At 53.2% G+C, this 137,986-nt stretch overlaps 10 protein-coding genes across 15 annotated transcripts; 5 read left to right on the plus strand and 5 right to left on the minus strand.

The window, feature by feature from the left end:
- Positions 1–5,817: 5,817 nt before the first annotated feature.
- On the plus strand, positions 5,818–9,561 carry VPS37D (VPS37D subunit of ESCRT-I; the record flags this gene model as incomplete). 2 transcript variants are annotated; one of them, XM_082670267.1, is made up of 4 exons in its annotated part: positions 5,818–5,955; positions 7,282–7,453; positions 7,927–8,009; positions 8,615–9,561. In XM_082670267.1, the coding sequence occupies 4 exons, from the start codon at positions 5,818–5,820 to the stop codon at positions 8,975–8,977; spliced, it is 756 nt and encodes a 251-aa protein (XP_082526393.1). In that variant the 3' UTR covers positions 8,978–9,561. The 2 variants fall into 2 exon arrangements, with proteins under 2 accessions (XP_082526393.1, XP_082526394.1); XM_082670268.1 differs by lacking the exons at positions 7,282–7,453; positions 7,927–8,009.
- A 573-nt stretch (positions 9,562–10,134) lies between these two features.
- Positions 10,135–17,460, minus strand: DNAJC30 (DnaJ heat shock protein family (Hsp40) member C30). Its single transcript, XM_082669520.1, has 3 exons — positions 16,261–17,460; positions 13,483–13,639; positions 10,135–10,194 (listed from the first exon to the last, which is right to left on the minus strand). The coding sequence occupies exon 1, from the start codon at positions 17,442–17,444 to the stop codon at positions 16,764–16,766; it is 681 nt and encodes a 226-aa protein (XP_082525646.1). The 5' UTR covers positions 17,445–17,460; the 3' UTR covers positions 10,135–10,194; positions 13,483–13,639; positions 16,261–16,763.
- A 134-nt stretch (positions 17,461–17,594) lies between these two features.
- BUD23 (BUD23 rRNA methyltransferase and ribosome maturation factor) lies at positions 17,595–28,894 on the plus strand. Its single transcript, XM_082669521.1, has 12 exons — positions 17,595–17,701; positions 17,803–17,840; positions 19,184–19,279; positions 19,375–19,457; positions 19,553–19,649; positions 21,609–21,705; positions 22,936–22,986; positions 23,737–23,822; positions 24,055–24,100; positions 24,267–24,325; positions 28,376–28,465; positions 28,600–28,894. Exons 1-12 carry the CDS (start codon positions 17,654–17,656, stop codon positions 28,652–28,654), a joined length of 846 nt encoding a protein of 281 aa, XP_082525647.1. The 5' UTR covers positions 17,595–17,653; the 3' UTR covers positions 28,655–28,894.
- Positions 28,895–30,988: 2,094 nt separating this feature from the next.
- On the minus strand, positions 30,989–46,482 carry STX1A (syntaxin 1A; the record flags this gene model as incomplete). 2 transcript variants are annotated; one of them, XM_082671165.1, is made up of 10 exons in its annotated part: positions 30,989–31,066; positions 31,352–31,462; positions 33,116–33,253; positions 34,068–34,141; positions 34,232–34,340; positions 34,438–34,511; positions 35,275–35,349; positions 38,172–38,271; positions 38,629–38,706; positions 46,453–46,482. In XM_082671165.1, 10 exons carry the CDS (start codon positions 46,480–46,482, stop codon positions 30,989–30,991), a joined length of 867 nt encoding a protein of 288 aa, XP_082527291.1. The 2 variants fall into 2 exon arrangements, with proteins under 2 accessions (XP_082527291.1, XP_082527292.1); XM_082671166.1 differs by lacking the exon at positions 35,275–35,349.
- Positions 46,483–46,529: 47 nt separating this feature from the next.
- LOC309832245 (uncharacterized protein) lies at positions 46,530–58,227 on the plus strand (the record flags this gene model as incomplete). The annotated part of the gene is made up of 6 exons (XM_082669869.1): positions 46,530–46,724; positions 47,531–47,608; positions 57,071–57,166; positions 57,493–57,587; positions 57,813–57,933; positions 58,018–58,227. 6 exons carry the CDS (start codon positions 46,530–46,532, stop codon positions 58,162–58,164), a joined length of 732 nt encoding a protein of 243 aa, XP_082525995.1. The 3' UTR covers positions 58,165–58,227.
- ABHD11 (abhydrolase domain containing 11) lies at positions 58,182–60,638 on the minus strand. 4 transcript variants are annotated; one of them, XM_082671344.1, is made up of 6 exons: positions 60,464–60,638; positions 60,175–60,310; positions 59,321–59,494; positions 58,982–59,152; positions 58,697–58,878; positions 58,182–58,390 (listed from the first exon to the last, which is right to left on the minus strand). In XM_082671344.1, the coding sequence occupies exons 1-6, from the start codon at positions 60,577–60,579 to the stop codon at positions 58,342–58,344; spliced, it is 828 nt and encodes a 275-aa protein (XP_082527470.1). In that variant the 5' UTR covers positions 60,580–60,638; the 3' UTR covers positions 58,182–58,341. The 4 variants fall into 4 exon arrangements, with proteins under 4 accessions (XP_082527470.1, XP_082527469.1, XP_082527468.1 ...); XM_082671343.1 differs by having other exon boundaries at positions 58,182–58,474; XM_082671342.1 differs by having other exon boundaries at positions 60,175–60,638.
- An 18,002-nt stretch (positions 60,639–78,640) lies between these two features.
- Positions 78,641–79,894, minus strand: CLDN3 (claudin 3). The gene has a single exon (XM_082670388.1). It carries the CDS (start codon positions 79,667–79,669, stop codon positions 79,007–79,009), a length of 663 nt encoding a protein of 220 aa, XP_082526514.1. The 5' UTR covers positions 79,670–79,894; the 3' UTR covers positions 78,641–79,006.
- A 26,508-nt stretch (positions 79,895–106,402) lies between these two features.
- CLDN4 (claudin 4) lies at positions 106,403–108,076 on the plus strand. Its single transcript, XM_082671028.1, has one exon. It carries the CDS (start codon positions 106,627–106,629, stop codon positions 107,254–107,256), a length of 630 nt encoding a protein of 209 aa, XP_082527154.1. The 5' UTR covers positions 106,403–106,626; the 3' UTR covers positions 107,257–108,076.
- A 925-nt stretch (positions 108,077–109,001) lies between these two features.
- On the minus strand, positions 109,002–113,151 carry METTL27 (methyltransferase like 27). Its single transcript, XM_082671167.1, has 6 exons — positions 113,105–113,151; positions 112,666–112,792; positions 111,985–112,113; positions 111,636–111,771; positions 111,171–111,263; positions 109,002–109,393 (listed from the first exon to the last, which is right to left on the minus strand). Exons 2-6 carry the CDS (start codon positions 112,786–112,788, stop codon positions 109,131–109,133), a joined length of 744 nt encoding a protein of 247 aa, XP_082527293.1. The 5' UTR covers positions 112,789–112,792; positions 113,105–113,151; the 3' UTR covers positions 109,002–109,130.
- An 18,875-nt stretch (positions 113,152–132,026) lies between these two features.
- On the plus strand, positions 132,027–134,492 carry TMEM270 (transmembrane protein 270; the record flags this gene model as incomplete). The annotated part of the gene is made up of 3 exons (XM_082669870.1): positions 132,027–132,077; positions 133,634–134,053; positions 134,196–134,492. The coding sequence occupies 3 exons, from the start codon at positions 132,027–132,029 to the stop codon at positions 134,490–134,492; spliced, it is 768 nt and encodes a 255-aa protein (XP_082525996.1).
- Between the last annotated feature and the right edge of the window lie 3,494 nt (positions 134,493–137,986).

Genomic DNA, 137,986 nt, shown 5'->3' on the forward strand with positions numbered 1-137,986 from the left:
ATGAATGGATAAACAAATTGTGGTAAATACATGCAATGGAATATTATTTGGTAATAAAAAGGAATCAATAGATATACAATGGAATATGATTTGGCCTTAAAAAGGAAGGAAATATTGATATGCTATACAACATGGAAGAACCGTGAAGACATTATGCTCAGTGAAACAAACCAGTTGCAAAAGGATAAATACTGTATGATTCCACTTATATGAGGCACCTAGAGTAGTCAAATTCATAGAAACAGAAAGTAGAATGGTGTGTGTCAGGGGCTGGGGTGAGGGGGGAATGGGGAGGGAGTATTTAATGGACATAGAGCTTCAGTTTGGGAAAATAAAAAAGTTCTGGAGATGGATCGTGGTGATGGTTGCAGAACAAGGGGAATGGACTTAATGTCACAGAACTGTATACTTTAAAATGATTAAAATGGGAAATTTTATGTCACATATGTACCACAAAAAATCAAAAGGAATCATTACTAATAAATTCTACAACATGAATGAATCTTTAAAACATTATATTAGGACTTCCCTGGTGGCGCAGTGGTTAAGAATCTGCCTGCCAATGCAGGGGGTACTGGTTTGAGCCCTGGTTCAAGAAGATCCCACATGCCACGGAGCAACTAAGCCCATGCGCCACAACTACTGAGCCCACACACCACAACTACTGAGCCTGCGTGCTACAACTGCTGAAGCCCGTGCGCCTAGAGCCTGTGCTCCACAACAAGAGAAGCCACTGCAGTGAGAAGCCCATGCACTGCAATGAAGAGTAGCCCCCCGCTCAACGCAACTAGAGAAAGCCCACGCACAGCAATGAAGATCCAACGCAGACAAAAATAAATAAATTATAAAAAATAAATTTATTTAAAATATATATATTAAATGAAAGAAGCCAGTCACAAAAGACCACATATTATAGGATTCCATTAGTATGAAATGTCCAGAACAGGCAAATCTATAGAGACAGAAAGTAGGTTAGTTGCCTGGGGCTGGTGGTCGGAGTGGGATCTGGGGGAAATGGGGAGTCACTGCTAATGGGCACGGAGCTGCTTTTCTGGGGTGATGAAAATGTTCTAAAATTGTGCCAATGGATACACAGCTCTGTGAATATACCAAAAACCATTGAATTGTACAATTTAAATTGTTGAATTGTATGGCATGTATCTCAATAAAGCTGCTTTTTTTTTTTTTTTTGAGGGGGTGGTGATTGAATCCTTGGAGAATAATGAATTTAAAGGCTGAATCGGACTTCCATGGTGGCGCAGTGGTTAAGAATCCGCCTGCCAATGCAGGGGACACGGGTTCAAGCTCTGATCTTGGAAGATCCCACATGCCGCGGAGCAACTAAGCCTGTGCACCACAACTACTGAGACTGCGCTCTAGAGCCCGCGAGCCACAAGGACTGAGCCCTCGCACCACAACTACTGAAGCCCACAAGCCTAGAGCCCACGCTCTGCAACAAGAGAAGCCACCGCAATGAGAAGCCTGTGCACCGCAAGGAAGAGAAGCCCCCACTCTCCGCAACTAGAGAAAGCCCGCGCGCAGCAACGAAGACCCAACGCAGCCAAAAATAAATAAATTTATTTTTTTTTTAAAAAAAAAGACTGAATCAGGGAGCAGAACCATGAAGATGAAGTGTTCCCTTTCTCCAGTCAGCCCCTGGAAGATAGTAGGTACCCCATAAATTAAATCCAATGGATCATTTCTAGAAAGAGGAACCCATTGCAGTTGCTGTTTTTGGAGAACCGACTAAGTGCCAGACATTGTGGTAGACACATATCAAGTCACCTAATCCTTCAACTACCCATTTTAAAGATGATATAATTGAGATTCAGGGAATTAAGGACTTTGCTCTTGGTCACATAGGAAGTGGCAGAGGTCAGAATGGGACCCAGGTCTGTCTGACTTCAAAGCTAAGGTCTAAAAATTGACCCTAAAAATTATTAATTTTATATAGAAGTTTTCAGGCTTACCCCAAAGTATTAATATAAAGAATAATACAGTGCACACCTGTGTACTCTCACTCAGCCTAAGAAAATGAACTATCTCTTAATGCCATTGAAGTCCCCTCTGTCTCCTCCCCGATTCCATCCCTCTTCTGCCAGACAGCCACACTGCTGAATTTCCTGTACTTTTACTTTGTACGTATCTCCAAGCAATAATATAAAATACGGTTCTGCATGTTTCTAAACTTTACATAAACACTATTATACTGAATGTAGTCTTCTGAGGCTGCCTTTTTTTAACTGTATTGTTTGTGAGATTTAGCCAAGTTGACACGTGTAGCTGTAATTTGCCCATTTCTGTTGCTGTGTAGAATGAAGTGTTCCACTGTATTGGACATTTGGGTTGTTTCCAGTTTTTCGTCATTACAAGTAGAGACACTGCAAACATTCCCGTTCTTGTCTCCTAGTCCAAGACAGTGAAAATTCCTAGGAGTTTGTGTTAGTTTCCTATCGCTGCTGTAACAAATTACCAAATTAGTGCCTTAAAACAACACAGGTTTATTATCTTACATTTCTGGATGTCAGGAGTCTGAAATGGGTTTCACTGGGCTGAAATTAAGGTATTGGCAGGGGTGCACTCTCTCTGGAGTCTCCAAAGGAGAATCAATTTCCTTGCCTTTTCTGGTTTCTAGAGGCTGCCTGCTCGTGGCTTCTTCCTCCAGCTTCAAAGCCAGCAACGTAGTGTCTTCAAATTTCTCTGTCACTCTGACCCTCCGATTTTACTGTCAAACCTCCTTCTCTGATTCTGACCCTCCTGCCTCCCCCTTATAAGGACTCTTGTGATTACACTGGCCCCACCTGGATGATCCAGGATAATCTCTCCATCTCGAGATCCTTGATTTAATCACATCTGCAAAGTTCCTTTCACCATGGAAGGTAACAAGTTCACAGGTTCCAGGGATTAGGATGTGGACACCTTTGGGGTCTATTATTCTGTCCACTGCAGAGGGGAACAGCTGGGTAGTGTGATATGAACACCTTTGAATTACGAGTTTGTCAAACTGCCCTCCAAAGTGAATTGATTCTCTCTCCCAATAGCAGTACAAAAGCATTCCTGTCACTTCCCATCCTCACCAACACTTGATATTATCTGACTTTTTAATTTTTGCCAACTTGACACCTGTGAAATGTCTGGACTCTGACTGCTATGCGGTCAAGAAAGAGATGATGGTCAATGGCGCTGAATGTGACAAAGAAGGGCCCTGGCAGTAAGAAGCAGTCCATGACCTTGGCTAGTGCAGTGCCCTTGGAGTTGTGGTGGTGGGGGGCGGTGAAGTCAGACTGAGTCAAGGAATAAGGGGGGGGCGGGTATGAGGAAATGGATGCAGGGAGTACAGAGTCTAGATGGTATGTTAGTAGGCTTGGACTGCCATAACAAAATACCACACACTGGGTGGCTGAAACAAAAGATACCTATTTCTCATAATTCTGGAGGCTGGAAAGCCCAAGATCAAGGTGCCAGCAGATTTGGCTTCTCGTGAGAGCTCTCTTCCTGGTTTGCAGACAGTGGCCTTCTAGCTGTGACCTCACACTGGTGGAGAGAAAAAGAACTTTGGTCTCTTTTCCTCTTCTTATAAGGGCACTAATCCCATCATCAGGCCCCATCCTCATGACCTCATCTAAACCTAATTACCTCTCAAAGGCCCCACGTCCAAATATCATTACATTGGGGTTAGGGCTTCGACATACCAGTTTTGGGGGGAAGTACTCAATTCATAACAGGGTATTTTCAAAATATTGGGTGGGGGTGGTGAAAGGGAGGTATCAGTCTAAAGGCAGAAATTAAAGGTGAAAGAGACAGACAAAGAAAGAGACATAACTACCACAGTGGGGGAGGCATCCTGGAGGGGCAGGTGAAGGTGAGACCCATAGCAAGGGTACCTGGGCTGGCTTTGGAATGAGGGGAGGTTCCTCCTCCTGGAGGAAGGAGAGAAGAAAGGGCACTGGGGCAGGTGCAGAGAAGATCCAAAGAGGTGGAGCAGGAAGTGGCAGAAGCTCTCCCATGTGATGGGCAGTGGAGTCACCTACTGAGGGGGCAGGAGTGGGTGTAGGAGGTCTGAGGAGTGTGGGGAAGTTTCACAGGGGCCGTTGTTGTGGGATTCCACAGGGGGCCCACTGGGCTGAACAAAGGGGGATTGGTGATGAAGAGGGGACAAGCCAAGGCAGGAGCTCCCATCAGATCTCACCAGGGCCTCTTAGAGTGAAGACTGCCTCTTGCCCGGCCAAAGGAGGGCCGGACAGGGGGAGTGTCTAGGAGACCCCTGGAAGCTTAGTGGAAACAGTGGGTCTGGAGGACGCAGACCAGAACCAGGGAGATCATAGCCAGGAAACTGTGAAGTGTGGAAGAGCTCTTGATAATACCCAGGACCGTGGTGGAGGGACATCAGGGACTGTGGGGCACACAATGCTGCCTGGGGAGGTAGAGAGGGCTTCCTGGAGGTGGTGATGTTCCAGCTGAATCTTGAAAAGGAAAACCAAATTTCACTTGCCATAAAAATGTGGAAGAAGTGTTGCCTTCACAGTCTATCAGCAAGTCTGTCCTGCCCCACTCCATCAGTTTTGTCTCTTTCTCAGACATCTCCACCACGCCCCCTGTGCTCTGGCTGGATTGGGAGAGTCCTTGTTGGGCACTTTCAGCTTCTATGCCTTGGCTTATGGACTTCTCTTTGGTTTCACTATTTTCGCCTTCAACTTCAGAACTCCTATTCATCCCTCAAAACCCAGCTCAAATGTCACCTCTGCTGGTGAGCCTTTCTGTGCCCTGGTGCCATCTTGGTCCTTTCTTAGTAGTGTGGTGAAGTGGAAAAAGCTCACTCACTACTGTTTGATTTTAGACAGGTGACAATCTCTGAGTGTCTGTTTCCTGACAATGGCACTGGCCAAGCCTAGTTGTGAAGATAAGGTACATGACATCCTCAGGCATCACATGGGACTCACAAAGGAAGACATCGAGCCATGACACCCACCATTCTGTCTTGTACTAAAGTAAGCTGAGTGAGAATGTGACTCTGCCTTAATCCATGAGCTCTTAGAGAGTAGAGACAATGCCCTGACAGGGCCCAGCCCAGTGCCCAGCATGGAGGTATCGTGTGCTCCGTGGACACTGCACATACAGGAAGAACTGAGATTGTCTGTCATTTACTTGTAATGTGACTTTGGGGAGGTGACATCATCTCTGAGAATCTGTTCCTTCATCTTTAAAATAACAATAACTCGTATTAGGTATTCATCTAACTACAGGTAAGGGACTCAACAATTCACTACCTCTATTCCTCACATTGTGTTATCATCATCCTATTTTATGGAAAGGAAAACTGAGGCTGGGGGAAGTGAATGACTTGTCCAAGTTAGCAGCGGGCAGGAGCTCCTGGCACCCGGCCAAATTCAGAAAATTGTGCGAATTCACGGGGTAAATGTGAAATAGCCTTGCAAACTGTAAAGGCCTGGGGTGGGAGAGTCCGTGCCTGGGGGTGTGGTGAATGATGGCCGGGAGGAGAGGAAAGGAGAGGCGCCTTAGATATCCGGACGCCGTGAGGAGGATGGGTTGCCAGGCGATCTGCGGATGCGGGAGGCGCGGCAAGGCGCGGCTCGGCCGGGGTGGGAAGAGGAGCGGCCTGCCCCCTCCCCATCCCACCCCCAGCCTCCACGCCGCGGCCCCTTTAAGAGCGGGCGGGGCGCCCTCTGGCGGCGGAGCGGCGCGCGCTGCCGGAGCCAGAGCCCCAGCCGGATCCCGGAGCCGGAGCGGAGCGGAGCCGGGGCGGAGCGGGCCGAGCGGGCCGAGCCAGCAGCCGAGCTGGGGGCGCGGGCGGGCGGCATGTACCGGGCCCGGGCGGCGCGGGCGGGGCCGGAGCCCGGCAGCCCGGGGCGCTTTGGGATCCTCAGCACCGGGCAGCTCCGGGACCTGCTTCAGGATGAGCCCAAGCTGGACCGGATCGTGCGGCTCAGCAGGAAGGTAGCGCGGGGGGCGCGGGCGGGGGGCTCGGGGGACGGGCCGCGGCCTGCCGGACCTGCCGACCGACCGAAGGGCCGCACCGGCCGGGCCGAGGGGCCTCCGGAGCCTGGCACGTACGAGTGGGCCCGGTGGAGCCGCCCCCGGGGGAGGGGGCTTCCTGAGCTGGCCTGGGGCGGGTGGGGCGCCGGAGACCCAGGGAGGCGCCCGTGCACCCCCGGGATGGCCGCGAGGCGTGTCCTACAGCGGCTGCTCCAGGGAGGTGTGTTCCGGGGGGCGGGGGGCGGCTGTTTGTGGGGGCCCTGGCTCGCACACCCACGTCTGTAGGGCCAGAAAGGGGAGGCGCCTTCCATGGGGAGAACTAGGGGCCTGTGTGACACCTGGGGGGGCCGTTGGGAGGGCTTCCGTGGTCTGGGAGTGTAAGAGGGGGCTTTGTGTCTTCCGGTGGGGAGGGGTACTCAAAGCTGAGGCGTGTATTCCATAGGCCACCATAAGAGAAAGTTGTATATTTCACAGGAGATAGGCCCGGGCTGGTTGTCTGCGGGGGGGCAGAAAGGGAAAGTGTACATTGGAGAGAGGCAGGCAGGAGGGGCGTGTGCATCCTATAGGGGACAGATGGAGGGTAGTGCGTTCTCCAGGGGCAGGGAGTGGAGGCTCGGCCCGCCTAGTAACAGAAGGAAATAGCGTTCTCCAGGGCCAGGAAAGAAAGGGGTCTGCTTTCTGCAAGAGAAGGAAAGCTGGGAGCAGGTGCTAGGGGATCAGGGAGGAAAAGGGGGTGTGTATTCCTTGGGGTGTGGGGATTCCACTGGAGGGCAGAGGAGGGGGTGCGAGGGAAGAGAGGGGGGTTTGAGGGGGTGCTGTGCAGGGACAGGGTGAAGACATCACTGGAGAGTAAGAGCAGGGGGTGGGAGTGTTTTCGGCACAAACACCTGAGGAGGAAACAGACAAAGGCCTGGAATGAGAGGGAAGCTGCCCATGCATGGAAAATGGGACAGAGGAGGGAGGGGGACTCCTCGGGGACCTGAGCAGACATATTAATTGAAAATTAAAAATTAACTAACATTTGTAGAGGCCTTCGTAGTTTTCCTCACTTAAGTCTCACAACAACCCTATAAGGTAGATGTTTTTAGCTCACTTTGTGGAAGAGGAAACTGAGGCAAAGTGGGGTCTGGGCTCTTATCGTTCCTCCACCTGTTGGCTCGCCATCCTGAGATTGGGGCAGGAAAGCCAAGCTTTCGGCTTGGCCCGTGGGCACTGTCGCCCACAGTGGCAGTAGGTGGCCATGGGCAGACTCCCTGAATGGGCCTCTGGGCTCTTCCCTGCCGGCAGTTCCAGGGCCTGCAGCTGGAGCGCGAGGCATGCCTGGCCTCCAACTACGCTCTAGCCAAGGAGAACCTGGCACTGCGGCCCCGCCTGGAGATGGGCCGCGCTGCCCTGGCCATCAAGTACCAGGAGCTTCGGGAGGTGGCCGAGAGCTGTGCAGACAAGCTGCAGCGACTGGGTGAGGGACGGCCGGGAGAACTGCCTGGGGTGGGGGGCAGCTGGCCATCTGGCTGGGTGGCCTTGGGAAGTGCCAGGCTCTGAAGGTCGGGACTTGGGCAGACCTATTCCCCAGGCAAGTTTGAGGGGTGCTACTGCTGGAAAATTACCGAGTTGGGAAAGTGAGCAGTCGATGGGGAGAGCTGGGTTCGAGAGGCCAAAATGGGGCCCCAAACCCAAGGGCCTGGGGTGCTTTAGGAGACAAAGCCCCTGCTCCCTCTTTCGCACTAGGACTGGGGGGAGGAGCATAGATGGATCCGGCAGGCGCGTTGTGCAGATGAGGAAACTGAGGCTCCAGAGAGGGGAGGGAAAGCGTAGAATCACACACAGGGTCAGTGAGAGTCAGGTCTGGGCCCTGGGGCTCTGCTCTGTCTGCCCTGAGTGACAGGCCCTAAGGGCAGGGGCTAGTTCACTATGTCCCTCTGTGGCCCTCAGAGGAGAGCATGCACCGCTGGAGCCCCCACTGCGCGCTGGGCTGGCTGCAGGCTGAGCTGGAGGAAGCTGAGCAGGAGGCTGAGGTGAGAGAAGGGGCAGCTGGGCCTGGGGACCGGGAGGGGGGCCCCATCCTATCATCATCCCCCTCCCCTCAATTCTTACATTGCAGGCTTGAGAGCCCCCCTTCCAGGAAGCCTGCCCTGAGTGCCTGGCTCCCAGGAGTGCCCGCTGCATTGCTGTCCGCACTGGACACAAGGCCCACCGTCCCCACCTGTAACTTTTCCCCCAACTTCCTGTGAACATCTCAGGGCAGCTTAGGCTGGGTCTACAGAGGAGCTGGGACAGATGTCTCAGAGCTGGGTTGGGAGCACAGTGCTCAGTGAGTTGAAGAGGTGGAGGAGGAGGGCCCTGGCCCTGATGAGAGACACCTGTCTACTTCAAGTGTGTCTCCATCTCTGATCCCGCCTCATCCCTGGCCCAGCAGGTCTGGTGATAGTAAGGAAATCAAGGCTTGAGAGTAGAGGACGTTCATCCTCAGCACTGTGGCAGGCCCAGGCTGGAACTCAGGTGCCCCATGCCCGAGCTGTGGGTGGTCGCCATCGGGAAGGGTTCAGGGTGGGAGGAGAGAGGACCAGCCCTCAGTCTTTGGTCATGTTCTTCCCAAACTGTCCTTTCCCTCCTGTCCCAGGAGCACATGGAGCAGCTGCTGCTGGGGGAGCAGAGCCTGGAGGCTTTCCTGCCCGCTTTCCAACGAGGCCGTGCCCTGGCCCACCTGAGGCGGACCCAGGCGGAGAAGCTGCAGGAGCTGCTGCGGCGCCGGGAGCGATCTGGCCAGCCAGCCCCCACTGCTGCTGCGGATCCCCCCAAATCCTTCCCCGCTGCCGCTGTCCTGCCCACTGGGGCCGCCCGGGGGCCACCAGCAGTGCCCCGGAGCCTGCCCCCCTTGGACTCCCGCCCAGTGCCCCCGCTGAAGGGCTCCCCCGGGTGCCCTCTAGGCCCAGCCCCTCTGCTGAGCCCTCGGCCCTCGCAGCCAGAGCCCCCCCACCGGTAGGATCCAGGGTATGGCTCCCCACTGGGGGGCCCAGACAAACTTGATGCGTGGCTCCTCCTCCTCCCCCACCGCCGGGGTGGGGGGAGGGGCAGGCCCCTCCCCCTGGCCCTAGGCAGGCCCTGGCCCTGGAGGCTGAACTGGGGAGGAGGGTCACCTGGAAGATGCCCAGAGAGAGGGCCGGGAGTGGGGTGGGCAGGGTATTATGCCTCTGCCGCTGAGGAAACTCTGCCTTTTTCTCCCCGGCTGGGGCCTCCCGGGTGATGGGCCAGCCCCAGTGAAAGAACTTTACTCATGGGGGCCTGGGAAGATGCCCACTTCCTTCAAGGGCCCTGCCTAGGGGGCCTATCGCCCCCTGCCACTCCACTAGGCTTGCACAATGCCAAGGCTGACAGGAGTGTTTTCCATCATGTCCTGAGCCTACCTTTCCCCCAGTTCTGGGGTCCACCACCTAGGAGCCAGGTGGTCAGGCCCCGCTCATGCTCCAGACCCTGGGGCAAGGTAGGCCAGGGGCTTCTGACCTGCACCAGGTGAGAGTGGGCCCTCCCCCGGAAAGACCATTCTGTATTTTTCTGTCCCCGTCTCCTTAGAATGGAAACTTTTTGAGGGCAGGTCCTTGTCTTTGTATGTTCTGTCCCCAGCCCCGCCTCCCAGGGGCCGTCAATAAATGTGATGATGAGGATGATGATGCTGCCTGACTTCTCTCTGCTCCCTCATCCAGCCACTCTGCTGTTGCAGCCTCCACATCTCAGCTCCTGTGCTTCCTACTCTTGGGATGCCCTCCTTTCCTCTCTGCCCATCCAAAGCCTGGCTGTCCAGGTCCAGCACTGCTTCTGCCTCTTCCATGAAGCCTTTTCTGATTACCAACCCATGGGAGTCTTCCCTAACTCTTAAACTTCCCAGCACTTCTGGCCAGAAGCACACTCTGCTCCATCACTGTTCTCCAACTGCCTCACCTGTATGCACCTTCTTTTCCTGGGTGGCCTGTAAGCCCAGTCAGGATGGTACCTGCTCCTTCTCTGGCCTGCCAAATGACCACCCCACTGAGTGATGGAGAGGGTTCCACAGGGCTGGAGCTAGCTGTCTTCAGCTTGGGTAAACATTAGGTGACCAGCTTGGCCGATGACTGTGGACAAGAAGATGAGAGAGTGGGAATACGTCTTGGATCAGCTTAGGTCAAGTCTAATGAGATGAAGTTTGGCAGGAAGTCACAGAAGGTCCTGCGGGTAAGAGGGGACAGTCAGAGTGCTGTAGAAGCTAACGTGATCTTGGTCCATGTTAGTGGGGCTATAACCATCTAGAATGAGGCAAGTGCTGGTTTGGCTTTACTTTTTACTGAAGTTTTAAACTCTAAGGGAACCCCAAAACAGCACCTTTGGAGTATAATGAGAAAGAGGATTGGGGCTAAGTCCCCTACGGAGCAGTTGAGGGATCTGTTTTACACACAAGTATGCGATGGCTAGCCTCTGAGTCTCTAAAGGACTGCTTCACATAGAGCAAGACGTTAGAGTCAAGACCAACGGGTGGGAACCACTGGGAGCCAGATTTTGGCTCAGTATGAGGCTCTTGATCCACGGGTGCTGCGGCTGGTAGGCTGGTCCCCATCCCTAAAGATGAGTGAGCAGCACCTGAGTGACTGCTTGATGAGCTCTTAAGAAATACAGGCAATAGTTAGAGGGACTGGCCCATCCGAGCTTTTGGAAGCCCAAGTCCAGTCGGATTCACCCCCAGCAGGGGCAAAGCACTGACAGTGCCCACTTGAGAAGCTTCATCCCACAGTGGCCGTGGTTCTCCTGCTCTCACTGCTAGCACTTGACGTGCTGGAGACAAGGGACGCTGGGGAGGACACCAGGTGCCTGCCTGAGATGACAGAAGACTGAACAGCCCCAGAAGACCTCCCACATTCTCCACACAGCCTGGGGCAAGCTGGGCCCCTCTCGGCCTGGCCTCCCACTCTGGTCCATGCTTCTAGGGAGTTTTTCGTTTGTAACCAAAAGGAAGAAGGGCTAATGGTGGTCATGCCTAAGCCTCCCTCCACTATTGTGAATTGGGGAGCAGCCTCTACAAGGTAGAGGCTAATGTCCACAGTCTGGTTCAGCCTCCCCTCCCCAGGGCAGATAAGAAGAAGAGGAAGGAATGACCCAGGCAAGGGAGGGACTGGGAAGGGAGAAAAGTTTTACCATGAGAACCAGATGGGGTCTTTCAGAAGGCCTTCCACACCCCTCACCTTCCTCAAGAGCTCAGACTCAGTTTTAGAGCGCACAGGGAGTGAGGCCCTCTGTATTCAGCTCCAGCATGAAAAACACCAAAGACCTGAGGCAGGTGGGTATAGATACCACCAGAGTGGAATGGGCCTAGTTCTGGGCCATGGGAAAGACTTAGAGTTGGATGGTTAATAAACTTGATTAACCCCTCTGCTTGAAGGTACATGGAATATTCTGGAAAGTTCCAGGCAGTCTGGGCTCTCCTGCCAGATCACTTCTGGAACTTTCTATTTCCAGGTCTGGGGTCACAGGGAATGCTCCTGGCTGTAATCCTCTGTGAGAGAGAATAAACTTGAGGTAGACCCTCAAGGGGCCCATGAGAAAGGTCCTACCTATTGTAGGCCACCAGTGCTTTTACAAACCAAAACCAAAACCAAAAAATTGCCCAAAGGGCTTCTCTCGTGGCTCAGTGGTTAAGAATCCACCTGCCAATGCAGGGGACACAGGTTCGAGCCCTGGTCCAGGAAGATCCCACATGTGGTGGAGCAACTAAGCCCGTGCACCACAACTGCTGAGCCTGTGCTCTAGAGCCCGCGAACCACAACTCTGAAGCCCCCGTGCCTAGAACCTGTGTTCTGCAACAAGAGAAGCCACTGCACTGACAAGCCTGCGCACTGCAATGAAGAGTAGCCCCCACTCACCGCAACTAGAGAAAGCCCACACACAGCAACGAAGACCCAACACAGCCAAAAAAAAAAAAAAAAAATTGCTCAAATAACACAACTCTCACTCCTTTTTGATAAAAACAAGGTGTTCCTCCCCCTCAAGAAAGTCTATGTGTACCTCCTTGTTTGGAAATCACTAGCTTCTGCATATTTTCCTAAGCCTCCCACCTTGTTTTCCAAATTTGAAACATAATAACATTAAATGTACTTTTGTGTGTGCCTGCTAATCAAGGCTTACTGAGCTCAACCTTTACCACTGAATCATGTGGTCACTGCAAAGCCATGGCTAAGAACTTGCCCCTGACCTCCCAGGCTAGAGAGAATCTGACGGTTTCCAAGAGACCAAGTTGGACTAGCTGAGGGTTTATCCCAATTTATACAAGGATTTTACACAAAAGATTGAGTGCAGGAATTGGTGCTATTGTACCAAGGGACCTCTGGCTTTGTTTGGGACCTTGCCACTGCTGTAGAACTCTCAAAAGATTCTTCTTGTCCCACAATGAAAATAAGACTTATACTCTGCCTCCCTGCATAAAGTGTGAGCTCTTTTAATAACATAGGAGGTAACCTAGGGATCTGCAAATTCAAATGCCTGTAGGGGCCAGAAGGTTACAGTGCAAAGCAGCTCTGTTTCCACAAAGTACACCCTTCCCCATTTTCCTGGAAATGCATGATCCCCCCCACCTTTTTTGTTTTTCCTCTTAATAGACATGGGATACAGAGAGAGATTTCTCTAAGAGTAAAATGGTGCAAGTGTGTGCATCACGGCCTCTGACACATCCCCTCTGCTGGTGAGAGTGCAGGGGACCAGGGAGCAAGGTCCCATCTGAAAGGCAGACCTTACAGCTTCTCCCAGACTGTCACGAAAGTATGGGAGGAAGCTCAATGGTGGCACATTTTCTCACTTTTTTGAGAGGAGTCAGAAATCTAGATTTTTATGCAAAGTCTTCCAAGTTTTGAATATTGCCTAAAGTTAAGACACTGTGCTAGCCGCAGCCAAATGCTGTGTGCAGGTCAGCTGTGGCCTGTGAACCACGAATCTCGGTCAGTTCTTCGTCCTCTGGAAACAGGCCTTCTTTTGTCTAGCAGCAGTCCCCTCCCAGGACCGAGGATGTGAACACTGACAGGGCAGAGGCAGGATGGGAGGGCCAACCCACCTCAAGACTAGCGACGGAGCCCCAGGTTTGTATAGCCTTAAGAGACAGTGGCGAGATGGCTAGATCCATAGTGACGCTATGACCTTACAACAGATGGTGAAGGTGAGCTCTCTGCTTCTGGGGGATGAGAGCACCTAGCAATCCCCAGCATATGCAAGTTCATGAGGTCCAGACTCAGGTCTTGCTACCACCCTAAAACACTAACAGAGGGACCCCAGCTGCTTTGCACAAACCCGATGGCCCCCAGGGCTCCAAGCCTGGCCTGAGAGCCAAGCCGCTGAGGGCAGGCAAGGCACGCCTTCTACAGTCCTGCTCAGAGGCAGGAGACAGTGTGTGACCTCATCACAGGGCTGAGGAACTGAGAGGGCAAAGGCCAGGAGAGCGCACTGAATTCCAGGGAGTGAAGTAACACCGCTACTTACCAGCTGTCCCTTCTCTCAGCCTCCCTTCATGGGATCTGGTGACATTCCTGGAAGCCCAAAGGCCCGAGACAAGACCCCTACTCCGCCATTTTCCATAAGCAGGTGTGGTGGCCACTCACTTGGGCTCCACCCTTGGTGTCTCAGCTTCAGGCTGTGGCTATAAGGGATGGAGATATATATACATGGTCAGTAATGACCACCGGACAACTCACTGGCCTAAGGTAGGCTATTCTTATTCATCTTGGCTCATGCTGGGACCATTACAGAGGGCAAGGCGCACTCAGCGAATGAGATGCCAGAACCGCAGAAGGAAGCAAGAAATCTTACTCCTTCAGCACTGGGATGTGTAAAGGATCTTTTCACCCTGCAATAAATAAAGGACAATGGAGGGGAAAACAGTTAGGCTCAGGAGGAATAAAATGAAGTCCTGATCAAGCCCAAAGACACTACCACAATTGCCTAGACATGTACACCTTGACTCCTATGCTCTTGTCCGCGTCGCCCCATTAGGATCTGTGTGTGCCGCTCACTCAGCCTGGCACTCTTCTTCACGCCTTACCCAATGAGCACAGCATGGAGCATGCTGGGCCCCTCTTGTCCAAAGTCTCTCTTCCTAGGTCCAAACTTATAGTTTTGTTTCAGTTTGTGACCAAAGGGAGAAAAGGGACTGAAGCTGACCATGTCTCAGCCTTCCTCCTCTACCAGGAACTGGGGAGCAGCCCCTAGAAGGCAGGGGCTAATGTCCATGGCCTGGTTTAGCCTCTCCTCCCCAGGGCAGCTAAGAAGCTGAGAAAGGACAACTGCAGGGGGACCAGAAAGGGAGAAATGATGTAACAGGAACCAGGTGGGGAGGGTCCTTCAAAAAGCCTCCCACACATCTCCCCTCCCATGAAGAGCCCAGATTGAGTTTCAGGGATGGTAGGGAGTGGGGCCTCTCAGAGTTTAGCTCTGGCCTAAAAAAAACAGAGGCAGGCAGAATGGCACTATAGAATAGAGTGGGCCTAGTTCTAGGCCTAAGGAGAGGCTTAGAGTTGGATGATTAATAAATTTTATTGACTACCCTGGTTGGAGTTGCATGGAAAGTTCCAGAAGTTTCACAGAGTCTGGACCCCACTACTCCAAACCTTCTGGGTCTACCTCCATGTTCTGGGGCCCAAGGGGATGTTCTTCACTGTGATTTTCACTGAGAGAAAACGAACTTGAGAGATCTATGTCAAAGAGCCCATGAGAAAGATCCCAGATTATCACAGACCACTAGTGCTTTCACAAACAAGACCCAAAAGAACCCCAACTCCATTTGATCGAAACTTTGATAGAATCTTGTCCCAAGGACACTGTTATGCCCCAACTCCTTGGCTGAAAATCACCAGCCTCTGTACTTTTTACTAAGCTTCACTTCCTGTAGTTTGTGTTTTGAAAAGACTTTCCCTCTTGTTTTCCAGATATGAAACATAGTAACATTAAATGTTCTTTTTTAAAGTACATATGCCCTTTCCCCCAAACCAAGGCTTCATGAGCCCAGCATGTCTGAACCAGAGTAGGCTTAAATCTTTACCACTGAATCATATGGTCACTGCAAAGCCACGACTAAGAGTTTGCCCCCAACCTCCAAGGCTAGAGAAAACAGAATGGTTCCCAAGAGACCAAGTTGCACTAGCTATGGGTTTCTCCCAATTTATCCAAGGACTGCCACAAAAGATTGAGTGCAGGCACTGGTGTTAATATAGCAAAGCACCTCTGGCTTTGTTTAGAACCTACTTAGGCCCTTACCTTTGCAGAAGATCTCCTGCAAAGGTTTTCCTACCCCACAGCTTTACGCTCCACAGTACATACCTGAGTACCTACCATCTCACAGCTAAGCCACACCCCACGTGCAGTGATGCACGGTTAAGAGAACTGGATTACCACAGCTCTAGCCAAGTGACAACCCACTGCACCAATTAGGAAAAGAGGAAACAAAGAACAACCAAAAAACCCTCAGCCAGCTCTGAATAAGGAAGTGCGCTTCCATCCTGTGCCTCCTGTCACTCAACAGTCCGGTCTACTCAAACTCCCCCAATTCCCACAGCTTCAAGTAGCCATGTTTCAAGGACTTGGCTTGTAGGACCTGCGATAAGCACTGCCAGCGAAACAGGAGGCTGGGCCACACTCAGGTGACTCAAAACTCCCAGTTCGTTGCTCTATTTTGGGGAAGGGAGGAGCTGCACAGTTAGCAATGGGGCTGGCTGGTCAAGGGATGACCAGGCGCCAGGCACAGTGTCCCAAGGACAAACCTGACTCTACTGGCACTATATATATATATATATATATATATATATATATATATATATATATATATATATATGTATGCATGTATATATATATATATTTTTTTTTTCTTTTTCCCCCCTGCTGCTGCACCATGTGGGATCTTAGTTCTTCAACCAGGGATTGAACCTGTGCCCCCTGCAGTGGAAGCACGGAGTCTTAGTCACTGGACCGCCAGGGAAGACCCTGGCATCATACTTTAATCACTGAGCCTATTAGAACATGGATAATCAAGTGTGACAGACCGAAAGAGAGCAAACGATTTGCTCCTCTGCCATCACGCCCACAGAGTAACCTCTCCGTGGTCATACATTAGATAAGCATGGGAACAGGAAGGCTCATTCCTTACTCTCATGACCTTGCTTTCTTTCCCACTCACACTCACCACCAACAGAAGGCGGAGTGGGGTCTGACCACCAAAGAATGGCCAGGTTCCCACAGATCACATCCTTACCCTACACTGGGTCTCACCTGTGGCTTGGGGAACTCACAGAAAGACAAGTTTCTTATCACCCCAGAATTTTTCTTTTGGCAGTCACAATTGGTCACATTGCACGTTTCAAGGTTACAGAGGAGCCCCACGCTACACACGTGGGGCAGGAGCAGACGAGTCTTGCTCGGAGCTTTACAGGAAAGCCACAGCAAGTGTTCCAGAAATTGACAACATCTGGAAGCAGGCACCCCAGGGCCTCCAGGAAACCCCTCACTCTCGGGCTTTCGGGACTCCTCATTGGGAGCCTTTTTCTTGGGCATCAAAAAGCCTCCTTTTCTGGACCAGAGGGGTAGGGATATGCAGGTCAATGGCTAAGCTGGCCGGGTGGGGAAGGGAAAGGGGAGAGCAGTTCCTTCGGACCCCAGGAGAGGTAGACAACAGCAGACAATGGAGGCAACGGGTTCAAGAAGACAGGAAAGGCCGTTTTCTTGGGGGTTGGGGGGGCGGTGGCGCGGCTGCTCCCCTTCCCTCCGCTCTCCGATTAAAAACGAAAACCCATGATGATGAAAACAGTGAGCAGAACCACGAATAAAGCCGTGTCTCGGGTCTCGTCCCAGCGTAAGCCTTTCTTGGCCCGGTCCTCCTGCTGCTTGCGAAGGGCCTCCCGCCGGGCCCTCAGGCGCCGCTCGCGCTCCAGCTGCTCGCCGTAGTGCGCCTGGTAGAAGGCGTCAAAGTCGAACATGGTGCGGTTGGCTCCCGACGAGGCCTGACCGCGGCCCTGGGTCCGAGAGGCAGGCGGCTGGGTGCGGGGCGAGTCGGGGTCGGTGGCGGGCGTCTTGGAGGGCCGGACCCCGGGGCCGCGCAGGTCCTCGTCGCTGAGCAGGCCGCGGTCATACTTGCGACGCAGGGTGGTACTGCCCAGCACCACGTAGGCCTGGGAGATGCGCGTGAACCGCTCGGCAGCCTCGGCGCTCCCGGCGTTGCGGTCCGGGTGGTAAAGGAAGCTCTGCCGGTAGTAAGCCGCCTTGATCTGCGCCTGCGTGGCCGTGGAGGGGACGCCGAGCAGCTCATAGAGCGCCGTGCGCGAGTACGGGCCGTCGCTCCGGGAATAAGTTCTCGCTTTTAGGCCCAGGCCCAATCCCAAGTTTTGTGGAACCCCCCGGGCCTGCCACAACCTCCACAGAAATAGCCGTGACCATCTCACATCGCGCTGGGCGGCCATCTTGAATGAGTCAGGCGGGCGGTGCAAGATGAACTGGCCAATGGGAGGCGTGCGTTTTTCGCATCCTGTCGGCCCTTGTAGCCAATCGAGTAAAAGAGAAGGCGGGGAGATGGGTGGAGCATGCGTATTACGAGGCGGGCGCCAGGCCGAGGACATAAAAGCCGGACACCCGAAAGAAATCGCGCGAGTGTTGTTGCAGAGGCGTGGGGATGGCGGCACGTGGGCAGAGACCCGAGCACAGCGGGCCTCCGGAGCTGGTGAGGCCTGTCTTCCGCGGACACCCCTCTCCTCTTCTGGGGCCTCCGCGTCTTGATTTCTTCCTCGACTCCCCACCCTTTTTCTTTTCTCGTCCCTGCAGTTTTACGACAAGAATGAAGCCCGGAAATACGTGCGCAAGTAAGTGGAGCTTGGATGTTGCGAGGCGTCAGGGGTCGGGAACCGGCAAGTTGCTCTGGTTGCGGAGGTTGCTTGGAAAGCACGCAGAATTTGGGGGTGGGGGAAGGAAGAGACCTGAGTTGATCCCACTTTTGACACTGGAAGGGTCAATTTTAAACTTTAGAATGGGTCTCAGTAACCTTAGCATCAGAATGGGAGGGATCACGCCTACTTTCTCTCGTACGACAGCTTATTTTAAGCATGTGATAAAACAGGACGCAGTGGAGATGTGTAAGGGATCAGTGCTGTTGGGGGGAAGGAAATAATATTCATGGAATGCTTACTGTACGCCGCAGTTTACATTATCTCAGTAAATCCTTAGGGCAGCTGTTGGTAGAGTATCTGAATTTCGTAGAGGAGAGTTTTTTGTACAATTATGAAGTTAGTTAACAGATGACGGCTAGAGCAAGGACTTCCAAACCTTTTTTTCCGATACAGTATTCTGTAAGAAAGTTCTGCAGATACCTCTTTTCTCTTTTTTGTTCAAATTGGACTATCAGAGTCAGCAAAAACCCTTTGGTCAGTTGTCATTATGTAGCAAATAGAAACTTTTTTCCAGTTGCAGAGCCCTGTGTTAGGCATTTTGAAAACTGGTACATGTGACTCTCCCTGGATCTTGGGAAAGCCAGATACACTCTAGACCTCTTCTGTTCAATATGGTAACCAGTAGTCATCAGCCATCTATTGAAACGTATTTAATATGATACACTTAATGTGAAGAAAATGTAGAATGCCTTATTGTTTTTTATGTTATGTATTGAAATGATGTTTTGAGTATACTGGATTAAATAAAGTGTAATATTGAATATGTTGGGTTAACTATTACTACAGTTAACTTTACATATTTAATTTCTTTTTAAACGTAGCTTCTAGAATGTCCCAAGTGGCTTGCGTTATGTTTCTCATGGACAGCACTGCTATAATTCTTATTGTGTCTTCTTCACCCTTCTATATGGGAGTAGCTACAGTGGGTAATTCTTCTAGAAGACATGTATTTAAGTAATACAATGTCAGAGCCTGGTAGAGTTGAAAATACCCAATGGTTGGTCATTAGATAAATGATTTGTTAACTTCACATTAGCTCTGCAGCTACTGCAGTTTTAATTTGTGTCAGAACAAAATAACACGTTGTATTACATGGACTTCTGGGGTCACTTTTAAATAGTTGTAGTCCAGTTTGTTGACCGGGAAAGGGTACCTCAGGATGATTGTTCCTTTTTCTCTTTCTTTGGCTTTTCTTGGTCTGGGTGAGGTTTTAGCCCAGAGCTCCTTTACCACTTGCTTGTGTTTCTGCCTTTTTATAGCTCACGGATGATTGATGTCCAAACCAAGATGGCTGGGCGAGCGTTGGAGCTCCTCTGTCTGCCTGAGGGTCAACCTTGTTATCTGTTGGATATTGGGTGAGATCCTGGGGCTCACTTCAGATAGTCCAGGTGGGTGGTGGGATGTCTTTGCTACTCACAGTGTTGAGTCCCCATTTGATTGTGTCTTCCAGCTGTGGTTCTGGGCTGAGTGGAGATTACCTCTCAGATGAGGGGCACTACTGGGTGGGCATTGACATCAGCCCTGCCATGCTGGGTAAGTATGTCCTGTTTGGCACTGGAGTGGACTCCCCTGCATGAGTATGGAACAGTGATGCAGATTGATTCCTCACCTACTCTTCTCCAATGTAGATGTGGCCCTGGACCGAGACACGGAGGGAGACCTGCTTCTGGGGGACATGGGTCAGGGCATCCCCTTCAAACCGGGCTCCTTTGATGGTTGTATCAGGTGAGAGTCTTCAGGTCCTGCTTTTAGTCCTGCAGGCCAGTGCTTCCCAAACCTGGCTGTGCAGCAGAATCACACAGAATACTTAAAAATACACATCCCCCAGGATTTTCAGATGTATAAGGTCAGAGCAACGCCCCCAAATATGTATTTTTTTGTATTTCAAAACTATTCCTGTGATTATCTTGCACTGCCAGGTTCAGGCACCACGGTATAAGTTTCTCTGCTTTGTGTGGGGGGGGGGTGTGGGGGAGTGGTCTTCTGAGCCTCTAGGAGCCATTTTGTGGGTCCCAGCAGCCATCTTGTTGACTTCTTTTCAAAGGACTTTGTAGTGGAGAGTGACCCCAATTGCTCCAGTCTCTTTGGTGGCTTAGGAGTCGTTTCTGTGGCGTCAGGTCCAAGTTTTGAATGTGTACGTAGTGCTTTGATAACAGATCTTAGAACACTGAAATTACAGTTAGAAACGTGAAGTTGTTCTTTGTCTTCTGTGGTAAGTTCTGTTTAGTATTTGGTTTAGTGTTTTGTTGGTGGGGTGGAGGTAGGGGCTAGGGTAGGAAGTCATAGTTTAATCATTACCTGGGGGAAGACCTCCTGTGATAATAGATTGAGCTGTAGCGATACACAGTAGGAATCTGGGTGAGGAGTACAAATCTGGATTTGAAGGGTTTTTTTAGGGTATGGGATTAGCTTACATGTGGGAACAAAACAGGAGGGGAGAAAAAACATTTCAAAGATAGCAATTACTTTTTAGTAATGATCAGGTGAGATGTTCTAAGCTGCAGAAAACCAAAGGCCAGCAATTTGGTCTTGTATGTTTCAGGAGTAAATAGTCATTTTTAGTTTGTTTTTAAGAGGAGGGGTGGTATGGCAGGCTTTTTCTTTTCAACATTTGTTACCTGCAAGAAATTGTCCAAGGTGCTATGCTGTTTGTGGAAATAAAGGTCCCTGTTTTTAAGACTCCATGGTTTTTTAGGTGCTATAAGATGTGGACCAAGTTACTAAACGTGAGCCCCAGTGTGGGGTGTGTACTAGGGAATCATGGGACCCACCAGAGTTATGAAGAGAAGTAAGAGCACAGGAAAGCAGGAGGGGCCGGGGCTGGGCCCTGAGGTTGGGAGGAATTTGGATAGTCAAGGAGAGGGTTTCAGAGTGAAGGAACAGTGTGAGCAAAAGCACATAAGTGGGTGGGGAAAGGAGTCTAATAGGTGTAGGGAGGAATGAGAAATTCTACGGAAGATGAGATTGTGTGGGGTCGGTTCCTAGAGGCTTTTAACTCCATCCTGAGAAGTTTGGGTTTTACTCAGTAGTTGATGGGGAGCTGGGGAGTGACGAGATCGGGTCTGTGTTGTAGGAGGATTATTTAAAAGAAGAGAGAAGACGCGAGAGGAGAGATAAGTTAGGTTGTCGAAGCGATGGAGGCGGTAATGAGTGCTGACCAAGGAGAGTAGTGGAGGAACGTAAAAGCTGGGAGAGGCGGTCGGACACACCAGCAGGGTTTGGGGTTCTGTAGATGTATGTGCACAGCAGTGAGGAGCGGCATGTCGGAAAGGAGGACATACTAGCTGCTTGAGGCTTTAAATCTGGGGATGGTGGAGACAGTTAGCAGGTACAGTTGAAAGAAGTGATTTAGGAGGAGAGCGAATGGCTTTGTGTAAGTCCAAAGCATATTTCCCTTGATTGGAGGAAGGGAATGAAGGGGTAGGTGGCAGGGAGAGCCTTGACCTGCTGAGTAATGCTAAACTTGAGATGTGTGCAGAAGCAAGGTTGAGGAAATGTTTCCTTGGACTGGCCACGAGAAGTTCACGTTCACCTTCTGTAGACCCTATTTGGTCCAGCGTTGTAGAATAGTGACCTGGAGTGGACCTGCACGTGCCAACAAAGAGTCGTGGGCAGGAGGGTTTCGCCTGGAGATTGAACCTTGCGTATCGCTCCCTTTCCTGACTAGGTCCCTTCCTCTTTCAGCATTTCTGCGGTGCAGTGGCTGTGTAGTGCTAACAAGAAGTCCGACATTCCTGCCAAGCGCCTGTACTGCTTCTTTTCTGCTCTTTACTCTGTTCTGGTGAGTATAAGATCTCCTTCCCACCTGGGCTGGCTGCCTGTCCCTCCCTTGCCCTGCAGATAGCATGAGGAAGTGGAGGTGCCCCGTGGGAATGCCATTTAGATGGGACCACACAGGATGGCAGGACCTCATTGTTGGCTACTTTGGTCCAAGTCTTCAGCCCCCAAAAAAGGAAAGCTTAGGGGGCTGACGCGCTAGTGAAATGCGAAGACACTGATGTCAGAATCTGAGGCTGATCACAACTCCTGTGTCCAGTCTGCTGAATACCAGTCAGAAGCTGGCTTGGGGGCCTGGGCGCCACAGAGGGAGGACAGGGACAGCATTTCGAGGCCACACAGAGGACACCTTCTAGAGTGCTCACATCCTTCAACTCCCACCTTGCCTTCCACCTACTGCCAGTGCTCAGATGGGGAGCAGGGTGGTTATTTACCACTGAGAGCGCCTTTATTAGCTTTTTCTTGTCTTTTATTTATTTGTTTGTTTGTTTATTTATTTATTTGGGCCACACCGCTCGGCTTCAGGCCCCTGCAATGAAAGCGCTCGGTCCTAAGCACTGGACTGCTGGGGAATTCCCTTTCTTGTCTTTAGAAGTGATGGTGTTGATTTCCACTGTTTACTAGGATTAGATGATAGTCTGCGATTCTAAGTCCTAAAAGTGAGTTCTTTCACTTTTTTTTTTTGGATCCGGGTGTTTCTTGGTCCCCTCAGTCCCCTCACCTCACCCCTGGCTTTCTTAGAGTGGGTGGTTCTGGCAGATAGCTGCGTCTTGTGCGTTACATGGTTTCTCTTCCTCTCAGGTCCTGGGGTTAACCCTGAAGTTCTGAGGGCCTTTGTGTTTGGTTTTCTCTCTGCTGAAGTGCTCTTCCCTCAGACATTTAAATAGCCCAGCCGTCTACTACATTCCGGTCTCTGCTCCAGCGTCCCTCAGAGAGAGGCCTATCTTGAGCCAGAAGTAAACTTGATAGTTGCTGTCATGCACCATCCCTTGTCCTAAGTTATTTTTCTTTTTGGCACTTAATCACTACTGTAAATTAGCTACCTCACCCACTAAAATGTGAGCTGCAGAAGTTCGGAGGCTGTCTCTTTTGTCCCTGGCTGTTTCCCAGCCTTGAGAACAGTATACCTTGCACATAATGGGAACTCAATAAATATCTCGTGAATAAGGAAAGGAGGAGTGTCTGGGTCCTGACCCCATGGGATATTTGAAAGATAACCATGTTTCTGTTGCAGGTCCATGGAGCTCGGGCTGTCCTGCAGCTGTACCCTGAGAACTCAGAGCAGGTGAACCCCTTGGCTAGTGGAGGTGCAGGGAAGGGGGAGGGACCCAGAACAGGTAAACATCATCCTGCTCCTCACCCACCTGCCTTCCTGCTGTTGGGAGGTGATGGAACAAGCAACCTTAGGCTGCTTGGTGGGAAGGGAGGGGCTGAGCTCCTGGGAGTGGTCCCCGTGGCCCCTGCTGGCACATTTTGTGACCTAATGTCCTAAGGAAGAGGGAGGGGTACCTGGGGCGAGGGGCGGGGTAGGGGGGTCTGTCTTCTCTTGACAGATAAACCATCTGATATTACTGATTTCCATAACCGAAGAAATAACTGGGGGTGGGGGAGAGGACATCAACAGTTGTCTGTTCTGTGGAGTGTGACGCATGAGCAGTGAGGGGTAGGAGGTACCGACTCTGACAGACAAGTGGCGAGCTGTCCCTGACTAATAACATGAATGAGTCTGCCTCGCAGTTGGTGGCCATTCATCCCCTGAGATTTGAGTCGGGAGGTGGGTCCCTGGGCTAGAAAGTGAGAATCAGGGGGACTTGGTTGGTCTGTAATCCCCCGAGGGAGGTATCTGCCGTGGCTGGTTCTAGGCTGCACCTTCTCTGCGTGGCTTTCGGGGACTCAGAACTGGGAATAGTCTGATAAAGACCCTCACTTCTCCCAGACAAGGTCCATTCTGGGACCAGAGCGGGGCCAGGGGAGGGGGCGGGAAGCTGCTGCTCCCCCAGCCGCCCTGCCTGACTGCGCGCTCTTCTCTCCCCAGTTGGAGCTGATCACGACCCAGGCCACCAGGGCCGGCTTCACTGGTGGTGTGTTGGTGGACTATCCCAACAGCGCCAGAGCCAAGAAGTGAGTGCCGGGAGCCAGGGTGCTGCCCGTGCTGCAGGAGAGAGGGTGGCGGTGTGGCCCTCACAGGCCGCTGATGCGAGCACCAGGGCAGTGCTGAGTTGGGTCACTGGGGCCCCGGGCAGGCAAGAGGCCTGGCTGTGTCTGTATGTGTTTGTGGCAGGGAGGGGGAGGACTTGTCTTGCTCTCTGAGCCTTTCTGAGCCCAGCCCTCACTCTGCACTTTCTTGTTTCAGGTTCTACCTCTGTTTGTTTTCTGGACCTTCGACCTTTATACCAATGGTGAGGGACCTTGAGTTTGTAGGCCCGTCTCTTCTGGCTTCCCTTCTTCTGGGGCCGGGCCGTCTACCTGTTAGAAGGGCTCAGGCCTGGGTGCCAGGCCTTCTGGGGCGGGGCAGGTGGGTTGAGAGATCTCCAGGGTGATCTGAGAGCACTTTGGTTCCTGCAGGCCCAGAACGAAGATAATGAGGAAGAGGAGGCCAGGGAGTCCACGTTCACGGTTGAGAGGTAAGGCTGTCGTTCAGCCCTGCCTAAGGCGCAGGCAGTTGCTGCCACCAGGTTCATTAGACACAGCAGCAAGACTCCTCCGTTTCTCTCTGCTTTCACCAAGCCTGTCAGGGTCCGGTGTGGCAGAGACACCAAGGCGGAAATAGGACCTGGGAACCCTTCAGACCTGTGCCTGCACCTGCCTCCGGCTGAGCTAGTGGAGCCCTTCCGGATGTCTGTGGGCAGCCTTCCTCTCTGCCTGCCCTCTTGCCATACCCAGCAGGCTGTCCCCTCCTCCCAAGGCTGCCTCCTTCACCTACATGCCGGACCCCATCCCCACTTGGCCCCTGTGGCTCTCGTTCCTCTCCCGCATCCTCATGTTTACCCTCCTGAGTCATCCCCATCAGCACACAAACATCCTGCGCGATTTCTCCTGTCTTCAAAAAGGGTCCTTCCTTAACCCCGTAACAGCTCCTGGCGGCCACCCTGTTCATCGGCTTCCCTTTATGACCGAACTCCTCACACTGTCTCCTCTGCCATTCTCACTCCTCTCCTCTGGCTCATGCTTGTCTCATCACAAATTGCTCTCTTTTTTTTCAGTACGCGGGCCTCTCACTGTTGTGGCCTCTCCCGTTGCGGAGCACAGGCTCCGGACGTGCAGGCTCAGTGGCCATGGCTCACGGGCCCAGCCACTCCGCGGCATGTGAGATCTTCCCGCACTGGGGCACGAACCCGTGTCCCCTGCATAGGCAGGCGGACTCTCAACCACTGCGCCACCAGGGAAGCCCCACAGTTTGCTCTCTTGATCAAGGCCACCACCAGGCTGTCTTCGCCAAACCCATGGTCACTTCCCAGTCTTTTTTCCTTCTCCATGTTCATTGTAACTTGCCTGCTCATTAGGAGCTGATGCAGCCGATCGCTCCCCTAACGCTTTCCTCACTTGGCCTCCCACCCAATGTCCCGGTTTTCTGTTAACCTCACTGGCTGTTCCTTCTTGGTCCACTCTGGGGCCCACCCTGGACCCCTTTTCTCTCTGTGCTGCTGCCTTAGACACCAGCTACAGGTTCAGAACCTCCAGGTTTCTATGTTTGGTCTCAATCCCACCTCTGCTTTCCAAACCACCTCCCCTCCTAAATATCCATACCTGGACTTCCACGGGTCTCTGGAACAAAACAGAGCTCTTGGTCTCCATCCCCGAGCTTCCTCCCTCCATTCTTTCCATTCTCAGCCCTTCCTGGTTTCCTTACATTTTACATCTAGTCACTCCATCCCTTTTCCCCACTCCTACCTGGTCTCTGTCTTTGCTGCCTAGATTACTGAAAGCTACCTCACTTGTCTCCTTACTTCTGACTTTGCCTCTTTGAATTCATTTGCTGTGCAGCAAGACGGAGACTTCCCTTTTTCTTTTACGTTTTTGAAATGTAAATCATATCTTGCCATTTCTCAGTTCAGTATCTTCAGTTGAGTTCTTGTTACCTTTATTTTCCCTACCACCTTTCACTGCTCTAAATCATAAGCATTCGTTTACTTGGTATTACTTCTGTCCCCAACTGGAATGAAAACTTGGTGGGGACTTGCACTGTATCCCTGAAACCGGAATAGTGTCTTGTTAGCAAAAGGTGTTCAATATTTGTTGAAGGAACAATTGATTATAAGGTAGTGAAGAATGAGGTGTTTCTTAGTTCTGATTAGTAGGGGTGAAAGGTTTTCAGACTCTTACGACGTTTAAGAGGAAAAATGAGCCGAGAATGGATGAGTTAGGAAGGCCCACCTGTGGTGAAAATCATGAGTGCGGTCCTCCTGTTCACCATGGATTGATGCCCTCTGACCCATTGGCCCTCCGCGGTCATCTCCCTTAGCTTCCTCACCCATTCCCCGTGGGGACTTGGGGGCTCTCCTAGCCGTTTCTGCTCTAAGGTGCCCATTGCTTGCTCTCAGGGAGTGGTCCCGTCTCCTGCTTCCCCTCCGTCTATCTTAGGCTCCCTCTTGTCCTCACGCCGGTGTCTACAGACGACGTGTCCTAACTGTAAACTTAGGTAAGTTGTGGGACCTGATCATCCATTTCTCGTGTTTAAAATTGGGGGGGATGTGCCACCCTCTTGGGCAGTGAGTTGAGTCGAGGGCATGTCTGTACAGGACTCAGCACAGTGCCTGGCGCGGACCTCATTTCCCTACAGGCTCTTCCTTTTGAAGTCCTCGGATTTGAGGAGGGTGGGAGGAGGCCTTTGTCTACTGTAAGGCTGATGGGGCTTCTCCCGGTGCTGTCACTTCTGTCTGATCACATTCAGGCCACTTACTGTAAATAAATAGGTAAATCAAGGAAAAGTATTTTAAACCTTTACCTGACTTATCTCTAATTTCCCCCCCCCGCCCCCCAACAACTTTGCTTGACCTATGTATTCCTTAATCCTCGTCACTCAGCCTCTACTGTACCACTCGTCAGCTGCTCTCTCCAAAGGCTCCGTCCCCTCTGGCATTTGCACTGTGGACTCCGCTCTCCTCTTGGCACCTGTGGTTGGGGTCGCTTACCGTCTTCACTGCTCCCTTTGTCTCCCCTGATGACTCTTTCCCATCGTCCCTCCCGCAGCTCACATCTTGCCCCCTGTTCACTGTGCTACCCCAGAGCTCATCCTTCCTTAGAGACTCCTGGGGATTAGTCCTGCATCTGTTTAGTCCTGCATCTCCAGCAGCCTGCTTTGCACCTGGCACATCAGACTCCTGCCCCCTCACTGTAGGCCTTCTTAACTTTCTTTCGTGAACTGCTATCTGCACACCCCAGAGTCTAGGACATGTTGTGTTCCTCCTGTGGTAGAAAGCCTCGCTGCTTCCTGGAGGGAGAGCACGCTCCTTGCTGGTTGGTGTTCACACCTCCATGAACTGGACCAGCCAGGTGGGATTCTGAGTTGGTGGGTTTTTTTTTTGTTTTTTTTTTTTTGGTGTTTTTTTTTAATCTGACTTTTACTATTAGGTTAGAACAGATGAGAAGTAGGAGCCGGAAGGGTGTGTCATGCAGTCCGGCTTCCACTGGTCCTCAGGCGAGGAGGACACTTACGAGGACGACTCAATCTTCAGCTGACCCTCAGAGTCTCACTTGGACCCTTCCCCTCCTTACACTCAATGACTCCAGGCAACAGGGCTCTTCTGCTCCCTAACCTTCCTCTTCAGTCCTTTCCCTGTGCCTCATTTTCATGTATTGCTTCTTGTCTGGAATGCTGGCCCGCCTTCTGCATGAAGCAGCTTATCTCTGTGGCCCTTTCCTTTTCCCCATCACTGCCTTAGCAGCTCCTGGCCTCCCTGCTCTTGCTTTGCCTTATGCGGACGGTCGCTACCACAGCCCAGCCGTGGACTCTTCAGGGGCAGGGCTGGTTCACAGCCACTGTAGAACGTCCACGGGCCGTGCACGCAGGTACTCAGGGAATGGTTACTCAGAGGGCAAGCAGCTTCCGTGGTGTGTTCGACGCTGAAAACAGTTGGATTCCAACTGCCAGGTGGGGATGTGGTTTGAGGGCTCAGGCTCCCCTGTTCTCAGGGCCTCTCTTCCATAGAGCTGTGGGAGGTCCCTTTTCTCCTCAGCCAAGACTGGAGGCCAAGATCACCCCTTGAGGATCATTGTCAGGGCTGCCACGAGTGGGGCAGCCTTGTTTTCCTACCTCAGACACCTGTAGTTGCTGGGAGCCCCAACCTGGTCTGTACCAAGCGTGCTGGCCTCACAGCCAGACTAGGGCCTGCTTTCCTTGGATCGGCTCTTGTGAGCCCCAAAAGTAGCTTGGCCCCTGCCTGCCCCACAGCAGGTATGTACGTATGCCTAACCACGTGGTCAACCGCGTGGATGCCTGCGAGCGAGGGGGGGACCCCACGTCTCCTGCCTCCTCCTAAACAACCGCTCTGGCCCCAGCAGATGTCACCAGGAAGGGGATGTCCAGAATGGGGGCTTCTGTTGTGGAAGGGGCATCTGAGGCCACCTGGCTCCGGGGAAGCTCACCACACTTACTTGCTGGGATTAACCTGGGTGCCAGCCAGGCCACTCTGTCCTGCTCACAGGACCTGCTCACAGTCGTGTCTCCTGCACAGGGTCCCGTACAGGATGGCGAGGCGGGGAGTGGTGAGGAAGAGCCGAGAGTGGGTGCTGGAGAAGAAGGAGCGCCGGCGGCGGCAGGGCAAGTGAGTGCAGGTGGGGGTGGGAGGTTCTGGCCACCCAGGGCCCGGGGGCTCACCTGCCTCAGGGGTCCCAGGGGGTCTTGTTGTTTTTCCTGAGATGGTTCTGTTCTTCCCGCCCCTGTTACTTCTTCACACAGGGAGGTCCGACCTGACACTCAGTACACCGGCCGCAAGCGCAAGCCCCGCTTCTGAGCAGGCGGCCGCGTCCAGCGGGACAGCTCGGGAACCACACAGTTGTGAGCTGAGCCATCCAGCCCAGGCACTTGCTTCTGGAGGGTTTTCTGCGTATTAAAGTGCCTACTTTATCAGCTGACAAGAATAGTGCTCTAGGAAAGTTCTAAAAAGGTTTAAAGTTCTAAAAGTATTTTCTTCACTAAAAAAAGTTCTGAGAGCATCCTATTTTGTTCTAAAAGCAGTAAACCACTTTCTGTGGAACTCCGGCTCTGGCATTTTCCAGCTCTGTGATCCTAAACAGATTTCTGAAGTTCCTCTATTGGTGGGGGCTTGATTCCCAGGTTATCAGTTAGGGTTTAAAGAACTTAATGTATGAAAGCATTCTTTTAACCTGCAAGGAACAAGGTAGATTAATTTAGGGCTGCTTATATGTGACTTAGATGAAACTATATTATGTATAACAACACCAGGCAAAGTTGGGAAGCATGGGCGGGATGAAATGAAAGGTATCCGTGGTACCCATTGGCCTGAGGCCTCTGCCCAGTCTGGTTTCCCTTTGGTCTGAAGGCACTATCCAGCCCAGCGGCCTGGGCTGACTTTAACCCTGAGCCGCCGCATCAGCTGACCAGTCCAGCACTTGGTTGCCTCTGTGGCCTGTCTTCTCTCCAATCACTAGTGGTCAGAAGGACAGGTTTGGCCCCGGGTGGGGGGACTGTCTAGCAGGGTGATGAGAGGGGATCCAGTGGTGGCTTGTGACTCCGGGAAAAGTGGGAAGAGGGGGTCAATCTGGGCCCACAGTACAGAATAGGCGTCAGGTGTTAAGCAGGAGTGGAGAGATGTTCAGGCTGGGGTGGAGGGGCCAGAGGGTCTGGAAGGTGAAGGCCAAGGGAGGCGGCTGGGATCCTTGGTCTCTGAGCCCCGTGGTGCCACGTAGGATCAGCCCCAGTCCTAAGGCCATGACACTAAGAAGTCTAGAGCAGAGGCATGGTACAGGTACAAATGTTTATTCTACATAAAAATTTCACAAAATGGGCAGCTGGTTGTACCAAGACCTTTGGTGAAGGGGTGGAGGAGGGGGAGGGGAGTCGCTGTTCAAGAAGGCAACACGGACAGCGGTCACAGTCACTGGGCAGGAGCAAAGCCGAGGGAAGGCGGGGCTCAGACCTGGCCCCGGCCCCTGCTGCATGCGCTCGCATGCATGCTCCTTGCCTGTCAACGGGCGACAGGGGTTTTGGGTGGGGGCACATCTCAGACTTGAGAAGTCCCGAGACAGTGGGGAGGAGGGAGGTGCCCCTCCCTGGCTGGCTGCTGAATACTGCATCCCAGACACCTGACACCCACGTGGCACGTCAGTGGGGGGCAGCAAGGGCAGGACGAGATTGCGGGCGCCTGAAGGGATGCTGACTTCCCGAGCACAAGAGAGCAGGGACCACTGTCCCAAACATGCAACACACAATGGCTTGAGGACCCGACTAGGGCCTGCCAGGGAGAGTGGCTGGCCCGGGCCGTGGGCTTTACCAGTGCAGAGGCCTGACCGGGGCCCGCTCTGCCTCCCTAGCTCCGAGGGTGGCTGGAGACCAGGCACCAGTCAGCCTCTTCCAGAATATTACCTGGGGTCAGGCGTAGCCCAAAGGGGTTGCTCCTGGGGCTGTAGGAATGTGGGAAGGGAGGCTGAGGCAGCTGAAGACCTGTTGGACTCTGCCCCGAGGCAGGGGAGGAAGCCTGGTCTTGACACGGCCAGAAGCCAGAAGCCTTACCCGGCCACGGCACCCTGAGCCTCCCTGGCAGTGAATTGGCTGTTAGAGGCTTAGAGCTGGGCTGTCTCTCAGGGCCACCCTTCCCCGAACCTGAAAAGCAGCACCATGTGGCCAGCTGGTCCCCAGCCCTCAGGGGGCTTGGCTTATGGGGACAGCTGGAGAGGACACAGGATGGGGCAGATGGGCTGGTCAGTAGGAGGCAAGGTTGGGGTCCAGAGAGTCTCGATCCCAGGAGAGGGCAGACCCCAGGCTGGAGTGGAATTACTGAAGGCTGGGGGAGGGGAGCATAGCTGACTACCCCAGGCAGCCCTGTCTATAAGGGGAGCGGCCTGGGCTAGGGCCTGAGTCTGTCCCTTGCCGGCCCATCCCCACCGGGCTGGCTGTTGCCCAGCCTGGCTCCCCTCTGCCTCCTCTGTACAGACGCACACTGTCACAAGGGTCATGCACACGATGGCTCAGGGCAGGGTGGGAACGGGGGCCCTGTGCAGAGAAAGCGGTATGGGGTGGGGAGGAGAGGGCCCGAGCCAGAAGGTGGCAGCAGCCAGGAGGCCTCCCGGGGTGGGCCATCCGGAGCGCAGTGGTGGTGGGGTGGTCTCTACCCGAAGATGCCTCCAAAGGTGGAGGCGATGACGATGCCCAGGACCACACAGCAGATGATGATCATGATCTTCTTCTGCACAGGGAGGCGAGGAGAGATCTCAGTGCGGAACTGGGGCCAGGAGGGAGGCTGTGGGGCAGCTGGGGAGGGGCTCTGGGGAGGGATGAGGGTTGGAGTCTGGGGGATTGAATGAGGGAGAAAGTGAGGGCCTGGAACATGTCTGGGTGGGGTTTTAACTGGGCACCAGAGGCTCTGGTCAGAGCTGAGGGAGGGTGCAGGCAGAGCGTGGAGGGGGTTGTGATGGTCCGGGGGCTCTGTGTGCGTGAGGACGTGGGCTCGGGCAGGGTTGGGGCTACTGACCCGGCGAGCCTTGCTCTGGTACTTGACGGCCTTCTTGGTGTCAGACACAGCCCTCTCCACGTAGTCCACTGAATGTTCCACGTTGTACTCAATCCTGTCAATCATCTCTCCCTGCAGGGCCAGGGGCACCCGAGCTCCAGAGGGCCCCCCTCAGGGTTACGAGGGGGCCCAGGGCAGGATTTCGGGAAAGCAGCCTGAGGTTAGAGAAAAGGAGAGTGTGAGGGGGATGGGGCAGAGCTTCTCACCGGTGCCCTTCGCCTCTGCCAGGCACCCCGGCACCCTGCGCAGCTCCCTGAAATGCAGCCTCAGCCAGGGGGGCGGGGACCATGCAGAGGACGCTCAGAAGGGGCCCTGACCCCGGGGCTGGGCAGAGGACAGCACAGGGCAGAGGAAGGCAGGGGCGGGAGTGGGTGGGCTGGAGTCTGGCCAGAGTGACGACGGTGAGCCCCCCACTCCATCCTCCCCAAGCACGATGGTTCCGTCCAGCCCGGACAGGCTTTGGTCTTCAACCTTTAAGATCCCCCTGCCCAGTCCCACAGGCCTCGTGGGCCCTGCAGTCTGGTCCCAGGAAGCCCCCGGAGGCCACTCGACCATGACAATGCCCAGGACTCCCAGCAGCAGCGTGTTGAGGGCTGGCCGCTCTCTCCAAGCCCACTGCTCCCACTGGTGTCCACAGCACCATGGTCTCCCGCCCCAGTGGAAGCAGCAGCCTCCTCAAGGCCTCCCTGCTTCCTAACTCGGGGCATGCCACTCCCACACGTAAGACCCTTCAGTCTAGAAGAGACTCCAGCAGCCCAGCACCGCCTGCCAAGACTCCACCTCTGTCATCTCCAGCTCTCCCCGTGCTCTAGCCGCCCGGATCTCCTTTCTGCTCCTCACATAAGTCAAGCTCTTGCTGGTCTCAGGACTGTGGTGCTGCTGGTCCCTCTGCCTGGGCCAACTGCTTCACTCTTCCCCTGGGAAGTCTTCGGAGCTCAAATGCCGCCTCCTCAGAGAGGCCTTCTCTGACCACCCCGTCCAAAGTGGCCACTGCGGTGACTGTGTCACTCCAAGTGTGGCCCTTGGACTAGTAGCGTCGGCATCACCCTTGAGCTTGTGAGACATGCAAATTTATGAACCCCCACCCCACCTACCGATGTCTGGGAACGGGGACCAGAATAGGGGAACGTATAACAAGCCCTCCTGGTGGCCCTGGAGCACTTTAAAGTTTGAGAACCGCTGCTCTGTCACGTCGCCTCCTAACGTCTGGCACAACTGGAGAATATGCCATTCATCGTTCACTTATGCTGCCCTTTTGCCCAACAGACATTAGCTCTCAGGGAGCAGGCCCTCAGCTGTCCTGGTCACGGCTATACCTCCGGCTCCTAGAAAAGTGCCCATCCACAGTGCCCACATGACACACAGCTGGTGAACAAGACAGGACAAGGCTGGGTGAAGGTGGGTAGGGCCATGCAGGGCCTGGGGTCTTGGAAGGCCAAGCAGAGCCATGCAGAGAGGATCCTTCAGGTGGGCAGGACCCTGAGGGCAGTTTCAACAGCACGTGGTTAGTTACCTGAAGACTTGGTCCCTCCCGGGCAGGGCAGCATGGCGGGCAGAGAGGGTAGGGTTAGTGCCGCCCTGGGTGCTGCTGGGGGCTGGGGGGGGACGGTGGGGCCCCGGGCGCTCACCTGGCTCTCCACGAGCAGGGCCATGTCCGTGAACGTGTCGTGCAGCCCTGGGTGCTGCTGGGGGCTGGGGGGGGACGGTGGGGCCCCGGGCGCTCACCTGGCTCTCCACGAGCAGGGCCATGTCCGTGAACATGTCGTGCAGCTCCCGGATGCTGCTCTCCAGCTTGATGATCTCACTGTGGCGCGTCTCGATCTCGCTCAGGGCCTGCTTGGAGATGCTGGAGTCCATGATGATCTAGAGGGTGGGAGCAGTGGGCTGGGACCCAGGGACCGGCTAAAGGGAGCGGGGGTGGGGACTGGGACAGCAAGAGGCCGAGGGTGGAAGCAGGCCACCAGGATGGGCCGTGGCCTGAGCAACACGTTCTGACAGCAGAGCCTGAGGCTTCTTCCTCAGCCGCAGCTCTCCCCCCACTTTCTGCTCGGCGCTTACTAGCTGTTACCTAACTTCTCTGAGACCTGATTTCCTACCTGTAGATTTCCTACCTGTAACATGGGGCTAACCCTCCCCACCTGTGCCCGTGCATAGTAACAGCTGAGTGGTAGTTGCCCCGAGGGGCCCAGGCCTTGAACAGCCTTTCGGCCTCTCTCCCATCCCCTCTCCTCCTGTTCTTCCTCCCACACTGAATGTAGCCGACACCCCCTCCTAGAACCACACGCCCAAGCTGCCTCCCCTACCTGTGTGCCACCTCCTTCAGGAAGCCCCCCTGCCGGGTAGAACATGGAGCTTCACGTGCATGTAGAGAGGCCAAGGGCACCGTGTCCTCCAAGAGGGGTAAAAGGTCCTGAGGCTGGTGGAAGGAGCCCCTAGCCGGTGGCAAATGAGCAGGGGTAGCTAAGGAGCGGACCCGACTGGGAGGAACCGGGAGACGGGTCTTAATTCCCCCTTTGCCCCTAACATTTGTGTGACCTCTGCCTGGTCCCTAAGCCTCTCTGGGACTCGGCCTTCTCTTCTCTAAAACCTGCCGCACAGGTGGCTGTGTCCAAAGACTGCCCAGATCCGGCGCTCTGCACGCACACCAGGGTCCCCAGGGGGAGGGGTCCACACTCACCCCGGAGGCAAAGATGGCGGGGTTCCCACTCTCCAGCATGTCCTCCAGCTCCTCGCTGGTCGTGGTCCGGCCGGCTGTGAGCAGGGGTCACGCTGAGCCCGGCCTTCCCCAGGGTGGTCAGCGGCAGCCCGGCCCCGCCCCTTGGCCCCACCCCCTCAGCTTACTGATCTCCAGCTGCCTCTGGATGCGGCCCTTGCAGCGCTCGCGGTAGTCAGTCTGCGTGGTGTTGTACTCTGACATCACCTCCACAAACTTCCGGGACAGTGTGGAGTGCTGGGGGCCCGAGATGGGGGTGCAGGTGTTAGGCCCACCCCACCGGGCCCCAGAGCCTCAGGTGCCTGGCTGCCCACCCCAGAGGTCCCGCCCACACCTGTGTCTTTCGGATCCTCAGGTCAGCGGATGAGCGGCTCAGGCCTTCCTCCTGCTCGATGCTCTGCTCGATGCCTGGGGAACAGCCAGCTGCTGATAACCTGCCCCATTCACCACTGCCTCGCCACCCACACACCCAGGATCTGGCTCAGGACCCTCCCCTGGGGGGACGTGTCTTGTCTGTTGAGTGGGGTCACACAGGAAGCAGAGCAAGAGAGAGCTCCAGGCACTGATGGAGGCGGGGCCAACAAGGGCTCTTCCAGGCATGATGTGTGTGGGGGTGCGTGCATATACACAGACACACCTGTGAGGCCTCAGGCACACACCAAGCTGTGTATCTGTGTGTGTACACCTACTATGTGCTAGGCCTGGTGGCTCAGGCCCACTCTGTCTCTCTCCCGCTCAGGAAGGCTGTGCATGGAGCGAGGAGTGGGGCATGCCGTGGAGGGGGTCAGGGGGTGGGCAGGGCTAGGTGGCCACAACCACAGGGCACGGGACCCCTAGGACTGTGCTTTCCGGGGCATGCATGCCTGTGCTCACGTGAGCGTGTGGGGGCTCCTGTGTGGGACCACGCACTGCTGGCCACTCCTTTAACTCTCTTTAGCTGACAGTGTCCAGAGTGGAACACTCCCTGGACGGAGCCTCAGGCATGTGTCCCAAGGCCCAGCCCAGAGCCTGGCACAAACAGGCCTTGCCAGGTAGCTGCTAAGTAAACGGCGCGTGAGGAAAGAAAGACCCAAAGTACCCCTCAGAGCCAGTGAAATTCCATGGGCTGTGTGGGGGAAGCAGGCCTGGAGTGCCCCCCACATCCCAGACAAGGCCTGGAGCCCAGACTCACTCTTCAATTTGGAGCGAACTTTGTTTGCTGTTTTCTTTATGTCAGACATGAGTTCCTCCAGCTCTTCCTTGGTTTCTGGGGAGGTAGAAGGGGTGGCGGGTAGACACCCTGGGCTCCTCCATGCCTGATCTTCAGGCTCAGGCCCGAGGGGGCTCTGGGCAGACCCTGGGTCTCCCCTTGTCCCCTGGCTAAGAGTCCGCCTGCCCCTCCAATCCCGGGCCGGGGCCACACCAGCTGCAGCCTCACCCCTTCTCGTGTGTCTTCCAAGGAGCCTCCCTTCTGCCTTCGCCGGCTCCCCCCAACCCCCTGCCGATAACAGATGGGGCTAAATTTAAGGCAGAAGTAATTGTGGAGCAGCTGGTGATGCTGAAGGTGGCACTGGGGAACGTTTACTTGATAACTTGCCTGAGTCGAAGGTGGAGGTGCGGGCTCACCTAGCGCTACCTGGTGGCTCTGGGGGTGGACATCCAGCTGATGGGCTGATGCGGGCCAGGGGCCAAGGAGGCAGAAGCCAGCCCCCATCAAGCACCCTGGGCGGGGCAGACCCTGTTCTCTTCACAAAGTCCCCCTCCCCAGGTGCTGAGCTCAGTGAAGGCCAACTGCTGAGTGCCTGGTAGGTGGATGGGGGCTGGAGGCACCCGGCCGGGTGGGGGCTGTGAGAAGAGCTTCAAAGAGGTGGGCCCCTGGGGTACAGTCAGCTCTAGAGGTAGCATGGAGCGGGGCTATGAGGGGGTGAAGCTGGGGGAGGGCTGTGGCGTAGTTTCTGGCCCTTGTTCCAACTGGAACCATCTCTGGAAAGCTGGCAGAGGCCATGGAGGTGCCCAGCTAGCCCTGCTCCCTGCGAGGGGTTGGCTGGCAAAGTGGGGCAAGATGGCTGCTTCCCTCTGGGGTGCTGGGTGGAGCCCAGCCTCAGGGCAGCCCCCCATGGCTCCACCCCCTGGAGAAACCAGGACTGAGCTCCTGGCTGGAGCCTTTCTCATCCACCCTGTGCTTGCTTCTGGGGTTGGGGCTTCTCCCATAGGGGACTCGAGAGGGGCATTTACAGTGGCTGATCAAGTGGGAGGGCCACTTCCCAAGTGGAATGTGAACGAGGTGGAGTGGGGGGCTTCCAGGAGCGGGGGAAGAGGCCTTGTTCGTAGGAACAAAGGCAAACTCGGTTACCAGCTGCTCTGACGTCACAGCCTCTTTTGCTCAGACCCAGAATAGCCCAGCCTGGATGGCAGCCCCCAGAGGAGGCAGAGCAAGCCTTGGCCCAGGAAAGCCCCCCACTCACTGCCAACTTTCTTTGTGATGCCCCCTCAGCTCTGCTCCGCCTCTGCCCTAGAACCCTTAATGGGGAGCCCCCTCCCCTTGGGGAGTGCCTGTTAGCCCATGTCAGTGACCGTCAGCCGGGTCCTGACTGCCCAGCTCATGGGTGGCAATTCTAAACTGGTCACTAGTGCTGTCTGATGAAGGTGGCACAAGGCAGCCAAGGCTGGGGGAGTTGGGCAGTTCTGTCCCCTGCCTGCCCCACCTTCCAGCAGGTGAGAGGCCAACTCCCAGCTCTTTATAGTCTCGCCCCACAGTCAGCCCCCTCCTGCACCTCACCAGGAGTGACCCACCAGGGACACGCGCTGACCCGGATACACACGGGCCCACAGACAAACCACATCACATACTGCCGTCCCAGACAAACCTCTAGGGAAAGGGGCAAAGCACGACGACACAGCAGCTGCACTGGATGTACACCCTGCTCTGGGGTGTCCCTCTTTCCTTCCCACTTCTTCCTGGGCTAGTCTCCCCGGCTCCCAGCTGACTCACTCTGCCTTCAAAGGGCCTGGCACTGGCCTCAAGTTCAAGCACACTTTGGGGCCGTGGAGAGATTTATTCTGGGTGCTTGAGGATGCCTGTGGGCCTGGGGCTGAGAGGCCATGGATAGGGAGGCAGTGCTGGAGTTGAGAACAAAATCAAGCTTTGGGTGCCTGGGTGGTGGGCTATGGGCCGTAGGTCCTTTCCCATGAACACCTGGGCAGCAGCCGGACCCTCCCCCATGCTTTGTCCTGGGGCCCCATAGGCTGGCGCCTTCCAAAGGAGCTGGAGAAGGGAGAGAGGAGGTGAGCAAGCCGCAAGAACAGGCAGGCAGTGCACACACCCAATCTGATGAGTCCAGGTGGCTGACCTGGGCCCCAGCCCGTCACTGCCTCCCCAGGGCTGAGGGTGAGCCCCCTCTATGGGAGGGGGTCACGGGCCTGCATGCCGTCAGCCTGGCCCATGTTAGTGTAGTAGTAATCAACACCTCCACGGGAATCGTGACAGCCAGGTCAGTGGGACCCGTCTGGAGACAGTGAAACGCAGACACACACAGCCTCCCTGTGCAGAGGGAGAGAGGTCACTTCCTGGAGCCCTGAGAATGCCCGGCTCCGGGGTACCAATGGCCAAGTGCCAGGGCTGCCAGCTTTTTCCGGAAACTCTGCCTGCTTGGCCGGCTTGCCCTCCCACAGCGCTGATGCCTGAGAGCTGCCATCTGCTCCCCTCGGGAGGCGAGGGAAAGGGAGAGGCTGGGCTGAGAGGCCCTCTATTGATCAGAGGCCGCTGCCTCCCTCCTTGCTCCCTCCCAGAATCCCAGGGCTACAGCCGGCTGGCCAGCCGCGCCGCCTTAGAAAACAGCCAGCTCACCTGGGGAGGGCGGGTCCGGCGCCTGACCCCGCCCTTCTCACCAGGCATCCGGTAGGTGGTACTGGGCACTGACCCCACCCCCACCCCGGGCCTGGCACAGCTGTTTCCTGAGGCTTCCCATGGAGCCCTCCCCAGCCTGGCCAGGCGCAGGCAGCCCTCAGCCGACCAGCAATGAAGGGCGTCCCTCCCCGCAGCAGTGCCCTCCTGGAGGCCTGTGGGGCTCCTCACACCTACACACTCACTCTCATCAGGGTTGGGGGAGGCCAGGATGGCGCTGTGCTTCCGCTTCACCTCCTCCACGTTCTCTGAGATCTTGTCAATGAAGCCACGGATCTCCTCCACCTGTGGACCAAGGCCAGGTAGTCTGGGGGCAAAATCCAGGGAGGGGGCTTCTTGGGCCCAGGGCTTGCCCAGAGTAGGGCTGGAGGTCAGGGCTCAGGGCCAGACTGGGCCAGGCTTCAGGGGGTAGGTGAGGGGGGGTGGGGCTGCTCCAAGGATCCTTCTAGACTGGGGTAGGAGTAGGGAGGAATGGGCCATCCCAAACTTTGCTCCCCTCTGAGCCTCAGTGGGCTCATTAACTGGCGCCTGTGGGCTGCTGAGACAGGCGCAGGTGTGTAAGAGCCCTGGCTGCCTCAGAGTTGAGACGTGGCCACCCTGGGTCTGCCAGTGTTTGGGGAGAGGCAGGTGTGCTGCTCCCACCTGTTCGAAGAACTCATCCATGAAGTGGTCTCGGTCCACGGTGACAGTGACATCGTCATCATCATCGCTGTCCTTGGCCTGCACAGGGGTGTGCACACATGAGCAGACCTGTGCTAGGACCACTGGGCCCCACTGGACCTGGGACACCCAAACTGCCCAGCATCTACATACAGCAGGCCCGCAGGCTGCAGCTCCAGGGCCCTTGGCAGGGACAAGGCCTGGCTGCGCCCTCAGCTCCCAGCCGCAGTGAGGAGGATCCCTGGGGACCCAGCATGATCATGGAGAGAGGCCTTGCCTATCAAGTTGGTGACAGGGCCAAGTATCCACCTCCGTGCCAGGCACTCCTTCCCCTGCTCAGCTGCCTCCCCTCCCCCACAGGACTGGGGTCCTCCGAGCACACCCCTCACCCTAGGGTGCTGCTGGGGAGGCCCTGCCACAGGCTAAGCAAGAAAACCTCAGGGCTTAGTCCCCCGGCCACTGGCCCCAGCTCACACCATGCCTGAGACAGGTTGCCTGGCGTTCCCAAGCTGGCCCTGAGTTCCAAGCTCCCCCTCAGGGGAGGGCCATGCAGAGGGAGGCCTGGGCACCACGAACACGTCCCTGCCAAAAGGTGGGATGGCTCCGATATGGGCCATCCCCACAGCACCCAGGCCGGCTTGAGAGCTCCTGCCTGTGAGGGGCCTCTGATCCGCCAGGCTTGCTCCCTCAGACCTCGGGGAACTCTCCCTCCTTGTTAGTCTTGACATTGATCCTCTTTCCTTCCAGGTCCAGAGTTGGGTCCGGCAGGCACAAGAGGCCAGTCATGTTGCCACTTGGCCCGGGGCCTGCCTCAGCTGCAGGTGCAGGCCTCACCCCGCGGCCCCAGGGGCAGCCGTACGAAAGCCAGCCCATCAGGAGGTGGGGGTGATTACACCTCTGACTTCCCAGCATGCTGGCCACTCTCATTACTGTCCCCCACACCTGGAATCAGCCATGGTCAGCCCACTCTGCTGGCAAGGCCAAGGTCCCTCTCCACAGCAAGGCCCAGATGCTCAGGGCAGGATGGTCACCTGGGTTCTCGGGCTGGGTCATGCCTCCTCATTTCTCAGCGCCCCACAGGAGGAGGCACTAGCCCTCACCCTGATGCTCTCTTGCGAGGATGGAGGCAGGCAGAGGCTGAGGGGCCAGGGAGGCTGAGGGACCCGGGAGGCTGGGCCCCCGCCGGCTGGGGAAGGGGCTGAGTTCTGGGCCCAGCACAGACACTGACTGGCTGAGGGACTTCCCCTCCGGGTCTGTTTGCTCCTCTATGAAATGGGGACAGTGATGCCATGCTGGGGGACGCGGGCTGAGAATGGATGGGGAAGCCCAGCATGTTCTGTAAAGGGCTGTGGCCCTGGGGCTCTCGGGGTCCCACTACCCCACCAAAGTGGGACCAACCAAGAGAGGGGGTTGGTTGGGAGCTTTATGGAGGCGGCCCCCCTCCTCAAGAGATCACACCTCCTCCCCCAGCAGCTAAAATAAATCCTCGCTCCCACAAGTGCCTGTGGCTGCCGCCAGGTGGCCCCCATCCCCCACCAAGCCCACCCTTAGCCACAGAGAATCTAGGAGCCATTTCCATACTTTGAGGCCCAGGAACCAAGCCAAGCAGGAGGAGCACTCCCTAGGGACACCGAGGCAGGGTGCAGCCTGGAGAACCCCAGGGCCCCCTCCCCGGCAGCCTGCCAGCTTGGGAAGTGGCCCCAGGAGTTCCTGCCATTCAGCAGCCTGGCTTCTCTGTCCTTCTGGTGCCCAGAGAAGGATAGGGATGGATGGGAAGAGGCAGAAGGAGAATTTTCCAGCTCCCTTCCCTTCCGGAGTGATGACCCGCTAGAGCCAAAGACAAGGGCGCCGGAGTCACTGGAGATGAGAGTCACTGCCAGGGACCCCGGGGCTGATGCCTCCCTTTGGGCCTCAGCTTGCCCATCTGTGAAATGGACTTATCTTTTCCAGGCATCCAGCCAGTTCTGACCTGCTACCCGCACAGCCTCCCTGCACAGAGGCTGGACTTGAGTAGCTTCTCCAACAGAAGGGTGGTGGCGGGAGAGATGCCACACCCTCCTCCATGCTGTCTATCAATTGGAGGGTTTAGGGCCTGACCTCACAGCCTGGGTCAAACAGCTGTGGCTCTGAGGGGATGCTCCAAGGGCACCCTTCCTTACCAAGTGCTACTTCTTCTTCCTCCTCAGGACCTTTTCACTCTCACGCCCCTCTTCATCTCACTGCCCCAGCCGGAAATCTGATCTCACCACACTGCGCCTATAACCTATAACCATCTCCCTGCCCCTATAATCTACCCACTGTCCTCCCTGCTGTCCCCATGTGGCTCCCTCTGCCGGCAGTGCCAATTCCATGGAGCTGACATTCCCCTCGTGTGTGCTTTGCCACCCCCTTCGGAAGCCTTCCCCAGCTCCCTGGGGTGGGTATCTTGCTCCTCTGGTTCCCCACACCCTATTCACATCCCTACTGGAGCCACAGGCACACACTCTCAAGCCCTAAGGGACCTGAAAAGGCACCTTGGCCGCAGCATCTAGCCGCAGCTTTCACACCTCCGGGGATGGAGAGCACACCAGCTCTCTCGGGCACTTCTGCCTATCTGGAGCAGCCCCAATTGTTAGAAAGTCCTTCCCTTTCCTGTGGTTTGGCCCCAGGCCGTAAAGAACCTGTTGGTGCCCTCTCCCTGGGCTGGCCCTGCCAGAGATCTGAAGGTAGAATCCACATCGTTCCTGGGTTTTTCTTCTCAAGTTGACCATTCCCTCCCCTTCAGATCCTTTCCAGAGGCCTTAAGTTGCAGCCCCTGCCCCAGACTTGTTCCACTCAGCCTCTGTCTTCTCCCGCAGTAGAAGATATAAACTGAACCTGCTGCTGATTGTGGCCTGAGCAGTGCCAAAGAGCTGACCCATCACCTCCCTCTTTCTACATAGTCTACCTCTGTTAATGCAGCCAGGGAATCACAGAAGTGATGTTATAGTTCTTCCTGCCAAGGAAAGCCCCCAAGCCCTTCCCCACCCTGTTTACTTGGTTGGATTTTGGGCTCAAGGGAAGGATCTTCATTTGTTCTGATCCTTGCTTCAGTTTGTGAGAATCTGACGGTTTATGCCTTTGTTGCCCCCTGCAACTTCAACCACATCTAGGCCAAAGCCCTGAATGGTTAGGGGCCCAGCTCCCTTGGGGATCCGCCAACCCTCTCTAAGTGGCAGTCACAGCTCCGGAAAGAGGGCTGGACTAGAGCTGGGGACTTGAGAGGCTGCAGCGTGGAGGCGGCAGCTGGAGTCGTGAGGCAGTTATAAACTCAAGGGTACAAACATCTTCTGGACAAACCCACCCAGACATCATATGGGCACCCTGTCTGCCACCTGGCCCAAACTAAGTTCCACCTCTTTCTCCTGAGCCCCCTTCTCTGAACCCCCCTGCTCAGAACCCCCGTTCTCAAGAGTCCCCCAAATCAGAAACTGGGGGGAGCATCCGCACTCTTCCTCCTCCTCTCACATCCAACCTACATCCAATTTGTCATGGTGTTTGTTTTTTGGTTCTAGTGTTCACGGGTTCTCAACCCTGGCTCAGGATCTGAGTCCCTCGGTGGGGGATTAAAAAAACAAAACAAAACAGCTTCCAGACCAAATGAGAATCTATGGGGATGGGGCTGGTGAGGTTAAGTATTTTTTTTAAGCCCCCCCAGGATGGAGAACCACTGGTCTGGTCTCACTCCTCTCTGGCCGGCTGGCCATCTCGGCTCTAGCATCATCACCTCCGGCCTGAGCAATCAGAAAAGAAAATCGGTGCAGGAGTGAGAAAGCACTGCCCCACCACAGGGACCTGCTGCAACAGGGGAGAGAATATCCCACTAGAACCACCACGCGTGCAGCCCTGGTGGTCTCTCCAAGCAGAGGCTCCAGGATTCCAGGATACCCTCCTGGAAGTAAGAGTGTGAATCCTCCAAGGGGTGTGGAGGCCAGGCAGCCTCTGGGGCGTCCTGGGGGATGGTGGCAGGCTGGCAGGCAGGCTTGATTCATTCCTGCTGGAGCAGGAGTTGCTGTTGTCTGTCTCGAGGGCTATTTTTTTTTCCCCTTGTTCTTTTTAATGACTAATCAAAGCCGGTATTACTAAAGCAGAGAGGCCCAGAGCTGAGTCAGGGGTGTGCGAGAGGCCGAGCTGGGTCTCCAGAAAGAGAGGGCTCTCCTTTCTGACCCCTTCCTCCTTTCCCCATCCTGCAAACCTCCCCCTCCCCCAGATCCCTGCCCTCAGCCGGGTCTACCCCTTAGCAGGGCCCCAGAGCAGCTCAGGGAGGCAGCTTCGGGCTGTGGGGAGGGGCTGAGCTCTGCCTCCCTCCAGGTGCTGTGTGACCTTGGATAAACTCCTGGCCCTTTCTGACCTCAGTTTTCCATTTGTAAAATAGCAGGTTGGACTAGATAGTTCCTGGAGGCCATCTGTACCTCAGATGAACACGTACCCAAATCCACTGGGTTTTTTTTTTGTGGGGAAACTCCAAGGAGGTGATGAGAGGGAACGAAGGAAGGAGAGGGCCCCTAGCCTGGGTCTATTCTTACACTCCCATTTCTTCTGCTCTGCAGGGCAAAGCCGGTTGGCTCCACTGTACAGACAAATGAGCATGGAGAGGTTAAGGCACCAATCTGCCTGCTGTTGCCCCGGGAACCCCCAGTCTCTTCCCAGCAGTGAGAGAGAAAAAGGGAACCGGTCAGCAGAGTGCTGCCCCGGTGAGCTGGGCCCTGCTCTAGACCAGATGTCAGGCCCACCCACCATTCTCTGGGTTGGGCATCCTAGCCCCTCTGCCTTTACTCACACTGGTCCCTTCTTTTGGACCACACTCCCTCCTCCCATTCAAATCCAACTCCTCCTTCTGGGCCATCCCAAGTCCTCTCCTTCCAGGAAGGTTCTTCCTGGGTCTGGCTACCCCATTCTCCCTCCTCTTTACTGTCGCAGGCCCCCCTGTGTCTCACATGGCCCAGAATGTAGATAAACACCATTCTGGGCCCAGGGAGGGGTGGGTCGGCTCCAAGGAGTTCTCGGAAAGAAAACCAGGGAGGCCTCTGAACTGGGGGAAGGAGGCAGCTGCAGGCCAGGCGGGGCTGCCTGGGGACACCTTGTCCCCAAAGTCTCCCCAGTATACTCTGGTGACCCAGGTCTTCACCCGTCCTAGGCCTCCAGGCTGCCCTTCTGCTCTCTGAGGGCTGTGGAGAGCATTCAGGTCCCCACACCGGCCCACGAGGACCCCTTCATTCTCCCTCTGCATGAGAGGATCAGCTCCTCGAGAGATGAGGGCTGGAGAAGGCTGGAGGGCTGGGCCTGGCTTGCAGCGCTAAGGAAACGTGCTAGCTCCTTCCCCAAGTGTGACTTTTATAAATAAGCTCCCTTCGCCTTCCTTCCAAATGTGGTGGGGAAGGAGGAGGGGGGGGGGGAGGAGGGAGGGAGGCTGGCTGTGGTGCAAGTGGCTGTCCCAAGCGCCACCCTCTGTCCAGCCCAGCTAGCACCGGAGTCTCAGTTCCTGGGGGTTCTGGCTCCTGGGGTTCAAGGTCTCCCCCAAATATGGAGTCAGAGTCAGGAGACCTGTGACCACCCCTCTTGCCCTGAGAAACTGGGTTCTAGGTTTTCCTACCTCTGCTTCATAGATAGGAATCTATGCAGCCCAGAGGGAGACCTGGGGGAATGGCAGTGCCCCATACTAATGGTTCCACCCCACCCAGTGTGGGCTCCTGCCAGCGGACCCTCAAGGCTGCTAGAAACCCCCAAGGGGCAGAGCCACCCAGCCATGAGTACAGCAGCCTTCATGGGCGCTGAATGCCTGGACTGGGGGCCTGTCTGGAGAGGAAGACTCAGTTTACTTTCAGAGAAGCCAGGCCTCACCACCTAAAGACCACTCTGGCTAGTGTGTGTGCGTGTATGTGTGCTGGCTGGGGGGAAGGGGGGAATCACAGACACACCAGAGCAAAGAGCTGGCTTCAAGCTTCCTACAGCCCAAGATCTCTTAGGCCTTAGGTCTCAGCCAGGTCTGAATGTGACCATTTTTAGGACTAGGTGAAGCGCCTTTCTACCATCCCACTTCATCTTCCAGGCCAGCCACATCTCTTTTGTGCCTCAGTTTTCCCTTCAGCAGAGGGAATGAAGCTGATGAGTCAGAGGATGTCAGATGGAAAGGACTGTGCTCTCCCTGATCACCTGGTTCCCACATACACCCTCCCCTGACCCACCAGGCACCCAAACACCAGCAAATGCACCACACAGCCATTCATCACCGAGATAACCACACTCCTTCTGACTCAACCAAGCACAGGAAACTTGAGGGCAACCACAAGGGCTGGCGGGGGAAGAGTTTAGATACCATACACGACATGAGGGACCATCTTCTTCCTTTGAAACCTCCTGGGGTTTACTCCTGGGTCTGGGCACTCAGCCAGGAATAACACAGGTCTGACGGGAGAGTGGGGGCTGGCAGCCAGAGCAAGGGGGACACGGAGGCAGGAGAGCACAGGTTCCAGCCCCATGCTGCCCAGGAGACAAGACTGGTACAACGGGTGGGAGACCCAGGCACAAATGCAGGGAACCTATGGGCAGAGAGGACAAGCCATGGGATCAAAAGTCCAAAGGACCCTTGGAACTTTCCATATAAGGGGACCCAGGTCTCTGGCTCTAAGGTGGGTAGCACGGGAAGTGTTCTGGGGAGACACTGAGCTAGCCCCGCCCCCGCCACAGAGATCAGCAGGTGGGGGCCTGCCAGTACGGGGGTGGGGGGGTCAGCCGGGGCATCAGAGGAGCCTCAACTGGGTCTAGAGCCCTGATGCCCCTCTCCCCACAGGCAGGCTTCCCTTCCTTCTCTGTCCCCCCCAGCCCCCCCACCCCAAGATTGCCATCTTTAAAGGGAGAGGTGCGAACACCCTGGTTAATAGCAGAGGCCAGGGGAGGGGGGCCGTGACGAGGAGGAGCAGGTGGCAGGGGTCTCTGTCAGGGCTGGGAGAGGGCGGGCTCCGACTCAGAACCTTTGCGCATCCTTCTACTTCCCCCACCGGAACGCCGCCCCAGAAGCCACACCCCAGGGGCCCCCGAAACACAGGTGGAAAAATAGGTTCAGGTAGGAATCCGACCAGGGAACCCCGGAAGGGTCTGGAAACGCCGGCCCGGGCTGCCCGGAAGCCAGGAATGTGGACCGGGAGCGGGTCTGACCCCTCCCGGACCAGGGCGGGCAGCAGATGCCGATCGCCACCGGGTGGGGAGCCACAGGTGACGGGAGCTACAGGTGATGGAAGGTGATGGGGGCGGCGGTCGCCCCGCGAGACAGCGCCCAACGGAGGAGCCCGGCCACACCCGACCGCCCCGTTTCCGCAGCGCGCCCTGCAGCGGGGCTCTGGACAGCAGACCGCCCGCGGCCCCTTCCCACCGGTCCCGCCATCTGTCTAAACCAGAGGAAGGGCAGAAGGGTCAGTGATGAGGCACCGTGGGGAGAGAGAGTCGGAACCTGCTCCGCGGGGCGAGCGAGAGGTCAGGCTTCGGTCCCGCCACCGATATTCCAGAATACCCCTTCGACCCCCGAAAAGAAGGGGGCGCCGAAAAGTTTATCCAGGACTCCGGGCTCCAGTCGTCAGTCCGCCAACCATCGGAGCCGAGCTCACGCGAGCCCGTGACCCCAGTGGGTCCAAGGGGCGGGACCCGGATGGGGGTCCCCGGCTCGGCACTGCTCCCTCCTACCCTGGCCAGGGACGCAGGGACTACCGCCCCAGAGGTCGCCAGAGGTGGTCGGGGAGCTGCCCGGCCGCTGGGCACGGGCGGCGAGGGGCGCCGCGCAGGGGCTGGACTCACCGTGCGGAGCTCCTGTGTTCGGTCCTTCATGCTCCCGGGAGTGGCAGCGGCACCGGCTGCAGCCCTGTGAGCCCCGCATGCGCGGCGGCCGCCCCGCGGCTGCGCAGCGCCAGCCCGGCCCCGCCCCGGCCCCCGGGACCCCGGCCCAGCCCCCAGCCCCTAGCCCGGCCCCGCCCCTCGCACGCCCCGCCCTGGCGGGTCCCAACCTAGAGCCCAATTCTGGGACTCTGGCTCCCCGCTCCCACTGCCCACCGTCTCCCACACCCAATCAGGTCCTCCGAAGGGTCACAGCCCAGGGACCTCATCCCCCTGCGTTCTCGACGCCCGCCTGATCCCTGCCTGGGGTCGGTTCCCAGAGTCTCTGCTCCCTCCCGTCCCAACTCCGTCCTCCCTCCTCCCATCCCTCGACTCAGCCGCTCAGCATCCCTCCTTCTGGACCCTGGCTCTTCACCCCCAGGGCCCCTCATATCCCCGGGGATTTGCTAGAGGTTAGACCCCACCTCCCTCCTTAATTTTATTGCCTTGGGACCTCCAGCATCCCCCTCCAAAAGCCTCCTCGAGCCAAAACCCTCTAGAGTTCCAGCCTTTGAGCCCCTACCCTTCCTGCCTTCTCCCAGCGTCTCATCCAGACTCAGGCTCTGGCCCCTTCTTTCCCCAGGATTCCTCAGTTCACAGTCTGATGCTGAGTGACCACCACTTTTCCTTTAGTTTCCACTCCCAGCAAGATGCAGGCACCCCTCTATTTTGGGGGAAGGTGATCTAAGTTATAGGCCCATCTCTTTCCCCTTTCCCTGTATTCCCAGTCCTGCATCCCAGCCCCGGGCCTGAGATCCTACTTCCTAGCTAGAAGCTGGGAGTAGCTAAGCAGGGGCCGAGCTCCTCTGGACTAATGGGAAGGTCTTCTCAATACTGTGGAGGGGTGGTGGCTGGGGGCTAGTCAGTAGCAGATGCTTCTTTTCTGGTCCCTGCCAGCATCTTGTTGAGCAGCAGCCACACACACACACCCCCAGCTGCCCCCTCTGTGCCCTGGCCCAGATGCTCTGACCTCAAGCCAAGCACTCCCCCTTCCCTTCCCCAGGGCTGCCAAGGTGTTGCTCTGGAGCTGGGCCAGCCCCCTGCTGACCAGTATGTCCAGGCCCAGCAGTTCTCCGAGACTGTGGGCACAGGTTAGCTGGCTGGCAGACAGGCTGGAGACACTGTTCCAGTCATCCCTCCTTCCCAGGAAAGTCTGGTCCAAGACTAGCTCAGACGTAGCCTAGCACGAGAGGCAGCCACATCCCTTCCACTTGTCCAGACCTCAACCTTGAGTGTCCCACAGAGCAAGTGTTGGTGGTGCCCCATTTGACAGATGCGAGACCAGAACTCACCTGCTAGAGGGACTTGCCCAGGGTTACAAGGAACAGGTGGCAGGGAAGGTGCTGATTCCTGGTTCAGAGTACTTTCCTCTGTGCAGGGTGACTCAGTGGGGTGAGTCATGGGTGCAGCCCCAGAGCCCAGTGTCTGGCCCTGTGGGGAGAGGGCAGGAAGGGGAGACACAGCTGCTGCCCTTAGAGAATCCTGGTGTCATGCCAAGCATCACTTATTGAGATGAATATTAAATGGTAGCGTGAAAAATGAATAGAGAATGAATGTGTGCCCTTCAACTTAAACTGCCTTTCTGATACAGGTCTTACTCTCATTCATTCATTCATTCATCAAACATTACCTGGGAATGCACGTTCTGGGGATACTGTTCTGCACTTAAGGTGCTCCTAGAGTGGTGGGAGAGACAGACATGGTTTCAATATGTGAAGGATTCAGGGTGGCTTCCCAGAGCCGGTGACATTCAAGCTGGATATTGAAGGAGTGGCATTGCAGCAGGCAGTGGTGCAGGCATTCTAGACAGAAGGAGTGTGCCCAGACGCTGGGGTGAGGGTGGAGAGCAACTGGAGAACCTCAGGAGCCTGCTGCAGTGCTCAGGTATGGGGATGAGCGTGGGTGGGAGATGAGTCCAGTGAGGGAGACCTTGAACGTTAAACTTCATTGTGAAGACAAGGGGGGAGGCAATCAAGGGTCCGACTTTCATTCCCTTAATCAAAAAGCATCTACTATGTGCTGACTATTCTAGACGTTAGGGACATGGCAGAAAACCAAAGTCCTTGCCCTCCATGGGTTCTAGTAGAGGAGAGAGATGACAAACAAGAAAATAACATACATGACGGTGATAATATATTATGAAGAAGATAAAGCAGGACAGAAGGAGTAGGGTGCCAGGTTTGAGGCAGGATTCCAGCTTTAAATCAGGTGGTCAAGGAGGGCCTTGCTGAGAAGGTGCCACTTGAGTACATATTTAAAGGAGGTGAGGGGGTAGGGCTGCCCTGGTGGCGCAGTGGTTGAGAGTCCGCCTGCCGGTGCAAGGGACGTGGGTTTGTGCCCCGGTCCGGGAGGATTCTGCATGCCGCGGAGCGGCTGGGCCCGTGAGCCATGGCCGCTGAGCCTGCGCGTCTGGAGCCTGTGCTCCGCAACGGGAGAGACCACAGCAGTGACAGGCCCGCGTACCGCAAAAAAAAATAATAATAATAATAAAGGAGGTGAGGGGGGCTTCCCTGGTGGTGCAGTGGTTAAGAATCCACCTGCTAATGCAGGGGACATGGGTTCGAGCCCTGGTCCAGGAAGATCCCACATGCCATGGAGCAACTAAGCCCGTGCACCACAACTACTGAGCCTGCGCTCTAGAGCCCGCATGCCACAACTACTGAAGCCCGCGCGCCTGGAGCCTGTGCTCCGCAACAAGAGAAGCCACCGCAATGAGAAGCCCGCGCATGGCAGTGAAGAGTAACCGCCACTCGCCGCAACTAGAGAAAGCCCGCGCACAGCAATGAAGACCCAACGCAGCCCAAAATAAAATAAATTAAAAAAACCTTTTTTTTCTAAATAAATAAATAAAGGAGGTGAGGGAGTGAGGCATGTAGGTCTCTGGGGGAGGAGCATTCTGGGCAGAGGAAACATCAAGTGCAATGACCAGGAGCAGGGAGTGTGCCTAGCATATCGGAGAGACAGCAAGGAGGTGAGGATGCCTGGAGTGTGGTGGGTGAAGAAGAGCTCCAAGGAGGTGAAGTCAGAGGACTCGAGGGAGGGGCGTTGGAATTGACTGTGTGTCCCTTGGCTTTGATTCTGAGGGTGATGGGAGCCCCCAGAGGGTTTTGAAGAGAGAAGGTACCTGATCCATCTTGGGCTTCAGCAGGATTGCTCTGATTGCTGAGTGGAGAACAGACGGAAGGGGACACGGGAGGAAGCAGGGACGTATTTAGGAAGTTGTTGTGATCACGCAGGCAGCTGGGCCAAAGGTGATACAATGGTGTTGATGAGAAGTGGTCACATCCTGGATACATTTTATTTTTGTTTATTTTATTTTATTTTATTTTATTTTTTGGCTGTGCCACGTGGCTTGCAGGATCTTAGTTCCCCAACCAGGGATTGAACCTGGGCCACAGCAGTAAAAGCGCCGAGCCCTAACTACTGGACCACCAGGGAGCTCCCCTGGATACATCTTAAAGGTAGAGCCAACTGAGAGAAAGAGAGGCATCAAGGATGCCTGGAGTCAAGTTTTTTGCCCTGAATACATGGAAAGATGGTGTTGCCATTTGCAAAGATGGAGGAAAAACTAGAGAAGGAGCAGGTGGCAGGTGGGTGGCAGGTGGTAATAGGATTCGGGGTTTGGACACTTAAGTTTGAGTGGCCCATTAGACATCCCACCAGGGAGGGCAAGTAGGCCACTGCCCATAGGAAATCTGGAATTTGTGGGAGAGGTCCAGGCTGGAAGAGGCCACCATAGATGGTCTTAAAGCAAGGGAAGAGGCTCATCTATAGCAGCATGGAGGCCAGCTGGAAGGCTGCTGCGTTGTCCAGGAGAGAGACTGGGACTGTGTGAACAAGAGCAGGACCCATCGGCTGGAGAGAAGGGTCAAAGGCATTCAAGAGATTTATTTAAGGGAATTCTCTGGTAGTCCAGTAGCTATAGTTAGGACTCCGTGCTTCCACTGCAGGGGGCACGGGTTCGATCCCTGGTCAGGGAACTCAGATCCCGCAAGCCATGTGGCCAAGAAAAAAGAGAGAGAGAGAGAGAGAGAGAGAGATTTAATACGACTACACTTTATTTCAATTATGAAAAGAATATGTTTGTTGTAAAACATTAAAACAGTGACAGAGGCTTCCCTGGTGGCAGTGGTTAAGAATCCGCCTGCCAATGCAGGGGATGCGGGTTCGAGCCCTGGTCTGGGAAGATCCCACATGCCGTGGAGCAACTAAGCCTGTGTACCACAACTACTGAGACTGTGCTCTAGAGCCCGCGAGCCACAACTACTGAGCCCACATGCCACAACTACTGAAGCCCGCGCGCCTAGAGCCCGTGCTCCGCAACAAGAGAAGCCACTGCAATGAGAGGCCTGTGCACCGCAACAAAGAGTAGCCCCCGCTCGTTGCAACTAAAAGGAAAGCCCATGCGCAGCAACGAAGACCCAACGCAGCCAAAAAAAAAACAACAAACAAATAAATAAATTTAAAACAAAACAAAACAGTGACAGATATTATGAACTAGAAGCCACAGGCCCTGTGACTGACCACATGCCGATAAGCACAGAACTGGCACCTGGGAGAGGGGTTTGACCAGGATGTGTACTATTTAAGGTTTCTGCCCTGACATCAAGAGGAGACAGGCAGACAGTCAATGAGGAGTTAGTGTGGCACACAGGCTGGAGACTTGGAAGGCAGGAGGAGCCTGGCTTGGGGTGGAAATGGAAGTTGTGGGCCACAGTCTAGGGAAGTATGTGCATATGTGTGTGTCTGTGGGTGTGTGTCTGTGTCTATGGAAGAAGGTGAAGGGCTGAAGATGAAACTGACAGGTGAAGGATGGCCAGAGACAGAGGACCTAGAACCATGGCAGGAGCTAAAGGATAAGCTGCTGCACAAGGCGCCAATGAGTACCCGAGCAGCCACCTCCCTGGGATCAGGGACCACTTTGCAGACGTGGGGCATTTGACTTGGGGCTTAAAGGATGAGTAGGAGGTGACCAGGTGGAGAATGGGGGAAGGGCATTCTGGGGCAAAGCTGTGAACAAGGACATGGACAGTGAGAGAGCAGGCCTTCGTCCCTGTGGGAACCAGGCAGTCCCCACAACACACATCACTCCCATTCTTTAATGTGGTTAATTGATGGAGATTCAGTCCAGAGCAATGTTCTGTACAGCCCTCTCCCCACTCTCGTTAAAGGGGCATCACTGTGCCCCAACACTGGCATTCTGCACCCCCCTCTACTTGTTCAGGTTTCCTTTTTTCCTTGAGGAGCGGGGAAATGCTGGTACCACAATATAGCTTTCCAGGTCCTTTGTGGTCTGGCCCTGCCTCTCTTCTTGGAGGCCACCTTCCCTCCCACCCTGTGAGCAGCCTTAACGCCTGACCTGCACATGCCTGGGGCCCTCTCCTCCCTCTTTTCTCCTCCTCCCCATGCAGCTGGCCAATGACTTCTAGTCCTTCCCCGCTAGACATCACCTCCTCCAAGAATTTGTCTCTGACCACCCAAGAATGAGCTTTGGACTCCTTCTGCGTGGTCCCACAAAGGCCTGTATTTATCCCGACTATAGCACTATCGTCCTGTGTGCATATAGTGTGTGTTAAGTGTCTGTCCCCTCATTAGATGGGGACACATAAAGGGAAGGAACGGGGTCATGTTCTTGTCGATTCCCCAGGGCTGGCACAGAAAGTGTGTTTGCAGACTGAGCTGTAAACACTTGGATGCTTGAATGAGGCGTGTTCCTATAAAGGAGCACTGAAGGAAAGGCTGGGCGTCTGGGAGCATCCTCGCCCCAGCACAGTTTGGGGTTTCCATCCCAACAGCGGGGAGGGTGGGAGTGGGGATCCCTAATATTGGGAACTGCTGCCACCTGCTGGGCAAGGCCGGTGTTGCCTTGCCCACGCCCTCACGGCTGAGCACCTGTGTGCCCAGGTCGGGATGATGACAGTCACTACCTGTCCTCCAGAAACTCCCGGGCTGGTTTGAGAGACACCCTGACAGTGACAAGACAATGATGTGGAAGTATATGGGCTTTCGGGGTCTGGAGGCGGAAGGGGAGGCAGCTTGTGCAGAATTCAGGAATTCTGTCCCCGGGGCAGAGTTGTGAGGGGCTCAGAGCAGGAAGGGCCAGCCAACCCAGGCTCTGAGGCTGGGGAGAGTGCGTGTCCGTGTGTGTGTGTGTGTGTGTGCGTGCGTGCGTGCGTGCGTGTGTGTTGTTGATGTTCTCCTGTTGTGGCTTTTCTGCTGCTTTCTGGCAGATTTACTCCCTCTTTCTCCTCCCCTGGGAAGTCTGGCCCTGGCCCATTATTGTACAAAGTGCTGGCCATTGTGTAAGGGTCACTCTTACTGTGACCCTATCAGGAAGGCCCTCCTTTAGTTCCATTTCACAGATGAGGACGATGAGGCTCAGAGAGGTAAACACAAACCAGGTACTGAAGGTTGGGTGACATGGTTTGTAAGCCACCTAGCCCTGCAAATCCAAGCTGTTTTGACCACAAAGTCCAGCCCTGCCCAGCAGGCAGCTCTCCTTCCCCCTTCCAGACTCCCTAACCCCAGCCCACCATCTTCTAGCTCAGTCTTGAGGCCTGGGCTCAGCCATCCTGGGGGTGCAGCAGAGGAGGGAGATACGGGCAGTAGGCAGCTGGGGAATGAGTCTCACTGCTCAGTGTGTGATATTTAAGGTATTTGTGATGGAATTGACTATATGCCTGAATACATTGCCCTCCTTTTCCCAATGAGAAGATTTTTAAGAAAGAAATTTGGCTCAATAGTCTAATTAAAACATTTAGGGGTGCAAATGAAATAAGCGCCTCCCTAGTAATATTTAGTGAAAACATTTAAAATGGAAATACTTTAAATCACATATATTTACAAATAACTTTATTTCAAAACAATTCTTTTCCACGCTCACGGCTTGTGAAAGTTCATTCAAACCCTTCACTTGTATTTCTGCTTCTCATTGTCATGTCATGTGTCATCCCTAGCACCTCCTTTGAGTTCCCTAATACAGTTTTCTCGAATGTGTCATCTTCACTTGTGCTTGGAAATACAGAACTCTTTTTTTTTTTTTTGGCTGCACTGCATGTCATGTGCAACTTCCCCGACCAGGGATTGAACCCGTGCCCCCTGAGGTGGAAGTGTGGAATCTTAATCACTGAACCATCAGGGGAACCCAGAGCTTTTTGAATCCATGAATGATGCTGTTGCTGGAAAAATTATTCCAAGTCATGAGAACGGTTATCTTTCATCTCAGTGGTAGGTTAATATTTGTGATCTCCCTAGGATAGTACAGAATTATATAAAATAGCAATCTCCTAGTCTTTTATCATTCTCTTGCCCTGCTTTCTTTTTCTTCACAGCACTTCTTACCATCTGGTATACTCATTTATTTATTGTTTATTGTCTATCTCCCTTCCCTAGAATGTGAGCTCCGGTGGTCAGGGAACTTTGTCTATCTTCTTGTTTTATGTCTGTCACTTGGAAACATGCCTGAAGCATAGTAGGTGCTCAATAAATATCTGTAGAATGAACGAATATAAAAGTCTTAGAAATGTTTGATAGCCCAGTGGCAGCCAGGACCATGCATGCAGATGGCACTGGTGTGGGATGGGAAGGCAGCCCTGCCAGACTCACCCCCATGTAAGGAGGGCATCTAAGTCAGGGGCAGCCTGTTGTCTCAGAGGATTAGCTACCTACAGGGAGACTGAACAAATTATAAAATATATTGAAGACAATTGGGGAAAAGGCAGTAAAAATCTGGAAAGGGGGAAAGCTAGGATGAACCCTGTGCCATTGGAATTTAAGGTCTGAATGGAAACTATTTTTCAATATATGGAAATTGTATTAGTTTGGATTTTCGGAGAACCAGAACCAATAGGATAAATATAGAGAAAGAGACTTATTATGAGGGATTGACTCACGCAATTATGGAGGCTGAGAAGTCTCACAATCTGCTGTCTGCAAGCTGGAGACTTGGAAAGCAGGGTGGTGGAGTTCCGGACTCAGACAGAAGGCCTGAGAACCAGGGAGCTATAATGGTGCAAGTACCAGTTCAAGGGCAGGAGAAGACCAAGTCTAGCTCAACAGTCTGAAAGAGAGAATTCAACCTCGCTCTGCCTTTTTGTTCTATTCAGGCCCTCAATGAATTGGATGATACCCGCCCACATCAGGGAGGGCCACCTGCTTTACCCAGGCCACCAAGTCAAATGCTAACCTCTTCTGGAAACACCCTCACAGACACACCCAGAGGTAATATTTAACCAGGTATCTGGGCATCCAGCAACTCAGTAAGGTTGACATATAAAATTAACCATCACACAGATAAAGGAATAAACATAGGTAAAAATGTGTATGTTTATGTGTGTATATAAACATGTGTCTACTGAGCGGGCCTGGCAGTAGAGGTTACCCTAATTGCATTGAGCACAACTAACACCCAGATCTCGGTTTCTAAATATTATTCTCCAGCAAAAAGAAACAGGTATTCTTGTTGAAATGGCTAATTCTAGGGCTGGGGCAGGGAAAAACAAGATGAACCTGGAATATCTTATTGAGCCAGAAAAGAATGGACGTGTCCAAAGAATGATGCGACACATCAAAATGACAAGAGGTCAGCAAGGGGCACCCGTTGACCAATCCTGGGACAATTTAAGCATCAAAATAAATGATAGGAATGGATTATAACCTATGGAATAAAATAGGAAATCACAAGTTCATCTGATAAATAAGTAAATGAATAAATAAATGGGGGTGAAGAAAAAGTTTTTTATAATAGAAGGCCAACTAATAAATGTAGAAGAAATGATAAAATTGGAAAATCACCATTTGCAAACCGTTGTATTAATAATTAATTCAGGCAAGAAACATCAATGGATGCTGAAACCTATGGGTGAAAGTGGGATGAAGAAAAGGGTGTTTCATAGTCTTAAAGTACCTCCCTTCCCCAATACCTACTAATTATGATCAAGTGATCAACATTACCAGCACCAGGCGTCATGGTTCCAAATGATACTGAATACAAGAACACAGCATCAGGAGTTCCCTGGCGGTCCAGTGATTAGGACTCAGCGCTTTCACTGCCATGGCCTGGGTTCAATCCCTGGTCAGGGAACTAAGATCCCGCAAGCTGTGCAGCATGGCCAAAAAAAAAAAAAAAAAAAAAAAAAAGCACAGCATCGTTTTTGTGATATTTCTGCCCAAAATATATAACAGTGGTCTAATTGTGAGAAAGAAATGGACAAACCCAAATTGAAGGACAGTCTACAAAATAAGTTCCCTGTAATTTTCAAACATGTCAAGGTCAAAATTCAAAGAAAGGCTGCAAATTGTTCTAAATTGAGGGAGACCAGAGAGATGTGACAACTGGGTGCGATGTTTGATACCATATTAGTTTTTTTAACCCTAAAAGGATATATATATATATATATATATATATATATATATATATTTTTTTTTTTTTTTGACATTGAAGAGCAGTTTGAAATTGCTTCAAAGTAAAAAGTTAAGATAAAAGAAATACCTGACATGAGTGTTAGACCTTTCTGGCTCACTCCTGCTGGCCTGCGGGATTCATTATTGGACAAGCTCCTGTGGAACCCCCGTGACTGGATGTGAGGGGTCTTTGTGCTCCCACTGTCCCTGGACTCCCTGACACCCTTTTCTGACTATATCTGTGCTTCATCCTTGCTAGCCCCAGAGATCCGAGAGCAGAGGTCCTGTCTGGATCATGACATACAGCAGCCTCCAGAAACACAATGAATGAATCTCCTCCACAAAAGGGGTTTTTGGGGGTACAGCTCAATTCCACCTCTTCACCTGGGTTCAACCAAAGAAACTGGAGTCTGGCTGTTAGAGGTGCACCTGGTTGAGTGGGACCCAGACAAACCAGGAGTCATGTCTGCAGGGAGCTTCCTGGGGGGTCTTGGAGGAAGTATGTACTATTTAGAGTGGGGTTGAGGGTCTAATCCCCAAGATGGAACCTTGCTGCAAAGGCCTCTCAATGGGGAGGCCCTCTTACACGTTTGAGGTTACTTGTGCTCTCAATGGTCACATCGAGGGGGGGTGTGGGATACTGAGATTCTGAGACTTCCCCTGCCCGCCCCCCCTCAGAGCACAGCACCTCCACCCACACTCCAGGATCAGAATGTTGGGAATACTGGAGGAATAATGAACACTATTGTGGGAATACTGGAGGATATTGCTAGGGGGGATGGACGGTTCAATGTGTTAGGAGGCATTTGCCAGGAACGGTTAAACTTTTGCCCTTCTGTTTTCTGCTGAGCTAAGGTTATGGTTGTATGTGTGGGGATGCCACTCAAGCTTCCAAGATGCCAACTCCTCAGCATGGGGGACTGGGGCACCTGTCTCTCAGCGTTGACGTCATCCGGCTCTCACTCCTTTCTTATCTCCTGATGTGAGTAGTGCGCCCCCTTGAGGTGAGGGGCACGCATGCCTGGACAAGGAATGGGTGAAGAAACTCTGGGTCTGGCTGGAGGGTTCCAGGATCCGGGAGTGGAGGAAGGGGCATGGTCAGCCTACCCGGGGCGGAGCCTCACAGGGAGTGCCTTGACAGGAAGGGAGGGCAAAGGGCCACGTCCTCCGCCTGCCCCTCCCTGCTGACAAGAGTCCCAGTCACCAGGCCACCCTCTCAGTCTGGGGCCCTCGAGGGGTAAGTGTCCTTCTGAAGCCACCTTGTCTCTTTCCTGGGGATCAGGTGAGAATTCCTTTCCTCTTGTGGGGTGGAGGGGGGCGGTCCAAACACCCTGCCCCCTCTGCTTTCCTTTAGGTGGGAAGGGGCCACACCTACTAACCCCTCAGCATGATGCAGTCCCCTGCCCACGAGACCGGGGCACTGGGGGGCAGGTACAGAACGTCTCAGACCCTTCCCCTCCTGACATCAGCCTCAGGGCCAAGGCCAGGGCGGAAAAGCCAAGTGGGGCACCTCATCCAGGCAAGCCGCAAACCACTACTGCCTCCTCTGTCACCCTACCACAGAGCCCAGAATCCCAAGTGGTTGGAGCGCTGGGGGACACCCAGACAGAGCCCTCGCTGGACCAGGTCCTCCGGGAGCGGGATGAAGCCATTGCCAAGTGAGAGGAAGTTGCTTGTGGGGGATGGGAGGGTGGTGGCTGGCTCACCCTCAGGCTCTGTCCTGCCAGGAGGGGAAGGGGGGACATCAGGCATTCCTGGAAGAAAAGCCACACAAATACCCACTCTGTCACAAGGCGGGGGCTGTGGCCATACTTGTCCACCCCCAGGGCCCAGAACCAGATCTGCAGGCTCTGACGCCCAGGCTGCTCTCTCTGCCCCCTCAGGAAACGGGCAGTGGAGGCTGAGCTGGACATATTCAAAGCCAAGTTGCGAGCTGTGGAGGCCCAGCTGCTGGAAGTTCTGGAGGAGAAGCTGAGACTGAAGCAGGAGGTGGAGGCCTGGGAGGTAGGGTGGACCTGCCGGCCGGGCCCAGGGGGCTGGGCCAGACGGGCACAAGCCTGGCCCCTGAACCTGCTCTCCTGCCCCCAGGATGACATGCAGTGGATGGTGAGGCAGCAGGTCGAGAGTCAGCTGCAGAGAGAGTCCAGGGGCGCTCTGGGAGCCCCCATGGACCCTGGAACTGCCAGGACCCCCTGGGTCAGATTCCCCCTGCGTTGGTGGGGACGTTGGCGGTGAGAGAGCTCAGCCCAAGACCTTGGGAAGAGTAACTTTATTCATTAAAGTTTAAGGTCTGACACACCCCCGACGCATCCTTGTGCCCTCTCAGTGCCCACCTGAGTCCTTCTGTGCAGAAACAAGGAGCAGCCCGCAGGGCCTTGAAGCCTGGGGTTTTGTGTCCCCTTCTGGCCTTTCTTAGGCCAGGAAGTCTCGGACTGCAGCCATGAAGTCCTGCGGGCAGTCGCTGTGGACCCAGTGGCTAGCGTTAGGCACGGTCTGCATCTGGGCCCGAGGGAAGAGCCGTCTAATCTCAGGGTGGTGGCTGGGACTGTCCGCCGGAGAGAAGGCCACCGAGAGGGGGTGAAAGTAGGAAGATGGAGAGAGAAGGAGAGAAGTGGAGGCCAAGCGGGGAGGGATGGGGAGCCACGTGAGTCCACCTGCCTAGTGGTGTTTCTGGGTTTTCAGGCACCCCCTGCCCACACCCCAGCCCTCCCCAGGCTGGGGGCTGGATAAGTCAGGTATGCCCCTCCCACCACCCAGCCTGGCTTACAGCACGAATTGAGAGTTTCCACCCAGGAGGAAGAGGGATGGCCCAGAGTAGGTTTCTCGTCGTGGTGGGAAGTTCAAGATCTTGTCCAAGTGCTGGGCCAAGGCATCCAAGTTCACCCTCCACATAAAGCGCCCGTCCACCTCCACCAGGTTGGTGAGCAGGAACTGCCGCATACTTATGCTCTGTGGGGGTCCAGCAGTTGCGGGTGGGAGGGACTCCTTGTGAGGCCCGGGGCTGCCACTCTTCCTTTGCCCACAACACCATACAGGGGCTTGGGTGTATTACCTGGATAACACAGCTGAGCTTCTCATCCACCAGTTTTCGGGCACCAGAGAGGGACGCCTCATCGGGGATGTCTATGGCCCTCATGGCTGCCACGTAGTTTGGAAAGTTCAAGCTGGACGGGCTCTCCACTGGGCTGATGTCCACGGCAATCAAGCGCTCCACCAGCTCTGGCTGTGGGAGAGAATCAGACTGGGGACCTTAGGGCAGGCATAGCAGGTCTCAGGCCTAGTTCCTGGATCCTGAACTTGGCCATCCAAGGCTCACTGGAGTTCCAGGTTGCCTGCTGGGCACGCAGGGTCTACAGTGGATGGGAAGAAGCGCTGGATAGAGACGGCTCACCCTCTGAAGTGCGAGCAGCATGGCTGTCCTGCCTCCCATGCTGTGGCCAATGAGGACGCAGGGCACTAGGCCCAGCTGGGGCAGGAGGTCCTGCAGATCCTGGCTCATGGCCTCGTAGCTCATGTCTGGGCTGTGGGGGCTGTCACCATGGTTCCGAGCATCCACTGTCAGCACCTGGGGAGTGGGCGAGGCGGGCAGCTCTGGCATCCACATTCAGGGCATAGCCAAAAGCCTGGCAGATCTGCAGGCTGAGGGAGGTGGAGAGCCTGGGGTGGTGGGGAGATCCAGAAGGGGAAGAAGGGCCCGAAAGGTGAGAAGGCCCAGTTCTCAGACCTTGGAGGCCCAGATGACGAACCTGGAGCCACTGTGCCAGAAGGTCCAAGGAGTGTGACCACGTCTCTGGAGGTATGGCCTAGCTGGGTGGCAACTCCAGAGAAAGCAGACACCAAGAATTGGCAACAGCTGGAGCACAGCAGGACGGGCTGCTGGACGAGGTGGAAAGCCCCCTGTCATCCCTGGTGAACAAGCAGGGTCTGGCCCCCTTAGGGGGTAGGGTATTGGTGCTTAGGCATCTGACAGCAGAGCCTAGGTTAGGGTGCAGCACTTAGATCTGTAACACGAATGAAGGACTGGATGGGTGAAAGCACGAGGGAATGAATGGGGTTCATCTAGGGCCTGGGTCTGCCCTGGGGCCTCCAGCCTTAGAAGGTCAATCTCTTCTTTAATTTCTGCCGAGAAGGACCTGCCACTCCCCGCGCTGAGGACAGAGAAGCTGGCCACACCGCGGCCTCCTCTAGGGCCCCGCCCACCAAGGCCCCACCTCCCTCGGGTCCCCGCCTCTCCCGGAAGCTCACCCTCCGGCCGGTCTGCTGGGCCAGGGCCTTGGCGATGGAGTTGAAGTTGGTTTTGCAGCCGAAGAGCCCATGCAGAAAGACGAGGGGCGGGCGGGTTGCCTCCCCGTCCAGAAGTCTGTAGGAAAGCGGCACCGGCCTGGCGGGAGGAGCAAGGGTAGGGGAAGGGTCTGAGCCGGCTGGCGAAGCGGCCTGGGAGAGGGCGGGCCCAAGCGGAGGAAGTGGAGCCATCTGGGTTGGACTGGAGGGGGAGGGGCGAAGGACGAACTTGCACCTGACACCCTTGACTGACCTCGGCTCGGTGCCGCCTTGGCTGCTGCTGGGTGCGACAGGCACTCTGGAGAAGCTGGGACTGGAGGGGCCGAGGCCCCTATGGGGGAGCCTCCAGGCGCTGGCCCAGCGGAGCATCTCCCGGATCTCCTTCCCGGCGCGCACCTCGTGTTGTCCCCCGGCTCCGCCTCGCTCGGAGCCCCGCCCAATTCCGACTGGAGCTCCGCCTTGTCCCCGCCCCCTATCGCGGAGCGCCCCTCCTTCGCTCACGTTTCCTTACGTAATCCCGGAAAACTTCCCCCCCCAGGCTCCGCCCCTTGCGTCACTACGAAACCCTGTGGGCACCACGCCCACAGGCGAGAGCACCGTACCTGGCCACGCCCTGGGCGGAGCTAACCAATACCCTGGCCCCGCCCTGCTAAGCTCCGCCCGGCCCCTCCCCGCGCAGAATTCTTGCGGGGAGTCGGAGCCTGAGTTTTGGGAATCACGTTCCCGCAGCTCGTGACGTGCTGGGTTTTGGGCTTGAACCCTCGCCGCGGGGCAGATCCTTGCCAAGCCGAGGAGGCGCTGCCTGGGCCCGCTGTGGACCCCGCACCTGGCCTGCTCCGGATGCTGTATTTTCTGTGCCGCTGGCGGTCGCAGGCGAGGGGCGCCATGAGTGGCTCCCGTCGTCGAGGCGTCAGCTTGGAAGCGCCGTGCTCTATAGCTGGGGGCCCAGGCAGGCTGGACGGAGCACCTCTTACTAATCCTGAAGTCTACTCTAGAAAGAGCTAGGAGAGACTCTAGAGGTCATTTCCAGCCCGCCCTTCGACCCCCGCTCCTGCCCTTTACTGATGAGGAAACTGAGGCAAATAACTTACAAGCGGTATAACGTAACCTCTGGTCTGCGAGTCAAGGTGGGAGGCCAGGTGTTTGTACTAAAGGGGGCATTTGCTGCACTGAGCTGAAATGGTTCAGATCTGCTCACCTCCGCCCCCCATTTACCAGCAGAGAAATAAATAAGACCTTTATTTCCCACCCCCCTCAGCACATCGTGCAGGGAAGTCGCCTCCTTTTGGAGCACTGACTGGCTGCCATCTTCTCTGACCAGTCTGGGGTAGTGGTGGCAGTGGCGACATTGTCTCAGGTTTCAGCTGGCTTCCACAGCAGTCCAGCCTTCAGCAGCTGCAAGAGTAGCTGCTCTTTCTACAGCATTCTTCTGCTCAGAAACGGTCAGGGGGAATTTCCTGGTGATCCAGTGGTTAGGACTCCGTCCTCTCACTGCTGAGGGCTCGAGTTCAATCCCTGGTCGGGGAACTAAGATCCCACAAGCTGCGCAGTGCCAGGCACCCCCAAGGACTATACTGCACACCTCCCTTCAGGTCCTTTCCCACACCACTTCCCACTGGGATGCTGTGTCCACTTTCCAGATAGCCAGTTGCCCAAGTCCTCCATGTCTTTTAAGGTCCAGGATAGCTGCCACCTCTTCCTCAAGCCTTCCCAGCGTTTCCCAGTTGAAACTAATCTCTTCCACCTCATGTTCTCAAAACATCTGTCAGAGTCTGGACTCCTATGTGTCCACCAGGCTGGGGGCTCCTGAAGGACCTGGGTCATGTTTTGTTCATCTGGCGCAAAGTGCAATAGTAATTTTACTGAATGATTATGGAGAGATTCAAGCACTAGCTGAGGCTTAGGTGTAGGCTCAGCTGGTAGCTGGGTCAGTGCCCCCTCCAGGACATGGCACCTGGGCTAGCCAGGGATCCACTGGCTTCTCCCCCACCTCCTTAGGACAAGCCTGATGGAGTCAGTACAGTAGGATGCATCCTAACTCCATGGCCTCATAAATGCCTTGCCTAATGAAGTGGCCCCCATCTTGAGCCAGCCTGGTGATGGGCAGGTGTTTTGTTCTAATCTGAGGAGGACTTTGAGATCGCTGTGGACTCTAAACACACCAGGTGGTGTGATCATTTGTTGCCAGCATAGTCAATAGGGGCATGATGAGAACATCTGAGCTCTGGAGGGGGGTTGGTCCAAGGCCTGGGAGGGGTCCTTGAAGGAGATCAGGTAGGAAGCTTTTCTAGAACTGGTGGATAAAGGGGAAGAGGGTTGATGTCATGGTGGTGATTCAGAAGAGTAGCATTTCAAAGGTGGTTTCAGGTGGTCCCCCATCCCCACCCCAGCCTACTGTCTAACTGGGTAACCTGAGCCCGGCCCACAACCCTTGACCATCTGCCCCCAGTCAGAGTCCTGGGTCTAGGGGCAGAAGCAGTCTTGAGACGTTTCTGAGTCCTGGGCCCCAGCTGTGTCATGTGGCCGGTCAGGACCTGGCTGGCTGGCGAGCAGAAAAACCAGTTGGCTTGAGGTTTTCACTTAACACTCCAGAATAAGCAGTGGGACCAGGAGAGGGGTTGTTGTTACCTTGGAAGGACTCTGGTGATGGGGTGTTGGGCAGGGGTAAACCTTAGGGCCGTCCACCCCTCCCATCTTGTCAGGAACAGGCCAGTGGCCTTGCTGGTGGTTGGTGAGGGTCTCTTTCTTGGGGGGTGTCAAGCCCCTGATATGCTGAGGTTGATGTAGGGGGAGAAACGGGGCACAGAATGAAGACGCTCGACCTCGGTGATCGACTCTCCACTTCCGCATCTCTGTTCCCAGCCGTCCAAACTGGGAAGGTGTTAGCATCCTTATTTCACTGCTGAGAAAATGGAGATTTGGGAGGTGAAGTCACCCAGCTCCAATCATGCAGCCCCCGTGTGGCGCAACCCGAAGTCCTTGCCCGGCTGTGTGACTCCTAGTGCAGTGCTCCGAGTATTTCGTCACCGCCCTTCTGGCTGGGGACTGACAGCCAAGGGGGTGTGGCCTGCGGCCGCAGGAACACTGCACCCTGGTGGCGGCGGCGTTGAATGGGTTAAGACAGGGAGGTGGCGGGTGTCCCCTAACCGCACCTGGCTCAGTATCGGTCACGTGGCCAGGGTTTCACCTGCCCCGCTGAGCAGGGACAATCAGGCTGCTTGTTTCTGCGATTGGTCACCATGGTGACAGGAGGGCGCCTGGGGAGGTCATCAGGGCAAATTCCTGCCCGCCGCCAGGTGGGGCAGGGGTGTCGGTCAGGCGGGTGTCACCGGGGCTCCTGGAAGACCCCTCGAGGTTTCCCTTGGGGCTGTCCCCGTGGCCCCCCTCAAGTGACTCCCATCCAGCATCCTCCCATAGCACCCCACCCCCAACCCAACTTCTCTCTTACCAGATTTTGAACCTGAGTTTATTAAACTGCCAAGACTTTCGTATGCATTATCTTGTTTAATCAGCACAGCAGCCTGTTCTGCGTGGGAGCGGTGGTAATCCCCTGTGCCTCCCCCGACTCAGGGAACACTTTGAGAACATTTGCTCCTGCCTTCTTTCACTCAGCAATCAACAGATATTCTTGGGGCCTCATGCCTTTCTAGACACAGGCACCTTTCTAGACACAGCCAGTGAACAAAACAACAGACTAACAGCCACACAACAGTGGGTGGTGTGGAGTATTTACTTTCTTCGGAGCGGGTTGGGGAGGCTCATGGGGACCCCGTGTAGAAGACAGAGACTGCGCGTGATCATCCTCTAGCCCCGGTGTCCAGAACGCCTCTGGGGACCATTTCTGCCACCTCCAGGCCTTACCTGTACCTCCTCCCCTCCAAGCTCCCCACCAGACCCACAGATCCTCCAACTCCTGCTTTCACCTACTTGCTCCTCTGCCCCAGAACCCCCGACAGGCCCTGCTAACTTTTTTTTTTTTTTTTCGCAGTACGCGGGCCTCTCACCGTTGTGGCCTCTCCCGTTGCAGAACACAGGCTCCGGATGCGCAGGCTCAGCGGCCATGGCTCACGGGCCTAGCCACTCTGCGGCATGTGGGATCTTCCCGGACCGGGGCACAAACCCGTGTCCCCTGCGTCGGCAGGCAGACTCTCAATCACTGCGCCACCAGGGAAGCCCGACTCTGTGTATTTTGAAAGCCAGCAACCTTCACTCCCCTTGAGAAACAGCAGCCTGCAGGTTGCACACCAGCCCCCTCTGCCTGCATTTTGGAGCCTTCATTTACTGAGCCCTATGTGCCAGGCACAGGGGATGCAGGGGTGAGCCCAGATCAATTCACAGACCTGACAGTCTGCTGGGGAAGATACGAATGGATGTGTGATCACACACCCAGTAAATATGCAAAGGAAAGTGAGAGCATAAAACCGAGGAATCCGACTGGCCCTGCAGAAGTGATGCTTGAATGGAGATCTGAAGGATGAGTAGGAATCGGCCAGGTGAGGGGGTTACAGTGGAGGAGGGTGTTCCAGAAGTTGGCACACCATGTTCAATGACAAAGCCATCCCATTTCTCAAGGCAGAATCAGGAGTCATTTCTGATGCCTCCTTCCTTACCTCCTCCACCCCCATCCAATCTCTCACCTAGTTCTGTTGATCTTTATCTCCCAAACAGCTCTGATATCCATCCACTTCTGTCCATCTCCACAGCCCCATCTCGCCCCTCCATCACCACCTTCTCACTGGACCTGTCCATTTTGGCCCTTCTAGTATTTTCCCTACATAGTAGGCAGCTTGATCTTTTCCAAACATCTAATATATTTCTGTGTTATTCTAGTTTGTTCCTTTTTACATTTTCCTATTTTTCTGTGCTCTGGGTTCTGTGTTCAATGCTCCTGGCGATGCATGTGGCAGACCAAAGAGTAGAAAAGCTGGTTTTTGTGTTTCAAAAGCTGAAGCCCAGAGGGGAAGAGGAAGCCTCAGTAGAGATAAGTGTTTGGGCCAAGAATGGGAGGGGTCTGCCACTTACTTCTTGGCAGGGTCCCCAGAAAGGAATGGCTCATGGGCTTACTAGGCAGGCAGGATCATAGGCAGCTTGCAAAATTGTTCCCAGCTCTGAGCCCAAAGCAGACACAGTACAAACCACAGGACCAAAGGGACCATGGAGACAAGATGGTGGTGCCTCAGCAGTGATCACTGTTGCCTGAGGGCTGGATACTGTCCAACTTCACCCTTCCCCCAGCCTCCTCCCTCATCTCCCCCCTCCAACACACCCCCAGCAAATTTGGCCCTGCTGAAGGTCCTGGAATTGTGGCCCAGCCACTGCCTCAGCAGAATGGAGCATCAAGGAAATAATGTTATTGCATGGCTCAGTTTATGAACTGAGGTAATTGCCACAATGCCACATACACGGACTTTCTTTATAAATCAACAATCCAATGATTCATTTGGCAAATATTTACTGGGCACCCGCGGATGCTAAATATGAATTTTGGAGTCAGGGATGTGGCAGTTACGTGGCCCTCTTCCTCAAGGACAACAAAAAGCCAAAACCAAACCCCCCCCAGCATTTCTACTTTCAAGCGGGCAGGGTGCTGTGTTCAATAATTGGGGTGGGAGATATTAAGTAGGGTGGTAAGGAAAGGTCTCAGGTAAGGTGAAATTTGGAGGATAAGAAGGAGGCAGTCATATAAACACCAGGGGGAAAAGTGTTTTAGGCAGAGGGAATAGTATATACAAAGGCCCTGAAGTACACAAGACCTTCCCTTGTTAGAAGAACGGAGAGGTAGGCAGAGGAAGCTGGAGCAGAGAAAACAAAGGGGGAAAAGGCCTATAAGAGATGGGCTGGGGTGGGTCCATGTAGGGGCCTGGTAAGGGATCTGGTCTTTATTAAAGAGAAATGAGAGCCAGTAAGGGTTTAAGCAGGGAGAGATATGATTTCCATTTTACAAAGACTATTTGGCTATGCAGGAAAAGGCTGGAGAGACAGATTAGAGGGGAAGTGGAGGAGAGGAAGGAAAATCAGCTAGGAAGCTATTGTATTATCTAGTTGAGACAAGATGGTAACTTTTGACTGTGAGGTGGCCGTGGAGATAGAGAGAGGTAGATAGACTTGAGATATATTTTGAGTTAGAATTAATAGGATTGGATGAACAATTATTTTTAGTTTTAGTTTTTATTTTTGGCTGCAGAGCGTGGCTTGTGGGATCTTATTTCCCCGACCAGGGATCGAACCTGCACCCTCAGCAGTGAAAGCACAGAGTCCTAACCGCTGGACCACCAGGGAATTCCCTGGATGAAGAATTAGATGGATATCCCCCTCTATAGGGTACAAGTGGTAAGGGAGAATCTAGAGTTCCACTTGAGGCATGTTAAGTTTGAGATGCCCATGAGATAGCATAATAGTTAACATTTATTGAATTTAACATGCCAAGCACTGTTCTAAATGCTTTATATCCATTAACTCATTTACTCCTCATAATGACTGTGAGAGGGTACATGTATTATTTAATCCCTCCTTTAATAGCTGAGAGAATTGAGCAACAGAGAGGTTAATTAATTGCCCACGATCACACTGCTTGGAAGCTGCAGGGCCAGAATCCAATCCCAAGTGGTTGGGCTCCAAGGGCCATGCTGTTAACCAGTGTCTTCTACTGTCTTCGTGGCATTCAAGGAGGCAGGTGGATGCATGAGTGGGGAGCTCGGAGGAGAGGTCTGGGAGCTGGGGGATGTTAAAGCCGTGGAAATGGGAGAGACACTCACAGGGGACAAAAGTGCATTGGAGGAAGAGAAGAGGGCCTAAGACAGAGGACCTTTGGAGGATGGCCGGAAGGGAGATGGAGGAAGTGCACAGAAGGAGGAGGAAGGCCAGGCGAGGGTGGTGTCACAAAGAGCAGGACAAGTGAGGGTTCTGAGGAGGAGAGAGAGCAGCCACCTCTGTCAACAGCTGCTGAGAGCGTGACTGTTGGCCATGGCAACCTGGATGCCCCAGGGACCTTGCCAGGAGCAGCCTGGAGTGGTGAATGGGTGGGGGCAGGAGCAGACAGGAGGGGCTGATTGGCATGTGGGCAGAGAGGAAGCAAAATCAGGGGTGAGATAGCTCTTGAGGTGAACAGAGAAATGGGGTGGCATCTCTTTGGAGATGTGAAGTCAAGGAACTTTCTTTTTTTAAGATGGGAGATAAACATGTTTATATGTTGATGTGAAGGATATAGTAGAGAGTGGGTGGTATTTGCTAATGCAAGAGAAATAAGGTATTTCTGAGGGAGATTTTTTTTTCTATCTACCTTTTTTAGTTTTTATTTTTAAAAATTAAAAAAATTAATTTATTTTTATTATTTAATTTAGTTTATTGGATCTACCTTTCTTTATAATTTAAATTTTTAATTTTATTTTCTTTTATTTTTTGGCTGTGCTGTGCAGCTTGCAGGATTTTACTTTCCTGACCAGGGATTGAACCCAGGCCCATGACAGTGAAAGCGCAGAGTTCTAACCACTGGACTGCCAGGGAATTCCCTGGATCTACCTGTAAAAAAAAATACTTTTTATTATGAAAAATTTTAAACATATATGAAGGGAGATAGAATCACCATCACCCATCACCCAGCTTCAACAATTATCAACTCAAGGCCAATCTTGTTCCATCTGTACCCCATGTATCTCCTCTCCCATCTCTGCATTATTTTGAAATAAACCTCAGACATCATACTATTTCATCTGTAAATATTTCAGTATGTTTCTCTAAAAGCTAAGGACCTATTTGTTTTTTAAACATAAACCACCATATCATTTACATACTTTTTTTCTTTCTTCCCCTCCGCACCATTGGCCTGTGGAACTTCCCTGACCAGGGATCGAACCTGCAGCCCCTCTTCCACTCTGTGGAAGCACAGAGTCTTAACCACTGGACCACTTAATATTCCTTAATATTATCAATTATACACTCAATGCTCACTTTTCTAATTGTCTCACAAATGCCATAAATTTTAACAGGTTGCATCAGGAAACAATTAAGATCCACAGCTGTGATTGGTTGATATGTCTTGTGTTTCTTCTTTTTTGATCCATATGTCCCTACATCTCATTTTTTTCCTTGAGTTTTTTTGTTGTTGTTGAAGGCCCCGTTTGTCCTATAGAGTTCTCCACATCTGGATTTGCTGACTGTATTCTGGGTATATGTGTTCCTCTCTCCTTTGCATGTGCTGTAAATTGATCTTCTGATCTAGAAGATTGATCAGATTCAGATTTCACTTATTTATTTGCTATTTTTGTTTTTCTGCAAGGGTACTTCACAAGAGATGTTGTACTTGATTCTTCTTTTACGGCAGCCAAGTTGTACTGGTTAGGACCCTTTTGGCTGGAAACCCCAAATCACACTGGCTTAACCAATAAGAAAAGCCGCATCTCCCACAACCAAGAGATCTAGAGGAAATTCAGGGCCCCGAAGAGGAGACGGTTACTGGATAGAAAATGTTTCCAGGGCTCCAGGTTCCTCCTCTCCAGATCGACGTCCTCATCATTGGTCACAGTCCTCGGGCTCATTCTCTTTGGAGGTTCAAGTTGGCATAGAATTCCAGATATCACCACCTGACAGGACAACGTCCAGGGGAAGATGGGGTGCTTTCTTTCCTAGGCAAGCGGAAGCCTAGTCCTGCGGCCTGGCAACAGACCTTCCCTCCTGTCTCACTGGCTGCAAAAGTGTCACATGCCCACTCTGAGCCAATCACCATGGAGGGAAAGAAACCAACCACCATGATTGGCTTAGTCTAATCAGGAGTTATCACTGGAGCTGGGGGTGGGGATCTGCTCTAGTTATCTATAGATGCATAAAATGAATATCCCGTATCTTTGCACACTGAGTATTTCTGAACAATGTTACCTAGAAGTGGAGTTACTGGATCTCAGACTATTTTTTTATACTTATAAGGGACCTTATTTTTTGTAGAAGTGGTCAAATGGCCCTCCAAAAAATTGGTTATTGTATCAATATATACTTCACCAACAAGGGAAAAGGAAAACAAGAGGCAGAGGAGTGCAGTCCTTAACAACTTGGGCTCTAGATGACCAGATGCCTGAGTTCAAAGCCCAGCGTCTCTGTGTAATGTCTGTGTGAACTTTGGGCAACTAGTATAACTTCTTTGTGCCTCAGTTCTCCTATCTATAAAATGGGGATAATGATGATAATACCACTATTCAGTCAACACTTACACTTAGAAATTGTTAGCTATTATTTTCTCTCATATGGGATATCATCAAAGTGCTGGTTAGTGTCGCAGATCCTTTCTCCGCTCTTGACTGCGCCTCTGGGAGGCTCACCTTTGCAGGCTGTATTAGCTTTGTCTTCTGGCTTCTGAGGGCGAGAAGAGAGAGATGCTGGCCTATTTGTTTCTCCTGCTGCTCCCAGGTTTGCTGTGGTTCCAGCAGAGGGTGTGTCCTTCTATAGCTGTGGCTACTGTCCAGCAACCCTGTTTCCCATGGCTCCATCTTTCAACCCTGTAACTCGGTTTTCCTCCCATTGCTTCTTTAGGCTTGGGGGTGGTAATGGCTCCCCACTACTGTTAGTTTCTTTCTTTCTTTTTTTTTTAATGCTGCTGGAGATGGAACTCTTTTTATTTATTTATTTATTTTTGGCTGCGTTGGGTCTTCGTTTCTGTGCGCGGGCTTTCTCTAGTTGAGGCGAGCGGGGGCTACTCTTCGTTGTGGTGCACGGCTTCTCATTGCAGTGGCTTCTCTTGTTGTGGAGCATGGGCTCTTAGGCACGTGGGCTTCAGTAGCTGTGGCATGTGGGCTCAGTAGTTGTGGCTCGTGGGCTCTAGAGCCAGGCTCAGTAGTTGTGGCGCACGGGCTTAGTTGCTCCGCGGCATGTGGGATCTTCCCAGACCAGGGCTCGAACCTGTGTCCCCTGCATTGGCAGGCGGATTCCTAACCACTGCGCCACCAGGGAAGCCCTCTTTCCTTTTTTTGTTTTTAATTGTTAGTTTCTTGGTACCGCAATATCCTTTACTGAATTCCCTAGCTCTACCCATACCTCTCTGTACATAGCCCCTCCAATAAAGTCTCTTTAAAATCAAGCATGCTGGACTTCCCTGGTGGTCCAGTGGTTAAGACTCTGCCCTTCCAATGCAGGGGGCACAGGCTCAATCCCTGGGTGGGGAAGTTCCGCTGGCCACGTGGCCAAAAAAATAAAAAATAAATAAATAGAATAAAATCCAGCATGCTGTCTGCTCTCTGCCAGGCCCCCAGTGATACAATTTGTCTTTAAAGTTTGCCAATCTAAAAGGGGGGAAAATTTGTTTCACTTAGAGAATTTAGAGAAATACCACTTAATAGGGGAGTTATACATCTTTTCATATGTTTATTAGCATAAATAGTTATTTTTATAATTGCTTCTTCTCCTTTGCCTATTATTCTTTTGGACTGCTGTACTTTCTCTTATTGATTTGCAGGAACTCTTTATAGTAGGTGTTTTAACCATTTTTCTGTTACATATGTTGCAAACATTTTCTCCCTGTTTCTTGCTTATCTTTGACATTTGTTCATTTTTCCCATCTATGTAAATTTTTTTATTGTGGCAAAGAGCACATAACATAAAATTTACCACCTTAACTATGGAGTATAGTTCAGTAATTTTAAATAAATTCATATTGTTGTGAAACATATATTCAGAACTTTTTCTTTTTCTTTATTTGGGATCTTAGTTCCCCGACCAGGGATCGAACCAGTACCCCCTGCTGTGGAAGCACAGAGTCTTAACCATTGGGCTGCCAGGGAAGTCCCCAGAACTTTTTAATCTTGTAAATCTGAAACTATACCCATTAAAGGACAACTCCCTTTTTCCTCCTCTCCCCGCCTTAGTAGCTATCATTCTGCTTTCTGTCTTTATGAATTCGACTCCTCTATGTACCTCATGTAAGTAGAATCATACAGTATCTGTCTTTTTGTGGCTGAATTATTTCAATTAGTATTTATCTTTAAGGATCGTCCATATTATGGCATATGTCAGAATTTTCTTCCTTTTTAAGGCTGAAGAATATTTCATTGTATGTATAGACCACATTTTACTTATCCCTTTATCCATAGATGGACATTTGCATTCCACCCCTTGGCTATTGTGAATAGTACTATGAACATGGGTGTGCAAATATCTCTTTGAGACCCTGCTTTCAACTCTTTTGGGTATATACCCAAAAGTGGCATTGTTGGATCATAAGGTAGTTAAAGTTTTTTACCCCCATGCTGTTATCCACAGCATCGGTACCGTTTTACATTCCCACCAAAAGTTCCAATTTCTCTATATCCTTGCCAACAGTTGTTATTTTCTGTTTTATTTTTCTTTTTGAGTTTTAGGAATTCTGTATATATCCTAGATATTAATCATATATCAGATACATGATTTGCAAATATATTCCAAAACCATCCCGTGGATTGCCTTTTCATTCTGTCCATAGTATCTTTTGATGCACAAAATTTTAAATTTTCATCAAGTCCAATCTGTCTATTCTTTTCTTTTGCTGCTGGTGCCTTTGATGTCATATCCAAGAAATTGTTGCCAAGTCCAACGTTGTGAAGCTTTTTCCCCACATTCTTCTAAAAGTTTTGTTGTTTCACCTCTTATGTTTAGGTCTTTGATCCAGTTTTAGTTTTTGTATAAGCTGTCAGGCAAGAGTCCAACTTCGTTCTTTGGCATGTGGATATCCAGTTGAAAAAACTGTTCTTTCCTCATTGAGTGTTCTTGGCATCCTTGTTGAAACTCATTTGACCATTTTTGTGAGAGTGTATTTCTGGGTTCTCTATTCCATTTCATTGGTCTATATGTCTGTCTTTATGCTAGTACCACACTGATTTGATTACTATAGTTTTGTAATATTTTGAAATCCAGATGTGTGGATTCTCCAACTTTGTTCTTCTTTTTGGCTATTCAGTTCCCTTGAGATTCCATATGAATTTCAGAATGAATTTTTCTATTTCTGCAACACAAAAACAAAAATGCCGTTGGGATTTTGACAGGCGTTGCATTGAATCTGTAGATCACTTTGGGTGGTATGGATGTCTGAGCAATTTTAAGTCTTTCAGTCCATAAACATGGGGTGTCTTTCCATCTATTTGTGTTTTCTTTAATTTCTTTCAGTCATGTTTTGTACTTTTCAGTGTACAAGTCTTTCACTTCCTTGGTTAGGTTTTATTTCTAAGAATTTTATTCATTTTGATGTTATTGTAAGTGGAATTGTTTTCTTACTTTCCTTTTCAGATTGTTTATTTATTTTATATTTTTATGCACTCAAATCTGATCATCTTTTGTTTGACTTCTTCTGGGGTTTGTGTCTTGCTTAGGGAGGCTTTCCTCATTTTGATATCATAAAAATGCTTTCTGCATTGTCTTCTAGTTCTTTCTAGTTTGCTTGTTTGTTTTGTTGTGTTAGACCTTTAAAGCATCTGGATTCCCAATGAATTGCCAATGATTAGCATGTGGACAGAAGGCAAGGTGGAAGGATAGGGATAGTAAAAAGTGTTGGGACTTCCCTGGCAGTCCAGTGGTTAAGACTCCTCTTTTCCACTGCAGGGGGCACGGGTTCAATCCCTGGTCAGGGAAGTAAGATCCCCGATGCTGCTGTGGCCAAAAAAAAAAAAAGTGTGGAGACTGGGTGGGGAGAGGGAAAGGAGGAGGGGCAATATAGGGGCAGGGGATTAAGAGGTACAAACTACTAGGTATGAAATAAGCTACAGGGATATGTTGTACAACATGAGGAATATAGTCAATATTTTATAATAACTATAAATGGAGTATAACCTTGAAAAATTGTGGGTCACTATACCGTACACCTGTAACTTATATAGCATTACTGTACATCAACTATACTTCAATAAAAGAAAAACTGTGGAGGCTGGAGCAACTCTAGGTGGCTGCATTGTTGGGTCTGGGAAGGAGGCACTGAAGGGTCTGGAATACCAGGCAGAGAAATTTGGGTTGAAATGTAACTCCGTGTCCCTACTCAAATTTTTCAACCTTTCTCTTACTGGCTTGTATACAAAGTTTGTACTTCAGCCAGGTTGACCTTTTGGTCAACTCCTGACTTCTGGTCTGACACCTTGCCTTTGCCCAATCAGTGACTCCTGCCTGGAAAGCCTTTTCCTCTTAGCTCTGCCCATCTAAAACCTACTTATGCAAGACCTTTTCAGGGACCACCCCCCCACTGCCCACAAAGCCTTCCTAGACTGTTACAGCTCTTCATGACCTCTGAACTCTTCTAGAACCAATCTACTGCTGTTCCCTGATTGCACATAAGACACAGTCATTATTGTCTCCAAGAGGCACCATGGACATTAACCTTGTCTCTTCTTTATTGAGTATCAGCTTTGTGCTGGGCATTCTGCTAGGCTTGGGGCATACAAAGGTGAACAGGATGCTTAGGTCCTTCCCCAACAGAGCTGATGGTCTACGGCAGGAGAAAGACAAGAGGTGATTCTGTCCACCTGCCAATGCAGGAGACATGGGTTCGATCCCTGGTCAGGGAAGATCCCACATGCTGCAGAGCAACTAAGCCCGTGTGCCACAACTACTGAGCCAGTATGCTGCAACTACTGAAGTCCGCGTGCCTAGAGCCCGTGCTCCGCAACAAAAGAAGCCACTGCAATGAGAAGCCCGCGCACCGCAACGAAGAGTAGCCCCCGCTCGCCGCAACTAGAAAAAGCTTGCGCACAGCAACGAAGACCCAATGCGGCCAAAAAAAAAAAAAAGAGAGAGAGAGAAAAGAAAAAAAGAGGTGATTCTGACACAGAGGGACAAACGCTATGGTGTTGCCCGGGATGCCCAGGACTCTATAGGAATAGGCTGGGTGTCAGGGAAGCATCCCTCAGATGGGATATAAAGTGACCTCTAAGCTTCCCAAGGCGGGTGAGGTGAAGATGGGGAAACTGTGCCAAGAAGAGAGGATGACTTGTGTTGAGGGTCCAGAGAGCACGATTTTTGAGGAAGGGAAGGCTGTCTAGTGGGGTTGAGCCTTGGAGGCCGGGGTGGGGAGGCAGAGTGGGGCAATGTGCAGGGTGCAGGCAGAAACTGAGAGGCAAGCACGGCTCTGCCCTTGTAGGGCTCTTTAGGCATGCCGTGGTGTTTGGGGGGGCTCTTAAGAGCCACGTCGGCTTGGGGGACTGGAAGGACCTTAAATAGGGGAGTGACGTGGCCAGATTCAGGACTGTGTCACTTGGCTATTCCAAATGGCTTGGAAATGGACTGAGCAGGGTTGAGGGTAGGGAGAGGCAGTCTGGGGATGGGAGACCCTCTTGAGGCTGTTACAGGAAGATGGTGATAGTACCAAGATGGTTGGAATCGGTGGTACAAGTGGGGAAGAAGAGAGGTGGACGTATCTAGAAATAATAACAGGCTGGTAATTGACAGGAGGTGGCAGAGCCTGGAGCCCAGCCTCATCAGCTTGTGAGCTTTGGTGGTCTCAGCGTGTAATGCCTACCTCGCAGGGTTCTTACGGAGATCAAATAGAGCAGGGACAACATCACCTCTCTTACAGAGGAGAGTGGGAGGTGGCCAGTGACTTGTCCAAGATCCCTCACCAGGGCCAATGCGCTCTCTCTCTCTTCACCTCCTCTGCAGTGCATACTTGTCTTGGCAAGGATGACCTTGAATGGAGCCCTGGCAGGGGAGGGAGAAGGAAGGTATGGTCTGTCCCTCCAGGCCTGCCGCAGACCTTGAGGGAGCCACAATAAATGCTGTATTTGTTTGGTAAAACACTTGGCTTTTAGTTTTGCTAGGAGGAAGAGCTAGAACAGGTGTGGCCAGATCAGGGCAGCCTGCAGCACAACAGTGGGGGGTGGGGTGGGACAGAGCCCCAGGGCCTGGCAGGGGGCTCCAGGGGCTGTGGATTTTGAAGAAATCCAAGGACTTTCTCATGACCCAGCCATCTCCCTCATGTTCCCAGGCTCCTGCCTGGCCGAATACACCAAAATATTAACGATACCAACTCAAGTTAACTGACGTTCTACTGTGTGCCTAGCATTGTGCCACGTGCTACTCCTGCACATAGACAGGAACACAAATGAGTGCTGGCCTGTACTGGGTGCTGCAGACCGAGAGAAGCTCAGGATAGTGCCCCTGATCTTGGGAGATGACCTTCTGCAGGGGACATCTCACAAGAAACAGAACAACAACATAGTGTATGTAGTATGTGCTGTGACGGGGTGAAACTAGACTGCATGGGAATCCAGAGGATGGCTCAGCTAATCCTCAACACAGCTCAGTGCTATTATCATACCCATTTTGTAGATGAGGAAACTGAGACTCAGAGAGTGAACTGCCCTGTTTACCCGGTCAGTTTGGTTCCGACTAATTTTCTTCTGCAGGGGGTGATAAGGATAAAAATGGGGATGGAAAAGACAAGTTACAGGGGCCCTCATGGATCATCTGGTCCAAGCCCTATGTTGAAATGATGGGGAAACTGAGACCCAGAAGGGAAGGAAATTGCTCCGAGTCACACAGGGAAAGGAGCGGATCCCAGCTGACTCCCAGTCCAGTCACACCAAATGGCTTTCTCTTCTCTAGCAGTCTCAAGATTTCCTGGGACCCCTCACGTGGGACCCTCCTCAGTTCATGGTCTCTAGGCTGCAAACTCTACGCCCTCTGTTTAGACCCTAAACTCCAGAAGGAATAAGAAGAGTTTGAGTTAGGACAGATCCTGAAGCCAGGCAAGGATGTGTGTGTGAGTTGGGGTGGGAGGGTGTAGGATGGGGTAGGATACCTCACCACTACCTGCCAGGGGAGCCCAGGAGAGCCCAGGCTTGGGGAGAGACTAGGGAGCCGGGGGAGGGTCTGAGGCCCGGGAGTCCTTCCCACCCCACCTGAGGATCTGATTGGGTCTGTCTACCTTCTCGGCCACATCCCTCTGGCTCATGGATGCTGACAGGTGTGCTGGGGATGAACCACAGTGGGCTGGCTGGCTCAGAGCCTCAGGCTGCAGCTCTGCCACAGTGTGGTTGGGAGGCGTTGCATCCAGGCTGCCCTCTTGAAGCCGGTGGTAAATGAATAACCTCGCTCCTGCCTGCAGGGCCCTCTGGGACAAAGAAGCCACCTGGTGCCCCTCAGTTTTGGCTTGGGCCAACCTGGCTCCCTGGTTCCACTGACCAAGAGACTGTGGGGGTGGGTGAAGGCAGATGCAATCCCTTGGTCCTTTGCTTACACTCCCAAATCCCATCTCAGTTCCCTCCCCCTCTACTGCTAAGCCTCTTCCCTCTCTGACACTTCCCCCCACGGAGCCCCGTCCCCTTCACTGACCCCCTTCTCTGAGTCCCTTCCCTCTTACTGGGCTCCCTCCTCTCACTTCTCCATGGCTAAGCCTCCTTCCCTTGAGGCCTCCCCATGGAGCCCTCCCACCCACTGCCCCGAGCCCACATCCCCTCCCTCTAGCTCTCCCTAGGATCCATCACTAGCAGCCCCCCTCACCTTCATATTCCACGTCACTCTGTTTCCTTCCCCGCAGGCTAGAAGACTGGTTCCCAAAGGGGACTGGGCTGGAGAGAGAGTAATGGCAACCCCAAGTCCTTTCCTGGAATCTCACAGAGAATGAAGGATCTAAAGCCAGGGTACTCTTACTGTTCATGGTAACCTACTTCCTCTGCCCCGGGTCATAAAGGGTAAAAACATATCTGTTGTTCCTTAACTAGAGGAGAACTTTTTGGGAGCTATGTGAAGCATTCTACTGAAAAAATCTGCCTGCTCCCGGGGCCTTTTGCTTTCGCTTTGCTGCAGGCCAACAAGTTCAAGATACAATAATTTCGAAATAATTGCAAGCCTCCACAATCCCAAATACCTGTCCTGTGACCTTTGCTCCCCTGCAAGTGGCTCTCCTGGCCTGGATTCCCCAAACCTCTAGGACGCATGGTCTACATGTTCTGTTTCTGCTTCTCATCTCCCACTCATTTTCTGTCCACTGCATCTGCCCCCGCGCCTCTAGTTAAGGCTGCCAGTGACCACCTCGCCGCTTTTAATCTTCAGGCTTCTTCTTGCCTGACGACTTCCACAGCCTCGGATGCCATTGCCAACGCCCGCCTTCTTGAAACTCTTTTTTTTTTCTCTTTGGTTTCTAGACTGACCTCATCCACTTCCCTGGTTTCGGTTGCCATATGTATGCTAACAACAGCCAGGTTTACTGTTCCTGAGTTCCAGATCTCTATGTATGTCCAGTCACTTCCTGGACGTCTCTGCCTGGAGGTCCCACAGGCTTGCCAAACTCCGTTCACTCACAAGTGAAACCATCATCTTCCCCCAGCAACCTGGTCCTAGTTTGGTAAATGGTACCGCCACCAGCCAGTCAGTGACCTAAGGCAGAAAACTGGGGTTATCCTAGCTCTTTCCACTCCCTCACCCCGCCTATCCAAATGGTTCTCCAGCCCAGCTCATCTTGCTTCTTTTACAGCGCCCCCTCCCCGTCAGGCCTGGTCCCCCACCCCACTGTCCCTGCTTTATTTCTGGGCTGCGTCATCTCACACGGGTACAGCTGCACAGCCTCTAAGATGGTCTCCTGCCTTCATGTGCCTCCTTGAGTCCCAGTTCTGCAGGGGCAGTTGGAGAGGTTATTTTAGAGCGTAAATTTGACCAGGTACGTCCCTCCCATGATTCCCATAATATTAGATGAGGGTCCAAAATCTGTAATTCTGCTCACGAGATTCTCCATGACTTGGCCTCTTCTGGGCCCAGGGGCCCATTGCTACTTCCCCCCTCACCTTGCTATCTACCCAGCCATTGGAATCCCACTTTCCTGGCTCTGCACACCAGCCCCCTTTCCCACTGCCTGAACCTCTTATACCTTCTCCAAGACACAAGTGCTTCCAAACCTTGTTTACCTTAGCATTAGAATGTCACCAGAGAGTTCTGAGTCCCCCCCCCCCCCGCCTCTTTCTCTCCCTCAAGGGTTTCAGGAAGAAAATGAGGCCCCTCTCTCATCTCTTCTCCTGGTGAGAAGATTCCACTCAGCTTCCTTTGGTGGTGTGTTTTACCAAAACAATAGATCTTTTTGTTCTCCTTTCCCAAATATGAAATCATAGCATTGAATGTGCTCTTTCACACACCACAGGGGAGATTCAGGTGTGCGGGAGCGCTGTGGAGGGCGGGTGCTCCAGGCACAAGCCCTGGGGAAGGGGGGTCCCTGACATCCTCCTCCCACCTCCCCCATGCCCGGAAGCGCTCATGCCCGCCCCTCCAGATTGGGGCTTCATCGTCTGAATCCCCAGTGAACAGGCCAAAAGACCAACTAGCTAGTGAGCACCCAGCTCAGTTTACAACCCCACTTTCTCGGCTACCGAAACTCGGTCCCTCTCTAAGCTTCATCCCGGGCAGTGGGAGAGCAGAATCCAGCCAAGGCCAGCAGCCCTTGCGGGGAGAGCTCTGCAGGGAGGTGGAGGCCTGTCCGCGCTCGGGACAAGGAGGCACAGGCAACTGCAAAACGAAAGGTTTTTATTGAAAAATATCAAGTGGCCCTTTTCAAGACTGCGGGTCCCTGCTCAACGAAGGCTGTCAGGCCGCAGCCCGACGGGGCGAACAAGTAGCGGCAGTCACCCCAGCTCCGCGCTCCGGAGGGGCAAGGTTTCATGGTCCATGCTGGCTGGCCCCTGGACTCCGCAATCCCGCTCCCCGGCCCGAAGAGGGGTGGCAGCTGGGGAAGGGGGTGCCGGGAGGTCCCCTCCCAGTCCAGCGAGAGAGTTGCCTGGCATCTGGGTGGGCTGGTCTCCGATGCAAGGCCGCACGCAGGACTGGTGGGCGCGCCATCTCGTGGGAGTGGTAGAGGCTCCCCGCGGCTGCTCACTCAGACGTAGTCCTTGCGGTCGTAGGCTGTACCGGTGCCGGTGCCCGGGCCGTTGGAGCGCGGCGCCGAGTAGAGGATCTTGGCGGGCGTGTATTTCTTCTCGCGCGGCGGGCACGAGCAGCAGAGTAGCGCTCCCCCCAGCAGCTGCAGCGCCGCGGCCGCCCAGCCCACGTACAGGGCGGAGCCCATCTCGCGCTTCTGTGCATCTGGCACCAACGGGTTGTAGAATTCCCGGATGATGGTGTTGGCCGACCAGGACACCGGCACGAGGGTGAGCAAGGCGGCCATCAGGAAGAGCACGCCCGCCACGATGGTGATCTTGGCCTTGGCCGTTTCGTCCTGTACACAGTTTGTGCACTGGGCACCCACGAGCGCCACAAGGAGCCCGAAGGCGGCCAGCAGGATGGCGATGACGATGAGGGCGCGGGCCGCCTGTAGGTCCTGCGGCAGCGCCAGCAGCGAGTCGTACACCTTGCACTGCATCTGGCCCGTGCTCTGCACCACGCAGTTCATCCACAGGCCCTCCCAGGTGATCTGCGCCGTGATGATGCTGCTGCCGATGAAGGCCGTCACGCGCCACATGGGCAGCACGCAGCACACGATGGTGCTCAGCCAGCCCATGACGGCCAGCGAGGTGCCCGCGATCTCCAGGCCCATGGACATGGCTGCCGCTCCAAGGCCGTCACTGGCGGGCGGCTCCGGGTGCGGGAAGACGAGGGGCCGGGGCCGCTGGGGCCTGGGTGGGAGCGGCGGTGCGCCGACGGACTGACGCCCGAATTGATGGACCGACGGAAAGACACACGGATGGCGCGCGCCCTAAAGGGTCCGCTCTGCCCGTTCGCGCAGCGGCTGCGCCTGCACCTGCCTGTGGCTTTGTAGGCGGGCGGCAGCGACTGGGCTGGCCCTGGGCTGGGGCAGGTTAGTCTTCGATCCGGGCCCAGCGCTCCGGCGGGGGAGGGAGGGGCGGGGCCGCCCTCTCCCGGGCCTGGGGACAGTGACGTGGCCCCTCTTCCCACCTTCACTAAGCGCCCTGGGAGGAAGGACTTGGCCAGGAGTGGCTCACGGCGCGGGGATGGGGGGTGCCAAGAGAGGGCGGGGCCGAGACCTGCGCCCCCGCCCCTCGCTCCTGGTTCCCCACTGCTCGGAAACGAATTCTACGGGGTGTGGGGTGAAAAGCACAAAGTGCTGGACACTCCCCCTCCCACCTCCCGCATTTTCAGCGCCGTTGGCACGGAAGGCGTGGGGAAGCGGGCGCTGCCAGCTGCCAGGGATCCGCGGGGACAGGGAGGGCCCACTGTGGGCGTGGCCGCGGCTGTTTTCCCAGAGTGGGCCGCTGCCCCGGGAGCTGCGCACCTGCTCCTCGGTCCGTCTGGCCTCTGAGGCAGCGCTCCCAGCGCAGGATCCCGGTCTGATCCAGGCCCATGGCGTTGCCAGCCCTGGACGTCTGGACTCGGCGGAAGCCAGGGACCACCCGCAAAGGCGCCCAGAAGACACCCCTGAGCCAGTGCTGAACTCAGATTCTCTAGCCCCTCTCCAGCTCTCAGCTCTTAACACTCGCAGTGACCCCGGATCCCTTTAGCTGAGCTGCTCTCGCCTCCCAGAGCCGCCCCCATTGAGTCCCTTCCTTTCACAGAGCCCTGGTCCTCTCTCCCGCTGAGCCGGGGGCGGGTGGGGGTGGGGGAGTCAGAACCGGGATCCACCTTAATGAAACGGTGGTGAAAGAGGTTTGATCCAGGCAAAAGTGGGAAGTCAGAGACATTACCTGCAATAGCCTTGCTCCCACACCTAGGCTATCCCTCGCCCTGCTTAGAGCCCTGCAGAGTTGGCCTTGGAGGGTCTGTCCCCCACCTTCCTCGCTTCCCCTCATCTCAGGGCCCTCATTCTTGCCGTGTCCTCTGCCTGGGACATTGCAGAGACCACATGGCTCACTCCTTTCACCTTTCATGTTTTTGTTTCCAGCCAGGGCTTCCCTAACCACACTATTTAAAATCACAGCTGGGACTTCCCTGGTGGCGAAGTGGTTAAGAATCTGCCTGCCAATGCAGGGGATCCTCCCTGATCCGGGAGGATCCCACATGCCACGGAGCAACTAAGCCTGTGCGCCACAGCTACTGAGCCTGCACTCTAGAGCCCGTGAGCCACAACTACTGAACCCACGTGCCACAACTACTGAAGCCTGCGTGCCTAGAGCCCGTGCTCTGCAACAAGAGAAGCCACCGCAATGAAGAAGCCTGCGCGCAGCAACGAAGACCCAATGCAGCCAAAAGTAAATAAATAAAATAAATTTATTTAAAAAAATTAAAAAATAAAATCACAGCTGGGAATTCCCCATCGGTCCAGGGGTTAGGACTCCTTGCTTTCACTGCAGTGGCCCAGGTTCAATCCCTGGTGGGGGAACTAAGATCCCGCAAGCCACGTGGGGCGGCCAAATAAATACATAAAATCGCAGCTATTCACCCCACTATGTCCTGTCCCCTTTTTATACTTTACATTCTTTTTTAGCATTTAACACTGTCCATCATACTCTATATTTTTCTTACTTATTTTTTATTCTCTCTCTCTCTGCTCTAGTATGTCAACTCCACTGGGACATCCAGAAGGTCCCCAAACAAGCAAGGGTTTCTGCTGGTTTTATTAACTGCCGTATCTCCAGTGCCCAGAACGGTGCCGGGTCCTCAAGAGAAAGTTGATTTAGAAAGTTCATGCAAAAACATCACTTTCTTGCATTCCTGCAACCTTGTCTGCCTGGGGGCCCTCCTCCTGGCATAAATGACTGATAATGGGACACTACTCTGTCACATGCTTTTGGAATCTAGTCGGAACCTAGGGCACTTCCAGGCGAGATGAGAAACCCCATCAAACCAGGCCTAGGGGTTTTTCTGGTTTGCCCCACATCTCTCAAATACAGGCATGCAGCCTATGTCTTCCTCCGTAAGGGTCGAAGCCCTGGGGTGAGGTAAACAGGGCCAGAGGCCCATGGAAACCAGGGTCCTACTTCTCGCAGGGGCAAAGGTCTTGGGCTGGGCCTGTTGGGGCTGGGTTGGGCGGGGCTGGGAGTGCCCAGCCAGAGGGCCCTGCTGGTGCTGGGCGGGGGCTGCCCCGGAGCAAGTTCTTGAAGCCCAGGTCCATCCAGTGGACTGCTGGCTGCTGCAGTTTCCTGGTTAGTGGCGTGGCTTTGGGTCGGAGGAGAGGCAGAACACTTGGGCAGTGTGGCTGCGTATAGGGTGGGTGCCTGAAATCACATGCTTTTGTCCTGAGAGTGGGCTTCCTGCTGGTTTTGCCCTGAGCTCTATCTCTTGCTACCTGTGAGGCTGAGGAAAGTCACGTCCCCTCTCTTAACCTACATTTCCTCCTCTGCCAAATGAGGCGACTGATGCCTACATGACCTACCTCACAGGACATTGATGAGAACGGAGGAAACATATGTGTACTGCAAACCAGAAAACAGCCAGGACCAGACAAACCAGTGGACAGAGAAACAGTGTGGACAAGGTGGAGGGTTTAGTTGGACAGACCTGAGGTGGAGTCCAGCTCCACTCTTATCAGTCCTGTGGCCTTGAGCAAGTCCTTTCCCACCTGGACTTGGTTTCTTCATCTGTGAAGAGGGGTTTGTTCTGAGCTGCTTGGGTTCGGGGTTGGGGGGATGGTGGGCAGGAAGAGGCGCCTTGTTCCTGAGCCTGAATGAGGTGGATGTGCTGGGCAGGGCTGTGAGGAGATGAGGCCAGCAAGACAGAAAGCTTCTTGCCCAGGGGCCAAACTTCAGGGACGCTGGGCAAATAGCTTCAATCAGCGTTTTGCTCAATATCGTCCACGGTCCTTACAACTCAATAATAAAAAGACAAATAACCCAATTAAAAAAATGGTCAAAGGATCTGAGTAGACATTTGGAATAGACAAGGAAGACATACAAATGGCCAAGGTGCACATGAAAAGTTGTCTGACACCATTAGTCATTAGGGAAATGCAAATCAAAACTACAAAGAGGGATTTCCCTGGCGGTCCAGTGGTTAAGACTTTTCCTTCCAATGCAGGGGGTGTGGGTTCAATCCCTGGTTGGGGGGTTGAGAGCCCACATGCCTCATGGCCAAAAAACCAAAACATAAAACAGAAGCAATACTGTAACAAATTCAATAAAGGCTTTAAAAATGGTCCACATCAAAAAAATCTTAAAAAAAAAACATACAGAGATAAAACTTCATACCTATGAGGATGGCTAGAATCAAAAAGATGATAACAAGTGTTGCAGAGGATGTGGAAAAATTGGAACCCTCCAACAAGGCTGGTGGCATTGTAAAATGCTGCAGCTGCTTTTGAAAACAGTCTGACAGTTCCTCACAAGGTAGAATTACCATAGGACCCAACAATTCCATTATTAGGTATTTACCCAAGAGAAATGAAAATGTACGTTCACACGAAAAACTTGTGCACGAATGTTCATAGCAGCATTATTCCTAATAGTCTGAAAGTGGAAGTGTCCTAAATGTCAGTTGATGAATGAATAAACAAAAAGGAGTGTATCTATACGTGCAATATCATTCAGCCATAGAAAGGAATAAAGTTCTGATATGTGTTACAACGTGGATGAACCTTGAAGACATTATGATAAGTGAGAGATACCAGTTGCAAAGGATGGCGTATTATATGATTTCACTTATAAAAATGATCCAGGACTTCCCTGGTGGCGCAGTGGTTAAGAACCCACTTGCCAATGCAGGGGACACGGGTTCGAGCCCTGGTCTGGGAAGATCCCACATGCCGCAGAGCAACTAAGCCCGAGCACCACAACTACTGAGCCTGTACTCTAGAGCCCACGTGCCACAACTACTGAAGCCCGAGCGCCTAGAGCCCATGCTCTGCAACAAGAGAAGCCACTGTAATGAGAGACCTCTGCGCGGCAATGAAGAGTAGCCCCTGCTCGCCCACACTCAGCAACAAAGACCCAACGCAGCCAAAAAAAAAAAAAAAAAAAAGATCCAGAGTAGGAAAATCTATAAAAATAGAAAGTAGATCGGTGGTGGTGCTGCGGTGGTGGTGTTGGGAGAAAATGGGGACTAACTGCTAGTGGGAACAGGGTTTCTTTTTGGGGTGATGAAAATGTTCTAATGACACAATTGATTGTGTTGATGGTTGCATAGCTCTGTGACGATACTAAAAAACCATTGAATAGTACAGTTTAAATTGTGAGTTGTATGGTATGTAAATTGTATCAATAAAGCTGTTAAAAACCACAATGGTGCTGGGTGGGGGGGCTGCAGTGTGTGTTCGTGTGGTATGTGTGTCCCCAGAGAGTGGGAATGAGGGTGGGATGAAGCTGTTTTTTAATGGAGAGTACTGTGGGAGTTGGTGAGAGGAGGGTGAGGCTTGGGGGCTCCAAGCACAATGCTTGTCTCCTCCTCCTCCATTCCTGAGCCTCCTGTCTAGAAACAGCAGCATGAGCCAAGGTGGGACCGATGCTCCAACATCCCTCCAGTTAGTGCTGAGTGACCATAGGAAGGGGAGTTCTGATGCTGTCTTGGTCCAGGAGAGCTTCCTGTAGGAGGAGGTTGGGCAGGAGCTGGTAGAGAAGGATTTGGCTGGTGGAGGTGACTAGGTGCATTTGGGGTGAATTGTGTGTGTGTAACTCCAAGAAGCAAGGGTCTAGAAAAAGAGGAACTGAAAGAAGAGTGCCCCCAGCTAGGAGATTAGCCTGTTCCCCATCTCCCACCCAGTGTTCAGCTCCCCAGAAGTAGCCATCACGTCCCCAAGGCCTGCCTTTCCCCTACTGCAGTGGCGGCATCCTCCCCTTTCTCCCATCCCAGCACACTCAGCCTGGCCCCCACCTCTCCCCAGTGGGCAGTCTGTACTGAATTACACCATCGGCTTTCTTGGTTCTCCAGTTTGCAAATGGCAGATTGTGGGACTTCTTGGCCTCTATGACTGCATGAGCCAATTCCTATGATAAATCTTCTATTATGCGTATCTGTATATAGTCTATTAGCTCTGTTTTTCTTGAGAAGCTTGACTAATGTGGTAGAATTCTCCAGTGAAAAACTGGGCCCGTAGATTACTTTCTGGGAGTTTTAAAATTACAAATACTTAATACTTACAGGTCTATTTAAATTATCTATTTCATACTGAGTGAATTGTTGTAGCTGTGTTTTTTGAGAAATTGGACCATTTCATCTAAGTGGTTGAATTTATGTGTGTTCATAATATTTCTTATTATCCTTTTGATATCTGTAGGGTCTGTATGATAGCTCCTGTTTCATTTCTGTTGGCAAATTGTATTTCTCCCTCTCTCTCTCTGTCAGCTAGAGGTCTGTCTTTGTCAGCTAGAGGTTTGTCATTTTTACCAGTTTTTTTTTTTTTCCTCAAAGAACCAGCCCTTTGTTTCATTGATCTTCTCAATTATCAATTTCCTTGATTTTTGCTCTTCTTTATTATTTTCTTATTTCTACTTGTTTTGGGTTTATTTTCTCCTCTTTTTCTAAATTCTTGATGTGGGAGTGTAGATTATTGATTTGAAACTTTTCCTCTTTTCTAATATATGCATTTAGTGTTATAAATTTCTCTCTTAGCACTGCTTTATCTATGTTCTACAATTTTGATATGTTGTACTTTCATATTCACTTATTTCAATGCATTTAAAAAAAATTTCCCTTGACCTATGGCTGCCTTTTGAGTTATGGAACAAGAAGTGTGCTGTTTAGTTTCCAAGTGTTTGGAGATTTTCCTGTTGTCATTCTGTTATTGATTTCTAGTTTGATTCCTTTGTGGTCAGAGAGCATACTATATGATTTCAATTAATTTAAATTCAATTAATTTCAATTAATTTAAATTCAATTAATTTAAATTCCCTGGCCATCCAGTGGTTAAGACTCAACGCTTTCACTGCCAGAACCTGGGTTCAATCCCTGGTGGGGGAATTAAGATCCTGCAATCCAAGCAGCACGGCCAAAAAAAAAAAAAAAAAAAAATCCGTGGAGATTTCATTTTGGCCCAGGATATGGTCTATCTAGGTTTTTAATTTTTAATTAAAAAAATTTTTTTAAAGATTTTTTGATGTGGACTATTTTTAAAGTCTTTATTGAATTTGTTACGATATTGCTTCTGTTTTTTGTTTTGTTTTTTTGCCCCCGAGGCATGTGGGATCTTAGCTCCCAGACCAGGGATCGAACCTGCGTTCCCTGCATTGGAAGGTGAAGTCTTAACCACTGGACCTCCAGGGAAGTCCCTATCTGGATTTTTTAAACAAATGTGTGTTCTGCTGTTGTTGAGTGGAGTATTCTACAAATGTTGATTAGATCCTGTTTGTTGATGGTGTCACTGAGTTCTATAACTTTGCTATATTTCATCTAGTTGTCCCATCAATTGTTGAAAGAGAAGTGTTAAAGCCTCCAACTATACTTGTGCTTTTGTCTATTTGTCCTTTCAGTTACGTCAGCTTTTTCTCCATAATTTGCAGTTTTGTCGTTTGATAATGCATACACTTTTAGGATTACTATGTCTTCTTGGTAGATTGACCCTTTTTTCGTTACATAATGTCCCTCTCGGTCTCTGGTAATTAACTTTGCTCTGAGGTCTAGTCTCTCTCATACAAATATAGCCACTTTCACTTTCCTTTGATTGTTTTCATGCTATATCCTTTTCCGTTTACCTTGCCTATGTCATTATATTTGAAGTGAGTTTCTTGTACACAACATACATTCGGGTCATGCTTTTAAGCACTCTGATAATTTCTTTTAATTGATACAGAGGCATACCTTGTTTTATTGCGCTTCGCAGATATTGTGTTTTTTTACGTTGAAAGTTTGTGGCAACCCTGTACCAAGCAAGTCTATCGGTGCCTTTTTTCAACAGCATTTGCTCACTTGGTGTCTCTGTGTCGCAGTTTGGTAATTCTTGAAATATTTCAAACTTTTTCATTATTATTATGTTATGGTGATCTGTGATCAGTGATCTTTGAAGTTACTATTGCAAAAGGATTATGACTCATGAGGCTCATGATGGGTAGCCTTTTTTAGCATGAAGTATTTTTCAATCAAGGTACGTACATTTATTTATTGTTCTTTAGATATAACGCTATTGCACAGTTAATGAATACTGTGTAGTGTAAACATAACTTTTATATGCACAGGGAAACCAAAAAATATGGGTGAGTCACTTTGCTGTATTTGCTTTATTGTGGTGGTCTGGAACCAAAAGTGCAATATCTCTGAGCGATGCCTGTATTTAGACTATTTACATTTAATGTAATGTTGATGTGTTAAAGCTTAGTCTGATATTTTATTTTTTGTTTTCTGTTTGTCTCTTCATTTGTTTGTTTTTTTTTTCTGTTTTCTTTTTTCTGCTTTCCTGTGGGTTACTTGAACAGTTTTGAAATCCATTTTATCTATAGTGTTTGTTCTTTTTTAAATATTTATTTATGTCTTAGCTGTTGCATGCAGGATCTAGTTCCCCAACCAGGGATCGAACCTGTGCCCCCTGCATTGGAAGTGCGGAGTCCTAACCACTGGACCACCAGAGAATTCCGCCCCACCCCACACACCTGTTTTCTTTCACCTGGTTCTCTGTACACATATTCGTTACCTGCTCGGCCCATGTAACCACTTGAGTTTGAGACCCCTGGCTTAGCCTCTGTAGTTTAGTGTTTTGGCCCTGGGTCTCTTACTGGCAACCAGAATGAGAAAAAAGGAAAAGGAAAAGAAAGAAACCCCAGGGAAGCTCAGTTGGGATAGGCTGGGGCTGGGGGCACTGCAGGAGAGAGGCATGTGAGACCCCAGCCCCCAGCCCCTGCACTGTGCTGTGTCTTCACCTCACTCAGCCTCCCTTCCCAGGAACAGAGGGTAATGGACTCTGTTGACTTCTAAGTTTATTTAAACCTTGGGGAACCTTATCATATCTTCATGCAAACAGCACAAAGTTAAACAAAGCAGCTTCTGAGGCCCAAGGAGAGCATAGTTGATTTAAGATAGGGCTCTATCAGAGGTTACTCAACCCTTAGTGCCTCCCGTGTTATCACTGACAGAGGCCACGTTCGCCAGCCAGGGCAGTCCCATGGCACTCTGTGCCCCGACTCTGAGCTCCAACCGGAAGGAGAGTCTTGCTGCTGAAGGAGCTCAAATACCTTTGTTGGCTGATGAAGAGCCCTATGGGTACCAGGCAGCCTCTTCCCCAGACAGCCCAGTCCCTGCTCAATGGCCTTGTGACTGCGGCGGCCACTGTGGCAGGGAGGGAGTCCACGGAGGGCTTTCTCTCACCAAGGCCGACCCCTGTGGCTTCTGGCCGCAAAGTAGCACCCATCCTGAATCCAATATGGCGCTCTCCTTCCTTAGGGGCCAGCCAACCTAACGGGACTGCCGTCGCTCCAGACTCCTGTTGTGAGGATGTCAGCAGTGTGTCCGTACATCGATAGGTGCCCATCTGGGATCTGGATTTGTTCTACTTGAGCATCATGCTTCTGCCAGGACTACTATTCATGGACTTACTCATGCCTCATTTGCTGTCCTAGTGAATCTTGCAATATTGTTTCTGATCTAGAAGCTGCCTTACAGCAAAAGAAGTATGGGGTGATATCCTGGGAGTCCTGCTCTTATCCTGAGCCCCACCATCTAGAAGCATCTGGCCTTGCAGGGGGGATGAAATGGCCCTTTGAAGACAACTGTGGTTCCACCTGGGAGACAACAGCGTGGCAGCTCAGACGGCCATCTTGCAAATGCTCTCACACCTCGTGCTGTTTCTCCTGCCGACAGAACACGTGTGTAATCAGACCTCCTCCTCCCCTGGCCTGCTAAACAGGATTCAATAATTGCGCACCGAGTTTGCCCCAGCCCCTCCCGCCTTATTGAATATAAGGAGGAAGAGCTGCTTGCTGGAGGAAAGGCAATGCAGATACAGATAATAAAGCGTTGCGATGGGCAGGGGAGGAACAGAGCTCGTCAGACTGGGAGTGAAAGAGTGGTTTGGGGGGTGCAGCTTCTAGAAGATTTGCTTAGGACCGATTGTGGGGTGTGAGGAGGGGAGAGGGAAGGTGGTTTTCACCTGAGTTGTGGTAGACCACATATTTTGATAACTTTGACATCTTTCAAAAGTCAACGGTGGGGGGCTTCCCTGGTGGTGCAGTGGTTGAGAGTCCGCCTGCCGATGAAGGGGACACGGGTTCGTGCCCCAGTCCAGGAAGATCCCACATGCCGCGGAGCAGCTGGGCCCGTGAGCCATGGACGCTGAGCCTGCGTGTCCGGAGCTTGTGCTCTGCAATGGAAGAGGCCACAACAGTGAGAGGCCTGCGTATCGCAAAAAAAAAAAAAAAAGGTCAATGGTGGGGATTTCCCTGGTGGTGCAGTGGTTAAGAATTCGCCTGCCAATGCAGGGGATGCGGGTTCGAGCCCTGGTCCGCGAAGATCCCACATGCTGCGGAGCAACTAAGCCCGTGCGCCACAACTACTGAGCCTGAACTCTAGAGCCCGTGCTCCACAACAAGAGAAGCCACCACAATGAGAAGCCCACGCACCGCAACGAAGAGTAGTCCCCTGCTCGCTGCAACTAAAGAAAAGCTCGCGCACGGCAACAAAGACCCAATGCAGCCAAAAATAAATAAATTGACAAATAAACATTTAAAAATATGTTAAAAAAAAGTCAACAGTGGGGTGGGGGTTAGGGGGTTCCTATGTACTTCTAGATCATGCTTTGTAAACGTGACACCAAGCCTGGGTGGCATTAAATCTCTAGGACCTCAGTGTTATTTGAGGATCCAGGAACTGAGGGGCAAAAATGGGGGAGGCATCACCCTGAAGTACACCCAATGACCCACTGTCAAGAATTTTGTTTCCTGAACTCTGTGGAAGGAGGGATGCTCCCCTGGGGTGTTGCATGGTAACAGGCCCACTGCACTAGAAGGGAGGAGGCCCCCCGACTGTTTTGTGTCCCTTGTCCCCCTACAAGAACAGGCAAAAAGGAATCACTGCAATGGCTGAGATGATTGACTCTGACCACGGAGGGTAAATCAAGTCACAGTTACTGGGGGGGAGCATATGGGCAATTCGTGTAGAGCTCAGGGACCCCCCTGGGGGTCTGCATTCTGCTGTCACCAGTGATAAATGTTCACAGAAGACCACCACCACCCCAGGCAGGACCACCAAGGGCTGGTTATCTCTGTGGGAGAAGAATGCTGGCCCAGCTGGGGCTGTCAAAGCTGAAATGTGGAGTGAAGGAGGGAAGGCACAGTCCGGGGTCAGCTGCAGAAACCAAGATGGCAGCCCACCAGCTTGCAGCCAGACTGTAAAACTGCCCTCTTCCCTTTGAATATATATTTTTAAATTACGAGGGGAATTCCTTGGTGGTCTAGTGGTTAGGATTTGACGCTTTCACTGCCATGGCCCAGGTTCAACCCCTGGCTGGGGAACTGTCCCGCAAGCTGGACGGTGTGGCCAAAACCCCTCCCCCCAAAAAAACCCTGGAAAGTACAAAGAATAATATAAAAAATACCCATGGGACCCCACCACTCAGAGTTAGCAAGTTGTTACATTCTGCGGGAGACCCTTTGCACTCCTTCCCTATCCCACTCACTTCTCTTCTTCTGGGTAACACAATCCTGAAGTTGACATGGCATCTTCCTGTTCAGATTTGTATAGTTTTGCTACTTAGGTATATATCCATCCACAATACATAGAACTTCTTGCATATTAAACATTTTTACATGGATGGTCTTATATTGTACACATCATTCTGCAAGTTGCTTTATTCAATGGTGTTATGTCTTTGAAACGTATACAGGAAGCGTTAGTTCATTCATTGTAACTGCTGTGTATATTCCATGGTGTGAGTATGTCACAGTTTATATCCATTCTCCTCTTGATGAGCATTTGGATTATTTCCAACTGTTTTGCTATTACAAAGATGTGACACACATCCTTGTAAATGCCTCCAGGTGCATATGAGTGAGAGTTTCTCCGGAAGTGGAATTGCTGCCTCATAGAGTATATGCACCTTCCACCTTACCAGATCTTGCCAAATGATTCCCGAAAATTGTTGCCTGTTAGTATTATACACTCCTTCCAGCACATTAGAGAGTTCCTATTGCTACACATCTCTGCCAGCACTTGGTAGCGTCAGACTTTTTGTCATTCCGTGGGTGTCAAGTTGCATCTCATTATTATTTTTAAAAATTATAATCCTGCTTAGTTTTTTAAAATATTTATCTATTTAGTTGTGGCTGCGTCGGGTCTCAGTTGTAGCGCACAGGCTCTGTGTTGCGACGCACATGCTTCTCTCCAGTTGCGGCGTGAGGGCTCAGTAGTTGCGGCACGTGGGCTTAGTTGCCCCGCGGTATGTGGGATCTTAGTTCCCCGACCAGGGATCGAACCCACGTCCCCTGCATTGGAAGGCAGATTCTCAACCACTGGACCACCAAGGAAGTCCGCAGTTTCTTTTTTTTGAGGCACAAAATACATTCACTGAGGTCCTTGAAATGAACAAATCTTAAAGGTACAGCTTGAAATTTTTACATTTGAACACATCATGCACCTACCACCCAAATCAAGATACAGAGCATTTCTATTACCCCAGAAGGTTTCCTGGTGTCCCAACCCCATCCTTCTCCCCAGAGGTGGCCACTTTCTAACTCCTGTCACCATTGATTACTTTTGCTTATTTTTGACCTTTGTATAAGTGGAATCACAGTGTGTACTCACCTGTACCTGGTTTCACTCAATCCAATATGTGTGAGGTCCACTCACGTTGTTGTGCATGTCAGTAGTTTATTCTTTTTTCATTGTTGTAGAGCATTCCATTGTGTGACCATGTCACAATTCCTATCCATTCTTGTGAGCATTTGAATGGCTTCCAATTGTTTTTCTATTACAAACAAGATGTGACACATGTCCTTGTCCTCCAGGTACACATACCTGAGAGTTTCTCTAGAAGTGGAAATGATGGGTCATAGGGTATATACGTCATCCACCTTACCGGATATTGTGAAATGATTCTCTAAAATTGTTGTACTAACCAACACTTCCTCCAGCATGTTGGAGTTTCTTTTTTTAAAAAATTAATTAATTAATTAATTTTTGGCTGCATTGGGTCTTCGTTGCTGCGCACGGGCTTTCTATAGTTGCGGTGAGCAGGGGCTGCTTTTCATTGTGGTGCGTGGGCTTCTCAATGCGGTGGCTTTTCTTGTTGCAGAGCACAGGCTCTAGGCACACAGGCTTCAGTAGTTGTGTCACATGGGCTCAGTAGTTGTGGCACACGGGCTTAGTTGCCCTGCGGCATGTGGGATCTTAGTTCCCCGACCAGGGATTGAACCCGTGTCCCTAGCATTGGAAGGCAGATTCTTAACTACTGGACCACCAGGGAAGTCCGAGAATTTATATATTTATATGCTGATCCCCATGCTGTTCCACCTTGTGACTTTTCTGGAATTTGGTGACTCATTTTGCTCTGGAGAGAAACCTCAGTATTCACCCTATAACTATTCCCTCCAATTCCCATACTTTTGTTTTGGGACTTACAGTAAACACTGGCAGTTTCTGTAACTTTCAATAAAAATAATCATGTCTGGCACACCTGCTATCTCTAACACTGAGGCCCTGGTCTGATTGGAGAGACATGGCCTTGCCTTTGGGGAGACATTGCCGAGAAGAGACAGGCCCTGCCCTGGGAAGTCTCAGTCTGAGGTGGGTAATCACATATGCTGGGAGCAGATGCTGCAGCTGGGGGCAGACATGGCCAATGTGCTCAGGGGCTGGGGATTCCAGGCACTCCTTGGAGAGGCGATTTTGCAGCCGGCTCTTGTTACATGGACACCTGTGCTGAGACATCAAGATTATGTGTGTTCCCTGAGATGGAGCCTAAGGTGGGGGACAGGAGGCAGTGAGGGTGGGTTGGGGGGGCACCTCAGATTCTTGCGATAAGACAGTGCTTGGCCCTGGGGTGGTTAAAACCCAGTGTGTGCTGTCTCTCCTCAGCAGGAGGCTGGGGTCCCCCCCACCCCGATTTGGCATTCCCTCCACCTCTGCTGCCCCAGCGCCTTCCCTCTCTTTCCCTCAAGAGCCTCTTAAACTGGCCGACTGAGAAGCCAGATTGGTTCTGGGCCGGCAGAGAGGGCCCACGCCTGGGTCCGGCTGAGTCTGGGAGCTGGGCTTCGGGCTCGCTGGGAGCCGTGCTTTGCTGTGAGGGAGTGACGGTGGCTTCTCGGTGCGCTGGCTTCCGGGGGCTCTGGGGGCTGTCGCGGATGGCGGGTGTTTGTTTCTGGGTGCGGAGGTTTGGGATTGCGTTTAGCCTGTGGGTGTGTGTCTGCCTGAGTTTGTGTTTGTGTGGGAGGTGTGTTTCTCCTCCAAGGTGTCCACTGTTCCGGGCATGGTCCGTCCCTCCCTGTGGGTGACGGTGGGAGGCCTGAGGTGAGAGTAGCCGGGGTGGGGTGGAGCTGTTTTCTCTCGGCCGGGCCTGGTTGGCTGTTTGGGAGTAATTCCCAGGCTCTGGGGTGTCAGGAGCCTGGGAGGGGGAATGAGTCACTCCCTCCTCCCCCCCACCAGAAACTTATTCCCTGTCCCGGGGGCCAGGTTTCGCCAGGAGCCATAAAGAGGCCCTGCCCAAGCCTCTTCCGCTTTCAGGCAGGCGGGCGAAACCCAGCCCGGGGGCTGCCTCGGAGCCAGGCGCTGCCCAGCTGGCATGAGGCGGCCTGGACCCACCCCTCAGGGCTTTCCCCGGTCTATTCTATGTGCTGAATATTCTGCCCGCTCACAGCCGCTCCTCCCATGGCCCCTCCCATTGCTGAGCCCCTCCCTCACTGAGCCCCCCTCCCCTCACTGAGCCCCCCTCCCTCACTGAGCCCCCCTCCCCTCACTGAGCCCCCTCCCTCACTGAGCCCCCCTCCCCTCACTGAGCCCCCCTCCCTCACTGAGCTCCCCTCCCCTCACGGAGCCCCCTCCCTCAATGAGCCCCCTCCCCTCACTGAGCCCCTCCCCTCACTGAGCCCCTCCCCTCACTGAGCCCCCCTCCCTCAATGAGCTCCCTTTCCCTCACTGAGCCCCCCTCCCCTCACTGAGGACCCCTCTTTGAGCCCCCTTCCGCTCTCTGAGTCTCTTCGTTAAGCTTTTCTGGGGGCGGGGGCGCGGGAGGGCGTGAGCTCGGAAGCGCGACTGGGTGAGCGGGCTGCTGCGGAGGGCCGGAGGCTCAGGGCAGGGTCGGGCTGCGTCTGGGCCAGCCTGCCTTGGCCTGGCTGGCTCTCCATTTCATCCCGAACATGGGGGCCAGGGTTCCTGCCATCATCCCAGGCCCAGGGGCATGATGTGGAGGAGGGAAGCGTAGGGGGCTGTGACTCCGGAATTGAGTCACCCCAGGGGCTCCTGGACAGCCCCTACCTCTGCTCCCCTTCTTTCTCTCTCCTGACAGAGGCGCACACTCGTCTGCCTACCCTCCTCACCACCCACCTCCGTGAGGGCCCAGGAGAAGTCTCCCTCCTCATTCCTAGGCTCTTGGTTCTCAGGTCGGAGCCCTTGGTCTAGGCGCCCTCACCCCATCCGACCCGACAGACCCAAGATGGGGTGTCAGGGCTTTCCTCGGGGGTACTTAGAGGAAGGCTGCAGTGACGCTCACCTCCACTGGGGGGCACTCCTCTACTGCCGGGGCCACAGCCACCCCAACCCCATGGGTTACTCCTCCCCGTGGACCTCACAGTCCTGCCCGGATGCCCACCTCCTCCGCCTGTGCATCAAGGCCTCGGCCACACTGGCTGTGCCCTCCGCAGACACCCAAGGGCGCCCACCTCAGGCCTGCCCCGCTGGACCCACCCTGGGGAGAACGGCACTGGCCATGCACACAGCACTGGTCGGCCTTTATTTTTCATCATGATGAAAAAAATCTGTACATCCTGTGGTTCACCATTTACCCTGAACCCCCTCCCTTCGCTGAACCCCACCTTAGGGGTACCTTGGGCGGCCCCATCACTTTTCTGACGATCACAACATTCCCTGTTCACTCCTCCACCCGCCTTTAGCAGGAGCGATTTTCGAAATTCTCATCCACGGGCTGGCGTACACGGCGGAGGCTGCAGTGACCATAAGCAAACACACGGGGGCAACACCTGAGAGGGCCGGGCGGGCCCAGCCTTGGCGGGGAGATGGACACGCAGCCATTGTACCCCGGTATGCAGCGCCACTGCCGGGGCCTCTGTCACCTTGCTGGGCGTCCCAGCTCATTCTGGACAGGGGGTTGTAGCGGTAGAGATGAGGTGTTGCCTAGGACAGGCACCCTGTATTTCCACCATCCTGCTAGGTCCCTGCGCCCTTTATCCCAGCCCCACACCATCTCGGGTAGGTCTCACCACTCCAGCGTGTCCACAACCCGACCAGCAACCCTTGAAGACAGGGCCTGAGGGTTTCTGAGTTTCTCCCCAGTTCGAGCAAGCTCCCGGCTGTCTTGAAAACAGACTTGAGTAGACTTGATGTTTGGTGTGGTGGTTACACACTGGCTGTGGTTTCAGACAGTTCTGGGTTCAAATCCTGCCTCCACAAGCTGTGTGACCTCGGGGAAGTCACTTAAATGCTCTGAGCTTTGGTATCTACATTAGTAGACTGGGATGATAGCCCTTTTTTTTTTTTTGGATCTTAATTAACAGAATCTTATTAGTTCTCTCCTACATATACCCATGGTATCAGAGCCTTGTTTCAGAGCTCTTCCTTCATCCTGTTCACTGTACAGACCTGGAACCCAGGCCTGCCCAACAATCCCTATAGAAGACAGTGTTAGTGTGTTTGGGTCCTTCTTTGGAAAGCTGTCACCTCTCTTTCACCTGAACACTGGGACTAACCCCAAATTCCAGGCAGTCACTTCATGTTTTTGAGCTGTAGCAGAACAAATGCATGGAGATTTCTTTAAGGCTACAAACTTTACAAGTTGGTCCCATTAACAATGACCTAGAGGCAGGAGTTTTGTTTTTTTTGTTTTTTTTGTTTTTTTTTTTTTGCAGTACGCGGGCCTCTCACTGTTGTGCCCTCTCCCGTTGCGGAGCACAGGCTCCGGACGCGCAGGCTCAGCGGCCATGGCTCACGGGCCTAGCCGCTCCGTGGCATGTGGGATCTTCCCAGACCGGGGCACGAACCCGTGTCCCCTGCATTGGCAGGTGGACTCTCAACCACTGCACCACCAGGGAAGCCCAAGGCAGGAGTTTTTTAAACGGCATGAATCGACCACTTGCACGTTTCAACAGAATACAGTTTACATTCATCTCTAAATCTGAGATTAAGAAACTATCAGCTGGTTTCCAACTGGTTTCAATACTGGTTTGAAATTTGAATAATTTTACTGTGTAGACATTAAATATTTTGTTTAAATATGAAACATTAAATCTTTTCCTGACTATCCAGACAGAAATAGAGAAAGCAGGAACAACAGGCAGGAGAAGAAACAGTCCAGTTAACAGACTTGTGACTTCTATGCCATCTGTAACAAGGGGAGGGACTTCGGCATGGATTTCAAAATCGCCTGGAAGCTGCCGCCTAAAGTCACCTCTACTCGGCATAAACCCTTTTTTCTACACAAGGTGTCTGATTCCTACAAAGGCAAAAGAAACCCAGAAAACAAAACAGAAAGAACTGGGGTGGTCTCTCAATGAGTTACAGTGGATATCCTGTAGCACTAAAGGAACTGTCATTTTATTTCGTACTACTGAGCCCTTGCCACGCAGAAGAGCTCTTGCTGAGAAATAAAAAACTTCAATCCTGGTTCCCCTCAGAGGACACCTTGAGCCTGGGTAAGGTCCTCAAGACGAAGGTTTCCTGCTAGCAGGAAGCTATTCTCTCCTAACTTCTAGGCTTACTGCATACTAGTTGAAAAACAGGCCACTTGGCTATTTCAATAAATCTCAATGTCACAGCCCTTTTTTTTTTAATGTTTATTTTTTTCAAAGGAAAACAGCAACAGCCAGTTGGAAACCTATTTATTCTTCAGCTCCAGTTTTGTTTAATTTAGAAGTGACTTACTGATTCACTATATTAACCACCCCTCCTCCCCCCCCCACCTTTCCTCTTTAAATATTTATCTTCTACTTTGCTGAATTCTTCTAAGGAGATTGTTCCAGTATATATCTCCAGGTCCTTGCTTTGCTCCTTTTACCAAATAAATAAATAAAAATTAAAATGCAAAATGCAATTCCCTTGTGCATCTTAAGGGCTCCAATTGTCAAAAATAGAAAAGAAAAATCTTTGGAATAGCCAATTAAGTTGAATTAAAAAAAAAAACTCGCACGACCATGTGTAAAATAGTTAGTGGGAACCTGCTGCATAGCACAGGGAGCTCAGCTTTGTGCTCTGTGATGACCTAGAGGGGTGGGAAAGGGAGGGTGGGAGGGAGGCTCAAGAGGGAGGGGAAATATGTATACATAGAGCTGATTCACTTTGTTCTACAGCAGAAACTAACACGACATGGTAAAGCAATTATACTCTAATTTTTAAAATTAATTAATTAATTAAAAAAAAAAACCCTCACGTGAATGTGGTTTCTCTGGGGGCAGAAATCCACTCCTATTATACATCACAAGGTCCTGAGGGGTAACAGAGGCTGTGTGGGGCCTGCCTGGCACCTGACAGGCATTTGACAAGTGCTAATTATTATTCTTTTCAAAGCAGCTCTGTTGAGCTCTAATTCACACACCATGCAATTCACCCATTTAAAGTGTATAACAAAGTGTTTTTTTAGTCTATTCAGAGTATGCAACCATCATCACAGCCAATTTTAGAACATTTTCATCACACCAAAGAGAAACCCTGTACCCTCTACCACCCTATGCCACGTCCCCTCCAGCCCTAAGCCACTCATCTTCTTTCTGTCTCTATAGATTTGCCTGTTCTAGACATTTCATGTAAACAGAGTCATACGATATGTGGCCTTTTGTCTGACACTTCCATTTAGCATGTTTTCAACGTTCACCCATGTTGTAGCACGGATCAGCACTTCATTCCTTTTTATGGCTGGAGAATAATTCCGGTGCATGAATATAGCCCACATAGTTGATCAGTTCATCCTCTGATGGCCACTTGGGTTGTTTCCCTTTTGACTGTTGGAATTATGCTGCTATGAACATTCAGGTAGCTATTATTATTAATGTCACTGCCCTTGTCTTCCAAGATAACTAGGCCTGAGTGCCCCAGACTGTCCAGAGCACAAAGAAGGGAAAAAGCCGGGAGGGCTGTTTTGTACCAGATTCATCCCAAAGGGAGGCCCGGGTACCAGAGTTACATGGGATGGGGGATCCTTCTCCCCATCAGCAGGGAAGCCCAGTGTGTATGGATATGATTCAGGATATGAAGCAGGAGAGGAAGGCTGGGCCAGATTACGGCAGACTTTAGTATGGGGTGGGTAGGGGTGGAGGGGCCTGGGGAAGACTTCTGTGGGTGAGTTGGGCTTGGGGGTGAGTGGGCGTGGAGGGTGAGGCCGGTGGGAGGCCAGCAAGGAGGCTGAGGAAACCATGGCTGGTGTGTGTATGTGTGTGTGGGGGGGTTATTGCCATATCAGTTTGCCTCTGCTCTCTCTTCTTCCCCGTTCCCAGCAGCAACTGGTCAGGCTTGGGACTGGGGTGGGGTGGAAAGAGAGCCAAGGCTGAGGCAGAAGCTCTCCCTGGGCTTGACTTTGAGGTAAAGGCCGAGGTCAAGAAGAGCTGCGGTTTGGTGTTCTGGAGTGGGGACAGGAGGAAGGGATAGCAGAGAGATTCCTCTATTGGAAAGCAATGATGTGGGCGGGTGGATGACTTGAGAGTGTGTGGCATGTGGGGAGGTTCCTACTACATGCTTCTACCATACGCCAGGCACTACTCACAGGAATGAAAGGTGATACCTTTTAGTTGATGACTATATGGTTCCTGGACAGTGATTTCTTTCATTTCGTTTTTTGGCCGTGCCACGTGGCCTGCGGGATCTTAGTTCCCTGACCAGAGATCGAACCCGTGCCCCCCTGCAGTGGAAGCGCGGAGTCTTAACCACTGGACCGCCAGGGAAGTCTCGAGGCCGGTGATTTCTGATTCCTCGGTGTTGCTGGGAGGCCACTGAGCCCCAGACCCTGAGGGGTCCAGGCAGACTGGAGCCTGGAGGTTTCCACGGCACCCAGGGCTTGGCACTGGCTGATGGTTCAAGGAAGGACTTCCCGATGTCCTGGGATGTCGAATATCCCTGGTCAGAGATGGAGCTGCAGGAAGTTCTGAGGCTGAGAGCTCTGCCAGCCCGCTGAGGTGGCAAAGAACTGGAATGAAGTGGATTAAAAGAAAATAAAGAAACACGCGGGACCCTTGGTGCATGCCCAGGTGTGTGGTGGCAGCTTCATGCTGATGTGGGGCTGAACAGCTGTGGAGTGATGCTGACGGGCAGTGACACCAAGCCACTGGCGCCTGGCCAGCCCCCTGGGTACCTGCAGTCCCCCAACCTCACTGGAGAGAAGCAGGGATTGTATGGAGGGGGAAGGGAGGGTGTGACCAAGGGCTGTGGGTGAGCGCTCAGGTCCTTGTCAAAAGTTCAAATCATGTAGGTTGGGGCTTCCCTGGTGGCACAGTGGTTGAGAGTCCGCCTGCTGATGCAGGGGACATGGGTTCGTGCCCCGGTCCGGGAAGATCCCACATGCCACGGAGCGGCTGGGCCCGTGAGCCATGGCCGCTGAGCCTGCGCATCCGGAGCCTGTGCTCCGCAGTGGGAGAGGCCACAGCAGTGAGAGGCCTGCGTACCACAAAAAAAAAAAAAAAGTTCAAATCATGTAGGTTAAGCCCTGCTATAAAAAGAACATTGAAAAAGAAAAAAAGTTCACACTAACCAGAGGTGTGGCTGCTCCCAGCTGGTCCCCACATCCTGCTCCCCAGCCCATGGCAGGCAGGTCAGGGCCGGCTGTACCCTTCCTCAGGGCTAGACTGATCCAGAGCTGGGAGCCAGCAGAGAATGAGGGCTGGGTCAGTGGGCGCACCGGGCGGTAGGACAAAGACCTGGCAGTTGAACTGGGCCCCAAGAAGGCCAGGGGTCAGGATCTGTGGGTGGTGTCTACCCCAACCATGCCTGGAGGCACTCCAGTAGGAGAATGCCGGCCAGGCCCGGAGGAAAGGGTAATATGATCTCTGAGTCACCTGGGGCTGGGGTGAAATGCCACTTACAATGGATAGATTTTTGGTTTTGTCCCTGGTCTGTCACTGCTGACTCACTGGCTGCCTACCTGGGAGTCCCCTGGTTGACCTGCTAGTTTCTCTCTCCCTCTTGGTATGTCATGGAAGTAGAGACAGCTTCTCTGTAAGCTGTCGTCATCAGGTGTAACCTGCCCAGGCTGCTGGGAGGGAAAAGGTGCTGGGTTCCAGGATCCCCTGGGGTCCGCACTTGGGGGGTGGGCAGGAAGCAAGTAGGGATGACTCCAGCCCCTGGCTCTACCCATTGGAGACAACGTCTGTCTTGGCCCGGGGGAAGCAGGCTGCTCTGGGGGTCTAGCTGGTCCTGGGTCAAGATGTCCCCCTAATATCTCAAGGTTCCATCCACCCCAGAGCAGGGCAGCCCTCCTGGCTCTCCCCATCCAATTAACCTACCACGAAGGCCCAAGTAACAGCTGTCTGGGCCTACCCTTGCTCAAAGCCTGTCCATGGCTCCCCTGGGCACCCCAGCTCTTGAGCTGGCTACTTGAGGCTTTTCCTGATGTGCCCAACTTGCCTTCCAGCCCAGCTCCACCACCTGCCCAGCTCCAGACACCACAAGGCCCCTGAAAGGCCCCTAGTCTCTGCCCCTTGCCGCTCCCCTTTTTAGAGAACTCTCTCCTTTCCATAGGATTCTAAGCTTTTACTCACCTTTCACAGCTCTCCTTCCCTCTCCCTCCTCCAGGAAGCCCGCCTTGGGCCCAGGATGCTGCTGACCCTTTCCTCCGGAGCCCACACAGAGCTGCCTTCTCTGGTCTAGGGAGTTGTCTGTTTAGATCAGGGGGTCTCGAGGGCAGGCACTGGCCCAATTCCCACTGTTCTCATGATTCTCATGGCCCTGGAATGTCACATCAGTTCTCCGAGGCTTAGTTTTCTCATCTCTAGAATGGGACAGATGGTGCCCTGCATGGTTTTGTAGTAAGAAAAAATGATGTCTCATAATACTAAGGCACCTTAGCAGGCCCAACTCCTGCTGACCAGTGACCTGGCTGGGGGGTGTGGGCTGGGCAGGACTGATCCCTCCAAAAGATTAGAAGGTCCTCGGGGATCCCCTGGCCTTTAAGTCCTCTTCTTCCTCTGCCTCTGGAAAATGGATGTATCATACAATCAAGAGACAGGGGCTGCTCTGAAGTTAGGTAGGGGGAGCAGGAGGGAGGGATGGGGGGGCGGGAAGGAGTTCTCCTGTCCCTGGGATGGACCCCTCTGAGAAGCAGGGCAGTGGCTTGTGAACGGTGGACAGCAGGGTGGGCGGTGAGGATGGCTCCGGTCTTGCATAAATATGGGCTCTTTGAAACTGCCAGGCAGAAGCTGGACTCAGAAGCACTAATTTCATGGAAACTAATTAAAAACTCACTCAGTCCCATCCTGTCTTTCAGTCTCCCTCTCTTCACAGAGCCCTTCCCCCGCTGAGCTCCTCTCTCTAGCCAAGCCCATTCAGAGCACCCACATCCCCCCACCCACCCCCCGCCCCCGCTCAGCCCCTCCCTCTCTCTGAACCCAGCTCCATCCCCGCCATCCCTCCATCCCATTCCCAGAAGTGCCTGGGCCGTGGGGCTGCAGCCAGCAGCGTGGCCTCGCTTCTCTTCCTTGGAGATGCCACCCCACCCCACCTTCTCCCTCCATGTATGTGGGGAACCAGGCCTGTCATTACCCCCTCCGGGGCCAAGTGGGGAGCGTGGCCACCGGTGTGGGCTGCCAGGCTACGGGCAGGGGGCTACCCACTCAGCCCAGGGCCTGGCCTCCACTTCTGAGCCCAGGGCCCGTGGCTTTCTAGGGCCTGGACTGGGCCCGCCGGACCCCTGTCAAGGCGGCGAGAAGAATCTCAGTGGACTGAGTGGGCCTTGCTTCCGTGTTTTCACGGAGCATCCCACTGCCTCAGAGGGAGATGTTGTCCTCCTTCCCCGGATGAGGAAATTGGTTGAGAGAGTTTAATTCTATTGCCCAGTGTCGCAGAATTGGTAGTGACAGAGCTGGGACTCAACCCGGGGAGGGCTGGGGTCATCTCAGAAGAGAGCCATAAAAGGACCACGACATTCTGCCCCAGATTCTGAAAGTCCCAGCCTGGGGCCCAGCCCTCCCAGCCAGGGCTGGGCCTGCCCTAGTGAAATCCCCACTGTTGCCAGAGCCAGCAGGAGGCGGCCAGTGCATACCGGCCCAGGGTCTGGAAGTGACCGCCTGTTTGCTGGAAGCATCCAGGAGATCTTCCTCCTGGGACCATCCAGGACGATGGCTCTGAAGTGACTCGAGACACAATCTTTACACTCACGGAGAATTATGACACCCCACTGCAGATTATTCACTAAAATTTAAACAAATTTTTAACTTAATGACATTGTCTCTGGTTAAAAAAGAACAGGATCTTAACTTGTGTCTGTGGGCAGAGAAGTTAGTGAACTCCTGCAGAAATAAATCGTTTTGAGCCAACTTCCAGCTAGACTGATTTCTGAGCTGAGAGTGAGGCTTCTTCCTTTTTCTTTTTTTTTTTTTCAGAAAAGCCATTTGGTTTTTTTTTTTCTCGGTACGCGGGCCTCTCACCGCTGTGGCTTCTCCCGTTGCGGAGCACAGGCTCCGGACGCACAGGCTCAGCGGCCATAGCTCACGGGCCTAGCCGCTCCGTGGCATGTGGGATCTTCCCGGACCGGGGCACGAACCCGTGTCGCCTGCATCGGCAGGCGGACTCTCAACCACTGCATGACCAGGGAAGCCCTAGCCATTTGGTTTTATACAGATCAAAACGTATGTTTGGTGGGGAAGAATAATTTTAAGTTGACACCTGGCCTTAGAGTTCCTGGTCCCAGCGGAGACGAGTGAAGGGTCCCGGGACTCGGGTCCGCTCAGCCCTCAGAGATCCCTCTGGCCGCCTCGGCAGGGGTCTGGTGGACCCGCACAGACCAGAGAAGGACAAAGAAGGCTCAGATGGCAGCAGGGCGCCTCAAGGTTGGATGCGAGACTTTATCTGCCACTTTCCCAGGGACATGCAGGGAGCTGGGCACAAGGCTGTGTGTGTGTGTGTATGTGTGCGTTGTGATCAAAGACTTGGCTGAGCCCCTGGGGCCCTGGGGACCAGGGTCTGAGAAGTCCCAGCTCCCCTTCGGTGCGAGGGTAGAACCAGAGCTGAGGGCCTGATGCTTTGTGACGTGAACTTGGCTCTTTCCTCCTCACGGTCCCAAGCTTTTCAGCTCGCAAAGCACTTTCACATCCTCGTCTTATTTCACATCTGTCTTAGATCGGGAAATGTGCTAATGTCTTCAATTTACAGAGAGAAGTTGAGGCCCAGAGATGGAGCTGGCTTCCCCCGCGGTCACGGGGCTGGTGAGAGGGCTTTGGGCGGAGATGGGTGACCTGATCTGGCTGGGGAGAGCGCTGTCCTTGATAAAAACCAGCGTGTAAGATACACTTCTATTGGCGTCAAATTAGTGTATGTTGGGAGAAAGAAAAAGAAATAAGTGCTAACCCTGCCCTCTCAGCCCCCAAAGCAAAAGTCATGAATGGCAGACACACTAGTAAAGTGTCACAGTGAAAGACTGTCTAAGCTGTTGGGAGGACCAGGCCCAGGGAGCCAGAGCGGGTGTAGGAAAATTGTTCCGGCTTTGCCGGTGTTTTTCCTGCAGCAGGTGCGTGGGACCCAGCCAGTGTCTCCTGGCGTAAATGAATCCTCAGCAAATATTTCTCCAGCTCCACTCATGTGCAGAGGGCTCACAGCTCCCCCAGGACTGGCTCCTGTTTCTCCTTCACACCTGAGCACCTCGAGCTCCACCTGAGCTCCCCTGCCCTGGGCCTGCCCTTTGCCTTGGGCCCTCTTGCACCTGTCCTCCCCCTAGCTTTCAGCCCCTCCCCTGCCTCTGAAGTGCTTGGCTGAGCTGGGCAGGGAAGGACAGCTTCTTAGTCACTTCTGTTGGGCCACAGGTGGAAAGCTCTAGGGCCTGTGTGCTCCCCCTCCCCCACTGCTGCTTCTCCAAGTGCCAGTCGGCTGTGTCCCAGAACAAGAGCAGGAAGTTGAGGGAGGGGCGTGTAGGGGGTGAGTGAGGGTCTCTGTAGGCAGAAACCTTACTGAAGGGCTGGAATGACCAGCCCACCCCGTTCTGGGCAAGCCCCACACGGCCCTCCCTGGGCCTCAGTTCACCCATCTGTGCAAAGGCAGTAAGAGTCCTTGCCCTGCTTAATGATAGGCAGGCTGTGATGAGGTCACTGCAGGGAAGCACTTATCATCCCTCTGGAAGGGCAGTATCTCCGTTGCTCAGTCCACAGGCCTGTTTGCGTGCTGTTCCTCGAAGCCTGGTAAGGAGAACGCCAGGGAGGCGTGGTCCTGGCAGGAACTATTCCTGTTTGTGTTGGTGTGTGTGTCTGGGGCTGAGGGGGAGTGGGGGAGGGCAGCTGGGAACCGGGATAATGCCTCCTGCCTTGTTGAGCACCTAGTAGGTGTCAACCCCTGCGCTGAGCTCTGAGGCTGAGTATCTATCCTTCAGGAGCCCCCAGCCTTGTAGGGGAGACCGAAGTGTTTATAGTCAACCACAGTACAAGGACCTCGGTTTCCCCATCGCGCTAGCTTATTCCTGCCAGCCCTATGGTTCCACAGGCTGTCAGCACGTTTTAAATAGCTCACAGAAAGCTTCTACCCAAATCACCCACACAGGATAGCTCTCTTTCTCGGGAAGCTCAGGGACCACTGCCAGGGTCAGATTAGACACCCAGCTGCCCCAGGGCACCAGGCACGGGGCTGGACAATGCTGGGGGCTCAGGGATGAGCTCCCCAGCACGTGGGGAAGAAAGGGGGTGGGGTTCCCTTGATCCAGCCAGGATGAGCCTGGCCATTCTCTCTCCCCACCACAGTGACTCCTTCCTTTAGGTTCCCAAAGCCCCTGCCCTGAATCAGGCCCTTCCTAATCCTTGCCCTCTGCCCGGCTTTCACCTCCATCCTGTTTCCAGAGACCCCTTTCTCAACCTGGCATCCGATGCCCTTGCTGGTCTCACAGCCTCTGTGCACAGCCCAGGGCTCCGAGATGCCTGAGGCAGAAATTTCTGGCTCTTTTCCTCTGGCCCCTCCCCCACTACCCCGTCTCTGGTCAGACTGGATTCCTCTGAATCTGTTCTGGTTCCCAGAACTAGCTGCATCTCCCCACCTTGGGCACCTTGGCGCTCGCCGTTCCCTCTCCCTGAAGCTCTCCTTCACCTAGTCCTGCTGTCTTGCCCAACTCCAGAGGGCCCCATCCATGGCGATTTCTGTCATCAGTGCCTCTGCAGCACAACCCAGTTGCCTGGAGTTATGCCAGGCAACTCCCCTTCCCTGTCAGGCCCCCTCCCAGGCACCACCCCCAACACCCCAGCTGAGTTTTTCCTCCCCTTCCGAGTCTCATGGGACTTTGCTCCCATTCTGGCTTTATCAGAGGACGGTTCTGTGTATCTTCACTAAGTAAACACCTGTTTGCTGGACTGATGTCCCCAGGGTCTGGCCCATGGCTTTCTCTTGGTGACCTCCCCGACCTAATTCTGGCCAAGCCGGCTTTGCCCCAGCAGAAACTGGCTGAAACTTCTGAGGTTGGGGGCAGGCTTCCTTCTCTCTTTGGCCAAAAGGGCATCACCTCCGAGACCCCTCCTCCGGCAGGGCTGGGAAGCCAGGTGATGGTGGTGAGAGATGGGGAGGGCACGTGATGGACCCAGGAGTCCGGGCCCCCCAGCTCCTTGGTCCTTAAAACTGGACCACATCAGGCCAATGTCCAGACGCGGGTAATGCAGATGCATGGATGGCGAGACGCTTAACAGTAATTGTCAGGCCAGTGATGCAGCTGATGAGGACTCTGACATCAGTAATCATGGTGGGGCTGCTCTTTGATGTTCCCAGGACTCTATCCTCAGACCCTCTCCCTGAAGGTAGCCACCTTCCATCCAACCACCCAAGCCTGGAATGAGGGAGCCCTGGGGTGTGGGGACCCTGGTCTTCAGGCCCCAAACCTGGCTGGGCCCGGCTCCCCGCTCCGGCCCCCCAGGTATGTCCAGGTGTTTGCAGGCTGTGACTCAGTGCCTATCTCCCGGATGACCTCAGCACGGGCCTGGGGGCAGGGGGAAAGGGCAGTTTCCTCTGAGACTGGCTCTCCAGCGTGGTGACTCAGGGGCCGAGGGCTGGGGCCTGAAAGTTCTTTTGTTGGCAGGCTCAGGAATCTAGAGAAACTGGTCAGGGGGCGGCTCCAGGGACTGAAACCCCTCCCTCGGCCCCCGCCCCTCCCGCGGAGCCCTATAACCGCTCCAGTCTTTAGCCTGAGAGCTTGCGGCAGCTGTCGGCAGGAAGGAACTGGTTGTGTTACACTCTGACTCTCGCTGGGTTTGTGCCTCTGACCCTCAGGAAAGGCACCCGGAGCTGCTCCAACTGGCTTTGCCTCTGGACTTGCCGTGAAAGACCTCCCTGCGAACGCTGAGTGTTCATCCTCGGCACTTGGACTCCTACAGCCTCCAGGGCCGGATCCCCACAGCCTTCCAGGTCCTAGACCCCAGCAGACGCTAAGCTATGGCTTCCATGGGGCTGCAGGTGATGGGTATCGCTTTGGCCGTGCTGGGCTGGCTGGGCGCCATACTGAGCTGCGCACTGCCCATGTGGCGCGTGACGGCCTTCATCGGCAGCAACATCGTCACGTCCCAGACCATCTGGGAGGGCCTGTGGATGAACTGCGTGGTGCAGAGCACGGGCCAAATGCAGTGCAAGGTGTACGACTCGCTGCTGGCGCTGCCGCAGGACCTGCAGGCGGCCCGCGCCCTCATCGTCATCTGCATCATCTTGGCCGTGCTCGGTGTGCTGCTCTCGGTGGTGGGCGGCAAGTGCACCAACTGCGTGGAGGATGAGAGCGCCAAGGCCAAGACCATGATTGTGGCCGGCGTGGTGTTCCTGCTGGCCGGCTTGCTGGTGATGGTGCCCGTGTCCTGGACGGCCCACAATATCATCCGCGACTTCTATAACCCACTGGTGGCCTCGGGCCAGAAGCGGGAGATGGGTGCCTCGCTCTACATTGGCTGGGCCGCCTCTGGCCTGCTGATGCTCGGTGGGGCCTTGCTTTGCTGCAACTGCCCACCCCGTACCGACAAGCCCTACTCTGCCAAGTACTCTGCCGCCCGCTCCGCTCCAGCCAGCAACTACGTGTAAGGCGCTACCGTTGACTCTTTTCCTTTCAGCTTTGTTTCTCCCTGGACTGAGCTTACTGTGACCCCAGGATGGCCTGCCAAGCAGAGACTGAGCCAGGCCGTTGGCCAGCAGCCCTCAGCCCCTCCTGGCCCTGTCGGACATTTTCTCAAGGTCACCTCCAACACTAGCAAGGATGGATGGAAAGAGACTCCTGTACCACCCTCCTCGGAATGGCTGTGGATACGGGGGGCTGGCTCCTGCTGGCCCGGACAGCTCAGCCCTGACTTTGCTTGGGCTCTGCCTCTGAGTGGGTGTTCAGCGGACCATGGGACTATGCCCGTGTTGATCACGGCCCCCTTCTTTGATCCTCCCCACTCCGTCTGCCAGCATCCTCTGGGTGGGTCAGCGAGCGCTTGGGCTGCGCCTTGCCCATGGAAACCTGTGGCCACGAGAACGGCCGCCTTCCTCACCCACCTGCCCTTGGAGCACAGTTGCCGAGCAGAGAGTGGACGGACAGGTTTAGAGGGGAGGGGCAGAGGTGCTACAAACTGGTTTGGGTAGTGGTGGGGGAGGGGGCTACATGTGGCCCAGGCTGCCCACACCCCTTCCAGCCCCTGTCCTGCAGGCTCCGAAGAAGGACCCCGGGCCCCTTGAGACTGGCCACCTCTGGATCCTCACCCCTGCCAAGGTCATTGGAGAGCCTGGGAGAGGCAGGGGGAATGCTCTTTCTCTGGTCCTAACCCCAGGAAGTCCTGGGGCTTTCCCCTGCTGCTACGTGGTTTCTGTTTTGTAATTTAAACTATTTGTCACGGTAATTGCTATTATTTTCTACAATAAATGGGACCTGTGCACAGGAAGACTGTATCGTTTCTGATTTCAGCTGCGGAGGTGGAGGGGAGGGCAGGGTTGGAAGCCTGGGCAGGGGGGTGGTGAGGGGCAGGACGACCGTGTGGTGGCCAGGACCAGAAGACTTACAAAACTGGTTCTGGGGAATTGTGAGACGTCGAAACTGGCCCCGAGCTTTGGAGTCACCTTGCTCAAGCCCTCCATTTGTCAGAGCGTAAAGCCCAGGACCTTAGGAAAGTGCTGGGGACTGTAGGAGGGAGGAAAGATGAGAACAGCCAGCCCTGGGGGATGGGCCACCTGCCCTCCCCTCCTTTTGTTCCAGCTCCGTCTGGGCCTCCAGGCTGGTCTGCTCACCCCCCAGGTCCCTTCTCCCAGCCTTTGCTCAGGCTGTCTCTGCCCTCAGCCTGGAACGTCCCTCTTCCTTTCTCCACCCTTCTGAATTCTAGTCCCAAAGGCTCAGCTCTGCGCCTCCTCCTCCATGAAGCCTTCCCTGGCTCCTGTCTGGAGGCATTATCATCAGCCCTGTTCACATCCCCACCTGGTGCTGGTGCGGACAGTCACCGAGGCCCTTTCACCTGCCCAGCTCTGGGGCAGCCTCCAAGCTACGCCCTGAGCCCCTCGGCTCCGCGTTCCGATCCCTTTAGAGATGAGGAAACCGAATCCTGGACACGTGAAAGTGTTTGGCCAAGGCCCAGATGCGTGAGCATGGGTTCCTGGTCTGTGAGTTAGAGGGAGAGGGCCCTCCACCCCGGGAGGGGTCAGAGTCACATCTGTGGCCCTATCGTGCCTGGCACAGGGACAGCCAGGGATGGGGCCCCTCTCCGTCCTGTTTCTTCTCTTCTGTCCTCCATAGGGACAGATGTCACTCTTTGCAGGGGTGAGAAAACCGCCGAGCCAGAGCTCTGCTGCCGCTTCTGGGACTCATTTAATAGGCATAGCTCTCCTGAGGGGCAGGGCTGGTGCAGCGGCCTCGTTTTACAGGCAAAGCAGAGGAGGCCCAGCCATGGGCCTGGCCAAGGCCTCATGGAGGCTCGGAGGCCAGCTGGGGGCTAGGCACTGGGCCTCACTCCCTCAGCCTGGGCTGCCTCCTGCTTTCGGTACAGGTAGACGATGCCGGAGATGAAGCCGTCGCTGTCAGAGGTGCCAGGCCCCACCTCGAGCTCGGAGGTGGCCAGTTCCCACTGGTCCACAGGCCAGGCCACCAGGCGTTCCCAAGCCCTGGCCTGCTCCAGCCTGGCCAGGGTGGCCTCCAGCGCCTCTTTGTAACGCAGGTTGGATGGGTTGGTCCTGGTGGTCAGACACAGCAGCCCACCTGGGGAGGGGTGGGGAAGGAGCAGGCGAGTGAGGGAGGGGCAGGAGCCAGGGACAGGAAGGTTGTCCCCTGCCTGCTCACATCCTCAAGGGAGGAAGTTCTCCCAGCTTTGCCCCCGGGCCAGCCTTTCCCACCTCCAAGCCCCTGGTGCTCGCTGATCCCTCCCCCAGGAATACCCTCTGCTTCCTCAGCTTACCAACCTCCTACACACCTTCCAAGGCTTGAGTGTCCTTTATGCTGGGAATTTTTGGCTGAATTCCCTTGACAGAGGGGGCTCCCTTCTCACTGTTCACCCAGCCCCTCTCCTGGAGGATATGGCTGTGTCTGAATGCTCATGGGCTTTGGACCTTGGGCAACTCCCTTCACCTCTTGGAGCCTCAGTTTCCCAGCTTGCAGGCATGGTTACCCTGTCTCACAGGAAGGCCAGCACAGTCAGTAAGCACTGGCTGAATGAATGAACGACCTTGTCACTCCAGGTCTTCTCCAGGCACCTAGCGTATGCGGGCTCAGATATACTCAGGAGAGACAGGAGTCTGGAAGGCTTCCTGGAGGAGGAGGTAAGGAGAAGCAGGGTGCTACTGGCAGAGAGGGGCTTCGTGAGAGGGAAGGCTCTGAAGCGAGGAGGCTGTGACATGTGGGCGGGCAGTCTGGCCGGCTGAGGGGACTGGCAAGCACAGGCTGGGCGAGGAGGTCTGGTCCTTACTTGTTCAGGTGATGGGAGTTTCCTGCCCTCCCGAGCCTGATCACTACCTCTCTCTCTGATGCCACCAATGTCCCTGCATCTGTCAGCCTCTGCGGTTCCCTGAGGATGAGGCCTGCCTAGACCTGTCTTGACTTAGCCAGAGCCCCTGCTGAGCCCAGCAGGGGTGAAGGGGCAGGGACCAGATGCAATCTTGCTGTGATGGGGCACCTTCGGGGCTTCCAGATCCTGTCCTGCAGCCAGGTCTGAGCCTCGTGGTCCTCACACGCCACCACTCTCCTTTCTACCTGGGACTTCACTTAGGCTGTGTTCCTGCGTGGACTGCCCCTCACTCCCCATCCCAGCTGTCCCAAATGCCTCTCTTGTCTGAATTCTCAGGGCATTGAGCACCCACAGCCCTGTGGGCCCACCTCGGGCTTGGTCTTTTTCCCCTGGCCCCTTTCCGGGGCATGTGGGTTGGGTGTGTACCTTCTCCCCAGGGCAGAAGAAAGCACGGGGCAAGGCACACAGTAGCAGCACAGTAAACACAACCCTCACCTGCACATCAGCCCCACTTGTGGAGTTTATAGAAAAGCACTCACATCTATCATCTCACCTGAGCAGCCCCATTTCACAGATGAGGAAACTGAGGTCACGAAAGAGAAAGAGACTCCCCCTAGGTTAGTGGGGAAGCTGGAAGATGAGGGAACTCAACGGAGCCCCTACTATGTGCCAGGATTGAAACACAGGCCTTACAGACACTACTTGACCCAATTCTCACTGTAATCCTACGGGGAAGGGACTGTGCCACTCTGCTTACTGATGAGGAAATAGAGGCTGGAGAGGAGAGTGGAGTTGCTTCCGGTTTCCCAGTGGGTAAGAGGCAAGCTGGCAACCTGCCCGCCCTGCCTGTTTGCCTGGGTCTGTTGATGGTGACGGCTGCAGCCGAGCCTGGGACGGCAGCTGTGGCTGGGATGCCAGGCTGTGTGACCCTGGGCATAACCCTACTCTCGCTTGGCCTGAGGCTTTCTGAGGCTTGCGTCTGTGGGTGTGGAGAAGGGAAGGTGCCTGCGTGTGGCTGGATGGGCTGCTTCTCACCTGGCTTGGTAACCCGCAGGAGCTCAGGTAGGGCACTGCAGGGCACCTGGCCGTCACTGAGGGCGCCCACCACCAGCACCGCGTCGAAGGTCCCTGTGTGGAGGTGCGGACATGGTGTGGTGATTTGTCTTCAGTGTGGCCTCAGACCACCCTGGGGGAGGGTGCGCATGACAGGGCCTGGGGAGGGACCAGGCCTGCCACTGGTGTCTGTGGGACCCAGATCCCGTGGGGGATATGGCAGATGTGGCCCAGTCCTGGACTGAGGTCAGATCATGGGACGGAAGTTTCGGAGAAAGCGTCTCAGTGAGGGATTGGGGGGCTCGAAAAGAGAATAGGACTCAGTGTGGGAGGGGGCTTGTGGAGGGCTAGGCAAGGGGGATGGAGTCTTGGCAAAAGAAAGGGGCTACGTCAGGTGGGCTTGGTCAGAGGGTGTGCCTTCGGGTGCTGAAGGGGGTAGGGGAGTACCTTCAGAGCTGGGTAGAGGCTCCTGACCCAGGGTGCAGAGGCTGAGGCGCTGGTAGAGGCCACGGGCCCGGGCCTGTTCCAGCATCCCTGGGCTCCCATCCACCCCATGCAGCTGGAGGAAGCCCCGAGCCTGCAGCTGGGGTGGGGGGACCCAGTCACAATTCATACCTGCCGCCTCCCACTTAGGTCCCTGCACCTCGGGGAGGACAGTGGTCCCCGCAGTGGATGTAGCCCAAGTGTTTGGAACCAGTGAGTCTGAGCAGGGAGGCGGGGATCTGGGGCCTGGGGTAGTAGGAATTTTGAGCAAGTGGGGGCTGAAGGGAGGGCAGGGGATCTAGGGTGGTCTCACCTCTGCAGCCACTAGGCCAGTACCACAGGCCACGTCCAGGATCAAGGCAGCGTGGGGTGGACCTGGAAGGGCTTGGGTGAGGCAGTCCACTGCGAGCTGGGGAGCGCGGTACTGCAGGGCGGCCACATCCTGGGGACAGAGTGCTGCACCAAGAGCCACCCCGTGCCCCAGTGTTTGGGGGACCTCCTTTTGGGTGGTCTAGGAGTCAGCCCGGCCTAGCTGTGTGCATCGGGGGCCCAGGGCCTGCTGGGACTACAGTGAGGGGAGAACCAGGTATGAGGTGCTTTCCTCTGTCAAGGGGCGGGGACTGGAGAGTAGCCCTCAGCCCACGGCTGGGGTCTTTTCTGTGGGCCTTGGCATGGCTCTCTGCTTAGTTCATACTGACCCCTCAGTGGCACCTCTGCCTGGACTGCAGTCCCAGGGTGGGGATGTCTTGGCCCCTGATCTCTAGGGTCTGCCAGTCTGGAAGATGGGGCTGGTGAGAGGGCAGGGCCACTGTGGATGCGCTGAAGAGGAGCCAGTCCCAGAAGAGACAGGACTGCAGGGCTGCACCCAGGTCTTACTTCCCTCTCACATTCGTTGCCCTGCGATGATGCAAGGCTCACTATTCCGGCATTACAGACACGCAAACTGAGGCCGGGCAAGCAGATGGAAGCAGAGGTGAGGACCCGGCCGGTTTACCTGGTCATAATCCGGAGCCCATTGGTCATAGAAGTGAAGCTTGTGGGCCAGGTCGGTGATGCCATGCGAAGCCCCCACTCGCGCCCGCACCTCGGGCAGGCTCCGGCCCTCTTCCAGAGCCATCCTCCTGTGGGACACGGCTTCCGTGTCCTGAGGCCCACCTCAGTCTCACCTCCCTCCCACCCATCATGCCCAGCAGAGGAGGCTGTCAGGAGGGGGCCTCTCCCGGCCACCGGCACAATGCAATCCTATTTCACTGGGGGTGGGGGTGGGGACACTGAGCGCAGGGAGGGCGAGGCTGGACACCTGGGGACTCAAGGCTGCTGGAAGGGGTGTTCCCCTCGGCGGGAGGGAGGACCTGCCCCACCTCCTTGTCGGCCAACGCGAGCGGGATTCCAGGGTGGAAGGGCCCCTTAGGTGGTAGGGGTTCAGAACTCACCACCAATCTGACACGCCAGCGGGGTGGGTGGGCGCTGGAACTCGCGGAAGGGCCTGTAGGCGAGCCTGGCCACGCCCCCACCTCCCTCGATGATTGGTTTTCTGCTAAGAGAAAATGTCCAATCAGAGGAAAGCGCTGGCAACTCGCCCACCCCTCCACCACCAGCCAATGAGCTCAAAGTTCTTGGCCCGCCTTCAGTCCGGGAAGATCCCAGAATCTTGCTGAGAAGTTTGGAAGGTATCTGGGTTGAGTAATGTTCTCTGTGCCCTCCCGACTCCCGACGTCCTTTATGCTTCTCCAAAGCATCAGCTTTTAGGCAGTAGGAGCCTCAGAATTCTTGCGGACCAAAGAGGGACCTAGGATTAGCCTTCATTTTTAGAACAGTCACCAAGATCCATGCAAGGCTGTCCAGTAGAACTTTCTTTGGTGATGGAAATGTTTTATAAATACACGCTGTTCAAGTGGCTGTTGAGCGCTTGAAATGTGCCTAGTGCTGCTGAAAACAAACACTATAGGTTGGGACTTGAAGCCAGTCGCACTTCAGATGGGACTTGAACCCACAATCTCTGGCTTAGGAGGGGACTTGAACTCACAGTCTCCCTGGTGAAATCACATACCTGGTCTCAGGACTTAATGAAGCTCAGGTTCTTTATGTGTTGTTGCGGAAGGAATTCAGCAAGAGGCAAAGTGATCGGTAAGAAGTGGACTTACTGAGAGTGATACATACTCCATAGACAGAGTGTGGGCCATCTCAGAAAGTGACAGGTTGCCCTGAAATATGGGGAGGTTAGTTTTTTTTGTTTTTTGTTTGTTTGTTTGTTTGTTTTTTTGCGGTACGCGGGCCTCTCACTGTTGTGGCCTCTCCCGTTGCAGAGCACAGGCTCCGGACATGCAGGCTCAGCGGCCATGGCTCACGGGCGCAGCCGCTCCGCAGCATGTGGGATCCTCCCGGACCGGGGCACGAACCCGTGTCCCCTGCATCGGCAGGCGGACTCTCAACCACTGCGCCACCAGGGAAGCCCGGGAGGTTAGTTTTTATGGGCTGGATAATTTCATACGCTGATGAGTGGGGGGGATATTCTGACTATCTTGGAGGAGGGGTGGGGATTTAATGGTTGTGCCCTGCCCCCTTCCTGCCTGTCTCAGCACTGAGGAATGAATTTTAAAATTTATTTAAATAATTTAAACAGCCATCTGTGGCTAGTGGCCTCCGAGTTGGACAGAGCAGGGAGCCTTGCTACTCAAAGTATGGTCCACAGACTTGCAGCACCTGCATCAGCATCATTAGCTTGGGTTGCTCCAGGGGAGGACCTTAGGGGAAATGCAATTGTTAGAAAAGCAAATTTGTTAGAAATGCAAATTCTTGAGTCTTATCCCAGGCCTATCGAATGGGGTGGTCGTAGGGCCCAGGGATCTGCTTTTTAACAAACTCTCCGGGTGATTTCTATGCAGATGAATTTTCAGAGGCACTAGCCTAGAGAACCCTTGTAGGGGATTGAAGTGTGGTCAGGCAGTTTGGGAGACTGTTGCAGTTAGCCAGGCAGGAGGTTGATGTCCAGGGTTGATGGTGCCATTCGTAGTGGGGGAACCCAGGAAGAGGAGTAGGTTTGGGGTGAAGAGGATACTAACAGTTTGGGAATGTTGACTTTGAGATGCGTACTTGAAGATGTCTACTTGATGCCAGAGTCTTGAGCTCAGGAGAGAAGCCAGGCTGGAGACAGATTCAAGGTCATGAGTACAACCTGTGGTGAGTGAAGCATCTGGCACAGGTGAGATTGCTCAGAGAAGAGAAAGGGGAGGGGAGAGCCCTCAGGATCCAGCTTGAGGACCTCCAACACTTCAGTGTTTCAGAGTGTAAGCAGATCGGTTAGGGGGTCCCCAGAGAAAGAGAACCAGGAATGGTTTTCTGGACAGAAGAGAAGCCATTTTGTGGTCTAAGCCTGGCCACAGTGCTTGCCCTTGAACAGGTCTCAGTAACCAGTGATCTTAAAGGAACAAAGGAATGCAGGAACAGAGAAAAAGCAGTCAGACAATAGTGCAGTGATAAAGCAGAGTCCTAGTTCATCCTCAAAGCATGTACATAATAATATATCTTTGAGTTCTATGGGAACTAAGGCCCCCACCCAAGTGGAGGACAACAATGACCCTCTAAATGACCAACTAAATGACCAACTAAAGCCTGGACTCTGTGGGCCTTTGCTCCAATTCTATGCTGAATTCTCCTCTGCTCAGGCCCCTTCATGAATATGCGTATACCGTTAGCTTAAAACTCCCCCAATTTTGCCATTCAGGGAGACGCTGCTTTGGGAAAGATCCCAGGTGTCCTCCTTACTTGCTGCAGGTAATGAATCCTTCCTTCTTCCTATCTTTGGCTTGGTTGTGTCTTTTGTCTCAACACCCACCAAGAGGTGAATCCAGTTTTCAGGTAACAAGAGGAGCGTCTAGCAGTGTTGAAGAAAACCCCGAGAAAGTAAGGATGCCAAGAACAGAGTGTTTCAAAAAGATGGGGGAAAAAAAAAAAGAAAAAGGACTTTCCTGGTGGTCCAGTGGTTAAGACTCGGCATTCCCAATGCAGGGAGCACAGGTTCGACCCCCGGTCAAGGAACTAAGATCCCACATGCCACATGGTGTTGTCAAAAAAAAAAAAAAAATCTGCAAAACAAAAAGATGGGGGATGGCCAACGTTGCCCGATGTGCTGGTAGGTGGTGTGAAATGAGGCTGAAGAACTGAGCACTGGATGTAGGGACATGGAGACCTTTGGTGGCTGAGGTAGACCCTGATAGCGCACACTAGTTACCAAGTTTGCCTCTTCTCCCTGAGTTAGACTACACATCCCAGCTTCCCTTACCTGTAGGTGTGGCCGAGTGGCCAAATTCAGGCCAATAGACTGTGGGTGGTGGTGAAGTGCTCCATTTACAGACCTGGACCATAAACGCCTCCCATAGGACCCTCTATGGAGTGGGCTTCAAGCACACAGAGGAGAGTGGGTCTGTAGACGGAGGAGTCTGGAGCCCTAAATGATTGTGGGGAGCCATGCCCTCCCCACCAACCTGCACTGCACGGTAACATGGACAAAAATAAACCCATAGTGTTAGGCTACTGAGATTTTAGGATTTGTCTGTTACAATAGCTATTGTCATTTCCCTTAATGACCTTGGCAAGAGCAGTTTGGGGGGAGTAGGAGTGGGGGAGACCCAGATTTCAGCTGTTATCTGTGTAAGGGAGCAAAACTTGCCACCCCAAAATGTCTCTTTGGCATGTAGATTATGTTGAGCTGGAAATGATGACAGCCAAAAAGACTCAGAAAGAAACTCTTTTTAAAAAATCTGTTTTGTTGTAGTTGATTTACAATGTTGCGTTAATGTCTGCTGTACATCAAAGTGATTCAGTTATATGTGTATACACACACACACACACGCACATATATTCTTTTCCAGATTCTTTTCCATTATGGTTTATCACAGGATATTGAATATAGTTCCCTGTGCTATAGATTGTGGGTGGTGGTGAAGTGCTCCATTTACAGACCTGTAAACACCTCCTATAAGATCCTCTATGGAGTGGACTCCAAGGATCTTGTTGTTTATCCATTCTATATATAATAGTTTACATCTGCAAATCCCAAACTCCCAACCCATGCCTCCCCTCCCCCCCTCCCCCCTGGCAACCACAAGTCTGTTCTCTATGTCTGTGAGTCTGTTTCTGTTTCATAGATAAGTTCATTTGTGTCATATTTTAGATTCCACATATAAGTGATAGCATATGGTATTTGTCTTTCCCTTAATGAAACAGGAGGGAAGGGGGCAGGGCACAACCTTTAAAAGAATGACATAGCCGTTGAGGATATGACACAAACTGGTTAGAACCAACTAGGTTCAAGATGGCAGAAGATTCGACCACCAGTAGAACTTGAGTCTCACTATATACTCATTGTAATTCATTAGCATATGCTAAATGACACATCCACAGGCACCATGACAGTTCTGAGACCAACCATAAAAGGCCAAAAGTGAGTGGGGCCCAATGCCTGGAAGTCTCCTCCCCTTCTCCAAAATAGTTGGAATAATCTTCCCCCTGTGAAATTACCCAGCCCATAAAAACTAAGCACCCCAGGGCTTCCCTGGTGGCGCAGTTGTTGAGAGTCCGCCTGCCTATGCAGGGGACATGGGTTCGTGCTCCGGTCCGGGAAGATCCCACATGCCACGGAGTGGCTGGGCCCATGAGCCATGGTCGCTGAGCCTGCGCGTCCGGAGCCTGCGTTCCGCAACAGGAGAGGCCACAACAGTGAGAGGCCCGCGTACCACCAAAAAAAAAAAAAAAACAAAGAAAACGAAAAAAAACCCTAAGCACCCCATATTTCGGGGCTCTTGCCTTCTGAGATGGCCGACACTCTGTCTATGGAGTGTGTTTCTCTCTAAATAAATCCACTTCTTACCTATCACTTTGTCTCTCACTGAATTCTTTCTGCAATGAGACATCAAGAACCTGAGTGTCATTAAGTCCTGAAACCAGGTGTGTGATCTCAGTTAAAAGACAGTGGGTTCTGGCTGGGTTAGAGTCCCAGCCCATGGGTTCAAGTTCCAATCTGAGTTTAGGCTGGGTTTGAGTCCAGGCACGTGGGTTCAAGTCCCAATCCGAGGTGCACAGTTTCATTGACTCAGAAAGAAACTTTGACCTTCCCCCTTACTGCCTAAATCATTTAGATAGAGGGGCTGTTCCTGGAATAGAGCTATCACCAGAGGTATCTGCAAAGAATGTGGGCTAGGTGTGGTGGGAGGAAATTCTAGGAGGGGTCTAGAGATCAGAGTCCACTCTGCATCCCATTGTCTCTGCCTGGTTCATGAACATTTGTTTACCAAACATTTACTTTTTTATCTGTGTCAACTGCCTTCCTCCTTTCTGAAATTCCAACCCCCCACCCTAACATCCTCCTTTGTCTTTAGCTGAAGATGATATTTAAGGTGAGTGTTTCTGCCATTTTGGCAAGTTAATCAGTCTTCCTGGGTCTCTTCCATGCATACATGTTATTACATTTTGTTTGGTTTTCTCCTGTTAATCTGTCTCATGTCAATTTAATCCTTAGGTCAGCCAGGAGAACCTAGAAGGGTAGAGGAAATTTCTTCCTCCCCTGAAACCGAATCCCCCTGAAACCGAGCTCTCCCACCAAGTTTATGATTAACCTCTATCCAAAACGTTATTCTCTTTCTTGTCCTGTACCTGTCCCCCTCAGGATTGAGGAGTATCAAAGAAAAGGGGGGAATGAAACCCTCCTGAGTACAAAAGCCTCTCCGTGTTGCCCATTTCCTGTTTATAGAAAATGGCTTTTGTCTCTCAGGCCGCCTCTGAGTTCCAAAGAGCAGGCACGAGCATTGCTTATTAGGGAAGTGAGGGAATGCTGAAACAAAGAAAAAGCAGTTAAGTGAGAAAAAAATGACAATAATTCAGTGATAAAACAGAGTCCTAGTTCCTCTTCAAGGGATATATTGACATAACCGTCTGACACATAATTTGGTGTTGTTCTGCAGGAAGTAAGGCCCTCACCAAGGTGGAGGATGGTGACTACATGCTGAGTATAATCAGTAGATCCCAAACCAGTTGGTCAGAACCAGAAGGTTGATGATGTCCCTGGGACACCATCCTGTTATCTCACTACCAACCAACCAGAAGAAAATCATGTACTCTGCAGCCCTCAACGCAAGTGTTGCCTTTAAAAACCCTTCCCTGAGGACCGTCGGGGAAGTTCAGGTCTTTTGAGCACAAGCCACCCATTCTCCTTGCTGGGCTCTGCAATACACGCTGTACTTTCCTTGACAACAACCCCTTGTCAGTAAATTGGTTTTGCTTCACATGGGTGAGCAAACCCAAGTTTGGTTCGATAACACCCTGACACCAGCCAAGATCCAAACCCCAGTCTATCTTAGTCTAAAGCTGTACCAAGAACATGCTGTGAACCCATTGTGTTCAGCTGCAAATAACAGAACACCTGTATAGCTGTGGCTTAAACAGAGAGGGGTTTGCAGGTCTCAGAGAGGAAGCTGAGACTGGGCAGCATGGTCTGGGGCTCGGTTATGCCATCAGGGACCCAGGCTCTTATCCTCTTTCCTCTTCTGTCACCTTTTGCATGGAGACCTTTGTCCTCATGTCTGTCATCTTGTCGCAGCTGCTACACCTCCCAGTAGGACAAAGGAGAAAGTGCAAAAACCTAGGCCATCTGAGCTTTCTCTGTTTATGACAATAAACAAAAGCTTTATTGGAAGCCCCTCCCCATGACTTCTGCATCATCTTATTGGCCAGACTGGGTCACACGGCCACCCCTGAATCATCGCTGGAAGGTGAGTGGGAAGGGGGGCTGGAGATGGGGGCTAGTTCAACCAGCTGATGTCTGGGCCCCATCTGTGCAGCCTCATGTTCCATTTAGGTCAATAAATATTTATTGTGCACCTTCTGTTTGCCAGGTCCTGTGCAGGGCACTGGAGGCAGTCATAGAGATGAATCAGAAGTAGCCACAACTCCACCCTGTTCTAGTGGAGGAGGTGAGGCTGGGGTGTCTTCTCCTGTCCAGGCTCTGGTCACCCACACCCTCCACATCCAGAGCCACTGCTTTGTCTGGGGTGGGGGTGGATGGGTGCTATGATGTTGAGGAATGTCACTGTGGGGAGTGACCCTTCAAGTAAGGTGGATACCCCAGTAAAGGCAGTCCTGTTGGACCATCTGAGGGTGGCTTGGGTTGTCCCAGAAGAGGCCCTGGTTGGGGGGAGGGTCCCGGGGGGACGGTCCCGGGGGGACCTGCCTATCCGATCTGTCCTCGTAGGCCCTCAGTGGTGTCCTGCTCACCGACCAGGGCATGCAAGGTGTGTGGGCACCTGTAGCTAAGGCTCCTGATGGAGGATGAGACTTGCCATGTAAGACACTGGTAGGGGTGCTGGTGGCCTCTGGACACCGCTTTGGTCCCCCCAGACGTGGACCCCAGGCCCCACAGACTTCTTTCTCCACAACCCACTACATTCCTTCCCCTCCGGAGCCCAGGAAGCTGTCCCAGCCTCGGGGTGAGAGGCCTTTCTCTGACCTATCACACTTCTGTCTCCTCTAAGTCAGTCTTCTGAAGTTTCTGTAACTTTTGCCAGAAACCATCTTCCCCCCGGGCAGTGGATAACACTGGGTCCCGCAGCTGTCAAAATGGGGGAAAGGGTCAGGTAACAGAAAATAGTTTTGGGGTGAGGAAGGGGTCACAATGATCTCGGATGGCCTCGGCCTGCAGCGGCTTGAAGCAGGGTTTCGGTTCCTGGCCGGAGACTGAGGTCTGGCCACGGCAGTAAGAAAGCTGAATCCAAGCCACTAGACCACCAAGGACCAGGGGCCAGTGACAAGGCCCTGGCCCATCAGCTGCGTAGAGATGAATTTCCACATAGAGATGGAAAGTAGTGAAACAAGTAAAGTGTTTATTAGGAGGAAATAGGGTACATGTGGATAGACACACAGGTGGGCTCAGAGAGCGAGTCACACTCATGGCAGTTTGAATCACTCTTACGGGGCATTTCTTCTGGGTTTCCTTTGGCCAATCATCTTGCTTTGCCTGGTTCTGAGTCCATATTTGGTATATCTCAGGGTCCTCCCCTGTGTGCACACACATCTCTTAGCCAAGATGGATTCCAGCGGAGAGGCTTATGGGTAGGTTGACATCACTTATTATGAGGTGATGCCCCCTCCCTTTCGACCTCTGAGGAGCCTTTCTGTGCACGTGTAGTCGGGAAGGTCTCCTTGACCTCGAGAATGAGAAGTATGTGGTCTCTGTCTTTTATCTGGGCGGAACCCAGCTCTCCTCTCTTGCTATTTTGGACAGACTCTAGCTGCTCAGCCTGGGGCCCCGTCTATCTCCTGCCCCAGTCATAGCAGCTGTTCATGTTTCAAAGCTATTGTCGGATCTCAGATGTACAAAGGCCAAGGGTTGCCGGTGGTGGAGGAGAGGGCAGAGTCATCCTGTGGCCAGAAGGAGTGGACAACGGCGAGGGCATGACGGGGCAAGACCTGGCAACGCCAACGGGCATGAGTTCTGGTGGGAGGCACGACTTTCAGGGCATCAGGCGTGTGAGGGTGGGGTGTGCGCATGTGTGAGTATATGGGGGTCAGTTGGGATGTTTCTGAATGCAAGTGTCAGAAACCCAAAGCCACCCGAGGCGGTGTTAACAGTAGGGGTTTGCTGTTTCCTCTTACAGGAAGTCCGGCGGTCACCAGAACCAAGTCTGAGCCTACTGATTTCACTAAGGACCCAAACTTTATTCTCTGGTTTGCCATGCTGTACGTTTGCTCTGTTGGCCCCTTCTGGTCAGAAGATGGTGACAGCAGCTCAGGCAATCATGTGTCCTCACAGACAAAGCCCCAAGGCACGCTAGGGTTGGCCTTGTCTCTCTCTTTTCCTTCGGGGTTGGAGAATATTTTCCCGGAAGCCCCAGAGGCTGGGAAAGCGAGGTCTGGTACTTCCAGGCTCAGGTGTGGGCGGTGAGCATGGTCTCCAGGAAGGAGGGAGAGGAGAATGGCTGTTGGTACAAGCTGCAGCGCCTGCTCCTTGGGTGTATGCAGACGTGTGCAGAGGGGTGGGAACGTCTGCAGGTGTAGCTGCTGCCTTGGGCAGGACCCGGGCCACAGGGAGTGTGGTCACCAGGCTGTGGACTTGGTTTCTTACCCTGAATGAGCTACGGGGAGTTACAGCATCAGATCTGCATTTTACAAAGATGGTGAGAGTGGACCCGGTGGACTGCAAGGGCAGAGCCTGTTGCAATCATTTAGGCAAGAGCTGGACCCCTGAGCAGTGTCAGGGGCTGCCCTGGGGTTAAGGCTGTGGCATTTTGAGGGATGAGGAGAGAGCAACTCCCCTTCTGATGAGCTTCCTCCTGCCCCAGGAGCTGCTCATTCTGATCTCCTTTGCCACCTCCTTCTCCTTTCCTCTCCTCCACCTGTACCCAAAGGCGGGCCCCCGGGCTCAGTCCTGGGTCCTCTTTCTTCTCCATCAACGCCCACTTCCTAGGTGATCTCATCCAGTCCCGTGGTTTTAAATGCTATTTATATGCCAGTGATCCCCAAATGGGTGACCAGCCCTGATTCTTCCCTGAACTCTGGACTTGTTCGCCTGACATCTCCCCTCAGAGGCCACTCCCAAACCCCTTCCCGTCTCCGCGGTCCTCTGAACCACTAGGCATCCGGAGGCTCAGCCCGAGCTAATTTTCTCCCATCCCTCGTTCTGTCCACGGGCAAATCCCGTGGCTGCTCCACTCCACCCCTGACACTCTGGTTCCGCTCACCTTCCCCTCTCGCCCAGACCCCTGTGGTGGCCCCCAAACTGGCCTCCCTGCCTCCCTCCATTGTCCCCACACCCAGTCCGTTTCCCTCACAGCAGCCAGGGATCATATTATTGTTTTTTTAAACTTCTTATGGGAAATTTCAAACACACCCAAAAAAAGAGATTAGTACAATAACCTTAGTGTTTGTTTATCACTCAATTTTAGTTGTTAATAAAACATGCACAGCCAGAATGATGTCTTTACAGTATAAGTTTGGTGGGTTTACCCTCCTGCTTAAAACCTAAAATCCAATTCCTTACCAACCTCATCCTTAACCTCTCTCCTCCTCGCTCTGGCCTCCTGGCCTCTGCTGATCCTGGAACATGCCACGGTGACCTCAGGGCCTTTGCACTGCTGTTTTCTAATGGCCTGGATCACTTCTTTCAGATCTTTGCTTGACTGATTTGTTCTCAACCTTGAGGTATCCACCATTTAGAATGAACAAATGTTAGAATTTTGCCATTATGGCTTCTTAATCTTTGAAAGTAGAAAAAAGGAAAAAGCATGACAGATGAAGCTGACATTCTCTCTGACTTTCTCCCTGCATCTGCTGCTCCAGGGAACCAGCTACCATCACAAACGGGCAGGGACCTTCTAGGTCTTGTATTTTAAGAAAGATTTTCACTGTATATGTGTTCAGAACAACATATAATATGGCTTAGTGGGCTTGAAAAAATTATACAAATGCTATCATTCCACAGCTATGACTGTAACTTTCCCTTTTCACGTAACACCATGTTTTTGAGATCTGTCCACATGGATACACACAGATTGCATTCATTTTAATCACTGCTTAGTCATCCCTGAGACAGATACACCCAGTTTATTTATTTCCCAATTGATGGAAAAATGCTACCACACGCAGTCTTGCACATGTTTTTTCATTCACAGGTGGATGCTTCTGGAAGGAGTGCTTTTCAGACCGGGGTTTGCAACCCATTAGGGGGTAGTGAAAACAATTCAATCAGTTGTGAAATAGAATAGATAGAGAATAAATGCACACATTGCACGTAATAAGGGTAATTACTGTTTTGTTAACTTCGTGTTTCAGTTTCACATGTCTGAGTAGTGGGCAGCTTTGTACAGCACACTCCTTACTGTGGGTGGCTCTCAAAGTCTGAAAACCAAGTCTGAGAGCCACCCACGGTAAGATGTGCTGGGTCAGGGCATGGGCAGTGTCTGATGCTCTGGTCGACCATGAACTCATCCACGCACACACGGTGAAGCGTCAGACTTTTTTTGTTTTTTCAAATGAGTATGAGATAGTATCTAATTGTGGTTTTAATTTGCATTTCCCTCGCTTACTAACGAAGTTGAACATCTTTTCCTACGTTCATTGGCCCTCTGGTTTTTCTCTTCTGTGAAGTGCCTTTATCTATGCGTTCTGCTGCGTCATTTGATTTTATCTTACTGATTTGTAGGTGTTCCTTAGATATTCCATGTATTCTGGCTACTGGTCCTTGGACTGTTTCATGGGTTGCATACATTTCTTCCAGGCTGTCACTACCTTTTGGCTTTGCTCCTACTGTCTCTACATCAGATTCAGCAACAAGGAGTTTACCAGTGACTTGGGCCAGGGCAGTGGCCATGGAAGTGGGGAGGCAGGGGCTGAAGCTGTATGGCCAGTGGCTGGTGACTGCATGACTTCTTTCAACAATATCGTTTAAATGGTCAAGTGAAGGGGCATTGAGGAACATTTTTTTTCTTTTAATAAAAATTGTATACATTTTTTTGGGCTGTACCTTGCGGCTTGGGGTATCTCAGTTCCCCGACCGGGGATTGAACCTCAGCCACGGCAGTGAAAGCGCCAAATCCTAACCACTAGGCCACCAGGGAACTCCCCACGTTGTATACATTTAATGTGTACAACCTGATGTTTTGATACACATATACATTGTGAAATGATCGCCAAAAACCAGTTAAACAACATTTCTGTCACCTCTACATAGTTACCGTGTGTGTGTGTGTGTGTGTGTGTGTGTGTTGAGAAGATTTAATAAAACCTATCCTCTTAGCATATCTCAAGTATACAGTGCAGCACTGTCAGCTGTCATCACCATGCTGTACATTAGATCTTTATACCTTATTCATTCTGTATAACTGAAACTTTGTACCCTTTGATCACTATCACCCAACTTCCTGAGCCTCTGACCACCGCCATACTACTTTCTGTTTCTAAGAGTTCAACTTTTTTTTAGATTCCACATATAACTGAGGTCATGCGGTATTTCTCTTTCTGTGTTTTGCTTATTCCACTGAGCCTAATGTCCTCCAGCTCCATCCATGTTGTTACATCTCACGTGTGGGAATGTAAATTAGTACAGCCATTATGGAAAACAGAGTGGAAGTTCCTCAAAAAATTACAAATAGAACTACCTTAGGATCCAGCAAGCCCACTTCTGGGTATATATTCAAAGGAATTGAAATCAGTATCTTGAAGAGCTATTGGCACTCCCATGTTCACTGCAGCATTATTCACAGAAGCCAAGATATGGAAACACCCTAAATGTCCTTTGATGGGTGGAGGAACGTTTTCTTTAGGACACAAGGAACAAGCAGGAAGAGGAGTAGTTGAGGATGGGTGTGGGTGTGGGTGTGTGGAAGATCCCAGAGGGAGGTATAAGTGAGCTGGCAGAAAACAAACGCATGAAACACATTGGTTTTGAACAAACTGATCAGTAAATGAATTGGTGAAAATTATTTGCCATGGTTGTTTTTCACACGTTGATTTTTGTACCACGCAGCTGTGACTTTGCAATCTGTTGCAGGTGTTGACGTGTTTTTTCCCATTTATCCAAACTTTTTTTTGGGGGGGGGTGAATGTTTTTGAACAATGGGATGGTTTGGCAACTTTGTATCCTTTTAAAGAACACTTTTTAAAGCATTTTCATTCATTTTTGTGTAAAAAATCTTTTTTGAATTACTTTTAAGGCAACAATGACCCTTTTCTCTATGGTCGGGACTTTTTTTGGAATTTCACGATCTAGTCTTGGGCTCCAGGTGAATTGCTTGAAAGTGGTTTGGTTGCAATGAATATTTCCACAGATTGGTTTATGAATTAACAAAATGCGTGCCCCTGGGGGTGATTTCTTTTTAGAAATTTGCACATATTTGAAAGCACTTTTGTCCAATTTGTAGCTTATTTTGTTTTTTAAAAATTCTTGCGTTCCTTCTCATCTGCTGACGCTGACTTCACTCACCCACCAACCCCCAAGCACTGGTGTGCGGTCAGGTACTGCGCAAAGCACTTTACAGCCACTGTTTCATCGACTCCTCCCCATGACCTCACCTGGCAGATTCTATATATAAACTATATCCCAGTTTTACAGATAAAGAAATTTGGGGCGGGAGCATAGACTTGTGATTAAGCGGCAGAGGTCAGTTCAATTCCAAGTCTGTCTGACTCCGAAACCTTTTTCCTTAAATCAGGATAAGTGCTCGAGCTTTCATCCGTTTGTAATGATTTTTTTTTTTTTTGCATTTAAGTGGTTTCAATCAAGCCATCTTTAGAAAGAAAAAAAAAAAGGACAAGTTCCAATAAGTTTGAAGGGATATTTTATCATTTTTGCGTCCTTTTGGGAATAAAAATGAAGATTTGAAATAAAGTGAAGTTTTAATATTGGAACGAGAAAGAAAGGAGGATGTCCTGAACATTTCTCGGTGGTTTCGCCTCCAGCAACCCAGGCAGGACGGGACCTGCACCGGGCGAGCTCCTCGGAATGACGCAAGGTTGTTGTCGCAGGCTGAGAAGGGACAAAATCAGCGACGGAAAACTTTGCATCAATTTGCGCAGCACGCTCGGGATCGGCGGGCCCCCGCGCCCCTGGTGTTTGCTGCCCCCGTGCGGTCGCGCCGCCGTCCTGCACCTGCAGGGAGCGCACCTGAGAGCTCCTGGGACTGCGAGAAGTCGAAGGCGGGCTTCCTGCCTCTCTCGGCCTCGGTCCTGGGCCGGGGAGGAAAATCTCCGCGGAGACGGGCAGGGACTGGGGAATGGCGTCCCCTGGCGTTAGGCAAGGCAGCGGCCACTGATAATTCGGTTATCCCACCAGGTCCATCCCATTAGGGAGTGGAGGTATTACCCGACACCACATAGCACAATAGTACATGGATAGCCTTGAACCTAAGTGATGAGTAGGAAAGAGAAAGGAGTGGAGGGATCCCTACTGAAGGATCCAAGCGGGGGGGCTCCTTCTGCAGCAGCTCCTGCTGCTTTCATTCCAGCCTGGCAGGTGGGGATCTCCGAGGCCATTACTCATTCATTCATTTATTAATTCAACAAATATTTATGGAGTTCCTGCTATGCACCCGGCGCTGTTCTAGACATAGGGCACAGTAGTGAACAAGATTCATGGTCCCGGCCTTCAGAGGTGGCTTGATATGAAGATTAGGAGGGAAGGTGATGGGGTGACTCTGACTCTGGGGTTTCTGGCCCGTGGGACGGCATGGCTGGGACTGCCCTTCCCTGAGCTAGGTTAGGAGGAGGTCCTGTGTTGGTTTTACACTCCAGGGGCGATCTCTGACCTCTGTTACTAGATTTCCAGCCCTCTGTGTTCCTCCCTCCTGTGGTCTGAGAGCCTCAGAGAAGCCTTGCTATAATCTAGCTTGGGGACCAAGATGAGGGCCCTGGTGAGGGTGGGGGACAGTTGATTGGAGCTGAGACTGAGGCCCGGGCCTGGCATCCTAAAGGAGCTTGAGAGGTACCTTGAGGTGCAGCCCTGGGGGCAGTGGGGCAGAATGAGGTCTCCAGCTCCTGCCTGGACCACATGGTCCAGGGAGTTTGGTCAAGATGATGTAAAGGATGATCAACTCAGCCTTAGTGACAGTGGAATTCTGGGTATGGTGATGCCAAGTGTTAAAAAACCAAAAGTCAACTAAGAAAATTGAAGATCTAATTGGCCTTATTCAAAAATTCGTGAGTAGGGTAGCATCCCACCTAGCAAGTAGATAGGTGCTCTGAGGAGCTGTACAAAATGGAAGGCTTTTACAGGCAGAAGGAGGGTGGGGCAAGAAAGTAAAGACAGTGGATTAATTTAGGCAGGGTCATCTTCCCTTAGGGGAAGGCAGAGGGTCTTAGGCAGATTACCTCACTGGTGTTGACCAGGTAATTCCAGACTAATTGGTTTAAAACACCGCTCCTGAGAGAGGCTGAAATTGAATTAGGTTAGGCATTAAGTCTTGGTGGGGCTTAGCACAAGTGACTCCATTTTGGGCCTGTAGTTTCTTTCTAACAACTCCCCCCCCCCCACTTTGATCAAACTCTCAACCTAACTGAGAGATGTGATCAAAATTTTAAGCATCAGTACCACTCACCTACTGCTCTGTAGTTCTCAGTTTTTGGTGATGCTGCTTTGTTGCTGAATCTGTGTAGTATTCACAGGTTGCACAACTCCAGACTCACAATTTTTTAGTCAATCATTCTCTTTGTTCCTTTTTTGAGGTCCAGTCTTAGGGAGATTTGCTTGGTGATTAGCAGCTGTAAATATGCATTTAAAGCTTTAGAGAGAATGAAATGCACCAGGGATATTATTATAACTATAAGCGGGATAATTCCCAATGTTAAGAGTGCACTTGGGAGCCATGGGTCTCCAAGACCCAAACCAATCAAAATCAAATTAATCAAAGAAAGACTCCATTGAAGGAGTCACCTTTTTAAGCCAAGTCGTTTGCTCAGTGATCTTATGTAATTGAGTTTCAGCTTCCCCAGAAGTGTTCATTCTAGGTACAGCAGGTGGTGTTGGCCACAGAACAGCTCAGCTAAAAGATAATCCTGTTGTAAAGAACAACTTTGGCCAGAGAGTCTAAGGATCTTTGCTGGGTAGCTAGTGTCTTAGCAACGGAATCGGCAATGTTTCAAGAGTTAAGGAGAGGTTTCCGATCATACTCTCATTGGATTTACTCCTAAGCCAGGGGTCATTCAGGTTTTTAGTGCATATGGGGTGAGAATCTTCTAGCCTGAAATAAAAAATTGTTCTAAATTCCAGAGCTTACAGCCCCTAGCAATGGCCTGGGAGATATGGGTGACGACGTTATCTTTCCAGGCCAACGGCAGGGTAAAGGAGGGGGAGAAGAGAGAGTTTCATGTTTAGTTAAAGTGTAAGATCTTGATCCAGTGTCCTGAGTGGAAACAGTCTACTTTGATGCTAGCTCCTTCTCTTCCTAGCCAATTTGATTTGGATGTCTCCAGTGTTTGCAGAGCACCCACCAAGTTTTGCAACTTTTTGGCTTCTGAGATTCCTGTTAGCAATAGTCTTTACTGGACCCAGTCCAGCTCAAGTCGGACCCAGTCCAACTCCAGCTGGTAACTACCAACAATTCCTGGGGAACTTTGGACTGGGAGAAAGCATTGAACCAGCAGACCTCAGCAAATGAAGACGGCAGCCTGATTCCAGACAGATGGGGGAACTACTGTAGCCGTGGCAGCTCCCAATGTGGAATTTGGGGAAAGATTCCAAACAAATGGGGAACTAACTGGAAAGCCAATTAGACCAGGAGCTTGACGCAAAGAGAGCAGAGCTCACAGTCATGAGGAACTTCCCCTGGCTTCAGAAATGCTGAGAAAGACAGTGAACTCAAAAAGGGGTGTCCGGGTACCACACTTGTCTTTCTCATTGTCCCCAAAAGCCATCAGAAGTTCACTTTGGATCCCACCACTGCCACCAAATCTGTTAAAAGCCAAAATTCAACTGAGTACATTTGAAGATCTAATTGGCTTTATTCAATAATTCATGAACAGTCAGCATCCCATCTAGCAAGTAGAAAAGTGCTCTGAGGAGGTATACAAAACGGAAGGCTTTCATAGGCAGAAGGAGGGCAGGAAAAGAAAATTAAGAAGGTGGATTATTTCGAGCCAGGTCACCTTCCCCTAGAGGAAGGCAGGGGGTCTTAGGCAGATTACCTCATTAGTGCTGACCAGGAAATTCCAGATGGATTGGCTTAAAATTCCACTCCTGGGGGCTGAAATTGCAATTAGGTTAAATATTAAGGCCTGGAGGGGCTTAGCACAAGTGACTCCATTTGGGGCCTGTTGTTTCTTTTTAACAGGGGTCATGGTTGGGGGCAAGCCAAAGAGGGGAGGAGAGACAGGATGGAAAACAAATTGCAAAGGCTAGTTTCAGCCCCCATCATCTGACTCCCAGCAATCAGGCTCTTCCCAAAACCCGCTCCTCCTCCAACCCCCACCTTAGTGGGCAGTACCTCCATCTACCCTTTGCCCAAGCCTTCTGAGGAGGACCCCCTGACCCCTGCCTCGCTTTACCTTTCTTTCCTCAAACTTCTGCTGGGAAACAATTCCCCACAGATCTCCTGTGTTTCTGCAGAGGAATCGGTTGCTTTTTGTTCTGAGCGATCTTTTCCAGCATGGCTTGGAATACGTAACTTCTTCTCAAAGCACAGGCATGGTCCAGCATGATAAAAATAATGTCTCTCGGGCTTTCCTGGTGGCGCAGTGGTTGAGAGTCCGCTGCCGATGCAGGGGACGCGGGTTCGTGCCCCGGTCCGGGAAGATCCCACATGCCGCGGAGCGGCTGGGCCCGTGAGCCGTGACCGCTGAGCCTGCGCGTCCAAAGCCTGTGCTCCGCAACGGGAGAGGCCACAACAGTGAGAGGCCCGCGTATCGCAAAAAACCCCCCCAAAAAAACCCAAAAAATAATGTCTCTCTCAGGAGCAAAGGGCAGGCTTGCTTATTGCCCATCAGAAAAGATTGGGGTTCCCTAAGCTCAGGGTTTCTCTTCTGTGATTCATCCACTCAGTGTACAGGTACCATCTGCCCCTTTTCATGTCACCCTGTGGGATTTGGGACTCAAAGAGCCAAAGCAAAATAGTTATACTCCAGGTTACTGCTAGTGCTGTAATACATTGTCCATCCTCTCTGACCCATGAGTCTTGTGCCTTCTACCAGCATTCAAGAAACCCCAGCAGGCCGACTGGTAGCTTGCAAGTAGGGTACCATCTTGGCCCTTTCACCATTTTTGACAGCTTCTAACTCTGTCAGTTCCACCTTCCACATGTTTCTGGCATCTGGCCACTTCAGCCCCCGTCCTGGCTGCCATCATCTCTTGCCTGGAGAGCTTGTTGTTGTGGGTTCCTATAAGATCTCCCCCTTTCCCCCCAAGAGCCCTTCTCTGCCCTAGTCTAGCCTCCTCATGCAGCTGGAGGGACTGTTGTAAAGCCCCCATTGATGTCCAGTGCCTTGCTGCCTTGGCTTTTCCATGGCTCCTATCATTTGATAGAATATTCTATGACCCATGTGGTCCTTGCCGACCTCACCATCTACCTCGTGCTCCTCCCACCTCCTACTTTATGCTCTAGTAATACTGAATTGTTGGAATCATCCTGTCCCCTCTGCCCGGACCATCGTTCATACTTTCTTCTCTGGAAAACTCCTACACATCCTTCAAAACTTAGCTCAAGGTGGCCTTTCTGAAGCCTCAGCGACCCCTCAGGGACATAGCGTTGGAGACATAGAGGGTGGGTAGGGGAGGGGCAAGGGCAGAGGACAGAGTGGAGGGACTTTGCACGCTTTACCCTCTGGGCCCCTGCTGTTGCCCCGTGGGGAGGAAACAAATGGGTGAACAGGACTTGCCCTGGGCAAAGGTTGTCTTTGACCTTCCAGGGACTCATTATGGCAGGTTGCCATGTACAGCTGGGCGGGTTGTATACTGCACAAGGGTCCTGGCCGAGGAGGGTAGCGAGACTGAAATCGCGCTGTGTGCCAGGGCAGAGGGGCCCTCTGCTCACGGTGCCCTGCACTCACAGGATCCTGCCACCAGAGGGCGTCTTTAAAAAATTTCTAAAAGGTGTGAGAGCCTCATCTTGCAGCATCTTGGGGCATCTGCTGGGACCCAGACAGGAAAACAATGCAGGAAACGCTGTGATCAAGGTTCTGGATTCTCCCAGATTTCTAAGCCTTTGACCCTGATCCATGGCTCCAGAAACCTCTCTGAGATGCTCCAGGCAGCCTGTGGCCCTGAGGGGTTTCACTCAGACAAGTGCCCCTTTTCCCTCTGAGAATGCCTCTCTCCAGGATCCTCTGGGCACATTTTCTCTCTCCTGCCCTCCTCTAACTGAATCTCAGAACCCACTGACACATCACTAACATCGTAGAATAAAGGTCACAGCCGCACTTCTCTGCTTCTGTGACTGGGGACCAACCTTTAGCAAAATGCAAGAAGGATGGATGGGGGGGTTAGGTAGGAGATTTCAGATTTGGGTGGCTGAGGCTTCCATCTGCCTCCAAACATTTTGTCACCTGAGGCCCTGGGGGTGAAGATTTCTGTATCCCAGGCGTTTGCTCCTTCGGGATTTGGAAGGACGTGGGAAGGCACAGCGCCCATACGCTGCCTTGGCCGCCCATGCTGGGTGGACGGGAGGTTCGTGGAGTTGATGTCCCTGGGAGCAGTCTCCAATTAGGAAGTCGACAGGATGTGGAAGACAAATACCCCCGTTTCCGTTCAGCAATGGGATGGGAGGCAGGTAAAGGAGAGCCTTTTGCGGCAGCTGGGTCCCCATGGTAACTTGGCCCCCACCCTGCAGTATCTGTGAGGTCACCCTGCCTCTCCCACCTGGAGGGGGGGTAGGAGGGACAGACATGGAGTCCGTCCCTCCGGTCAAATCCAGCCTTTGGGGACTCTCCGCACTGGTGAGTGGGGTTTGGGGGGGAGGGGGTGAGGGCCACCTCAGAGCTGCTGGACTCCGCAGGTGAAACAAGGTGGCTGCCTCCCTCCCGGAGTAATCCGACAGTTCTCAGAAGCCCCACCCACAAGCCACAGTGCTAGAATTTTCTCTATAGAGGGTCACTCCTGTGGGTTAAGTTTCGCCCGTCCCATCTGTCTTTTTCAAACATGCAAATGCTGACCATTGGGGTCACGTCTCCAAATCACAACTCCTCAGTGGGCTGAGTTATCAGAAAAGGGTCTCCTGTGGCAGAGAAAGGGGAGATTACACAGGGCAGTAGAGAGACAGACATGGCTGGATTGGAATCTCAGCTGCTCTACTCTTTAGCTGTGTGACTTGGGGCAAATTGCTCCACCTCTTTGAGCCTCTGTTTCCTCTCCTGTAGCCTATCTTATAGGATCATGTGGGATATGACAGGTTTCTCTCCTTCCTGGTTTCTACCTCACGAGCTGAGGGGTGGAGGTGCAGCTCCTGTTTCCATCTTGATTCCCCTCCTAGCTGGACCCCTGGACCTCCTTCCTTTCTCAGCATTGCTCCACCCCCTTGGCTCTGCTGATCCCGCCCACAGTGGGGCACACAGCCAACCCCGGGTGACTGCCTTCCACACCACTGTACCCTAGGGCCCCAGGTGGTCCTCTGGACCAGAGCATGTGGGGTCCGGATTGGTGGGTTGGCGATGCTTTGCGGTTGGAGGCTTTAGGGCTCTGATGAGGGGCTGTTCAGCTCCAGGACTCCAGTGAGTCTCATTTCCAGCCTCTTTCCCCATCCAGGCCCACTCTTTCTCCCAGTGGATGGGAGACATCACATCTACCTTGTCACCCAGGACAGGAATCTGGACATCTTCTTGTGTTCCCCCTCCTTAGCCCTCACAGTAGGTCAGTCATTCATTCTGTCACTGTCCCTGTGCCTCACAACTGTCTACCCCTAATGGCACAGCCTTTGTCCCCAGCTGCCCTCATGACACCAAGAGGCAACTGATAAGAAGGAATCCCAGGTGCTCGGGAGAAGGAAATGCCCTGGGTTCAAATCCTGCAGGATTAGAGGGCTGAGGGCAATCGTCATTCCTTATATAATGATGATGATGATAATAGATCAACCTCCTTCAGTCTGGAGGTTTGTAAATAACCATTTAAACCCAAAGGAAAGGGAATTCCTCGGTGGTCCAGTTGTTAGGGCTCAGCGCTTTCACTGCCATCAGCCTGGGTTCGATCCCTGGTCAGGGAACTAAGATCCCGCAAGCTGCCTAGTGCTACAAAAACAAAATGCAAAACACAAAACAAACAAAAACAACCCAAAGGAAAGAAAATCAAATATAATATGAAACACTTCTAAAGCTCCCTCCTGAGAATGGAGTCCTTCCAAGTGACAAATAAAGATCGTTCTTGTGGGGGTGGGGATTGAGGGGGGAGGGCACGGCCCAGGGCGGCCTGGCATCCCCACCCCCACAATAAAACTTGGGACAGGGAGGGCCCCTGCCGCAGGTGAGTGGCAACGGGTGGTGATTGTCTCCTCCTCCTGCAGCTGGCCCAGAACCGGGCCCACCTCTGCAATTTCCTGCCCCTCAAGACCACCCTCTTTAACCGCTGGCTGTCAGGGCTGACCCAGGAGGCCCAGGGGTCCCACCCACCCGCCAAGATCTCAGCCTGCCCCGTGGGCCGGGTTCTACAGGCTGGGCTGACACTGATAGAAGTCCCTGTGTGGCTGGTGCGTCGGGCGCCCAGGCTGGTGTGGGCAGGCGTGCTGGGCTGTGCCCGGGCCTCGGGCCTGGCCCTGAAGCGGCTGGGTGCCTGGGAGCAGCTGGGCCTCTCTGCGGCCACCTGGACAGACCTGCTCTTGTCATATCTGCACGGCCTGATGCTGGCTGCCGGGCTGCTTCTACTGCCGACCTGGAGACTGTGCCAGAAAGCCCACTGCTGCAGCCTGGGCCGGCTGCCCAGGAAGGTGGGTGGGGTGGGTGTGGGACAGGCTGGGGAGGGCAGGCCTGGGGCACTGGGCCTGGGCTGGGCGGGGACGGAGGCTGGCAGCAGGTAGTACAGCGTGTGAGCTCCTGGCCGTCACCTGCCCATCCACCTGCCCCTCCCAGGCTCTGCTGGAGAACTGCGTAGTGCTGGGGACACCGGCGCTGCTGAAGCGTCTGCACTGCGGTGTGGAGAGCATGGCGGCACTCACCTCCTGGCACCTGGCCTACTTTGTCACCTGGACCACCTGCCTCGCCTCCCACCTGCTGCAGGCTGCCTTTGAGCACACAGCCCAGCTGGCCCAGGTCCAGGAGGCTGAGCCCCAGAAGGCCTTGGGGCTCTTGTGTGAGTCCCCGCTCCCTGAGCCCCTGGCCCCCGAGGCTGGGCCAGTCCTGCCAGAGCCTGGAGCTCCTGTAGAATAAACATGTGCCCATCTGCCTCTCCTGTCTGATCCGGCCTCGGGTCTCACTCTCTGTCCCTCTTCCGTACTGGGCTGGGGGTGTGTGTATGTGTGTGCGTGAGCGCTCGGGCGTGTGTGTGGGTGCATGCGTGTCCTAGGGCTGCCTCTGGGAAGGAAGTTACCTCCGGTGAGCACCTGGTATGTGCCAGGTAACCCTTGCAGACACTTTCCACACATAATTTTGTTTAAACCACTGACCAGCACAGGTATCCAGATGAGAAAACGGAGCCCAGAAGGTTGAACCTTCCCAAGGTCCCAGAGTAAGTCAGGGGAAGGGCCTGCACTGGACCCAAGGTTTCTTCATTTCCTAGAACCCCTAACTTCATCGAGGTCCATGTCCCTGCTTCTCAAAGACTTGGTGCTCAAGGCTTTAGGGATGATGGGTACTTAGAGACTCTGGCCTCTGGGGGGTGCCAGGTCCTCACATTTCAGAGACTTAGAAAATTCCTTTGAGGAGTAGTTACTCCTGGGCCAGTCTGAAACTAGCCCATGCATCCACTCACATACTTGGCCACTCATTTTCCCACCCACCCATCCAACCATCCATCCATCCGTCCACCCACACACACACCTACGCACCCATCCACCCGCTCACCCACAAATCCATCCGCAGACCCAGCTCCTCCAGGGAGGGGGAAACACCCGGTATCTCAGCACTCAGCCCTAGCTGCTCAGGTGCCACTGAAGGGGTGCTGACTAGCCAATGCAAGCTCAGGCTGCAGTGGGTCAGATCCCCCTGACGGCGCTCTTAGGTGAGTGATTCTGTGAGAGGAGGGGAGGGACGGTTTCTTGGGAGTTAGCGATCACCGCTTACTCATTCCCAAGCCTGACGGCGGTGTGAGTGTGGGAAGACATTCTAGAGAGCTCTGCCCTGCTTTCTCCTTCTCCATTCTGGTTCCCAGGGAAGTTAGGGCTGGATTCCTGCCCTGCCTCTCATGTAAACCTGCAGATGGCCCAGGCTGGGTGTGGGGTGAACTTCCAGGCCCTTCTTCTGAGTCCGAGGGGGCAGGCCTGGCCTGCCCCCGTGGGGAGACTCTGAAGGGCTCCCAGCTGGCCGACCAGGCAGAGCACCTGCTGGGGAAGGCCCTGCAAGGTCCTGGTGAAGGGGTCAGCACAGCTGGGATTCCAGAACCCACACACAGCACGCAGGGAAAGCTGAGGGCAGAAGTGTGTGACATTGGCCCACTGCTGAAGGTGGGGACGGGGGGGATGGGAAGGAGGCCCCAGAGCAGGCCTGTGGAGCTGAATGGCCTTTGAGCTGCCAGGGACCAAGATGGTCCTTGACAGCGCTGTGGCCTGGGGGTGGGGTGGGGGGCGGGGGAGGTGGGAGGCAGCGAGCAGGTGGAGAGGGGCCTCAAAGGCCAAGAATGGAGGGAGGTGGCAAGTACCTGTGCCACCTGGGAGAGAGGACAAGATCCGGGATGGAGCTGGGAACCAGTGATGAGACTCGTGCAGCCCTTGGCAGTGGACGGGGGTGGAGGGTCATGGGGGGTGAAGGGGAGGGGGGGGTATTTTTTCCTTCTACTAAAAAAATGTTGTTGTTGTTGTTTTAATTACCTGAAGTACAGAGATGTTAAGGTAAAACTCTTTCCTTTTCTCTAGTTCTAAACTTCTGAGAAACAGGGTCAGCTGTGTGTGGACTATCTCTCCAGTCACAACATAGATGCAAACCTGCGTGCATGCACTCAATGCGCCTATAGATTGTACTGACAGGGATCCAGTCACACTATACGTATCGTTAGGCCTCCCCTCCGGGCCTCAGTTTCCATGTCTGTGCAATGTCGGTGACCTGGTGATCCCTGATGAGACAGCCAGCGTTCAGGGGACCCCAATATCCTGGACGCCCCAGCTGGGAGTTAGTTGGTCGCCAGCTGGACAGGAGGGGCCGGCCTGCGCCGCTCCGTTGGGCTCTTAACGTGAGCTGAGATCTGGCTGTATGAAGCTTACAGCTCCAGGCCCTGAACATAAGTCCTCCCGGGCCTTCCAGGGGCCCTGGCATCAGGGGGCCAGGGCTTGGGAAGACGGGGGGAAGGTGTGAATCTGCCCTTGGCTTTTCCTCACAGGCAGTGGGAAGATCAGAGGCCTCTTGGGGTCAGGCAGCCTCAGGTTTGAATCCTGGACCCACCACTTCGTCTGTGTGACCTTGGGCAAGTCCTTAATCACGCGAGCCTCAGTTTCCCCACCTGGGAACAGGTACAACTGTAGCCTTGGGCCTCACTGGGCTGTGCTGGGCCTCTGCATGAACTGTACCAGGCCTGGTGCGGGAGACGCTGGGAACCGCAGCTCCCTCTCCTGGGCATGCGGCCTTCCCAGGGGCCACGGGGACCTTGTTCTGAGGTCGAGAGGGCGGGCGATCAGTCCATCTGTCTCAGGCCTGAGAGTGTGGAGGGGCCCTGGCCTGATGGAGGAAAACAAGTGGGGGACGGTGGGCGGGAGGTGCAGGCAGGGTGGGGGGACTGGCTGCAGGGCTGGCCAGCAGCTCCACGCAATCTGTCTGCTATGCAGTCCCAGGCCTGGCCTGTATTTATTTATGCTGAGCGTGTATTTATATCAGCCCCTTTCTCATTAATAGGGCAGGAAATGGCTGGAATTGTTACATACCTGGCGGCCCAGGGGTCCCACTGAGCCAAGACACACAGGCCCTGGACGCCCAGCCGTGCTTGTGAGGGACCCTCCTGCTCAGCCCCAGGCCTAGGTCCCTGGCCTTTCATTGACCCCCCCCCCCCCCGCCCCGTGCACTGAGCACCCATCTACTTCCTTGGGATCCTAGTCACCCCCTGAGCCCACAGCCCTCAGAGCGGGGCTCATTTCAGGTCTGTCCCTGTCCTCCAGCTCCTGACCCCATCTGAACCCCGGGAGGGCCAGTGGTGTCAAGGTGCATCTCGGAGGATGGGGGAGTACTGGGCAGACCCTGGGCAGAACAGCGAGAGTATGGGATGAGAAGTCAGGGGATGGGATCCTGGAGTCCCGGCGTGGGGCTCTGGGCAGAGGAGGAAGTGAGGGGATGTGAGAGGACCAGCCTGAGGCTTGGGGGTCATCCCAGGGCTCTGTTCCCCACCAAGCTTGGACAGACCCTGCAGCCCACGGAGGGTGTGTCTGTGTTTACCACCCAGCAGGGGTCCGACAGGGGGTGGGGCTCATCCGCGTCTTGCCTTCTGGGCAACCATGGCTAAATGAGGCTTCTCCACTCAGGGCCCGGCAGCCCCCTCCTGGGCTCTCACGCTGCGCGCAGAGTCAAGCCAACATCGCTCTCCAGGCCCCAGCTCTTGGGCGCGGGCCCCAGGTGGGGCTGCCAGAGCTGCGAGGCGCGGCCCCCTCTCCAGAGCTCTCGCCTGACATAACCTATTAGTGCATCTCGCCTCGGGGCAGCTGGGCCTGCCCACCCCTCTCCTCGGTTGGGCCCAGAGGCCTCCTCTAGGCTGGGATTCCCAGCAGCTGCTGGGGTCAGGTGGGCCT

This window comes from Grampus griseus (genome assembly GCF_964374135.1).
Source record: "Grampus griseus genome assembly, chromosome: 14".
In the NCBI taxonomy this organism is placed as follows: domain Eukaryota; kingdom Metazoa; phylum Chordata; class Mammalia; order Artiodactyla; family Delphinidae; genus Grampus; species Grampus griseus.

Coding starts and splice junctions, on each gene's coding strand:
- DNAJC30 (XM_082669520.1), bottom strand. CDS start 17,444: ATGGCCGCCCAGCGCGATGTGAGATGGTCACGGCTATTTCTGTGGAGG.
- ABHD11 (XM_082671341.1), bottom strand. CDS start 60,579: ATGCTCCGCTGGGCCAGCGCCTGGAGGCTCCCCCATAGGGGCCTCGGC. Junction 59,495..60,174: donor CCCAGCAGACCGGCCGGAGG/GTGAGCTTCCGG, acceptor CCCACTCCCCAG/GTGCTGACAGTGGATGCTCG. Junction 58,475..58,696: donor GGAAACTCTCAATTCGTGCT/GTAAGCCAGGCT, acceptor TCCGGCGGACAG/TCCCAGCCACCACCCTGAGA.
- METTL27 (XM_082671167.1), bottom strand. CDS start 112,788: ATGGCTCTGGAAGAGGGCCGGAGCCTGCCCGAGGTGCGGGCGCGAGTG. Junction 112,114..112,665: donor GGGCTCCGGATTATGACCAG/GTAAACCGGCCG, acceptor CTCTGTCCCCAG/GATGTGGCCGCCCTGCAGTA. Junction 111,264..111,635: donor GCCTCTACCCAGCTCTGAAG/GTACTCCCCTAC, acceptor ACCTCCACACAG/GGACCTTCGACGCGGTGCTG.
- BUD23 (XM_082669521.1), top strand. CDS start 17,654: ATGGCGGCACGTGGGCAGAGACCCGAGCACAGCGGGCCTCCGGAGCTG. Junction 22,987..23,736: donor ACCCTGAGAACTCAGAGCAG/GTGAACCCCTTG, acceptor TTCTCTCCCCAG/TTGGAGCTGATCACGACCCA. Junction 28,466..28,599: donor CGCCGGCGGCGGCAGGGCAA/GTGAGTGCAGGT, acceptor TTCTTCACACAG/GGAGGTCCGACCTGACACTC.
- CLDN3 (XM_082670388.1), bottom strand. CDS start 79,669: ATGTCCATGGGCCTGGAGATCGCGGGCACCTCGCTGGCCGTCATGGGC.
- CLDN4 (XM_082671028.1), top strand. CDS start 106,627: ATGGCTTCCATGGGGCTGCAGGTGATGGGTATCGCTTTGGCCGTGCTG.